Raw genomic sequence first — 117353 nt, 5'->3', positions numbered from 1 at the left:
TCGTCGCAGTTCTTTTGTTTCGGCAGCAGCATGGTCCACTGTGCTACTTTTGTTGGGGGGTGTTGCTGGTTTTTCATCGTCTGGATCTATAGCCCGCGTAGGTGTTTTCGGAAGTTCCTGTTTAGTCGTGTTGTCGGTACTTGGTTGTATCCTGTTGGGGCATTCTTTGAATTTGTGGCCCTGTTCAGTGCAGTAAGAACATGTTGAGATTTGCCCGTTGTAACTTACCGCACATCTCAGTTTTCCCAGGTATAGGTACGATGGGTGTTGGTGCCGCTCCATCGTCTTCTTGTTGACTTTGTATATCCTTCTTCGGTCTTTGATGCCATATTTGTCGACACCCAGTCGGGCTGGGGCTTGGATTTCGAATTCTTTGAGGATTTCGTCGAGGTCTTTCCACGTTTTAGGTCGACGTGCATTGCTCCTTTTTGCAATCATCGTACTCTTCCTTTCCGACAATTAAAGGCGAAATATTTGATAGACTGCCTACTGCCTAGGAAACGTGTCTGAGGCAAAACAAACATATGGCAAGTATATATGTAATGAACGTTTAATAACTGAAATGCGTACAAAAAATGGAAACAAATGCAGTTGAACGTAATTTTGTGGCATAACTGACTCAAGGACACGGGTTAAAACTAATTAGTTTAAGCTTCATCTTCGTTATCTGAACCTTCGCTTTCCGAGCCAAATTCAGTTAAAATGTGTTGAAGCTCAGATAAATTTATTGGTGATTCACTTTCATCATCTTCTTTCTCCATTGGGTCCAATTTTGCCATATTGGAAGTGCCTAGCTTCTCATTGAGCAGAGGTGTATTCGCTTGAAAAGGTACTGTGCCCTTAATGTCATTTATGAAAGAAAGAAGTTCGATCTCTGCTTGCAACTGATGGGTAACCACATATGGTTCCACAACCTCACAGCCTTCTACAAGATTAGACAGTATGTTTATTTGCTTTTGATAGAAGTTCATCACACTTGTCATATCTTCTTTTAAATGACACATTTCTTCTTTGCACCTTTCCCGAATGCAATGTTGTTCCTTGATTTTTTTTTCAATAAAACCAGGTACGTTTTTAACTGGCCCAGACCCGACAACCATTTCAAAAGTTATGCTTTTCATTTCATTTTGTGGAACATTCTGGTATTTATTATACATAGTAATCTGATGACGAATGTTGTTGTTAACCTTCCTGATGCTTCGCACTAGTCGTTGAACAATTGTTTGACCAGCTGAAAAATCATCATGTACAAACTTGAAAATAACAGAACAGTAGCTTTATCGATAATGTAACCCCATGCATAGTGCATGCACAAATTACCTGGGTATTTTTGAATCAAAGTAGATAAAAATTTTCTTTCGATATTTAATTTATAAATGTTCTCCAAAATTTCTGCTCTTTTTTTCTTCACAGCACTTGACAAATATTTAAGCATCATATCATCTTTTACATCCCAACGAATCAATATACCGTTTTCTACTTCAACTTTGGAAAGATGACTGTCAAGTCTACAAAACAATGCATACAATATGTAAAATAGAAGAACATGCAATACATCGATGAAGAAAGCATATATCATGTCCTGGCAAACAATACTCTTGGCAATTGAACTCCCATATACTGTATTTTCACCATCATTGTGTGGGTTTTAACTTTATCACAGTAAATTTGGTGGATACACTGTTGTTACTGTTTTATAAGCTTTTCTAAGGGTTTCTGATGTTGCAGCAGTGGGAAGTAACAATATTCGTTTATGTCTGGGGAATTATTGTAGTAACTCAATTTAACATTGATATGTCCTTCAGCTTACTTAGCAATTTGGTCAACTTTTCCAGAAAGTATTTCAGACGTTATTTCCTTGGTCAAATCTTCAACTTCTTCTCTACAAATTAACAAAATTATATAGTTTCCTATACAATTATACAAAATTCTATTCCTAAAGGATTCAGTACTTAAATTTGTATGTTCAACAGTTTCGCAATTTTCACTTTTGCAATACAACCCACAAACAGTAACTAGCGTGAATTTTATACACCACAAAATTGTATTGAAAAATGTATCATTCAGAAAACATTTAGTCAACTCACTTCAACCAATAGTATTCTTGAAGTTTAAGTGAGCATTCTTCTACCCAAGAAAAAATTGCCATTTCTGCAGAAGAATACGGCTCTGGTTGCAGAGCTATTGCTTTTAATTGATGTTGTGTTAATGTTCCTGTAAGGTTTATTGTATAATGTTATACTCTCATTTCTGAAAATAAATAACATGGAATATAATAATTCAAATATATGATACAAATACAAATATACAAAGACACATAATCATACATACCACCAGGGTAAGAAGCTGCCATAGCTTCTAATTCACTCTTGGCCAATTCCATTTTGCAGCTAGCTCTCTTCAGCTTGTTCATCAATGCACAACCTTTGAAACAGAGCTTAAAGCTTGTCATATTTGTTTTAGTTATTTAGTGCATGTTTGAAAGCTGAAGAAAAAGAAAACCTAAATCATGCAAGTTTACTTAATTGCGTGAAGATATCTTAAGTCAATCTGGACCAAATCACAAACAAGGCTTACCCAAATTTTTTTTGATTTTGCGCCCATAATGAATCAAGCCATCGGTAAGCAAATCAGTACGATGTTCCGGTTTCATCTCTTTTGAGATTTTGTTAAATCCACGAAGGTATGCCCATAATCGCTCCACAGTTTCACCATCCGTAAGTCCAAACCCGTCCAGGAACCTCGGGTTGAATTGTTTCTAAATTTTAAACAGAACAAAAAAACTGAGAGATAACTATCTCATTACACTTGAATACATCATTATATAAAGATTTTGTCATACAGACAACAAGTTTTTCAAAATTAGACCTTGATATTTTCGCTGAATTTCTTGTGCTCAGTGTAATAAAACTAAAAGACTTTGACCTAACAGTTGTACAATATATAGGTATAAAATATCATGTTTACCTGACAAGAGAAAATATGGCCATATGAATGAAAAACAGGTACTGCAAATGTTATTTTATTAAGAATTGCAAAGTTTTTTCGGACCTAAATAATAAAATCATATTGGAATTCAGAAAGAAAATCACAAAATCTTAATTATTATTTAAACATAAATGCAGTATTTTATGTAAGCAAAAATGATTAACTAACTTGCACATACAGCATCGTCTGCAGTATGCACTAACATTAAGAACACTAATGACATGCAATCAATGACCCAGGAGTAGATTGCTTACAAATAAAATATGTTTCAAAAAATGGGTTGTATACCTATAATTTAAACGTATATCAATGTTGCCATACTAACACAATATCATGTGTAAATTCTTAAAGGTATACCTGAAGATGACCTTTCAGTTTGCAAGCTATGTCATAGAAAACTCTTATTTTATTTTCGTTTCTTTCCAGAAGTTTTTCAATAGCTAAAACTGCATATGCTAGCCTGCAACAGAATCAGTTTTAAAAACATTGTTTACAATTACTAATACACAAATTCTACATATACCGTAGTAATACACCTTCCACAAAACAACTAAAGCAAGAATGTACACTTTACCTTTCACCATGTTTTAAGTCAAAAAACATTGTCGGAAACTCATGTTTACAACAAACACCAAATACACCTTTGATAGCCAGTTTACTGCTTTTAGATTTCGATCTAATGATGCTGCCTGCTTGAAAGTCATTGCAATTTTTGGACTAAAAATAATGATTCTAATTAATGCATAAGTATGCAGCATTTATTCTTATAAATACGCATTAAATTCCTTGAAATGTATAATAGGACCATAACAATATGATTGGAAATCAATTGTTGAAGTTATGTACTTGATTTAATATTTTTAATGCATTTTGGTACATACTGTTAAGAAATAACTTACAGCCGAGCCATATTTGTTTTCATCATAGGTGTCTACAAAGCTGTCGACTTCATTTTGGTTTAAAAAAAAAGATTGTTTGTGGTGAGGATCACAGCTTTTACTCCCAGACAAAATTCTTCTCACCAAACCAAAATTTGCATCTAAGCAATATGTCCGCATACCTTCAGGATTCTACCAACAAAACGCAGTTAAAGCCAAGCATTTACACTCGATCAAAGAGGCCTGGGAACTTTCAATCACACTTCTTAGCTTTACCCCTTCACATGCTGGACACAGGGTACCCGTATCTATATCATCAGAAGAGACCAAACCATGCAGATGTTGCAGCTTATAGACATGGTGTCTATATGCCTCAACCACTTCTTGTAGCAAAACTCTTGACAAAGACTTTACCTAAAACAAAAAAAAACAAGAAACATCCACAGGTTGTTTCGGATTTTCTTAGAAATACAAAACACTAAAAAGTGCTAACCCCTGCTGTATATCCAGGTACTCGCAAAAATCTATTTTCAAGAGCATGGCAAAATCCTTCAGTGGAAAGATGTTTTTCGAGACACAAGGCTCGAAAGTATTCCAATAGGTCAATGGATACTGCTAGTTTAGGCTTTTTGGGCGAACAGGTCCACAGATTTAATCTTAACAGAGTTTCAGGCTCACTCTCACAATAGCAAAATTGTACAGAAACCACATTTTCAAAACCTAAAATGCAAACTTTGCCAATGAACAAGAAAACAATGGATGAAAGAATGGCAGAGATGATTTATAATAAATGCAAAGGAATAAAAAAAATTATACCTTTGTAATCAACCACTGTAAGGTGTCGAGTGTAACTTGACTGACATTCATGACCATCAAATCTCTTCAAAAGTCGTACCGGAGTGACCATTTTGCAAAACATGTTACCCTGTAAAGTGTAAATAATACCATTAACAATGTGTTACAAGTAATATGTTGACTAAAATTGCAAGAGGGTGTTTGGATATTTTAACTAAGTGATATTGGTACATACACAAGAAATACAGGAATAGTTCTGTAAAAAAACTAAGTCTGTTTTAATCAACGATTTTAACAGGGGTAGAAGCTTACCGCTTAATTTTGTTTTCCTATGTGGTCAAATACCACAACAACACATTTTTTTGGTTTCGTGTAACATAGCTTCTACACTGAAATATTTAGGCTGTCTCAAAAAGCAATCATTTACAACCTTATCTTACTCCAACTGTCTTCTGTGATACATTGTGAGCAGAAGCAGCTAAACTTTAACGAAGAACTGCAAAACGTTTTCCCTAAATATATGCTTAACTTAAAATCTCCTTCACCACTTTAATTCTATAATTTCATCATGCCTGGATGCTTCACTTTGTTGCACAGAATTTTTTGTTCCAGATTTGTCTGAATAACTGCCTATCATTGATATAATTGATGACATTGAGCGATTTGAAACAACTTACAGCTAAAAAAAGAACAAGCACAAACATCATTCTCCAGCTACCAGTCTTGCTATTACTGATGTGGCAGAGACCTGGAGATGTTTGAGCATTTAAAAAAGTGTTATTAGTAAGTAGTAGTGGTATAATGGAAGGGCTCTGAAAAATGTGTTGGAGGGGAATCTTTTGAAGGCCATGAAATAAAATGTGTCATACATATGGCACCAGTATTGTCTTTTACTTTTTATACTTCAGATACATTTTTGACACATTTTGTATTTCTCAGCTGTGAAAATGTTTTCAACAATATTGTAAACAGAGATCTAAGTTCAACATTATTCGATACATTCCGGTAAAAATGTAGGAATAATTGCAAAGATACTTCGTTTACAGTATTAACCCAAACAGTTTTTACATTCTACTGCACAAAAAGCAACTATGACATTGTTGTCTAGACCAGTTTAAAGAAATGTAAGCTACTGTTTCTTTTCCTCTAATATTCTGCCAGTGACCACTTTTTCTTGTGGTAATTAATTAAAGGTATGATAAATTATTTTATGTAGACGAATGTATTTAACTTATTATATATATACATTTGAAATAATTATTGTTGATTATCAACAGACAAATTAATAAACATTTCTTAAGACTGCCTACAGCACTAAAATGTTTACAAACATTAATGGCCTTTTATATCCAGATAAATGAGTGGTCTTTTTGTGAATAACCTTTACAAAAATAAAGATATTTGTATATAATTATTATTTACCATCCATATGTCTGGCAAATGATACCAAACAAAAGAATGACAGTTATCCCAGCACTGACGACAGTAATATACATTTGGCCCACAATCTCCACAACGAATTATGTTGGCAACTTCTTCAAAGCATACACAGCAAGTACGTCGCTCAGGAGAATAGAGGGTTATGGACAACTTAAACAACCTTTCTTCAACTAATCGCCAATCTGAAGACAGCTTCTCTCTTCTGATTTTGTAATTTAAATTTTCTTCCAACTCTGTGATAACATGAAAATTAAAATGCAGTATTCAATATGACTGTTAAGTGATTATTTTCAGAAAAAATGTAGCATAAAAATGTGAAATATATTGTAAATCTCCTTATATTATTTCTTTCATTCACCTCCACAAGAACTGTTAACATTACTAGTGCTTGGTATTTCAGGATTTGTAGCAGTTAGATCACCTTCCACAGAACCTCTTGTAACTATGTGACTGTTTGCATTGGGTTTCAACGCTGGACCAAATGTTTTGCCAAAGAGGTAAACGGGTCGTTTTCTTTTTTTGGGTTCTTTTACCCAATATCAAAACTTAGCTTTTGTAATTCCCTATGCAATGGAAAAGATATATCAATATATTGATTACTCTAACCACTATTATTGCTGCCCCATGTAGAAAAAATAACAGGACTACCCTGATTTAGATTAACAAATTCTTGGTATTAACGCTTGAGATTGGTATGAAAAGAAACTAATTACTATCTTATTAGCTATCCCATTTAAACAGACGTTAGATAAAAAACGTAAAAAACATAGTAAAATATAGTAAACGTACTTACTCCTTTTATTTTTCCCATTTCTTGACACGTAGGTCAAGTTTCCATTTGCAGTAAACATACAGGCAAATTCTTGTGCTATAGATATTTTTGTCTAACAATAACAACAATAAATTCAATCCTACAAAGAGGGAGGGGTTATGTAAGAGTATGCAATATTCATTTCAAAGTTAGATCACTACTAACTCAGTTAGATTTTGTAGTGTAATTTGAATCAGCTGGGAAGCCTATATCTGAAAATAAAGCTAAAAGGAATACATTCAAATGTATATATAAAATATACTGCATATGATTGCACAAAAGTTGAGAATAACTGGTCTCAATAGCTGTCTCAGTTAAGAAAAAATTATGATCCTATGTCATGATTCATAATTTACAATACAGTGTTGCAGATTATAATTATTATTTAATGTAACTATATTAGCGACTTTTTCAAGTACTGTATGTATAAATTACCAAACTTACCGGTGATACGAATAAACAAGGCATTAACATGGAGGTACATACCATAGTGTAGTCTATTGTTTATGATACCTGCATACCATGGCAGCGACTTGCTTGCCCAGACAATTTGATATGATATATGCCACAAACATAAGGTATACATATCTCAGCAATATATTTAATACTTGAAAGTTCTTATCAGTGAGATGTGAGTCATCCACATCTTTTTGGGTCTGTTTAGCCAGTGGCAGTAGCCTACAATATATACTCATAAACAAGAAAACGTTTTCGTGCAAATAATTTTTGTTCATAAAAGGATTGCATAGGTTAGTAATAGCCCATTGGTTAAGATCTGCTCATGTAGACCAACAATATATAATAAAAATTGAGTAAAATTCTATCTGCTTATGAAGTAAGTAACATGGAATTCTAACATTTTAAATTAAATTTAAGCAATTTAAAGTAAGTTAAGTCTTGCACCACACTTTCTACTACGGTAACCAGCAAATATTTACAAGGTTCATTTCATTACAATTGGGTACACAGGGCCTGGAGAATGAACTATGCAAGACTCACAGGAGCTCAACCTGCTGACCCATGATGCTTAATCTAGCCCTTGAAATCCTGTAACGGTAACAAAAGTCTGTATGATGTGTGGAAGACCTTGATTTTCAAACAGTCAGTACTTATAAATTAGCTCCTGCACAAAATGCCAGCTCAAAGATGTAGCAGTTAAAGCACCTGGCTCAGCTTGCTACCGCTCGTAGTTAGCTATTTCAAATTCACTATACAGTTTCAAATTCGAGAAATACAATATAAAAAATTCAAATAAAAAAGTTGAAACTTAGACAAAAACAAGTTCAGTTACTAAACTCTAGTCACGCTGCGCAAAGATAAAGGTTGTGATTCTGTAACGAAAAAGTTGATTATTCTGTCTAACGCTGTAACCGTTAAGTTGAAAAATTCCAATGCATGCAATCAATGTTATATTCACAACTACCCAACTGTGAACCGTAAATACTGAGAAGCAAACCTTCCACGTGACAGACTAGCCAAACTGCCATTTTTCATATTTGTATTTTCTTACTTCGGCTACTGGCACCTAGTGAAATAAGTGTCTATTTCAAGACCCAAGTAGACTGGCAAAATACAAATAGCGTAAGCTGCAACCGACTAGGCATGTACAGTTGTAGTTTTTTTCTGAATTTAGAATCTGACCACACTGAAATCATTGCACCTTTCAACGAGATCTTAGAAGTGCAAGATGGCTGAAACTAGAATGACTAGGTGGAGGATGAGTAGGGGTGGGGTGGGGTACACTTTGCAATTTGGTTGGCAAAATCTAGAAACTGTAGCCTGTGTTTGCAAGAGGTAGTGTTTACATGTGAAATATTCGGGTGCAGCAAGCATAGTCTTTAAAAACCTTGATTGTGTAGTTGCCACGCATTCCACAATGGGTATAACTGGCAGTCGGTGAGATAGATGTCACCCAAATTGCAAAGTTAGGCACGAAAGCACCCAATATTGTTTTTCATAAACGTTAATGTCGCATATTGGGCTTGACAGCTTTCGGTGAATTTTCATACTTAATGATGTGGAAAAAAACTCCAAACTCAATTACTCAGCAGTTCGGGATGCTTACCACCACTAGCTGACAATCATTTACAAACATATTTAATATTCTACTGAAGTGTGTTTCAAAGTTAGTTATAGGGCATATAGGCCTTCTTGCAAACATTTTAGTGTGTCGGTGCAGTACTGGAATACTGGTAGCCTGCACTATACGGCCTACACTATATACCTATATAATCTGTAGGCATAAGTCATTTCATTACAAAGGACATTATGTAGGCTATAGGCCAATACAGGGTCCTGTATTTCAACTACCGCCAATTGTTTTAGGCCTATGTAGGCCAAGCACCCTAGCTTATATGCGGGATGACACTATTTATTACACTGTAGATGCAATGAAGTCACTGTAAATTCACGTATGCTGTCTGTTTTCTACACAGCTACCAGCAATGTGACGTGCCCAAATGGATTACTCATTCCAACACGATTAGCCTTCCAACAATTATTTTAAGAGATGGAAATATTCTTTTTAGCCCATACGAATGGGTAATCCGTGCGTTCTTTTTTCCCTTTCCTATGAGCTAATCCTTGACGAATGGGGTGAGTAATCCATGAAAGCATTCCCAAATGAAATTATGAAGAAAAAAAATACATTTCCAATCATCAACAACGGATCATCATCATGATGTTGAAAAAATACAATAAGTGTATGGAAGACCCAAAGTGAAAATATTTGATGAAAATAGAATTGTGATAAAAGTTAAATCAGTAGAAGATGATAAGATAAAATTGATTATTCAGAAAAGTTTTTAAGGTAAAAAAATTATTTTAAGATAAAACAAAGTATACTATAAAAAGAAAAATGGCATATCAACCAAAAATTTCTATTAATCCCAATGAATTTATTTTAGATGGAGAAGAGGAAGTTTTAGATAAAATCAAAGAAAAATTTCCAGAAAGTGCAACATTTTGTAACCATACACTTCATTTTAAAGCTAAAACTAGGATTAGATTTCAGAATTTAATTGAAGAACAGGATATTTTTATGTAACCTATGGCTTATGTTCAGAAAATTTCATAATAATGCTTTTGACAAAAGTACTTCAGATGATAAAATATATTTAACTTGCAACCCCAGACTCAATGACCCTTAACGTCACATGACCTCAAAATTTTAGATTATCCTAGTTCTTAAAGTTTAAAAATTGCTTTGAGATAATCCTAATATTTTTTAAATATCATAATGACTCCCAAATTGTAAATTGTCCTGGGTCAAAACCTCAAAATTCAGAACTGTGCTGGTACCTCCGTGACCTAATTTCTGAACTCATTTAACCCTATAAAGTCACGTGACCTTAAAATATTAAATTGTGCATTGAACTCATCTGATCTTATGAAGTCATATGACCTAAACTGTGCTGGCTCCCAAGACCCAACGGCCTATAAAGTCATGTGACCTTAAAATTCTAAATTATCCTGGAAATCCCAAACTGTTCCCATCCCAAATTCCCAAACCCATTTCATATACTGCTTACAACAGTAGCATCATTGAAACCTCGGTGCTCTACCAGTCCACCGCCCAGCCCACGACGATCGAAAATTATTAATTTTTATATTTATAAACAGGGCTGCCATTGCTCGGAGCTAAAAAATAAGGACGACCGGGAAATAAAAGAAGAATAGCCTACTACCTTGTGTTTGTATTGTTGGTCGAATTTTTTGTGAAAGGAGAAAGCCGGCGACGTTTCTTAAAAAATGGGACACTATATGCATGTTCTTAATTTTGGTCTCTCTGTGGTCCAGAATGGTGTGCTTAGGGATAGAAATGCCCAAAATCAGAACCTCTGCCATAAAAATAAGAACGCAAGTGATAATAAGAACGTTTCCTAGAAATATCTACAAAAATATTTTCTAAGACACAGACCTTCAATATAAGCACAAATCTTAGAAATAAGGACGGTGTAACAACTCCGTTTATACACCATTAATATTTCGCTATAATGCACCTCATTTGATGTCGTGCTTTTGATATTAAAGTGATTTCTATGAGTTGCCATGCAACAGTGTACTCGATAAAATGGAGCCAACACCAATCAGAACAAAAGTCGAATTAAAAAATATGCTGCAACTTACTGGTCTCTTGTACTTCCACATTAAGGCCTGAACGGGAAAGAGTTATGAAGTAATGCAAAAGATGTTATAACGTAATATCCCCCACAATTTTCGATCGTCATATGGTAGTGCAAAAGTAAAGGAGGCCTGTAGTGATACTTTTGTTGAAAATGATGGAATAACATTCAATCTGATATTTTGAACACCAATTTTGAGAGGGAGTTGTGACTGAAAAATGGGCTTGAGCCCAGTCCATTTCCGTTTTTTGCCTCATGCGTTATTTGAAGTCGTACTGTGATCTGTATCACAGTATTTAAAATTTTTATTCAACTATTTTCTTTATGCCGAATACAGAGTAAAAGTGTGGGAGCGATGAGACAGAAAATTTATTTTCGTTATTGAACTGAGCTGAAGTTTGTAATGGGCTGGGCTCAAATTTTCGATTGGCCGGGCTATAGATTTTTGTGTACTGAGCTGAGTTTAAGCCCATCTGCAGATCACAACCGCTATTGCCAATTTGGATGCTTTCATCTGTTGAGTGACTCCTTGCAAATGTAACTTATGTTGTTGTTGAGACCTGAGCTATAGAACGTCAAGTTTTATGCTAAATTTAGCCTAGGTGCTTTTCCTCCAACGCCTGGTAATATACTGTACAGTTTGACACAGCAAATAATTAATAGTTGTGCTGGCCATAGTTTGCACAGTCACAAGTCAAGCCTCACTTATTGTTGAGAACAACGTGCATTGCCTAATTATGAATTAACATAGCAACATTGTTAAAAAAGCTGGTGAAAGACAGGCTACAAAACTGTTGGAAATATTGTTAGAAGTAGTATAGTCCATGGACAATGCTGCCCAAGCACTGTTTCTAGTTTGATATCACGACAGTCATAATCAAAGCTATAGTTATAATTTTTCATGTGATGTCGAAACTAATCCAACAATTTTATAAATTGTTTTGGAGTTGGAAATACCACTATATGATTAAATTATTACTCAAACCTTGGAAAGTGTTCCATGCATTTGGTTTTTATTCATGACAGTAGTCCTTAAAAGCCTGTTAGAAATTGAATGAAACTAACTATTTAACGTTTACTAAATAACTTGGTAGATGTAATCGCCCAAACTAAAAAAAACAATTTTTTTTCTAACTGCTTTATGGTCGACTAAAGTTCTGTCCGCGGTCTATTGTTTGGGAACTCTTGATACCAAATGTAGGACAAAATGGCATATCTATGTCAAAAAACTGGCACATAACCCAAATTTTAAATGTGACCACATAATACAGATGTTTCAGTTAGGAAATATGTGGGGCCTTCTGCAATTTAGTATTTGTGTTTCTTGAAATGTGTCTGAGTAAATATCATATTATTACTTATTTACAACTGGTTTAATTAACATGTTTATTTCACATCATGTATATCCTTGGTTAAGTAATTAAACTGCTTTTGTTTTTGACCGCTAAAACGAATCAATAAACTTTTAATTGCAAACGCACTAATTTAACTCAAGATATATATATATATACGAAACTTTGCTGGGTCAGACGTTTTGCCACTTTTTTCCTGTTCATTAATAGTTTGTGAGCGTATTTTTTGTTATATTTTACTATTACAAGGTTAGCAACATGATTTTCGCTCCACACAATCAATGGTGAAAAATACACGATATGATGTACCGGTAAAAGATTGGAATTCTTTTTTATCCGACATCCTGTGATTAACCATTTGTTAATATTTTCATGATTAAGTTATCACAAGGCTGTTGAAGTAAATGTATCTTTTTATCAAGTTCGTCTAGATAGAACTGGCTTAAAATTTTGAACAACTGTTTGTCCAAATATGACTGGAATGGAATATACAGGAAGCAAATATGATGGAGACTGGAAAAATGGACGGTTAGTGTCAAATTTCTTTTTAAGTACCGTCAAAGGATACCATACTTAAGTGGGATTAACTGTGTTACTCATATACTAGTGACACTGGGTCAGGGCCTATGTCATGAACCCAATTTCTTAGGTTATAGGCCTTTTTACGTTTCACATTTCCTTGTTTGTGACTACTTGTCAGCTATAATCTTTTGGAAAAACATATCATAGGCGGGTATATGGAAAAATTGTACATGGCGTTTGAAAGGCAGTATATAAATATAAGAAAACATTTCATTTTAAAGCGCTAAAACCCAAAATTGCACTGCACTGCACCCATACTGAAAACTTGCACGTACAGCTGATTTATCAGTCACTCATTAATCAAAACTAATTTTTCTTCCTTTTGAATGCTTGCGACCCAACCTTTTGCTATCATCATATCACAAATTAGTGAACTGATGACCAAAGAAACGTTTATTTGCAGTTTCAAACACACTTCGGGTTGCTGCGAAACCCTTTTGGAAACTCTTGTATGTAAATCCGAACTTTGTTGTCGTACGTAGTTGATATTTTTGACATATTGAAAAATGACAAACAGCAATGAAAATTTAGCAGGTTTTTAAAAATACATATCCGGAACTTTTTAAAGTCAAGGGCAGAAATGTGGAGTGACTGTTATGAAAGTTTTCTTATGCGCAAAGGTACTATAAAGCGAAGTCATTTCTATGTTAAACTAAAATTAACATATGGTTTGCAAATGGGACTTTGCAACAGGTGTCATAATATACAAAATGTCAAAATATACAATTTCTACTGTAGTTGCAGGTTGCCATGCCACTGGAATTGGCAAACAAAAATAAAACATCAATCATGAACCAATGTCTTATCGTCTTTAAAATTATCGTCATTGAGGGGCCAGGAATAGATACAATTAAAGATACTTAGCGCATTGAAATAGAAAAGCAATGCAAGGATAAGAGAAGATATAGGGCAAATGCAAAACGAAACACAGAGAGAAACTAACAATTCGGCTTACTTTGAGAACACTCAAGAGGAAAAAACGGATAGTGCAAGAAAATAAAGAAGTAACAGCTGCCAGAGCAAAAAGCGCAATACGAGACTGATAAGCAGAAGTAGCATAAGAGAGTAGAAGGTTTGAAACGAGATTATAAAAGACACTAGAAAGCACAACACGTGGAGGATTTCTGTAAACGCCTGAAGTATGACATAACATTTAACAATGCATTTTTCCCGTTCCATGTGGTCACTGATGATGTGTTCAGCTAGTTACCGGTGTTATTGTTAAACTGCTAAACTTTAGTTCAAAGAACGGATTCAACTAAAGCGATACAAGCAACTTCTACTGCTGTAATTAAACTTTTTAATGTCTAGTTTACCAAATTAAAATTTGCGATATGTAAATAAAAATGTGTAAATCTATCAATTCGTTCACCTTTTGAGAAACAAAGCGTCACAATAGATGTTAAAAACATAACCAAATTAGTTTTGGCGATATTTGAAAATTCCTTAACAGCTTTTCAATAGCATCAATAAAAATGTTCTATGGTCGTGGTATCGACCGAAATTTCTAAAATGCTTTCTACTGTTGTTGGTCTTGGTAGTTTTCACATATCAATGGAACAGCTTAGAGCGCGTCGTATTCTACCGACGTTACGTCTCTATCAGCAATCAGTTTAGCAGTAGACGAATGAAAAAGATATATAGGCCTAATGAATCAAATGAAACGATAGAATACTTTGTTTGTAAGGTTTTTGCGTGGTGAGTTACGAATGTTCGTTTTATGTTAAAAGTAGGCATAAAATGTTTTTCTTGTGACAGGTTGGAAAAGCAGGGCAGGTCACTTCATAAAAGGCATTGTGATAATGCAGTACATAACTACGCAACAACGATAACTTTGTCTCGATCATAAGCTCTCCTCCCAAAGGGAAATCTCTAATTTTCAATTTGCTCCTATCTTTTTATTATTATTATATTAAAAAAATCGACTCTTATACTGCTGGGTGTTCCGATTTCGCTCAATTTTCATCTCCAATTGATAAAAACCTGTTTATGCCATTATACGTGCTTACATTGTTATTGTATTGCATTTCTTCTGAATTAAAAAATCACATAATAATTGGAATCGTCAGTAAACAGTTTTCATACTACAGCTACATATTTTTTTTTTCTTGTTCCAAAAATGCCAGAAGGGTTTCATAGCCGAAAACGTTTGGGAACCACTGATATATAAAAAGAATTCGGGTGATGCTAGGTAGCGTTAATCGTTTAATGTATAATAATCGATAATTTTGAATGCAGTGATTAAATTTGCTGTTATTTTATTGTCATGTTTGCAGGCTTGAGGGTAAAGGTACCTACACATTACCCACTAAAACAAAGTATGAAGGAGAACTCAAAGATGGCATGTTTCATGGAAAAGGGACTTTATACTTTCCAAACGGAAGCAAATATGTTGCGAATTGGTGTGAGGGAAGGTATTGGAGTACAAAATACGTATATAGTATTCCTTTCTTTCAGGAAAAATATAAAAATATTCGTTCAAGTTTAACCAAACTAAATATTTGTTGCAACTTGACTGTATTGTAATGATTAAAGTATAAAACAAGCTACGTGACAAGGAAACACTGTGCAAATACCAAGTGCGCTTTCTGGCAGGGTAAAGTGGGCCTTCATACTGTAAGTCATACGTGTCAACTCCTGGCCCGCGGGCCACATCCGGCCCGCTTTACAATGCTATTTTATGCATTGGCCCGCAATGCTATTTTATACATTGAATATATTTTCGGCCCGCGAGATAATTGTACAGTTTAACTTACTTTTTTCAAGCAAAAAAGAAGATTATTACAAATCGCGCAATACAACAGCACAGCAGTTGCCCCATCATACGATAAAATAAATCGACTTATTCTAATGCTTGTAATCTGGGCTGCTTTTTTCTTTATTGTTTCTTAATTCTTTAATGCTTTTGCAAGGAGATGAATGAAACATAATGATGTAAGAGAAGAATAATCAAAAATCGTCAAAAACATCAAAAATTTGGTGTTGTTTCGCTGCCTGTTCCAATTTATGAACTCATGTCACGAAACGTTCAATCAAGTTTTATCCTTACGGCCCGTGGCGTAAAATAAGTTTTGATTTTTGGCCCCTGGTGCGATAGAGTTTGACAAACCTGCTGTCAGTGAACGAAATGTTAGATTGACCAGTAGGCTTTTATCAAGGCCGTTATGAATTTTTGCACTGAAAATATTACCAGCCAAATCAAATAGTTTATTGTTCACAGTACTTTTTGCCAATGACCAATGCATCATAAATGAAACAGAACACTCTCTTCACTATAAAACTACAAGACTAAACCATATGTCATCAATAAAATAACAAAAAATAAGTATCAGAAAGATAGAGACCATAGAGAATAGCGGGCGATCTTGATATCAAACTCACCAAGCTAAACAGGTCCAGGAGTTCAAATAAAAATTCAGTCGGGAAATTGAAACAAGAGTACAAAAGTCTAACAATGACAGCTATCAGCTTGGATCAATGCTGAAATCTTTACCCCTATTTTCATCACAACTGGAGGTGCGCTGTCGATGCTTTCAATGCCAATATACCATCCCGCCCTCTGAGCATACAATGAAAAAATATCTGGTTTCAATCGATTAAAATTTGAATCAATCAAAGAAACTATGGCAGCAACAGCCTTGGTTTGGACATTTCCCTTTAAAGTTTTCGTTTTTCGCCTTACTTTACATTCTTTGGTTGATTACTATTTTACATTCACTTGCATTTTTAACTTTTTGTTTGTCGCTTATGCTTTCGTGAAGAAGCAACTTTGCTAGAAGTCAGATGAAGCATTATCATCTGTGTACTGACATCTTGTTCGGCCACAGCCCACAAAACCTTGGTCCAAGCCTTTCAACAGAGGTCGACGACGTTTCCTTCTCCCTTCTGCACCATATATCAGGGAAGGTGGGTCTCCAATATTTGATTTAACGCCTTGATGATGAAAAGTTGTTTTGACAAAGAAGAGTTGGGTGACAACTTCCTTTCCCTTTCATGAAATTAATACGTTTTGCTGCATGTAATATAATTAGTTGGCTTGTTAAAAGAACATCAACAGTATTCAGCTGGTTATTTCTGTTTGAAGCGTATTCTTTGTCTTTTCGATGACCTACTCTTTTTACATAAACCAATTGTCACACAAAGCACAACGTTCTAGATTAACATGGAGGCTGATGGGCTTGGGTGCTCGCATGAGTTGGATTACCTATGATTAGATTTTAAGAGAAAATGTAATGTAAACAGAGTATGAAATGGGTAATTTTGCCTTTGAAAAGCAGCTAAGGAGTTTCCTCCCACACCACCGATAATTATTAATTCACCTTAAGTTTCAACAGATCTTTATAGTCACTTTGGATGCAAGATTTAAACCTACTGTTGTTAAGGATCGTGTTATTGGAGCCTGTGGAGTACTTATATTGTGATGCCCTATGCAGTGATACTCAAAAGGGGCGACACGTAAATAATCCTGGCAATTTGTTTGGTATTATTCCCAAACCTCCAACAAATTTTCTAATAACGGTTAATCTCTAAATTATAGCACAATTCCTGCTTAGTAAGGTTATTGTTGTGAAATTTTGTATGGGAGAGGTCTCAATTGAAAGGTTTTAAGTTGCAAATTCTTGAAAACAGATTAACTTCTTAAATTTTTTCTGTAGTTGCCACAAAATTAATTTCCACGAATAATCGCGACCTGGTCAAAATTAAAAGTTGTTTTTTCTCTTAGGTGGTTTAATTAGGAAACCTTCAGACGATATAGTTGCATCATCATAACAGAATAACAACTTTTGATCGCAAAGCCCAAAGGCTGCTATATCTTTTCATACGTCTCAGCTTTCTTTGACAAAAGGTTATGTCACAACAAAATTATTATTTTTGTTTGCAGGGCTATTGGAGGAAAATACACCTTTGCTGATGGCCTGGAATATGCTAATGAAGACTGGGAATATTGTGACGGATACGATCGAAGATTTTACACAGAAATCTGCAATGGTTTAAAACCTGCAGGGCGTTCACAACTCACCAACAGGTTTAAGTCGATCGTGATGATTTCAGATGCTTTACAATTCGGGCTGTTACATAGCTGAGCAATGAACACTTGTACTTATGTGCAGAGTCCCACCACGAGAAATTCCAGAAGGTCAATATGACTGCGGCGATGGATTTTACAACCCGACAACACGAATTGTAACTGACTACAGCTTAAGATTTTTGCGAAATGCAGGTACCGTCCACTTTGATTATTTTGGTTTTCTTGTCATTAACATCACTGTACCTGTAATCCTCAGATGATGATGAACATGATTGGATTGTAAAAACTTGCCGAAAAGGTTGGGATGAAATTGTAGGATTTACACCACAAAACTGAAGCATGAAACACAAAGAGGAATTTCATACTACAACCTACCATTTATTTTCGAAGTACGATGGTGATCACCTTCGATTCTTGCTATCCAGACAACCCATACTCCAATAACATTACGTGGCATTGTTGTTTTTGTATTTTTCTAAATAGTCTGCACTTTTTTTGTCGTCATGTTGCACTGTGCTTGCGTTTAATTGTGAAATGGTGCAAAGCGGCACTAATTTTAATGACCTTGACGTTTTCTTGAAGATTACTTATTTAAATTTGCCCCCAAAGACGAATTTCGTTGTTTAATACCATGCGAAACTCAGTGATAACAAGCATCTACAGACTAACTTTTTCAAAACAAGAATCAGAAATAGTGTAATGTGAATGAAGAATCATATAGTTAAAATTTCGACATTGATCGCCAAACGATCAATGACGTACTGAGGCATACAAAACACAGGATTAATTTTTTTCAAGTTGGTTTGACCCATAAGAGACAATCCGGCAACTCCAAACAGAGTATGGAAAGGATCAACCTGAAAGTAATTCAGTATCAGTATAGTAGGCTACTTAATCAAATTATCAATCTCACTGCACGGATTTCGATGTTTCACTTTAAGTTGTTACTTACCATATCTCCTGGTCTATCAGCTATACCACCAGTTTCTGGGTCTTGAGATGCTATGATAAATGATTTTAAACTCTCCTGATCTATCCAGTGCATTTTGCCTATTACTGCCAGTGATGACAAAACCCACCATGAATAGCAAACATCAGGCAGTTTTTCAGGTCTTCCATTCAGTCCTCCTACAACATTCAGATAAGGTAAGAATGTTGAAACTAATTATTGTATCGCAGTGAAAATATTAAGCTGATTTTTCACTGTTTTGTTGACCCAAGTTAAATGTTGTAACACTGCAACTTAAATCAACCTTGTAAGTGCCTCTATCCATCGCCACTACCTACTTCACACTAAGCTTAACCACAACTGAAAGAAAGCATGCATAATACCGTTAAGCTCTTCCTGCATAGACCTAATACTAAATTGTACAATCTGCATAGTTCTACAAAACGTACCTGATGGAAGCTGGCGCTCACAAAGCCACCATCCAAGTAGGTCTGCATCAATATGATGTAACTCATGAAGTATAGATAACGCTCCAACACAACAATAAACCTATGAAGCAAAAAACAAAGTATACAAAAACGAGCAGAGCTAGATTGTAAAACTAAGGTAGTGGTTGTCAAGTATATACTGCCTTTCTTTTGAAGTACAGCCTTTCTTTCAGGTACCAACATATAATGTTACTGTATTTACTTCAGTCCAATATCTGGCTACATGTTTTCCCCAGGAACACCAGTTTGCCATTTGTGAGGTAATTACTTTACCATTTCCTTTGAGGAAAAATGTGTAAACACTATGAAAACTGGTTTCTATTCGGAAAGTACAATGTTACTTGTAGATAAGCATGGGGCAAACAGCCATTTTACGTATATGAACCAACAGCTGAATAGAGAAGTTAAGCAGGTTACAATTGGTGATAAGTAGGGTTGGACTATCCGGATAAAAAATGGATAACGTTGTTAGTGGGTTTTTACGTTTTTATGCCATTTTAACAAATTTTTAACTCCTCTGTTTTCAGAAACAGGCAGTTTAGCAGAACAGAAGTGGTGTTTGACTCCATGCTGAACTTAATTTAAAACCTAGTTCACAGCTCTTTCACCTCTATTCTCTACAAATCGCTTATATTATGTCACAAACAACGGAAAAATCGATCAAAATACACAAGTAGAGTTATAAGTTATCCTCAAGGCATTAACACTTTAGTTAAGTAGATGCATTACCAGGTAAGGATTGGGCGGTTTTCTAAAGAAAGCTGTTTGAGATCGATTGCATACTTCTGAATTTACAAAGTTTACAATAAATTATAATAAACAAAAATACTAACCAAGCGTAAAGAATTTGTGAAATGTTGTACAAATATTTGTTTTTTCATGAAAAACTACGTCACACACATTTTTACAATCGACACATTATGTTTCACTGCATGTCTTAGTGCACCACGGCATTTGTATAGGGTTTTTTGCTTTATATCTTTTTACTACGTACTTCACTTGTCCACATCATGGTGGTTAAAGTTACCCTGCCATGATATTAATAGAATTAACTAACAAAAAAAGCTAGCCACTAACTGTTAATGAAACCTTATACTGTAATACCAAAAACTGCATAGATAACTCAGATTTCAACATCCAAAACTAAGTCAAAATTTCAAATGCTCAAAACTGTTTGGCTAATTATTTATCATCATTCGCCCTTGATTATACTGGACAGACTAATAGAAGTGTTAATTTGCAAAAGTTTTAATCAGGTCAAGTCCTCGTATGTCAGGCAAGGTAAATGATATCGTTTTATATTTATCTTGTTAATAATTTCAGCTTTTAAGTGTGTTATCACACAAAATGCAAGAATGTAACTATACCAACCTGGCCAGAATGTGTTTCAGAACCCGGTCTACATCCAAATCCACCATCAAAGTTCATACAAGACAGAATAAACTCAACACAATGCTTTGTGTTTATTGGGCAATCGGTCCAAAGGCGGCCAACCAATGCAAGACTAGCAACAGCACAAAACGAGAAACGTGTATCAACTTCTCCCCATACATCCCCTATGGTAAAGCATAAAAAATTTAAGCACAAAAGACAATACAAACTATACGCTAAAAACCAACATTCTTATTGTATAAGTCTAACATAACATTGCCTGGCTTAGCGAGACCACTACATTAGATCTTTGTCATAAACAGTACCAAACTTGCCTCTCTTTAATATTGAAATAATTGGTTTTCAACTGTTTTAAATCCAGGTTAAGATGATTTTAAAGAAATATCTATAACATCCCATTACAACAAGCGTGTGACAAAAAAAGAAAATGTGTCTTGCATTAGGTTTTATGCATGAATCATTATTGCATCATAAACAATCAATTAGATTTGAAACAGTTAATTAAAACACGATTGGGAGGTACGGTATGTATAAGAGATGTTACACTTATACACATACAGTTGAAGAAGCTGTTGGACGATAAAAAGTTTAAATGTTTATCCAAAAGCAGTGCCATACAGTATTCATTATAGCCAGATAATGTGTAGCTTTTACAGCCTTTTAGCCATAGTAGAGTCGACATCACCTAAGCTAGCCTAGAAGCAGTGCTGAGCAACTGCTCTTAAAGAGCGACCCACTCTTCAAAAGTTTGAAAATATTTTTAATCTGGCGCATTTTCAGCAACCAATTACATTTGTATGTTGCAAAGTTGCTTGGTAGGATTTACATTTAATGGTAGCTGAATAAATCTTATGATATTTCATGAAAACTGATGTTAAAGGGGTAGAGTATTAAGAACCTTCTACAATTACAGATGCCCACAACCATTCATTTATTCACTTGTGAAGCATATAACGCTTTAAAAATACCAATGAAGTAAAATATCTATTAATTAAAACTTTAACATTTTTTTAACCAACTACTTTTATCCATCTTGTGCGTTCGCAGCATTGTTCATGAAAAAACAAGAGCGACGAGTAGATAGCTCATGAAAGGATGAACCCATGCGCTCATGTCTAATTACTTTTATCTCAATAAGTTTCTTTAATTGTTTCTAATGCACTTTTTTCTTTATATGGTTGCATGTATTTCTGTATCCTTTTAACTACGAAATTATGAGTGTCTCGACGAGATTCTTAAACATTATACAGTGGTGTCCACGTGAAAATTTTAAGGTGAACAGGAATTAAGCTATAGTATACAAATGATGTATGAAAAAAATAAAAAACATAGAATCCTTGAAAACTTTGACATGTCAGGGATGATCTATGTATTGAAAACAAAACATTAAATTTTGATTGTATGGGGTCACCAACCAGCAATTTCACTCAAGTCGCCAGTGTTAAAATATGAAAATTTGCAAGTCTTTCTAATCATCAGTTGTTGAGTATATTATTCATTCCTAAGGGAACAGTGTATAAAGTAACACAAGCATAGTACTATATATCACAGAAGTTTTCCATTTCAACTGGTAGCTAAATGTTTTCCACCAAATTTGAGAAAAGTACTCAAAAATCATAGATAATAATTTGCATGTACGATTTGCAAGCCGAAGAATGAAATTGTGAAATTCACAGAAGATATCATTTTGGGCAACTTGGAAGTCAATAGGTTAAAAGTTTCCATCCAATACACATAAGGCACATATTAGCCGCTTACTCTTTGCAAAAGTTTGCATTAAAACGCGAGGCAATCGAAGAGCATGAAAAAATGTAGTGATGTCTGCGAAATATGTTATGTGTTAGAAACCCTACCATTATCCAAAGTTATACACATGCTCCAACTTTCAAATACCTAGTTTATAATACCATCTTTCCTGAAGAAACAAGTGGAATAAAATACATTACTCTATCTATCAACCACAGCAGGATCGATACAATTATTATTCGCAAAATAATAAAAAACATTAAATTCGCCATTTATTTTACAACGTAAAGTCAATATCAGGAGGTGAATATACCAGACACAATTGTTGCATAATTGACACAAAAAATCAAGAAAAAAATTTCAAAAACATGAAAAAGTGGTTATAGTACACAAAGAACTTTAGATGGCAGAATTTGGGAAGGTAACAAAATGGTCATTATAAGTCTACTAAACCAACATCCCTAGTGATTACCACAAAAAGATCCATCATCATTTTGCAAGCTTGCGATGTATTTGATTGCTTTATTAACATCTATTGCATCCAGTTGATCATAAGTACATAAAACCTAAATATTAAAGCATATATTTCAGAATGATATACTTGCGGAGAGTCTTCCTATGTCAAGAAAGGTAGTTTAATGACAAAATACAAATGACCATAATCTGACCTGTATAGCACTGAGTGTGTACAAGATGCTACAATCATGCCTAGGAGAAGGGCTAAAGCCACCATCATCAGTCTGGCATGATACAACAAAGCTAATAATTTCAGCCTTGTCTAATCTATAGAAGGGCAAATAAAATTGTTTGTAAAGTCTGTTAAAACTGTAACACAAAATTTATCTTACTTGTCTAAACTGTTTAACAAATCCAACGTTGTAAGGCCCCAATAAATTCCACTTAGACGGAGATATTCCGTCATGCAATATTCATAGTCATCTTTATCTTTACCATATGTTGAGATATAACTCACATGTGTATCTGACAAAAATCCTTTTGGTATATCGTTCTTAAATGTGACATCTTTCACAATTGTGCCCTAAACAATCAGACCAAAGTTCATAAAATAAAAGAAATATAAAAAATGCTATATAATTTCAAAACTTTAACAAGTTACCATGCTTTTCTCTTTTGGTTTATGACACTCTGCAAAACTCAAAGAGCACAACAGATCTTTAGTTCATCTCAATACTTAGACAAACATCTAAACATTAAATACATTGAAAGAGCAAAGTGAAAACAATTTTTAATTTCATAGCATCCAAATAGATAATAACGCTCCTTTCCCTGGAACCTATGAGGTGTGTCCAAAAAGTGTCTGATTTTTCGACCTTTTGCCAAAAATAATGCTGCAATAATGAGTAAATTGGCTTTGGTGCATTGCGATGTCACTATTATTGTGCACACATAAAAAGTTTCAACTGGTGTTAATCTCTTTTTCTAAAGCATTCAGTTCCGTTATATGGTGCATGCTTGCCGATTTTTTTAAATTCATTCGTAGGCTGCTGAAAAATCAATAGAAGAACTTCGTGTGGAAATGTTCTGGGACATGTCGGACTGTGCAAACAGTGACTCAAAATTTGTGAAGGGGAACATAAGGAATAAGTCCAGCTTATTGGATTCAAAGCCCAGTAATATAAAAGCTAGGCGAAATTTCTTTCAATATTAAGTTTTCATTGTTTAAAGAAATTCATATGCTACTTTCCACTTTAATAAAATCTTTACAAACTTATGCCCAATGCGCTTGTAATTTAAAAAGAATTGGAATGGGTTAATAATTTCCATCGTTAAGTATAGGTGACCAAAAAATAGCAGTCATAACTAGAAAATGGTCTATTAATTCATTACCTGGCCCTTGTAATTTTTGTAAGCCTTCAATATGAATCTTAGCATAAAAGTGTTGCACACCCCTAGTCCAGAGCAATGCTACTCTTTTTAATACAGTTTACCGACAGCGCACTTTCTGTCATTTGGAATACCAGTAACATATTTTCAAGTCTAAAATAACTGCCTGCGTTTAACTGTTGCTCACTGCTTGAACACAAAGGATAACAGTCGCAAAGTAAAAGTTTTATTGTGTCAAAGGAATGCTTCCAGTTGTGAGAGCAGATTTAACACTATCCTGGCCTGTAGTAAAGATCATCATATCAATGAGTATGAATGGATTGCCATACAGCACAAAAAGAAAGCATTATAAATCATGCTGAGAATGAAAATTAAAACGAGCATTGTGTGAAAACTCAGTCTGATCAGTGTTAAACATAACTCCGTACGCTTATTTTCTAACTGACCGCATACCCACAATCAACTGCTTGCGTCCAGCAGCGGTACGCTTACTATAATTAGAGTAGCATTGGTCTTGAGTCACATGTTACCTGCTGTGAAATTCTCCACTGCAAAGGTGCCCAACCTTTGCCTAACTATGTCCACTTTTTTACAACAAAATGGTTTCCTTCTCTAAAAAAAAAGTAAATACAGTGTGTATCTAAATGTGCAATGGAGTTGAAGTGGCTTTGCAGGGTTGATTGTTATCGAGATACTGGGCACCCCTGTTCTACCGCATCTAAAATACTGGCTCCAGTGGGAAGGGATGCCACCCCCTTTCACCGCACATTCTTGCTAGTGCTGTACCCTTCTTAGTTTCAATTCAGCAACTAACCGCATATAAAAAGTATTCTGTTAAAAAGGGGTTTCTCAATTGGGTCAAAACATATAACCAAGCAACAATTGGTTAAACTTTAATTGTACAAGATAAACATTACAGGAGTAGTAAGAAGTTTCAGTTGAAACAAGACATAATAAGCTATGTGTACTATACATATTAACAATCTAGAGACTTTCTAGCAACAACATGCACAAAATGTGTAGATTCTTCACAAAAATTTGAGTTAATGAAGAAAACAATTTCACTTTTAATATGACGCAGTTAAATCATCAAATGTTCTATACGAAAAATACAATTACCTTCAAGGAGAAAACATAAGAAGTGAATGACTGGAAGTATGCGAAATAAAATACAGGGTCATCCTTCACTTCTATATATTATAAATTCAGTGCTTCCTTGATTATTTGATCTGGTTGGGACAATATTTTTAGAAATTTGAGCAGATAAACAAAAAGACGGATAATTGAATGCTTATGTTTAAGAGATGAACCAACTGTTTTACGTTTCACCTTGTCTTTCGAATATAAAACCATCTCAAAAGTAGAGTAGGCCTATTGGCTTTAGTTTTAATAATGAACTAGAATCACAGTAACATTAATGAGAAGAGGCTATATCAGACACACTGTACAACTATAGCATCAGGCTTCTCAGTTCATTTAATTTAGTGTATTGTTTTGTCATGAAGCCACTTCATTAGGTAACTGGATAATCGAATGCTGGTGTAGTGCCAAAACCTGTGCCCCCATTGCGACGTCATAGATTTCATTCTGATTATGGCTTTGAATCAGCAGAAAACAAGTGCTAGCACAGCCAGAATATTGAATTTTAAATACTGGCACAGTGAATAATGAGCCAAATTGAAAATTAAAGTTGAAAGTCTGGATAATGTCTTCATAATAACAGCGTAAGCAGTCAAGCTTACACTCAACAGTCAGAAAAATAGGTGTAAATAAGTTTAAATTAACAAACAACTAAACATTACTCAGAAGTAAATGGTTTTTATGACCATCACAGCTCTTGTGTTGTCAGAAAGAACTGCTGAGACCTCAGGCCTTAAAAGAAATCGACAACAAAGTGTTCAATATCCCAACTCGGCCAACTGCGCTAGCCAATAGTTAGGTTACAGCTCCTTTCATGCCGAGTTAAAACTATAATTGGATTTGAATTTATGATGTCATAAAGGAGGGACAGGTTTTGGCATTACACTGGTCAACCGACGTATGGATAACCGAGGAAGCACTATATATACATTTTCTTTATACTGAAAAACAGTAATCATGTAAACAAAATGTAACTGTGTGTTAACTAACAGACATCAACTGTAATAAAATATCACAATTATAAATAAAAAATATTTTAAAATGCTAACTATTATTACACTGATCACCAGCTTTGGAATTTCCTTAATAATTTGGAAAATGTATGCAATTTTAAGTTTAACTTATATTCAACAAATAATATCCACCATACAGTTGCAGTTTTTTTACATTTAATTTCCAATCTTTCCACAAAAAAACAATACCAAAACCACAAAACTGCAGAGTTCACCTTCCTGTAAAAAAAGTTATTAAGCTAGTTATAATTACCTCATAAGGTAATGACAAATAATTCTGTATTTATAAATCGCCACTTTTTCAACTAACGTTTTCAACATCCATGTTGAAAAATGAAAATTTAGCAGATTTTTTTAATACAAGCACAGAAATATGTAAATAATCTTGTTACCATCATTCCATAAAATAACATTATTGTAATGTGGAGAATTGTATATTGTACAATTGGTCACATTCAGAAAAAACTGTTTTAACCATTTTAAGATTAATAAAAGTGACGTTTTTACTTTATAGTGTAACACGTTAATGAATATGTTCCAAAATGAGCATCTAAATGGGTGTCAAAGCTTTACATTGTATAAAAAAGTACAGTTAAGAGCATTGCTGAAGAATATTAGAGCTACTGCTAACCACATCATAAATTAAAGTGTTATAGAAAAACTTTCTTTGATAACTTGAAGTTTTTAGGAGTATTTTATGGATTTTACATTGTCTAAAGAATTTTACACTAAAGTAACAAAATCAGATAAAACTGCTTGTCAAAATCAAAGTAACAAATTATTCATCTAATAACTAGGCCAACACAATACTGAAGTAAAATAACCAACTGGCAACTGCAGACAAATTCACGAAGGATTGTCAAACATATAAAATAACATCGGCAGATGACTGCCATGTCTTCATAATATCAATACATATAAAAAAGTAAGCTGACACACTTTTAAGGTACTTGACCATTCATACATTAAGGCAGTGATTCCCAAACTGTGTGCCGCGGCACACTAATGTGCCGCCACAGATTCTCAGGTGTGCCGCGAATCTTTATGGAATTTTGGAAAAGAACTGTATAAATATTTAAAATAAGGCATGCAGACAAGCATATGCGACTCAAAAGCTTTCTAACTGCTTCAATAGCTGATAAATAAGCACATGTGACGATGAAACCAATTATGGCATTGCAGATAGAGTAGGGTAATTTGTTAAAGCAACTTTTCTTCTCTTGTAAGTGTGCCGCGGGCGTTTTATAATTTTTCTAGTGTGCCACAAGCTGAAAAAGTTTGGGAACCACTGCATTAAGGGATAAAAATGCTTTGTTTGAAATACACAATGACAAGTGAATTTGATGTTGTGGATAGTGTAACTCAGCAAGAAGGGCAAAATGTAAGTACTTATAGAACATTCTCCAAACAACTACACCATACAAAGTAGTAATAAGATTTATATAAAACATTTTGGTATGCAACCATTAAAAAAAGAATCAATCAGTGTCTGTCATATGACATTCAACGGAAAGTAAGGCTTCGTAAACTGCAAGAATTATTATCACGTATACCAAAGTGTAAAAATTGTGGTATGAGTGTTTCTGTTCAGCCTTTTTAAGTTGAAGAAAAAATTGTCCTAATAGCATGACAGCATGTTCAATTGTTCATGTATACCTTTGTTTATTGTATATGCACTACACAGTAGTACAGTACACCGAAACTGAACAATACATCAATTGAACCACAACCATTGCACATATATTTTGCCCTCATGACTCTTTTACTCCACTTCAAACTCAAAGAAATGGATTTTTATTAGTCTGTGTGCTGGCACCACCTGTTATAAAGGGTTGAGGCTGCCCCATCGATGCTCCTTGAGATTGCAGTGCTGGCATACCAAATGGTTGGATAGGCTGCACACTTGCTTGGGTAGTCTGCATACCGTACGTATTCATCATTGGCATTGCATTTAATGGCATCATTGGCAAAGTTGGTTGGGCCATAATAGTGGTACCAGATGCAGGGCCAGCTGGTGTACCAATACCTTTCATTTGATTTAAAGTCATTGGGTTTTGAGTTGGTTGGTGATATGGAGAGGATGATGATAAAAATGGATTCGCACCTTGTTGCTGAGTTGATGGTCGTGTGACTAGGTTGTCCAAATTAACCAAATCTGAAGCTCCACCAAGAAAATCTTCTGCAGCTTTTTTTGAGGGATTAGCTTTTGAATTACTTGGGAATGATTGATCAATAGATAAGGCATTGTTCATTGCTATCATATCAAAGGGTTCCTGAGCACTGGATGCTGATAAACTGGAAAAAGGATCTGGAGCAGCCGTGGTGTTGTTTGTGGAAACATTCCCAGTAGATTTAAACAAATCCACATTTGGATGAGCTGAAGAATCCTGCAAACAGAAAAATTACAATTTGTACAGCTACTGCTCGAATTATTATAGTATTAAAACTAAAATCTCTCAGGGCTTATCTTTCTGTCGATAATCCGATTTTAGAGTAGTACACAATAACAGCAGAAAATGTCCTTGAGTTTGCCAATTGTTTTATTTCAGTTTGTTCTTAGATATATAATTTTTGCCTACACAATATTATCAGTATCTATATGAATAAATACAGAATCAAAGAATAACAGAAATGACTAAAGCATAAAAACTATAAAGGTGAAAACTTTAAAACTGGACAAACATTGTTGTTGTATTGGCTTTTCAGATAATTGTTGTTAGTTTACTATATGTTTATGAAACTTGGTATGAAGGCGTCTAAACTTAAAATCTTGATCATGTTCATAGCTGGAGAAAAAAATTGATTTTTCAATATCTTTGAACTTGGTTCATATATGACTATGAAACTTAGCACTAATAAGCACTATAAAGTGATTTAACTTTTCAAATCATCTTCGACAAAAACAATCTTAGCATTTTGCCTTCCGTTTGAAATAACTGAACCTTTGTGTCAGAGCTTTAAAAAACTTTAAAACAAATGTTTTAGCACTTGTGAACTTAACACTTTGCACATAGAAGCGGATAAGCACAATCTATCTTCTGGTGTAACGATTTGCAAATCAGTGGAAGATCAGTTTGTCCTTAGTGGCGAATAACTGAAACTTTTGTGACGGGCCATATCTTTGTGTTGTGTGCAGCTCCAACTCTTGGACACTTAGTATGTTAGCATGTTGTCATGGACTATCACGTTAAGTGGATCCTGGATGAGAAGTTTTATCTTTCCTTAAGTGGTGGAAGATAAAAAACAGTTAATTATTTTTGAAGCATTTGTTTTTGCATGGATACTTCACTAACTTTGGCCATTAACTGATATGACTATGATCCTTCACCATGTGTACAAGTTATTGAAAATTATTTATTTTCTTTCCATTGAAGTTGATGTTTATGCTTGACACTGATCAAATGAATGAGTCCTATTGCTCATTCAATGATAAGAACGATCCATATGTAGATTAACTCAATCTTGTTGTTACTTGTTATTTGTTTTTTTCTGCATTTATTCATAAAGGTGCTGATGATGCCATGCTATTGTATGAATTAGATTTCATCTACTGGCAAAACTTACATTGAAAGTAGTAGGAGGGATGGACCAAGGATCTGCTGAAGAAACACCACTTAAGGGCCATGGATCTGTCGAAACAGGTTGAAGGGCACTTGTTGATGGTGTAGTCCATGGATCATTCACTTGCTCTTGACCGGTCAAAGCAGCAAAGGGGTCAACTTGTGCTGAGTGGCTCGCTGAAGGTGCATGTTCGGACTCTGTAAGAGCGATACAAATGATCGTACACTTATACGTACCAATCTAAAATGCTTTTGATCCTAAGAAATCCAAAATCAGCACAGTAACCCACTCTAAAAATAGTTTGTCAGTGAAAATGTTACATTACCGTTAATTGGTACCAAATGCTTTCCACATCTTTATCAAAGTTTAAAACTATTACAAGAATAACTAAAATAAGAAACAGGATATAGTTTGGCACTCTTATGTTAACTTTATATTTTTCGACACGAGCTTTCGCAAGCACAAGCTTGCTTCTTCAGATGTACTGTGAAGTCTGTGAAATACTATGAAAGAATAATTAAAGTACCCTACTGCCAGAACATACTGGACTATAACATGAAGTCTATGATAACCTACCATAACAAGGAATGAGCTACTAGATATCATGAAAGTGCAAAGTATACTGATAACACATTGCAAAATACAATATATTTCAAAAAGATTTATGAGTGTGGTGCTGAAACTACTTACTTTAGAGCAAAGTACATACCTCCCCAGGGAGATTTTAATGTTTTTGCAGCAGCAGAGAGGTCAACTAATTTTTGTTTACTTTCAGTTTCCTGTTGAGGTGGAGCCTTTTTTGCACTTTCTGAGATTGCCATTTCGAGGCGAATTTTATCACTGTCAACTTGCTGTAAAGGCAATATTTTCATAATTTTATGCATTTCAATAACCATCAGAAAAATCTATACTCAATACTTATCAATAATATAATTTAATTAATACTATAATAAAGGTTTACCATATAATTTCGAATTATTCAAATTAATTAACAACAAATTCTTTGGCTAAATCCATTCTTGCCACTTTTTCCTCTTAAATAAAGTATAAACCTAACGTGTACAAGCCAGCAAAAGCAGTTGTTGCAATTGGTTGAAAAGGTATGTTTAATCATTGCAATTGACCAAACCTACCTTGACAAACATAAAAAGTTTAACAAACTTTAGATTACATTTTGTGCAGCTGTAGTGTGCCTGCACAATGCACATGCTTTTCACTTGAAACGTATAAAGGACCTGCGACATTTTTTGTCTTTAGTGCAGCCTCTTGAAAGTTAAACAAAGTTTAAAATACTGAACTGTCTAGAGCAACGAGTATTACCTTGAGTGAAAGTATGTTGCTGAAAAGATTTTCTACGCTTTTCTGGTTTAGATGAACAGAATAACAGATGTACTGTAAATGCGCATTGGCAGAGAAGTATAAGCAACAAGAAGTACCAATTTTAATATTACTTTTTTATCATTTTCAGCTTCTTCCTTGCTCATTGACAAAGCAAGCTGCAATTGTAATTCTTCTTCACCAGCAGTTTGTGGACGTGCCTTCATTTAAAATAATTCAAATTATTGCAAAAATCACAAATGAAGTAAAAATAAACTGTAAACAGCCAAAAGTTATGATGCTAACAGTCTGATTTCTAAGAATATGATAAAATTTATAGTAGGGTTGTGCCAAAGCCGAGCATCTGGCACAAACGTCAGCATTTTAAGTGTTGTCACGAACCCAAGCTTTACTTTTGGTTTTATCCCACTGTCTCTTTGCTGTGGCCATCATTAAGTTAAAAAATTAGGGCATAACATGTCACACGTATAGGTGGTGTCACTGGTACTTTTCATTAAAAAGGTAATCGCACTAAAATGATTGAAAATACAAAATAGAAGCCGCCCTTGATTAGAAGCTGCAACAAATGATGTTAAAGTATTAATCTATTGAAAGTCGGTAACACACACAATCTTCTGCGATAGATACTCTCTTTATAGTAATATCTCGCAATTCAAAATAGAAGCCACCCTTGAAACCCCTCAATTAAAAGCTGAGCAAAATAAACAAAAATAAAAAATAGTAGCGTAAGTAAGTATTATATATATGGTTGCATTGAAACTAAACTGCCTTATGTCCATATTTTCATTTTTGACTTTGGATTTTCCAAAAATAATGCATTTCTAAAAAATTGATATTTTATGTCCATCTTTTTGAAAAACTTTTTATTGAACAGCCTTAAGTCCTGGACCCAGCCACGCACATTTCTTTTGATTACTACTTTAAGTCAAACAACCTTATGTCCAAACAACTTTGAAGGTTTAAAGAGAAAAAAGATGTATAAATGTGCAAGTTTTACAGAAAATTAGTGTATAAGTTATGTGACTGTTATAAGTTATGTCAAAGTTATTTAAAAATTATCAAAAACTACAAAAAAATATAACCTACCATTTGTCTTCATAAAACCAATTAACCAATCTTCATAAAACAGTATTGAGCCTCAATAAAACTCAATAAAAATTTGTAATTACTGTTTCAAAAAAAAATATTAACTTGTTAAAATAATTAAAGTTACTTTCAAAGTAACTATCAAATTCCTAAATAAAGTCTTCTTTGCTTATGTCCAAAAACCAAAAAATATATTTCAAACCAAACAACTACCGTATTTACTTGATTGTAAGCCGCGGCTTAAAAAGTTTTTTTTTTCATCATGTTTGCGGCTTAAATTCAAGGGCGGCTTACAATCAAAGGTGGCTTACATTTTTTCTTTTTTCTTTTTGCCTTTTTCCTTGTCGACTTTGCCATAGATGTTTTGCCGTACTGCGTTGTCTGATACCGACAATTGTGAAGTTGTGACGAGCATTTTAAATTGTCACATGCATTTATGACGTGCATTCGAAAGAAAAAAAGGAGTTGCATTTTAAATTGTCACATGAACATGGTGATGCTGATACTGAAGAAAGTATCGGTAATCTCGGTGACATTATCGATGATGATGACAATGACAATAATGAGCGTGAAAGTTAAAATAAACCTCTAAACAGTTTCAGCTTTGCGTGTAAACAGTATATGCGGCTTACAATCAAGGGCGGCTTACAAACAAGTAAATACGGAATACGTCCAAAACAGGGTTGAAAAACGATCAACCCTACAATTGGGCGAAAATGATAAATTGAATGCAAAATTTAATGCAATTAAATTGTTTAGTTACATTGCATTTGCCCAAATACTCTTTCAGGAAAAATTAATAGCTTATAAAGCTCTAATGTTTTGCAAATATCTGCATTAAAAGACTAAAGCTTCTTTTCTCAAAATATGGTTTTTGGACTTAAGGCACTTTAGTGTGAACGCAACAATATATGACTGAAATTTGGAAAGCTTTTAATTCAAAATTTAGTTTTTTTTAATATATATGTAAGTTAATACACATAGTCCTATTTTGTAATGTCGTGTCATATTTTGTAATCACATACATGGATTAATCTGCCTAGCTCCCAAATATGCTAACAACTAGCAACTATCATACATACTATCAACCACCTCTAAACACTGCTACACAAACAGCTATTCCGTTTGGTTACCTTACGTAAAACAATTTCACCTAGTAAAGCGCCTACATGCAGTATGTCATGCCGCTTGGCAATGAACCGCCACGAAAATTGAAACTACGTAAAGTTACGTACCGTACATTGGCAAGAAAACGCTAAAGTCTAAGTTGCCATAGTTGAGCTGGTACGTAAAGTCACGTAGCATTGCAGTGAAAGTGTTAAACTAAAACTTGCACTCTTGCACCTAAGGTAGAGACTATCTGTAGTTAAAATCTACCTTTAATAGTTATTGGTATAAGTCTCTATTTTACTTGTGTTTTACCTATATGCCGCCCACAGTCTTATTGGTGAATTTGCTATATCCAAAGCAAAATAAGTCTGTTAATTTTTTTTCAAAATGCTGCATCATTTAGCGCAAGTAAAACACAGAAAATTTCAAAATATTAACCTGCTCAATTTCATGTGACACTGATGAAGTAGTTGCAGTGGTTCGTGATGATGGTATTTCAGGCGTTCGTTGTTGTGGAGTAGTACTTCCATGACCATAAACAACCTAAGAAAAAAAATCGTTAGACAATATCCACTTTTAACTTCTGCTGTAGTTGCCATAAAACCTTGAAACAAGTTTTGAATAAAATCTTGGACTCATTCCTTTCTTCATGAAAAATACTGATCCATACAAACTATATTTTTTCTAATACAAAAAAGCCAATCAAACCTCAGTAGAGGAGAGTGCTGAAGTATGGCCCAGTGTTATTGAATAGTTAAAGAGTCATTCCATGTATAATCAACCAGGCCCTGTAACCACTACTCTTGGATTTTGATATATCTCCAGGCGTTTTCGAGTTATTAAAATTTGAATTTTTGTGCCACACGATGGCGTTTGGTTAGTGAGCACTGGTCACGCTTCATGATTTTCTTTAATATCTTTATTTCTGAAGGTAGAATAATGAAACAAATGTTGAATTCACCATTTTTGGGGTCAAGGAATTCATTTAAGCACATAAAAAACCTATATCACACCTCCTTCATGGAGTAAATTAAGTTTTTTCATTAATGTCAAAGTTCAAGTTTACGATGCAATTACAAAAATAGCAATCGCACTGGAAACATAATTTTTGCACTTTTGTGTAGCATGGTTCATGTATTTTCATATATCCAAAAATTGGAAACTTGTTTTTTGTGCTTTAGGAGTAAAGTTGGTTTTAACAGCAAGCACTATTTTTATGATTCTTATAAGATATAAAATGCAGATTTGAGCAATATCGTATAACTGGTCATGCATATATGCAAGGTTGCAATTCCAAGGCACCAACTGCTAGTGTTTAAAGATTATTCACCAAAAACATTAATTACTGCCTGCTAAAGGTGCACTCTGAGAGAGGTTACAGTAAATTCGAGTTCCTTTTTGAACTTCAATTTGGCCTACTCCTATTTTGATTCTTGATCTTAGTACCATACCCAACAAAAGATCTGGCACACGACAGTAAAAGCTATTGCTCAAGCTAGTAACAAAGCAAATTGTAACGATCATTTGCATGCAAGATTGGCCCTTATTTAAATACTTTATACCAAGATATCAACAGTCATTGAAGTGTTCACATTGTGTGATCACAATGGTCTTACTAACAAACAGACATTTTTTTTCCAGGTTTTCCAAAGTACTGATGTTTTTCTGCATAAGGCTTGCAAGTACTTAACACATGTAGTTAGTTCTTAAGGGAATTTGCCATTCCGATCGTAATTTATGCATTTAGCTAACATAAAACATAATGCAATTTGCTGTTTTGATTTTGCACAAGATTTTTGGTGCAGCCTTTGTTGTTTTAGCTATACATGCATTGCTTTAAGTCAGGGATGACCAAACAACAGCCCAGAATGCAAGCCACCAACAGGTGTCATCCAGCCAGCGAAAATATAAGCCACAGTCACAATTGTGGTAAAGACTTGCACCCAGTACGTCTTTTATTCTTCCAACAAAGATGTACAATATTAGCTGTAAACAGAGAGTTTTGCACCCACTATGCTGCTGTGATCTGCATGTGTAGGTAGGAAGAAAGTTTTAAACTACAGTATGATCATACAAGGCCTGTTTTACAAGGATATTCAAAGCAGTTAAATTCTGTAGCATTATGATGTCAGGGTAACGATCTCAGGTAAGGTAATTTTTCAGTCTTAGTTAAAATATAACTGAAAATAAACTTCTTTTGATGTATTAGTCAATTAGTGTATCTACTATTTCTGTAACAATATGTTGTATCTGGCGCTCCGAGTATTATAACATCCTTTATTCGGTCGTTGAAAGAAAAAGGTTGGACACCTCTGCTTTAAGTCTTGTGCTTTGGTTAAGTAACAGTTACTGACAGCTCTGCAATATACTGTACATTAGTGCTTCTCAACTGGTAGGCTATGTCACAAGGTAGGCCAAAACCAGTTATTTTTAATGTTTTTTCAAGGTTTTGTTTGGGAATAAGGCTTATTGCAAAATTGCTTAGCCAAGTTTTTTTACAATTAGTCTGTTATATCACAAACGTTGCTATATGAATAAAAGCTTGTGAAAATATAGCTACCGTATATACTGGGGTATAAGCCTCCTTTGTTGACGAAAATATTGGACAAAAAATGAGGGGGCTTTTATGTCCGACCAAAAATCTGGAAAAAATTTGTCTAATCGAATTCCATTCGTGCGATAAACAGACCAGCGTGATCATTTTTAAACAACAAAATTAAAAAATTTAACACATGAGGTAATTGTTCAAGCCTGTTGACTCGTTGTTGAAAATCATGAGCGAGGACGTACCAGTAACTGAGAAGCTTTTTGTCTGACTTTCAACTTCTGTTATTAATGTCGTTGCATTCGTTGCCTACTTTTATGTTAGAAGTCATTGCAACTACATCATTTGACAACAATATCTTTATATGAAAAGAATAAGATGAATATTATGGTTACCATTGACACTATGAAGTGTTTCATATAGTTTATTTATCGACCATGTTTCAAAAGGATTGCTTTAGTCTAAAATGTAAACAAAGCCTCGGTGGGGAATGTGGTTAAACTTTTCACCAGACAAAGTGTCTCAGCTGCTCATGTTGGCAACACGGAGCTGCATTGTTATTTCCCTAAAGACTTCTAAGGAAAAAAGGTGAATACAATGCAATATATAGGGGCAATGGAAGACTGTGACATGTACAGAACTATCAGACTAAAGCGATAACACTGTTAAGCATAAAGATTTAAAACTGTGTTAAAAAGACAAATGAAATGAGACCAGTTGCAATAATTTGTTGTTTGACTCTAGTTTGAGTCAAACTAGACTGAGTTATCTAGTTTGCGTTTATCATCTTAATTAAAATACTGCGTGTGTCAGCACAATTTAATTAACTTACGTATTTAAAGCTGCCATTTCATGTTTTCATTACTTATTAGCAAAGAAAAAAGATGAGCAAAATGAATAAATGTCTTGAACTTTTTCTTTTGCGATTATTGCCGAACGCCAGCATCTACTGTTGCATTTAATTATTTTGCAGCAGTAACAAATGAGAACGTCAATGCACACAATTTTGATGATGTTCAAGTAGTGGTAAACAGTCACCTTCTCTATGACACATAACGTTTGTCACAGGAGAAAGATGCGAGGGGGGCTTATACGTAAGATAAACGGTATTGTGGGCTGATGAAAGAGGTCAAAACTTTTATTATTTCCATTCAAACCACGTGACTAAAAATGGAGGTCTGTAAAATTTTATCATCTAAATTAGTGAGCCTCAAAATAACAGTTAATAAAAGTGGGTCGCAAGTTATACAAAAATGAGAAGCACTGCTGATACAGTTACATACTAAGTAGCTTTTATGTAGTTAAATTTCAATGCAAATTGTTGGAAAACATCATTTAGCTATTGATACTACTGCACTATTGCCTCCTTACTGAGTCTATATTTACGGTACCTCATTAGATCAATTTCGCTTAACACAAATTTTATAGCTATTAAAACAGATACTCTTTCCATGAGAAAGTGCTTGGAAGATACCACATTTATTCTACATAATGAATTTTTAGGTTTATGCTTCACAATTGACAATTGTTATCTCACAAAATGTTTTGAGTGTTGTTGAAGCTTGTTATAATTATAATAATTTAGAGAAAAGTAAACATCAAACAAGCACTTCAATTGTTTGTGATGGTATTTGCGTCCATTTTCTGCATTTGCTACGAATCATGCAGATGATCTCAGACTAAATCAAATATCCTGACAGGCCAATAGTTGCTACCGAGCCTGCAGTTGAACAGCATTGATCCCAACCTAACTCCAAAAGTCAAAAATGTATTGAACATTGCATTTGACTTAATCCGCCATGAGAAACTATATAAGGCAAATCAAGTTACACTCCTTTTTCTTTCACATGTCTGCATGTGATTTTCTTTCTTTTCTCTCATATGTTTGGATTTTCCCCTTATTTCTCTCCAGAGCATGGTAAGCAAATATTACCTGGCACTGGTTAATCACTCATAGATAGCATAGTTTTTTTTTATGTTGAACAAGCTACATTGAAATTTTTTTCCAAAATTACATAGCGGATATTTGGATGTTGCTAACAGACAAAAACACAAAAACTTTATGGTGGAGGTTATTAGCATATAAATATAATATCATACCTTATGATCACTTCCTATGCCAGTTGTTGTTTGTGCAAATCTTTCCTTTGCTTTGAGTGCCCTAGCTCTTTCTGTTTTCAAACGTTCATCATCTTTCAACAAATTTACAAGCTGTTTTGACTTTTCTCGAACATTAGAGCCCTGTTTCAAAAAATCATTTGTAAACAACACATAAGCCTAAGATATCATATGGATTTCATTTCCGTAACATCATCAAACCACGTTTAATCTGTTACGAAGCTAACTGCAAATACTCTATTAACAGCAGCATATGTAGGCTGCCCACCGACCTAAATATCTCGAGTATAAACTGCAGCCAATTTTTACGTGGAAAATTGCTACAAAAGTTTTTTTTCAGGTAGGACTGTGTTCAGCCAATCCATCTATAGTATTTATACATTAAATGCAATATATACTGTGCATCTGGTAGGCAGGCCCTTAGGCCAATGCGACTGCGTTTTTAAACAAAGAATCCATCCTGTAGAAGCTTTTGACACATTGATCATGTAGAATACATTTAAAAGCACTATGTAGTGGTGAAACACACCTCACACCACCTTTCCAACTCAAATTTCTTGATCTTAGGCATTTTTATCTGAAGGCGGAAGGACATGGGTAACCTCTGCATGGGTCATCGCCAATGTTCTCTTGACCAGTTTTGAAAAGAGCTGTCCATTTCTTCAATCAGAAATAAAAAAGAAAAGTGTGACATAATGTTGCCACCAGCTTCCCTAGAAATTTCTTTGCTTTTTTTCTTCTGCAGTACCATGAAACCAAAAAGAACAGCATTCACTAAAGAAGACATTTTTTTCATAGTAACAAGTAGAAAATTTTAATTTTTTCTATAGAGCCCAGAAGAGAAGGTTATGAACTCAAATATCATCCCATGTAATGTGACAGATGAAATATGTACTTACTCCTTCATGATTGGGCTATGAACATATTGGACTCACCCCAAGGATGTTTTCTTCAGTATACCACACAGCATCTCTTTCTAGTTCAAGGTTGCAACAATTTAAGTTGCCATTAGAACTTAAAATAATGAATTAAACCTTGGTTTCTTAGCGGTTTTCACTGATTTCATGTTCCTAATATCGTATTCCTCAAGGTATTTCGGTTCTTGGTGAACTTTTTTTCCGCATGTGGAGGGTATTTGTCGTGTGGTTTTGAAACAGGCTTGACTTCTTTATCGATGTGTAGTTTCGCTTAGTATCCTTTCAGCTTACCCATGCCTTTGACTATGTAAGGAAGTATTTGACACCAGATGTTAACAGTGTCCTTACATCTACACAACTGACCAAGCAGTCGACGCTAATGGATTTATGCATCTATTTATGCATTTATCAGTGGAAGATTTCAATGATACAGCACTAACGTCATCTATGCCATCTGCTGTCAACGCTGCTCCAAGGCAGATTAACTCTAAGAAACAGGATTAACTTTAAGCAAACAATTCCCGGGTCACACAAGTGATATCCGTCATAAACATAACCATAAACCAGTAGCGGAACATTTCAATTCACCGGGCCACAACATCAACGACTTAGCATCATCGCATTACGAAAAAAATTAATTTCTAATAACCGTCTTGATCACAGAATTGAGGAACGGCACACTATTCACTTCTTTAATTGCATTAATGACGGCCTTAACAGAGATGCCGGTTTATAGGACTTTATAAATAAATATTCATTATTTGACTTAAATACGGCTTTATTCCCATTTTCCTTTCATTTACCAATCTATTTATTTTATTACATCATAAAGTGTTTTGTGATTGCTTGGATGCATGTAGATATTTCATGACAATTGCGATTGTTGCTTCCAAGCAGACCTTTACCTAGCAATTTTGAAATATTTTTTGCCATTACGCAGCACACCTGAAGAAGAAAGCTTTTGCTTGCAAAAGCTTGTGTAGAAAAATAAGAAATTAACCTTTAGAGTGCCAAACTATACCCTGTTTTTTTATTTTACAAGAAACATAGCAAGAGTTCCTTTCATAAGCTGTCTTGAGACAAAGCTGAACTATGCCCGAAAAAGTCACATTGCTGGTTTAGTTAACACAACAAAAAAACAATATCTCAAGCGAAATAGGGTAGCACTTGAGGCAATATTTGAAGGCATAAGATTTCTCACTCAGCAAGGTCTAGTTCTAAGCGGACTTAACGACAGCAAGTCGAACTTAGACAAATGCTTAAACTACTGAGGAAATATACTGAAGATGTGTCACTCTGGACTAAAAAATCAGCAAAACCGAAATGGATGAGCCATGATGACAAAATAAAATTTTGCAAATTACAGCAGAGGCAGTAATCCGAGGTATCGTATCGGTATCGCTGACATCAATAAAGCACAAAGTTTTTCAGTATAATTGCAGATGAAACTACCGATGTTTCAAATCAGGAACAGGCTTCCATCTGTGTTCGTTATGTTGACCAGAATCTATGTACCCAAGATGTTATTCTTCGAGTTTTAGAATTTTTTCTGATGCATGTGGCACCTATTCATGCTGAAGTTCAACGTCGTGGCATGACTATAGGTCATTTTCGCAATCTTAGCAAAAATCTGCTTATTACCTTGTTTGGTTTTGGTGACGAACAGCGTGCGTTGAAAATGAGCTAGGGCAATGTATTGGAAAACTTTGCAATTTCGGGTTAAGCCCATCCATCGCGCAGTTACCGTCTATGGTGCAAGATTATGTACATGATCGCACTATAGTCACCCAATTCAAGGATGATTTTCCAGGTAGACACTCTGACACTGTGTAACTTAGTTTATGCAGCAAAACAAAGTATCGCTGAAGGCAAACCTCATTAACGCAATGCGATATTGATTTCTTTCCTGTCTACAACATATCAGTGGTTCCTGGAGGGTAAAACTGCAAAAAGGAAGCAAGTGGCGCATTCCAAAGTTTGCCGCAGTGAAGCGTGTATTCAATGATGTCGAGTCTATAAATAGACGAGAATTAGCAACGAAGATTTTGATGTGAATTGCTCATGTGTTGCTGTTTGTTTTCTTTGCAACTTTTTTCCGCAATCTTAATACTTTTTAATACTGATGCTTTTTTGCTTTTTTATCAGGTGTTACGCCTCATGTGTTGTAATCTTTCTTAGGTGTTATGCCTCATGTGTTTTGTTTTTGCTTCACATGTTTTAATTTTGCATTAATGATTGCAGTTAATGTGTCTAGCAGTCTGTTTTTAAGCTAATGTGTAAGATTAAGTTCTGACAACACCTAGGCTACTGTTAACAACAGACCCGGATAATCGCATAAAATAGCTTGGCAAATTGACTAAGCGATTAAACAATTTTGTCTGTATTCAAAACTGTTTATTAATAAGTGTAGGTAGGTAACATCTTCCAACCAAACATGACTTATTGCAAGTTGATGCAAAAGCAAACTTGCAATAGAAATGTTTCCAAAAAAGTGCGCCTAATTAGGACATTTGAAAATATATTTTATTTTATTATGTCTGTTTTTTACAACAATCTTTGACACAGAGAATTCCCAAACATCTGAATCCATGAACTTTTCCACCCTACATTTTGTAACCTTCGGCACCTATGCTGAGACTATTCTTGTTTATTACCTCGTAGGCCTAATACTAAAAAATTGCAATGCCACTTATGGCTTGAATTAAGAACCACTACTTTTTGTTAATAATATGTATTATGTTTGATGAAGGTAAAATATAAATATCACAAATAATAATATTGTCTGTCAACAATAAAATATCGTGCCGTTGATATCAAAGTCAGTTATCTGCCTCTTTGAATTTCTTGGCGTATGGTCTTTTTCAATGTATTTTCTATAGAATGACCTCAACAATCTAATCGAATTGCGTCGCTCAACCTAATAAAATGGATGCGTACAGCAATAAACTAAGAACATGTGAGCTACAACATGTTCCAAACTAAAATAGTCAGTATTAAATAGCATTAACAATAGTTGATTGCTACAAAACCTTGCAAAAAAATCAAATAAACAACACACCAGCAATAGGATTAATTTACATTAAAACCTTCGTTGTCAAATCCAGTCTAATTATAGACTTGATGTCACTGAACACATGTTTCATTGAAGCGAACTTTGGAACGTGCCAATCGCTCCCTTTCAGCAGTTCTACTCTCAATGGACCACTGGATGAGTACAACAATAGGCTAAGACGATGCTTTTGATAGCAAAACGTGAACCACAACAGGTTCCGAGAAAAAACTAAAATCGTCAATAATAAGTAGCATGAAGAATAGTTGACTGCTGTAAAACGTTGAAAAAAGAATAAATAAACAATAATAATACATACGCAATAGAAGAAATTCACACTAAAAACCTTCGTTGTCAACTCTCGTCTACTTATACACTTGACGTCAGTGGACACACGGTCTACTGAAACACACTTTGGAATGCATCACATGCTTCCATTCAGCGATACAACCACTGATAATGTTGTAGTTAGGAAAAAAATCAATATTTTTTGGCATATGGTTAGGGACAGATGCTAAAACGTTTCCTTGTCCAACGTGTGCCATCCTATTTCCATGTTTAGTGAGTCCACTTTATTAGGTTTTTGCACTGGCCATGGGTGGAAATAAACTGCTTTATGAAACATATTTAACAAAAGTTTACATCCTAAAAGACACCACAGAAAAGAAGGAAAAAACTTTAGTCACAAGAAGAACTAGAATTTAAATGCGAAGAGTCGCCTTAAGACCACTCATGTGACCGGGTGTTTTTTATGTACATACCACAAAACGCGTAACAAATCCAAGCGCATGTTATTGCTTCTAATAATGAAGAAGATTTAAACATTTTTTCATATGACTGAAGATCAAGTCCCTCTATAAGTAAATGAAATAAAAACTTGTTCGAATTTATCATCATGGAACGTGCTCCAACAAAGTTCAGACAACCAATGCGAAACATGGCCTAAAATTAATAGTCTGAAAAAATTAATTCAGATAAGACGGTCAGACTGCATGCAGTGAGCTATTTTTAGTGTGTGGTTAGATGAAAGATAAGTCAACAAAAGGACATGAAAAGTGATATTTTTTGTTTGTTTTTTATAACAATCAGTGTGCATTTTTTGAGGGAAAATCTGAGTGATTTAGAACCATATATATATATATATATATACGTCACTTGAATGGTGAAAATGATAAGAAATGATAAAACAAGTCACTCTGAATGTTTATGTAATAAGCAACATCAATATTTAGTAATTTTTGTGTGGTTGGTTTTTTGTAACGTAGTTACAGATTGGTTGGAGAAATAAATAATGTCTAGGGAAAAGGTTTTAATTGTATTTCAAAAGTTTGCACCACCTTTCAAATATGATCTATGTACAAGTCAAACCTAAGTTTGATGACGAAGATTGTGTTTTAAAAATACAACTTATTAAACCTAAAATTTTATAAGCAAATTACCTGATCCTTTACATCACGATCAATAAATTGGAAATCTTTTAATGTTTGAATTGCAAAGATATTTTCCTTGCATTGTTGCGCCACTCGTTCTGAGCCGGTTTTTATCAAATAATCTAGAAGAACTAATGCTTTATAAACATGTCTCCAATTTTTCCCATGATCATTAATGCGTTTCCATATCATGGTCATAATTTCCGAAAAGTAAACAACGTTGTATGTCATGTCAGCAATTTCTGACATAAGAGAACTTGAGGGACCCCAAGGATCATTTGAAGTTGCTTCTCTAACTTTAATTTCAGCATCAGAGTAGTTGCGAACAACGTTGAGAACATTTCTTCTTACAGAAAGAGCCATAAGTACGCACCACAATGTTAAAAATTTAGGCAGGAGCTTTCTAAAAATATTCTAACAAAGATAATTAATGAAATGATTTAAATACGCATCTCAAAAAAATAGTCTATCTACTTGGTTACATCATCTATTACTAGTGCGGAAAACTATCTTACAATAAAAACACACGTTATTATGCTTACAAATAAAGTTATGAAATAAAGCCTACTGAGCATTTGAAGTCTGGGATATAGGCCAGTCTTATAAGTTTATGAGGTGGCCATGCCACTACATAGCAGCTGCTACTGGGTAGTTGCCATCTCATTACGCATACTCGGGGAGGATCTAGAAAAAGTTTTAGTGGTGTATCTCGTTGATTTCAGGTTTTGAAAATGGAGATTCTGTCAAGTTCATTGTACATTGGTTTATTTGGTTTAATATCCCCATTAATAGTGCATTGGTTAGTGAGATAAAAATATTTGAACTTTTTTGAAAAAACCATATCATTCTTAGTCTATCTCGCTCAACTGCTTACTTTCATGTTAAAACATCAGACGTATAAGACTACATGCAACTTCACAAGGGTAGTTCATCACCAGGGGTAATGCGTTTTGTTGGCCACAATGATACAATTGAGGAAAAAAGGAATATGTTTGTTAATGATGTTATCTGAATACGTTATCTGAAAAACGATTGTTACATAGCAACTCAAACACTGCTGCAGTGCACACAGAGGCATCCCACATGAATAAAAATACTCAATTTGTGTTAGTTATTAATCAAAGAAATGTAATTTTAACGTCTTGTTGGGCAGTGATTTTGGCTAAAAGACAACGTAAGCCGTCAACAATAGGTCAACGCAGTGCACCAGTTTCGCTAGGAAATGATTGTTGTGTCACAAACATGACTCCGCGTAACACCAAGCAAACTGCTTTCGATTAAAGATTATGCAACATAGTGACTACAAATGGGATATTTTTTTCAAACTTGGACATGTAATTTTAAACTTATACTTGGAACCACTTCGCACGTACCATTGCTTTTGATTATGTTTTTCATATTCGTGCTAAAAATTTTATACAAAGCTCTTAATATTCGATCTTATTCATTACACCACACTTTAAAGCAGCGGTCGGCAAATTGTGGGCCGCGGTCCAAATGTGGGCCTGCAGGCAAAATATAATGGGCCGCATATTGTATTCTGTAATCAAGTAAATGTGGGCTGAGTGAGTTTTATTTTATTAGCCAGGTTAACTTGGAGCGCTTGCAATCCACTTCTTGATGTTTTTCCCATGTTAAGTAAAGGTTAACTATACTAATAACGTCAAACATCTGGAAAACACAACCAGTAACCTCCCACTCACATAGCGTTAATTCTTACGCCATATTGAGAATGCAAACCTATTTACCAAAAATCTTCATTGTTATATAAGTCTTAATCCTAATATACTGAGAACCAGGTTGACTGACAAGCGTGACGGCTTTTCGTGCCAAACTATATCCTGTTTCTTATTTTACTTTAAAAATTGGTTAGCTTGGTTCAGATAACATTAACAAAACCAAAGGTGGGGTGGACAATCCAATCCACTGGACATGATGGACAAAATGCTGGCGGTAAGATTGTCAGTAAATTATATGCAACAAAACGCTTACAACATGATCATAAAAATAATTGAAAGTTGTTACATCACTACGTCTCGTAGCTTGATATCTTTTATAGCTCGGTATTTTGGGTAGAATTTCTGCTCATGTAAGTGTTTTGTGCCCCTTAAAAGTAAAGATTGGTCTATGTATTTCGTTATAGATGTATGTGTTGGGATGAAATAATGGCTTACAAAGAAAACACAGTATGGCACAAGAGATCATAGGAGTCGATTCTGGGGGAAGGGTTGGGGGAAACGCACCTATGGTATATACCATAGACGTTTTTCGTTTAAAGTTTAAAAAATTTCATTTCGATTTGAGTAAACGTATAAACAAAAAAAAAAAAATAAACAAACAATTAAGGTTTCAGTGCATGCCATGATGTCAAAATTTGCGTCTTTGCATTTCTCGTCAAAACTGTTGTACTTTCAAGTCGGGTGCAGCACTAACAATTGTGAACTTCAACACATACAATTTGGATGAAGTTTAGGCCTAGTAGAAAACAGTAACAGTATTTGTATTGTATATATTGTTTAGGAAGTGTCTATTTCACTGGCTACTGATTACCCAATTTGGAAAAAGCTGTAGGTATTTCAGTAAACGGATAGCCGGCCAGTGAACGGGTGAAGTAGACACTTATTTAACGATCGCTATTTACCAAAGTAAGAATATATGAATATAATAAACGGTAATTAGGCTAGGCTAGGCTAATCTGTAAATGATTTGAATTGAAATGTATGCTAATTTTCAAATTAAAACGAAGAACAATGGAACCCAGTCAACAACTTTCCCGTTATCATGACCACTTCAACAAGGCACAGAATATTCTCTATTGCAATCTATATAAAGTGACTATTTCATGATATATAGGTCCCGCAAACCTGTTGCAAAAGATAAGCGGTTATAGGTCAGGAGAATTGACATGCAAAAACTTGATTTTTTCGATCGCATATATTTAACCATGTAAATTGCTGATTCACTTCGATTCTTTTTTAAATTACAAATTTTCTGGGCATTGGATTGTAAAGAATTCGCTCAGGTGAGTTGCATATGAATTATACCCAATGAAAAAAAATTCAAAATCTTTAGCCTAGTCATTTTACAGTGCTTTGAATCTTACGCACTGGGCTTGTCCGTTATGACGTCAAGATACGTGGCCAGCGAAGATGTGATATGAAATAAGTAAGAGTTTGCGTGTAGTCTGCGGCGCGTTACACAGGCTAATTTTATTTGGCATGTCAGGCAAGGTGTAAAATAATCAACTAGAAGTATATACAAAAAAAATTACTATAATTAAACGCGCCAAAGATATTATGCAAACTCTTACGCATGTAACGCGAGATCGTATTGAAATAGTCCAGCGCGAATGATTCAAACCACAGTAAAATAAGAACTATAGGCGACATATTTTTAATGTTTTTTTTATATTGAAGCATATTAGGAAGTGATTAATCCCCACTGCATTGATTAGATGTGTGGAGCAACAATGCCTACTATGAGGTATTAAATGTATATTCTGCATGCCTTACACAGAACAGGATCACAAAAACAAGCTTTATACTCTATAGGCCTAGCCTAGGTCTATGGCCGAGGCTATGTAAGCAATACGGTCCTATGTAGAATTGTTGCGCCATAGTTCAGTGCGAAATCCATTAACTACCCTGCTAATACAACCACATTACGGGGTTCTACTGTACTACAGTTTCCGTGTAAATTAATCTTGGCTAATCCAATCCCCTCATACCCTCCGACACAAAATCTCACTTTCTCGTGATTAGGCTAGGCCTACTGATGGGAGATGGTAACAGCCGGAAATCGGACGGATTTATACGGATTTCCAAAAATAGGTAAAAGACGGACTTTTACAAATTTACTAATTTGGTCGGCTAAATAAGTGTTATATTTTCATTTCATATTTTATCAATCAACGAAATTGTTTACGGATTTTTCTAGTCAATGACATGTAAGTGTGATTTAGTTTAGCTACAGATTTTTTTATACTGAGACATTCACTATAAAGTCAAACGCTAAAACGCTAAAACGCTAAAACGCTAAAAACTATAAACGTTTTTATAACATCTGACCTCAATAACGCAGTGTGAACAAAAATTTGTTGTAACCAGACTATCACAACTCAAATGTTAAAGCTTCTGTTCTTTATACACTGCAAAATGAGAGTTTATATGTAAGCCAGAACACAATATGAGGGACTAAATCTCACCCATATGAGCACAAACAGATGCTTAGCTTCGGCGCTGTTGAAGTATAATCGTATTTCAATTTGTAAAAATTTGTATTCCTGGTACGATTCATTTTTAAATGTTGTTATGACCTCGAAACTCAAAACACTAAATTCAAGTAACTTAGGTTTTATTAAAAACAGAACAGAACAGTCCTAAAACAAATAGAATCAGTCACCGGCGGAATGTCACCACATTCTCCCCCGGTTAAATAATTATAAAGTAATTACAATGTTTGAAAAAAAAACTACAAAGTCCATTCGCCATATCTTTGTGGAGGTCTTCTCTCTCTCGTGGAGCGTCTGATACTCGGGGTTTGTGAATCAGCCTCCACGGAAGACGTTTCCTGGTGTCCATCGTTTCGAACGTCAGTTACTGTTCGCACATTGTCACCATTGTCACTGGTGCCTGTAGGTAAACGTAATTCCGGTGGACGTAATGGTGAAGTCACATCCGACGTCGCGGCTTCCTCAACGTCATCGTCAGCCGGGTTTACTTGTGGGTAAGGCGCAAGGTCGGAAGTTGATACCGTACTCTCCCTTCCATTTGGATATCTAACTCGAGCAAAGGTGGGGTTCACCATCATTAATTCAACAGGATTGCAGACTGGATCGCCTTTGTTTCGCACGAATCGACGTAGCAGTACGGTTCCTTGATTTAGCAACCACGTAGGCATCGAGCTTCCCAGAGTTGCCCGTCTTGGAAAAGAAAACATTCTTTCATGTGGAGTTTCATTAGTGGCCGTACACAACAACGACCTAATTCCGTGTAGAGCTTGAGGGAGAACACGTTCCCAAATGTTCTTCAGAGGTTTTGTAGGAGGATAAAAGCAGTTTTACGGTTCTCCAAATCGTTTGATTGGCTCTTTCGCATTGCGAGTTCCCTTGAGGATGATACGGAGTGGAATAACTCGTCGCAATTCCTCGAGCCATTAAGAAATCTTTAAGTTCCCCACTCATGAAGCTGGATCCTCGATCACTATGTATGTATGCCGGAAAACCAAACAAGCAGAAAAGGTCGCTGAAACAATCGATAACTGTGTCTGAACTCTGAAGACATCTTCTTGCAGGGATAAACAAAAGGATAACGACTAAATTCATCAAGAATGACTAATAGATATGGTTTTGTCCCTTTAACGGGTCCTTTGAAGTCCATAGTCAAACGTTCCAACGGGTGAGTAGCTTTGATGAGTGTCTCAGGCGGTCTTTTAAAAAAGCGGGGTTTAATCTCGGCGCAAACACGACAGGACTTACAAGCGGTTCTTGTTTCCTCGCTCGTGTATGGAAGGTTTCGAACACGGATGAAATGATAGAGTCGAGCGTAGTCTGGATGTCCGAGAGAATCATGAAGCGATGACAAGTCTTTTAGGCAATCCACCGTGGTACAAACTCTTGAAAGGGCGTCGGGAACAACATTTTCCTTCCCTGGCTTGTGGCGAATTTCGTAGTGGAAAGGACTTAGTTCTAGACGCCACATCAGTATTTTGTTGTTTTTGATTTTTCCTCTGTTGGTTTTACTGAGCATAAAGGAAACCGATCGTTGGTCCGTTACTAATGTGAAAGTTCTCCCTTTTAGGTAATGGGCCCATTTACGGACCGCTTCTATGATAGCAGTAGCTCCTTTCTCAATAGAAGGATAGCGTCGTTCACATTTACTGAGTGTCCGAGACATGAACGCCACTGGGCGCCCTCCTTGTGACAAAGTGGCCGCAACGGCGTAGTCGGACGCATCGCACTCAACCTCGAATGACAGATCTTCACAGATACTACTGAGACTAGCTTTACCAATTTCTTCTTTTAACTCGGCAAAAGCATTTGACGCCTTAGCGTTCAACGGGAAATCGGTAGCCTTAAAAAGGGGGCCAGCTTTTCCGGAAAAGTTCTCGATCCATTTGGAATAGTATGCAAACATGCCACAAATTCTTGTAAGTTCCCGACGAGATTTCGGTGGAGGCATGTCAAGTAGCGGGCGGAGTCTTTCGGGGTCCGGCTTCACTTGATTGTGGGATATCTGGTACCCAAGCAGGTTTATGGTTTGCTGACGCAGTTTCGACTTCTCTTCGTTAAAAGTTAAACCGGTAAGCTTCGCGGCATTTAGTAAAGCTTCTAAATTTTGGTCATGTTCTTCAATCGTCGCGCCAGTAACTGTTACGTCGTCCAAGTATGCAAATACCTTTTTTCAGATTATGGCGTCGGATGAAGTCATCAATCACTCTTTGAAAAGGGGCCACACCGTTTGTAACACCAAAGGGAAGTCTTTTGTATTGATACAGGCGACCCAAAGCTTCAAACGCAGTGAATGGGCGTTCCTCCGCTCGAATCGGTACTTGGTGGTAGGCCGACCGTAGATCGAGTGAGCTATAGTATTTGTCCTTACCAACCTTGTTGACAATGTCCTCGATGCGTGGAAGCGGGTAAGCATCGAGCAGAGTGAAGCGATTGACAGTTTGCGAGTAGTCGACGGCTCAATGATGTCTTCGGAAAGTAATCTTTTAATTTCGGTTGTTATGAAGGCGGAGTCTTCCCTCGAGTAGGAACGAGTGCGAGAAGCGACCGGGTAGTAGTCCTTTTGCATAAATTCGAACAAGTTGGGTGGGTCAACATCGGCTGCCGCTACCGCGAAAACCTTTTCCGAAGCAGCAGACACAACAAGGGGATTTTCAGCTCCACCAAATTCGAAAGTAACCGCCTCATGTCTTTGTAGGAACTTCTGCCCCAAGATAATATCGGCACAAGAATTATGCATTACGTCCAGTACGACATTAGAGTAGCTGCGGCCAAGCAGTTGAATGGTTGTTTTAACATGACCTTGTGTTTCTAACTGCAGTTCAGTGGAAGCCATGGTTATATCACTCGCTTTTCTTTCCGGTTTTAAATCGATGTTTTCGGCTAAAGAGCTATCGATAAAATTTTCTGACGCGCCGGAATCTAACAAGGCTTTAACGAGTCGGCCTTTAATGACAGCGTTGACGACTGTACGCTGGAGGCAGCCGGGAGCACCTGCCAGAAATACGGTCCCAGATGTTTTAGCGGCAATGGCAGAATACCGTTCTGATAATTCACTCGATCCTTCAACATAGGCCGTTAAAGAAGTTTTTAGAAAAGAGCGATTACTGCGGCAGACATTTGAAAAATCGCCTCTTTTTCCACAATTGTGACATTCTCGATCACGGGCGGGACAATAATTACGACTATGTAGCGCACCGCCACAGTAGAAGCAAGTCTTCTGAGTCTTCAAATTACGCACCTTCGGAGCGACAGCTAATGACCCTCCAGTTTGTAGTGTATTTTCTTTAGGTGTCACAGCGGGCAACGTTGATTGGGCCGATGCCACCATGCGAGGACCCGTACTACCAGGTCCCATTGAGTTCGATTGCAATTGAGCTCGCTCTAAGTTATCGGCTAAATCGGCCGCTCGTTGTAGGTCGACATCATCTATCTCCAACAGGCGTTGACGTACGAGCGAAGAACTCACCCCATTAATGAAAGAGTCCCGTATAAGTTCGTCGCGGTACTTACTCGCTGTGACCGCTTCAAAAGTGCAATCCTTAGCGAGCATCTTAAGGGCACGAAGGTACTCCAGGACATTTTCCCCGTGATTTTGCTGCCTACTGACCAGTAGGTGTCGTGCGTAGACATTATTTCTCGGTCGGACGTACAACTCTTTCAGGAGAGTTACAATACTCTCGTAGCTATCACCTTCTTCTACGTAGGAGAAAACTTCTGGGGAAAGACAGCTTCGAACAACTCTTGTTTTATTTATTGCGGGCGATTGCGTAGGGCGTAGCTCTTCCAGTGTAGCAATGTAGTCTTCGACCGTCTGTAACCAATACTTGAAAACTTTATGGGCGTCGACGGTATCCGGGATAACCGTGAGATCTTTCGGTCGAAGTAAGAGCTTGTCCATGACCAGTTCGTCTTATCTTGTTTTTAATAAATTGTTATGACCTCGAAACTCAAACACTAAATTCAAGTAACTTAGGTTTTATTAAAAACAGAACAGAACAGTCCTAAAACAAATAGAATCAGTTAGGCAAACGTGAAAGCTATATAACACTTATATATATGAACTCATACTATTGAACAGCCGACCCACCGACACTGCGCTTACTACTGAAATGATGTTCTATCGATGAGACCGACACATTTAAGGTGGAGAAGCAATTAAGGCGATCAATCAAGGAGGCGTGATCAAGCGCAAAGCAAACTAGTGTAAACGAAGGAATTTCACCGGCGGAATGTCACCACAAATGTGTTATTACTACATGCTTCCTTCATGGAAGCGTGACAATGAACGTGATTTGCAAATCATATGCCCCATTAAAAGTTTATGACAAATGGTGGTGTGTTGTAGACTTGTATATAGTTGAACAAGCTGAACACACCATTAAGTCATAACTAGGGCAACCAGTTTTTTGACCTAAAAAGTTTAAATTTTGACCTTATTTTGACATAAAAAGTTAAAATTTTGACCTTATTTTGAAAAACGCTATACTGATAGTCTCTACACTGTCTACAGCAACTTTCTAATCTAAAGCAGCATTTAAAATTGACAAAACGCTTTTCTAGTGTTGACTTTTTTTCGTTTCTGCGTATTAAGATTGACAACTTGCAGTTTCAAATGCAATGCCTTCACATCGTGACGTCACCAGACGCGCTGAAAGGCCTTTCCTCTCTTTGTGGCTTTGGTTCTAAGTATAATTTGGGGCACTGGAATTGTTTGCGGTACAAGAAAAGAGAAAAACGGAAGAATAATATTACAAAATGGTTACAAAATTACAAGTTTAATAGATTTTGACCTAAAAAGAAGACCTAAAGAAACAATTTGACCGTATTTTGACCTAACGTAACATTTTGACTTTATTTGACCTAATAACTTCTATAGCACACGTCGTACAAAGCTGAAATTTGTTTTGTGCTTGTCTGATAGCATTCTGAGCAGGTTAAAAAAAATTGACCATATTGACTTTTGGTTGCCCTAGTCATAACTCATAACAGTGCAACACATCGTAGTTGATTTTGAATTTTTCCTTTCTGGTTTCCAGTCTCCAAGGTCGTGCACACTTTTTACAGCCAGAAAGCTCGATTGTTTGTGCTAAATTATTCTTGTCTGGTTACAGACATTTTCTTAGCAGTCACTTCAGTTTGTATTGTTTGTAATTTGACTGCCTTTGTAAGCTCGACCGCTTACCTTACACGATCAATTAGACGGTAAATCCTATACAACTCTCGCTAGTTGCTGTCAAGTTGTCGGGACAATCGATCATCACAATTGTTCACTTCGATTTATCATGATTATATTGATTGTTCATTGGTTAAACAAGGTGAAAACATAACATCGTGTCGAGATGACCAGAATATTAACGTCTTCTTGACAGGGTCATTTCAGACCAATAAAGAAAAATTCCGAGCGCCAACTGACCGAGATATACAGCAGCTTTTTTAGCAAATAAACACATAACAACGAAACACACATACGAGCAGAACCGCAGCTGTGAAAAACGTTTGGAAGACACTGTTAGCGTTGTCTTCCAAGTTGTGACGTTATTATTGGGATTACGATATATAAAATCATAAAATTATTTGAAAATAAAAGAGAAATATCTGTAAAAAAGATGATGAAGTATAATCAAAAATATAATAAATATAGAAATATAAACTGCAATAAACATAACCGAAGCTTGACAAGCATAAAAACATTATAGCCTACTATGACGAAAAGACATGGTTGTTACATTGCTCTATGGCTATGCGATGAAGTGAATCTGATTCCTGACTCCAAAAGGCAGCTGTTACAATAGTGGTTACCTTAGCTCATGTAGGCTATTTATCAGTCATAACTAGGGCAATTATTTTTTGACTTGTCAAAAAAAGTCAAAAATTTGTCAAATTTACAGCGTTGGGTCAAAAATTGTCAAAATTGTTTAAAAAGTCAAAATTTTTTACCAAGTCAAAATTGCTTACAAACTGCATTGTCGTAGTGTCATAGAAGTTGCACTGTAGGTGAACTTGTCATTTTACATTGCACACCTTGCAGCTTACTTTATACTGTTGTAAATGGCCCATTGTCTACTTATTGTGAATCAGCTCTTGCTTCGGTTTTGCTTTAGATACTTCATGTATCTTTAGTTTAGACCAGTGGTTCCCAACCTTTTTTGGTGTCGGGGCCGAATTTCAAACTTCAGAGTACGTATGGAGCCGCATGAAAACACTCAAGTAGGCTAATTAGAACGAAAATTTTAAAGCATAAAAGCATGTACCAATGAATAGCAACACTAACAAGAAAAATAACACAAATCAATTTAATGTCCAACTTGACTCGAACTCCAACTGACAAGTCAAAAAATAATCGCCCTAATTATTATACATAGATTTTTTATAATTTTTGAGGGATTTTCAGGGGTCAATGAGAGCCGCAAGAAGGCTAGCTTGGTACCGCATGCGGCTCTAAGAGCCGCGGTTGGGAATCACTGGTTTAGACAAATGTATTGAACAGTTTTAGTTGCAGTTTTTTTGGCAGTGATTTGTAATTAGCTCATTTCCCTTTTCAGAATAAGCTAGGTCTGTGTTCAGATTTTTGCCCTTCTTTACTACAATAGATTTTAACTTTTTGTACAATAATGGGTAATTTAACTACTATAAATAAGCTTATTTATACCTCAAAATTTGTCAAAAAAAGTTTTTTAATGTTAAAATTTTCAATTTTTAGGTCAAAAAATAATCGCCCTAGTCGAAAACAACAGAAGAAGATGAAAAGAGAAAGTACCACAACTTTACAAAATGTAGAAAGTAGCTTAAAGGCGCCATGTAGCGACAAACAAAGCTGTGCTTAATGGCCGCTACAATACTTACAAATAAAGAAATTGATCAAGGCCTTTAATGACATGGACTACTCAAACAAGTGTGGACATAGAAGTTTTACGTCGAGAAGGCATCCTATGCGGGTTACCTCCGTCCTATTAACGCCTCATCGGCTGCATAATCGGTGGTGGTGGTACCATGGTGTCTTCCAACTTGAGTTTGTGTAGATTTCGTGTGTACTGCATGACTGGGCAACGTCTGCATGGACGTTGTTGTCGTTTGTGGTGTTGGTTTGCGTAGGTGTTGACGTTGCTTACTATTAATGAGGTTGAAGGTTTTGCGTCTATCTGACCTTGACGAAATTGTGGTGCTTGACAATAGCGGATTGTTTTGTATCATTTGCAAGACTCCCTGCACTTCATAGCCTTATATTTCCCAAACGTTTGACGGTGATAGCATACCCACGACTTACGTTGACGCTTGTAGTTTGTAGCAGTATTGTTAGGCCTACCATAATTTCATCGCCAAAAAAGAGGACAATTTCTCCAGCAAGTACAATGCAAATAAAGTTTTACGTTTAAAGGATTTATCAGATGTTTTTGGATAATTATACGCAAAATGCACAAGTAATGCATTCAGCTTCAAAATTATTACGTCTTTTTCTGAAACAAAGATACTTCTGCTGCAGTTCGTCAGAAAACACAATGTTACTCTTTGGCATTATTGCTTAGCGTTATTTAGATTTTATGTTTGTCTAAAATAAAACAATGATAAGAAAAATGATTAGACCTCATGCCCTCACTGAAAAGTCATTTGACTTGACTTAGGCCTCATGCCGAAAAGTCACATAAACATAAAATTCTGTCGCAAATATAAGCAAGAAAGCGCAAAATGGTAAAAAGGAGGACATTTGGGCATTTTTCAGTGTCTTTGGAGGACAATTTGTTTTTCTTTAGAAAAGAGGACAAATCCTCCTAAAGGAGGACATATGGTAGCCCTAAGTATTGTCATGGGAAATGGTTTCACAAACTCCTTCATGCTTCTAGCCCCTTGGCTGCACAGAGAAATAAAGCGAGTCGACCATAGAGTAGCCTAACTGCAACGTGCGGCACCCTTGATGTTTGTTACGCGACACTTCGTGATCTAGGCCAATACAGCTGTGGGTTAAAGCTTCGATATGCACTTTCAGCTTTGAGATTTGTTCCTGGAGAACTTGAACGACTGAAGAAGTGTAGGAAGAATATTTGAATCGTAGAGATCATTGTTACGCTTGTCATGCCCACACAATCAGAAAATGGCAGGTAATTCGTGTTTACTTGGATTGCGGGTATGTACCACTGTAACGTAGCAAAAAGGTTTGATACGTTGTGATACGATACGTTTGATTTTAGCTGCCGTTGTATCTTAAGTAGCTCCGATAAATCTGACCCTTGAAAGGGCGTGCTCATCCCAGCTTCACAGACATCTACAATACTAAACTGGTGTGATTCAGAAATGTGACTCAGATCACACCGTCGTTTATTCGGCGATGCAAGAGTGTGTGTTCTGCAGAAACTCGGGTTGTTTTATAGAATCCAAGAGTACGAAAAACGCGCATGCCGCACACGCGACACTGATAACCACACGTCTATCGCTAAATTACATCATCAATTCTCAATTTTAATTTTTTTTACCATTGCATGATGTGAGGACACTCATTAAGTGTCCAGTACAACTTGAGGTAGTTTTCCATTTTAAAAATTGTTTAACACACAGCAAACACGTCGTTGAACACGTCAGGTATAAAATTGGATAAAGCGATTTTTCCTTAATTTGGTTAAATTTCATTGCTCAATTTCGTCATAGTTTCCTACTTAGAATATTTTTGACCATTGCATGACTTCAGAACAGTTGTTAAGTATCATATACGGCTAGTTTTCCGTTGTGTAAAAATGGTTTAACACCCAGCGGACTGCGGACATCGTCAAACCAACGATATAAAGAACTTTATATCGTTGGTTAAACACATCTGAAACAAACACATGTTAATTAAATACATCGTTAAACCAATGCCTTTATAATACATAGTATTGTATACATTATATACAATTGTATTATAAAGGCATTGGTTAAACAAGCATTGTTAAAGGATTTTTTTTCTAATTTTGATAAAGTTCATCTGAAAAATACGTCATCATTCCACAATTTTAATTTTTTCACCCTTGCATGACGTCAGGACACTAAGTGTCAAAACTCCCCTAGTGTCAAACTCCCCTCCCCAAGACAGCAGCTAGTAGTCTAGTACAGGGGTGGGCAAACTTGTTCAATGAAAGAGTCAATTGCGGAAAAATATTAACACCAGCGAGCCGCAAAATCAGTAATCAATTTGGTTATTATATTATTAGTAGTCATTTTGGGATATTACTTTTTAGCTAGAAGACCCATAAAAAACATGTCGGTGAGGTGCACTTTGACAACCTTTGCCATTGAGTATAGAATCTATACCTGAAAACAATGTGGGATTCAATGTATGGTGTTACGTCATAAACGAAATGCTGGCCTAAATAAAGAAAAAATAGACAGAAACGTTCATAAACGGTACTCTTGGTAGCCTTTATATTTTTTTTGGAATTTTACGATTCGACTAGAAGAGCCACAAAAAACATGCCGGAGAGCCGCAGTTTGCCCACCCCTGGTCTAATACATAACTTTCAATGTATGGGATGTAAGTGGTCGGGAACAAATCTTTATAATCTTTAACATAATTTAGTATTTGAAATTTTTGTTATATTTGTGTAAGACATATGAAAGTTACTGTTATCTTAAAAAAACATGTCGTTTAACTTTATTCTGCCAGAAAGTTTCTGCTAGCTTGATGCAGGTCATAGGCTGCCTAATGCAGTACTACTGTTAAATAAGCTTTTGCTGCGACCGCAAACCATGAAAATAATGTTGTGCAATGGAAAACATCATGTAAAACGCACCACTCAGCGCGTTAAAATAACAAATGCTAGTAAAGGTCTGGGTATCAAATTGTGTGGTGGAAGCTGTAAACAAGGAAACTTTGGAATTTTTATCAAAAGAATTATTTCTGGAGGTGCCGTATCTGATGTTGGGTCCATTGGAATTGGTGATCAAATTTTAGGAGTTAATAGCATTAATTTGCTGGGAGCAACCAATGCTAGGTATGTATGCTGCTAAAGAATAGGCTAGAACAGCGTGGTCCAACTACAGGCCCGCGGGCCGCATGCGGCCGCATAAAATTTTTGTGGCCCGCGAGCTTTCACAGTATTGATTTAATTTATTTCAATTAGAACAAGTATAGCATTTGGATAAAAAGTGTCAAAAATTTAATTCAAAGTTGTAGACAGCAGGGCCTATACTGTTTCAACCTATCAGGTCTCGTCATTACAACTGGGCTTCTTAAAGGCTGATATGTACCTAGTGTTCCGGACGTTTTTGTTTCCTTTAAATATTCCACAGTTTTCATGTTATGTATCTTTTAAATTGGAACCCTAATACTGGCTAATTGCGCGACAGTCACAAATTTGGCATAATCCAATAATTGCGACAGCATTATTGCATCGCATCATCCATTTGTCTGTTACGTCATAATAGTGGGCATTATAGATGTGAATGAACAAAGTGGCCCGCAAGTTGTCACGTTTTTGTAAAGTGTCCCGTAAGTCAAAAGTAGTTGGACCACGCTGGGCTAGAATACTAGCCTAAATCCTATCCGAATAGCCTAACGATCACCCATTTTTTGGATGGTAAGTTTTTTTCAATCACCAAATTCAAAGCGCTTTAAAATAAAGCCAAGGAAACACTTAATAAGCATTTCTTCGTTATTGTGCAAGAACTTCAATGCTACTCACATGAGTAAAATGTTTACAGTCTGACGCCTAAAACGTCCAAACTGCAGATTTTGGCACAGGCGCACTGTACTGCTTTCCACGAGCTACAGTGCCCCAGTGAAGGTTCGTTATTTTGCACTTAATGACTTTAGCAGAACTTTTTGGCAATCAATTTTCAATTGACTTAATGGTTAAATAAGTCAAACTTTGTACATTATGGTGTGATTGCACACCGCACATTTTTGCTCAGCGCACTTATCACTGTATTGTGGGTCTATTCTGGGAGCCAACCAGGCCCCTGAAGAATTGCACATAGTAAACTTGAAAGAGGAGGAGTAGGGTATTACTTTGCTTACACAGAAAAACAAATATAATTTATAAAGCATGAGAAAAAATTTTGCTGAGTTGTTCAGAAAATTTTATTATGCTAGAGAAATCCCCAGTATCATAGTTTTTAGACTAATTGGAATGCAGTTAGTTAGCAATTTGTTTCCAGAAATATCATACTGAGGTGATTGCAAAATTAAAATTTGTTACGTTAATTAGAGCCAGTTAGTCTAATAGTTTGATAAGTGGAGCCAAACATACACAAAATATCAGTGGAGAAAATGAGTCACCTTGAAAGAAAACACATTTAATTTGTACATTTTTGTTTTGATCATTCCTTTTTTGTGATTGATTTCTTGAATAGTTCCATTGCTTCAAGAATCAATGAGTGTTGTATCAGATAGACGACTTTTCTTTATAGTCTATCCAAGCCATGCTTAAATTTTTTTCTCTCGGCAATTTTATGAAATAATTCTGTTGAGAAGTAGATTACTTTTAGGTCACTAACATCATTTTTTCTTCTTCTTGTATTAAATATCTTTTTTTGGTATTAGAGGTTGCAATTACTGATAAATATGGTTTGTAAGGATCTTTGTCAATATTTTGTACACAGTCGTGGGCAAGTGGTTGCTCTACACTTCTTCACAAAATATTAGGTTGTACTGTTTCTGTATATGTCTCAGCTTCTTTTATTTAATATTATCATATTTTTTTGGAAGAAAATTTGGCTTTCATGTTAAAAATGACCATGATTACTTTCCACACAATGCATCAGCTTTGTTAGTTCTAAGGAATTCTACTTTTTAAGAGCCAAGTGAAGTGTGACAAAAGTGACAAAAAATCTTAGTCTACAACAATTTAATTCCACAAATCTGCATGTTGAAGTCAAGTTATACTTAAAAAAGGTCATATATGTGATAAAGTTCCTTCAGGTATTTCATAACATGCATACTTTTCATCATCATCTTAGGGTAATGTTTTTTTTCCAGAGCTGTCAATGTTCTTCGTCAGGCTTCTGCTAGTGACAATTTGGAGTTAACCCTGTCATCGGATAATGATGCAAAGTAAGTTATTTTCTAGCACCAGTTACCACATACATTACATATACATTTTCTTCACTCATAATATGGTCTCATGACAACTGGGACATTCTTGCAACACAATGGACTTACTGCATATTCAGATTCAACTGCAAAACATGAAAATAAATAGAAAATGTATACAGTATAGGTAACATGACAATGTGCCGGATGTGGGAATCTCAAACTTTTTTTAATGCAAACTTTTCATCATTTTAGATGTTTGCTACCCAGCTTTTATCGATACACACAAAATCTGGTAATCACATACCGTTTAAAGCATAGCATCGTTGCCAAAAAAATCCAGGGAAATTTTCCAAAATCAGGACTAAACATTTTTGAAGCTGATGTCATCGGCATTTTGGGCAGTTTGACATAAACAAACAACAACAGCAAACATTGGCGTATTTTTGTAAAGTTACAAAATAAATGTTTTATTACTGTATATACAGTAGCACCGTTTTAGCCTATAACAAATGCAAACAAAACTCAGTCGCTTTAGGTATTGTAGCATGTGTTTAGCTTTAGCACTGAGACCATTGCGCTAAGTTAACATTTGAAAAACACACACAAACTTTTGCTTGTGCATTCTCCTGTCAATCTATTACTCACAGTAGGCTAGTTTCCTTGGTCAAGTAGATTGCGCTGGCATATGCTGCATCATAATTCAGACGATAACCGCTAATCAGATATAATTAATCGTATGGAAAATGATGACATACTGCATTTGGTTATATTTTATTGGCTTTTCTTTGCCTTGATTAGATAATTTGGCACAATTATAAATCCTAATGCTGTACAGTGATGGCTTAAACGCATATATCAGATAACCGCACAAAAATGTTGGACATCTTAGATACATGCAATTAACTGATTTTGTCTGTACCATATATTAATGTGCGTTATCACTTTCCATCAAATATACCAAAAATATAATAATTCTGCAACTGTAAAACATCTGAAATAATTTTACACAATTATATTAATAAAATATGATATGATACATTAATGTATTTCAAAAGAAACATAGAACACCATCTATCTAACCAACCATTCCCTACCAACCTGATATAGATAATCCTGTTTAACTGCACCATTTGTGGTGAAGGGCATAATGTTTCTTTGCTTTTCTGTCATGAAATGTAATAAAAAACAACAAACAAGTCACAGGTGGTTTAATAATGGTTTTTAAATCAGTTTGTTTTCTTTGAAATTAATAACTTAAAACATTTATTTTGTACTTCTATCTATGCCATATTGAAAACAAAATGCAGTTTTCATTTGAAACATTACCAAACATGTGTGGTAATGAAAAGTTTCAACAACCTAATGCAAAATAAACGGCGACTCAACTTTTGGTTCAAACTCATAGTTTAAGAACCCATGAATTAAGTGATCCATGCAGACAAGATTTAAGAGTTAAAACCTGCATTGTTACCCAGTTTCCCCGTGACAAAAAGATATTGTGTGTGGGTGTGTGTTTTCTGAGATGTTTAATGGTTTGGTTTGAACATTGAAGCAGTTTTAGATTTTAGCAGCTCTTATGGTTTTGGCTGCATTTATGTAAGCGTATAGGTTTCCAATTTCTTTATTTAGTAAAATTATTAACAATGTAAATACTCAAAAATCATGAAGATTCTTGAAATTTTGCACGTAAAACTAGACTTGCCTGAGACAACGTCATACTGGAATATGGCAAAATCATGTATCTCTAGTTTCCACTTTAAAACGTGCTAACTGCTTGAGTAATTCCTAGGCTAAAAAACAGCACCAACCATTCTGCCCTCCGATTGGTTTAAACAGACTTTTCATACCCCTTTATAAGAGTCTAATAAAATCAGAGAAATCTCATTTCTTCCGTTTTGTTTATGTTTCTAAGGTATGATTGTTTGTCGATGGGACATATACGATTGTGTTTATTATGTTCACTAATTATAGTAAACTGTAAAATTGCCTATATCACTTAACCATTTTGAACTCAATTTTAGCATAATTGTGATAAATAAATTTAGAAAGGAATATGCTGAGCTTATTGTTTTGAGTGAAACAAAAGCACAAATGAAAGTTAAAGTTATTGCAGAAAAAGGTAAGCCATAGATGTTTCTAGTTTATTTAAATAAAAACTTTTTATTTACCTTTTTCATTTGCTTATTTCCATCCATTTATTTTTTCTGCTATTTCTTTTTGGAGTAAAATCTGCTCCAATTTGTTTCAAATATTTGTATTTGTAGAAATTAGAAATTTTTGGATAATAGGTTTGGTTGTCTGTGCAACAATTGCCTATTTCCGTACCGGTGTGTGAACGTCATATCTTATTTCTAAAATTTTTCCTCTTTGCGTCTGGGCAAAACGTTAGCTTTCCGTAACTTGGCGCAGTGAGAGGTCGTTCAGGCCTCGGCCATGCTTCTGTGCTGTTATGAGTCGCTTAAACTCCCACCCAAAAAAATGTCAAAACATCACTTTGATTTTTATTATTTGTCCTGTACGTTTTTTATTGGCCCCTGTTCTTGAAGGTTGTGTAACTGCAAAGCCACACACTAACCATAATGTTTTTCTGGCCTTCTGAAGCATGACACTCGTGACCTCATCACTGATGATGGTGTTTGCTCTACCAATACAAGTTTTAAGTTGTGACTTGTGAGTATATTAAATACCTTCTGCAAATAGCAGTCAGAGCCAGTTATTAGATATAAAGTAATTCATTGACATTCTAATATAAGCCATAAGCAACCAATAGACGTTCATACCCAATGCATGATAATTAAAACTAGAAAGATTGAAATTTTGATTTACCTAAAAGTACAACGGTGTCATTTTGACACCCATGTACTTTGGAGTCCAACAGTCTGTTTTGTTTACATTTTTATTTAACATAACAACACAAACAAGTCAAACATCACTTTGAACAAGTGACATGTAATACCAAAATGTGGGAATATACTTCATTGACAGCCTTTGCACACACGCTGTATACTGACAGTGCATTTTCCACGTAGTGATTTTTCACATTTGTGGCCTCTTCCAACAGAGAGGTTCTTTATGCAGTGGTCTGGCTTGGCAGTTTCGCGTTAGTGGTTGTTGATCTCCACTAGCAGACTCCTCATCGTCTGACTTTATGTCTAGGAGTTCTTCATCCCCATGTTCAGATGTATCTTCTGGTATGTCACGTGGAACAGATAAAACCTTTTGAACTGATATTATTTTTCAAGCCATTTGCTAGCCTGCACAGTAAAGAAAAGCTACACAAGTTGGCCAAACTCCAGTTGGCCAAACTCTGCAGATGCAGTGAACAAAAACTGCACTATTCACTACAAATTCCATCTATATCTCGTTTGTAGCCGAATGCAAACTACGTGAGAAATTCACTGCAATTGCGGATTTCGCGCCAGGATGATATACAGTAAGCCTATGCTTCATGTAAGCTACAAAAGATACTGTGGGGAGCGAGAATATGAAGACGATTGATCTTTGATGATAAAAAATGCATGTATCACAGTCAAGGAATTCTAGATTGCTATATCACAAATGGATTTGAGATTCATAGCTTTGGTGGGACCTGTTTGTGCACCAGACAATAGGGTGTTATAATGACACCTTCCCGTCATTCTAGGTAAACAACACAGATGAGGGCACTTTTTGTTCTCCAAACAAAAAAATGTTTCAGCCCTGCATTAAGCTCATTAAAGGATTAAAAGTTATAAAAGAAAGTGGTTCTACAGTAAACGACTTTGTGTTAGTACAACTTTATTTTTCAAAAAGTGTCAAAATGACACCCCCCGTCGTTCTGATGTTAATCAATGTAAATGTGCTATTTCCAGCTCATCGCAAGGTAACTTTTCGATTCGTATCTATCCACTCGCAATAATAATCACAGCTCAATAGTGTTTAAGTGAATTATGGTCAAACGATAAACAAGAAAAAGGTTATGCTCTGGCTCATACACTGCATGTGTATGTCATTTTTTGTTGCAGGAAGGAGATAAGCGTTAGTGGTACCCTTCTAAAAGATTTTAAAGTATGGATTGGAGAACACTATAGCAGAATTCTTTGATATTTTACTTCGTTCATATCAAAAATGGCAGTAGGCCTATGACACCCAATATCAATGGTTTAATCCTGTTACAATGACTTGGTCAAGTCATTTCTTCATAATCCAGAACCCATATATATGGTAAAGCGTCCTAATTCGGCGCACTTTTTTGGAAACTTTCCAATTAAACATTCGCTTGTGCATCAGCTTGCCATAAATCATATTTGAGTGAAAGGTGGTACCTACCTACACTTGTTAATAATAACAGTGTTAAATAACAGCAACTACTTTTTATGTAATTAGCAATTTGCGCTTTGTTTTTATTGCGTGCCAATAACATTAAAGAAGTTGCGCACTGGTCTGCAAATAACCGCGGTGAGTATAGATGTTAACAAAAACGATTCACTCGATTTCTTTCTCTAAGCATATGTGTTAAATAAATAGGACAGACGATGCACAGCTAAATACGATAACGTACAACTGTACTTTATCACTATTCTCGACACCTAACTAGCTCAGAAATTAATTAGTCCTTCTGGTAAATATGAAAGTATCCTTCTTTATTACCTCGTAGGCGTAATGCTAATAAAGTGCAATGCCACTAATAGTTCGACGTAAGAATTACTATTTTTTGTAATAATATGTATTATGTTTGGTGACAATAAAATGTAAATATTGCAATATCGCAAATAGTGTTGTCCACAAGCAGTAGAATGGCGTGCCATTAGTATTAAAGTCAATTAATGTCAACTCTCGTCTATTTGTAGACTTGGCTTTATTGAACACACGTTTCACTGAAGTGTATGTTGGAACGCACCACTTGCGGGGGTGGAAATAAATTGCTTTATAAAATATATTTAACATGTAAGATAAAGGTTTACATCTTAAAAGTCACTAAAGAAAAACATGAAAAAACTTTTGTCATACAAAGAACCAGAATTTAAGTGTGAAGAATCATCTCGAGACCACTCACGTGACCTGCGTTTGTTCTGTAAACACCGCAAAGCGCATACCAAGTTCAAGCGCACATTATTGCTTCTAACTCTGCAGAAGATTTAAAAATGTTTTACATGTGACCGAAGATTAAGTCCGGCCATTAGTAAATAACATTAGAATTTACCGGCGTGGAACGTGTCACAACTAAGTTTAGATAACCAATGTGAAATATGTTACTGACCTAAAATCAATAGTCTGACAAAATTCGTTAAGATAAGAAGGTCAGACTGCATGCAGTGAGCATATTAATAGCATGTGACTAGTTGAAAGATAGCTAAACAAAACAACTTGAAAAGCGATAATTTTTTTTGTTTGTATTTTGTAATGATATATATTTTAGGGAAAAGCCGGTTTGCACCCGATTTGGGATGTTTGACCACATTTGTTTGAATGTGGAGCTAATACCTTAAAAGTGTTGCTTTAAGTGCCGAAACGCTTAGCATGTGTTTTAATTTTTACCCATCAATTAACTGATATGAAGTTTTAAAGCTGGTATGGCAATAGATTTAACAGATTTACTAGATTTACTTTGAAGACAACAATGTAGGTTATAACTATAGTACAGTATATGGTATTTCAATTTGTAGACTTTTCAGTGTTGTAAACTTGTAACACAAGTCGTTTCCATATTTTATAGAGACTTCAGATAAAATCAACACTAGCACCAATCGACTGAGTGATGCTAAAAGCAAAATTCTTTTAAATTTGGAAGAAACAATCACCATAAAGAAGACTTGGGCTGGACTAGGACTTCAGCTTGAAACCTTTGCTCATCAATCTTCCGTTCATGATAACCAACAGACAGGTGTTATGTGAAATTTTTTGCATATTTTTGATAGCACTTGGAGCTCATAATCATACTTTTGTTAATTAGCATGTTGATGATGAATTATAAATATAGTTTGTTTGTTTGCAGTCACTTTCCTAAGAGTTTCTTCCCTATCTCCTGGTGGAGATATAGTTCAAGATGGTCGAATCAGCATAGGAGATTTTTTAACAAGGTTTAATGGTCACATTCTCACACAATGCAACCCACAGCAGGTTCATTGTTTATTTCTAAAAGAGAAATTGCAAACTGATTCGAGGTGATTAATCTTTTTACAACCACTATCATATTATTGATTAATATCTAATGTCTTAACACTTCTTCAGTAGTGGCAATCTTTGGTTTTTAGTTTTCAGTTGACCTTTATGAAGGCAAATGTTCCAATCCAACAAGTGTCGGATGTTTATACTAATTATAACAACACCAATTGGCAAGGTCATTTATGTGGTAAGTTTGACTACTCATGATGCCTGTTTTAATGTTAAATACAATTTGCAAGGACATGGTATTGGCAATGCCATGTGACAATGACATTTTTTTTATTAAATGCGGCTTGAAGGTTGTCCAGATGCCATGGCACTCTGTTTTTGTGTTAGGCACCCGATTGCACACTTGCTGGGTATCTGCGTTTTGCTGCTTGATACTCCATTTTTTGCTTAATAAGTTTAAATTACAAATTCCACTCAATAAACTAGAATTGTGAAAATTTTACATTTATTTTATAAAAACACTATCAAGCCACAGTGACGAAATTCTGCCCCATTCCTTTTGAAAATCCTTTATTTTTGCCAGCTATAATGCAAACAAAATGAGCAGAAAAAAGAAAGTATGTAAACATTTACACTCAAGTCGATTGTGTCAAGGATTCTGCTGCAAGAAAATAATCTTTCAGCACGAAAATATGGAAAGCACATGTATTGGAATAATTTTGAATTGTTATTTATGATTTTAATGTCTGTTGCTTTTGCTTTGACGATTAGGATTCTGGTTATTATAAATCAAAATAGAAGATTTGGTTGCGTAGTGTTTTCACTTTTTTTCCTTATGGATCGAAATAGAAAGTTTTAATACATATTTTTTGTCATTCTTCTTCTTTGTCATCATCATCTATTTGTTTTCATGCTTTTTTCATACATGTTAACTCGCTGAAATAAAGTGGACCAACTTTAAAATTTGCTATGTGGATGCAATTTAAAAAATCTCAGTTATAAAAAAAAAAAACATATTTTTTTGTTTGATAAGCAACTTGCTTAAGTTATGCCGTATGTCCTCTGCAATACACGATGTTGTTAAAACTGCCAACTCGGTTGCTGAGGCTGTTTAGTGTTTCCCAGGGCCTGCTGAGAAACTCTTAAGCAGTGGGGTGCAGCAATGGCTGGTTCCACATAAAACTGGGCAGGGCAAAAAATATATTTGCATTTGTCACACCATGCTGAGTTGATGTTGAAGTCGGCCTTCTACAAGGCACGTGCCAGACGAGAGAACGAATTGTGAGAGACGACGCGTTCAGGACTTGTGTTATGACTTATGACTTCGAGGAGGAGTTGTTTACCATCATTGAAAGCTTAGCAAGTAGTCAATAGGTGGTGTGTGTTCTTCTTAAGCTAGAGAGAGCAAATCGTGCTAGTACTGTCATAAAGCTACTTGGGGTAGGCCGCAGACACTCAGTAATGATTCATAGAGTGTCATTCAGGGCAAAGCCCGGCTTCTTCGTGTGTGTAAGTTTGTCCCATGCTTGGAGAGGTTTACTCAGCTATGCTGTAAACAAGCTCCAGGTAGCTTTGGCCCATGTACGAGGTTCTGGCTAGGCGCCTGAAAAAAATGGTCCACTCCAAAAGATGCTGTTTCAGTGTCAGTTGGCAGTTCAGCTTCACATCAACATATTTTGGGCATGGGTCCAATGGAAGACTTTTCTGATGTTTCACTCATGCTTAGACTTCCTATTGTTTGGGGTTGAAAGCATTAGAGGTTGTTTTTGCTGCACTTAACTTCTACCTCCACTTGTGTAGGTAGTCACTGATTGTCAGCATGTCCTTTGATAGCCCTTCTACGGTTGTCCATATGACAGCAAAGCAAAATCATCTGCTTACCCCTATTTATTGCCATTTCTCAAACCATGCAAGGGGTTACAATGCCTATTACAGATGTTTGCAGTGAAATAAATGCATATCGTGGTGATCCGGTATCTTGTGCAGGAGCTTTATTATCAGTTCATGAATCCATCTGGTGTTATACGCGGCTATGAGGTTGATGAGAACCACTCCTTCATTTTGATGTTGTTCAAAGCTGACTTCGATATCATTACTCTTCCATGTCGAAAGCCAGCCTGTTTTTGAGGGATCTACAGGTCAACGACGGGGAATAAGCATGTAATGAGTAAGCGTTCCAGTTTGTTACACACAGTAAGGAATTAGGTCTGTAGATTTTTGGTTCACTTTCTCGGCTCAGGCAAAGCAATAATGGCGGCCTTACACCAGATCTTGCAAATTGTAAAACAGCACAAGCAGGATGAGTAAAATTCACCTAGGTATGAGACGATCATTGGTCTGCAATGCTTTTTTAAACTATGGGAGGATATTAAGGGGTGGATAGTTGTCTGTCAGAGCTCTCTTGCTGCTCTTCAGAAAGAAGTACATTCTTTCTTTACATGGCATACTGTACATGGTCTTTGTCTGAACTTTCATATCTCCCGTTCAAAAGTAGCTATTATCTTGAAAACTTTAGTCCCCAGTTAAATCATTCCCCAAACCCCAGTATAGAACTGTAGTGATGAGTATATCTAGTCACGTGGTAAGGAGATATACGACAACTTGGTGGGCTTACAAAGTTGGTTACTTGCGGCATGCTTGGGGGAAATTTTTTCCATTCATAATTTTTAATCAGATGTTGGATTTCTTCATTAAATATCGAACCGAGTATTCTAAAAAATTTGAAATTTTCATGCAAAAGTTTTACTAGCGTAAATAATAATTCACTCATTTTCAGATTACTTAGTGACTACTTTGGCCTGAAATGCTGAAAACCTTTTAAGAGTAAACACTTTTTGGCGTTTACTAGTAACAAGCTTTAAGGCTTTTCTTGAAATTCAGCTGATTGTAGTCACCATATTGGCTTGCCTGGTGACTACATTATCGCATCGAGTTGATCCTGGATGAGGTTTTTTATTCATTAACTCTCTAGCGGCCGAAGATAAAAAACAATATTTTGATCATGTTCATTTTTGCATGGAGGAGTTACTAGCTTTTGCACATTAAAGCATATGGGCAAGATCCTTCATCATGTAGTGATTTACCCGAGAAGTATAGTTCACCTTCGAGCTAGAGTCTGCTAGACGAACATAATCAGGAATAACTTTAACTTTAACAGAGTTTTTTCCACATGGATTGGTGTTGGTGCTTGACAGTGATCGGATTAATGAAGCTTATTGCACTTTCTATGACAAGAATGCCCGGAGGCGAGAAAGTGTTTTTAGAATGTAATTATTTCCTTTAGAATGTTAGGTAAATAGGTGTATATGAGCTTTGCTTATTTTGCAGATTATTTCATTCATTTCATTTTTTTGGATCAGGTGTTTTCTTGTTTTGCTTATTTTTTTCCAATTTCGATCAACACCCGTCACTTATTTTGTTTGTAACTTTTTGATATTATATTAGTTATATATTTTACTTATGAAATTAGTTTTAGTATGCCCTTCATTTAAGGAGCTTTTGTATTGTACCTTAGTTGAAAAAGATAGGTTATGTGCAGTTGAGGTATTTAACTGCTAAACATTTAAGATTTAAGAAATTGATTTCCAGTCTTATCTTACCACCTAAGCAAAGTTATAGTAGTTTAGATATAACTTGTGTCAGAAGTCACTGCATGTTACTTTTCAAAGAGCACCAAGTGCCTTTTTTAAAACACTAACTCTGTAACTGTTTATCCGATGTTGTTGAAACAAAATGACCTAATATTAAAGGAAAAATGGATTCTTACTATTATAGAACAAGGTTATGATGTCATTTTTTTGGAAACCTTTTAATTGTGAAATGTGGTCTCAAATGACAAATGCAGAAGTTAGAAACACTATTTTTCTTCTGCAAAAAAGTTTTAATTATTTCATTGGAATAATTTAAATTCAAAACTAATGGTATTATATTGGACGGTAGCATTTTTTTATTTTGCTTGCTGTGAAGTATAATTAGTTGTGAGCATGGATGCCTAGCAGCATTTTTGAAAATAGCTAATCAATATTATGCATTTGTTTTTCTTTCGTGCTTGTGTTTTTTTATAATATATTCTTGTTAGTTTAAGTATTTTGTGTTTTTCGTATATCACATTTCCTGTTTACTGGACTCATAATGTTCTTGCAATTGCAGGTGGTATCTTATCCTCAAAGCAGAACAGTACCCCAGATGGTGTCAAACCGATTACACTACAATCTACCTCTAACTCTCAAGTTCGTAATAAAGTTAGTTAGTCTGTTTGTATGATTGTGTTTTGATAAGGTGTAGAGGTTAAGTCTGCTGTTAAGTGATGTTCAACCTTGCAGTTAATATGAACATCAGCAACTACAATGTAGTATGAATCAGGCGCGAAAGAAATGTGCCATTTTATCAATTAAATTATCGCATATGCATTGTCAAGTCAGGTGTATTAGGCGCAATTTTTGGAAACTTTCCAATAATACGCTTGCCTTTGTACCTACTGGCCATTAGATATACTTGTATGATATCTTATGCCTAACTTTATTTGTCTATAGTAAGGTTTTTAAAAAGCAACCACTAACTACTAACTGTAATTAAAAAAATGCCATGCACCGATTTCTTTTATGAAAACTATCAACTAAGACGCAACCAACGGAAGAGTTGGTGCAGTGTGAATTGCTCTTGATTATGAAAACTTAGCCGACACGCTTAGCTAAGCACATAGTATTTGAGTTCTTTTAAATTCCAGTCTATAAATTGAAGCAATGTCATTAAAAAGTTTCCTTATGTAATCATATTTTGAAACATGCCATTTTTTTTCCTTTCAATGGTTCCACCACCAAGAGACCACTTATAATATAGTGATTCGGAAAGTCTTGGCAAATGGTCAGACGGACTCCAAAATATTTTCTTGTCCAATGTCTGGCTTTAGGCAGCCGATGTCAAGGCTTTGAACAGGACCGTTTTCGTCCTCTAAAAATGACAAAAATTACTTTTTCGTTGCGGAGTTTTTGACCCCCATATGTTGATCCTTCATTCAACATTTTTTCCACTTCAATTTTTTCCATCTACAAATACAACAATGCTTCATATTTTTCCTGACACTATGAACTGCATGCAACTGTCCATACTAAACTTTATTGTATATAGGGACATATTGAACATTTTGGCACTTCTGGTTGTTATTTAGCAAACCTAAGCTTTGTTAAATAAATACATTGGTTGATCTTCATATATATTTTTCCTATTTTTCGTTCACCAGGACCTATCAACAAACATGTATTCGTTATCGTCCTCAAGCAGTTGCCTTCAATCTCATAAACGTTTACAGAGGAGAGCCTCCCTTGATGCTGATGAGAAAATTAAAGTAAGTGTTCATTCTTGCATGAAATCATTACAACCTTTGATTAAATGAAGTTGTTTGAAAACCTTGAAACAAATGAAGTTGTCGTAGGGAATAATAGATGTTCTCTGGTTTTTGCAACAATTTGTTGAATCTGATAACTACTGTTGCATCATTAATTAATGAAAGTCGTGGTGACCACCACGTAACCTTAATATATTACACATTACCAGTATTTAGTGGCAGTAGAAAGTTGTAATTTCTTTGCTTATAAATCTATTTAACATTATAAATTTGTTTTTTCTGGTTTAGGTTAAAAAACTTCATTCTGCTTTGGAATACTTAGGAGTAACTCCAAATGATCAACAACAAGCAGTTTTAAATAAGAAAGTTATAGAAGATAAAAGTGGCAATGTTCGATACGGAGGTGCATAGGGAATTGGTTAATTTGTTTAAATATTAAAAATGAAGTGAAGGATTTGGTTATGTAAGCTTTAAATTCCTTTAGCATCCCTGTCATAAGCTGTTTTTGCTGCAGGTCAGTGTTTATGAGATTTGCATTGAAATTGTTTTAAAGATTTTCTGAATGCTGTTTTGGGTGAATATGGAAGTACACTGTTTTCTCATCTGCCCTTACAAAGTAACTCCATTTTGCCCGAAAATACAGAGCCAGCATCCAACATTCCCATATATGAAAATGTACATTGCAGCTCTAATGAAAGCAAAAATTTACTTGAGGTAAAATTTTGTAATGTCATTTTATTGCAATTATTGGTTTATAGTGCTTTTTACAATATGATGTATTTAACAATCTTCCCAGATAAATTAATTGATTGGAAGTCAGTGAAGTATTTAGCTTGTTTCCAAAAGAACATGTTAAAGATACCTGAATTGCAGGAAGTAGAAAAACTCCAAGAAAAGGTTCATACTCTGGAGCTTGAAAACAATGCCCTTAGAGCACAACAAGACTGTTTAAAATTATTGCAAAAGAAAACTGAGGAAGAATTTGAAGAATCTCGGACTGCCACACAACAAGAAATTGATCACATGAAGTTTGACTATGAGGAATTAATTAGGTAAAGGCATTAATTTCTTTAAGTCATTTCCTTAAATTTCCAAGGATGATAACATTATTTGCACTTGACATGAATCGCTGAATTTAACTCTGTGTTTTGCATGAGACAGAGTTTTAGAAGCAGAAATTTCTACCCTACAGTCAAGTGAATTATCCCTTGTCAAAGTGGAATCACAAAATGATTTTGAAAAACATCTCTCTCTGATGGAATGTGAATGCAGAAAGCTTCATGACATGCGACAACAAAGTAAAGAAACCATAGAAACACTCCTGGGATTTGTTAACAAAGTTGTGCAATCAGGTGATGAAGAATATCAAATAACTTAAATTTCTTTGTATATGAGATCTGCCGAATCGAAGTATTACACACAAATATTGATTTCTTATTTTCATGAATTAGAATCTTCCAAGCTTATTTAGCATGGATTCTTTCTGCAAAATGAAATCCATAGCACAATGCTCATAATTTATATTTTTGGTTTTGAGATCGATTGTAAACTCAGTAGAATGGTTGCAAGAATTTTAGTGGATGATAAGTGCAAAAAACATTTCACTAGCAAGCTAACATCAGGTTAGCTTGCTGAGTTGATTATCATCACAATGATTAAGCAAACTGAGCAATGTTAGCAGGTTCGAATTTGCTTTAATATCAAAAACTTCTATCGATATTTTCACAAGTCTGTCAGTTTTACAACTTGGCGCATAATTTTATTTTTGACTTACTGTAATTTTTTCTTTTGTTATTTCCTTGATGCAGATGTTAAAACTTTTGTTAAATACAACAAAAGCCATGAAGCAATTAAAACGCTTGAGAACCTATCACAAGAAGGTGAACAGCTTTATCTTACCACGAGGTAAGTTGAATAATATTTTGTCCTAAACATTTTATATCCTGAATGTTCTTAATTTTTCTTTTAATGTATGTTGTAACGGTGGTCGGACGATTCAACCCACGGACGATTCAACCCCGGACGATTCAACCCACGGACGATTCAACCCAGGACGATTCAACCCGCGGACGATTCAACCCACGGACGATTCAACCCCGGACGATTCAACCCCGAACGGTTCAACCCGCGGACGATTCAACCCGCGGACGATTCAACCCGCGGACGATTCAACCCGCGGACGATTCAACCCCGGACGATTCAACCCCGGACGATTCAACCCGCGGACGATTTAACCCATTTACAAAAACGTCTACGCAGTTCGTTATCAGGCACGGATGCCGCTTTTACCACTATACCAATACACATCTTGTGTTGAAATAAAAACAAGTTTATGTACCGTGTTGTAACTAGTAGGCCTGCTTAGCGAAAAATAAATAAAGCCTACACGTTGATTAAAATTCAAACCTTAGAAACAACTGTTTGTTGATTGGAATGAAGATTGCACGCAAAAAAGTCAATATGGTCTTGGTGGCCTCTCTTGGTGGCTTTGGTTCTAAGTAGGCCTCTAATTTGGGGCATTGGAATTGTTTGCGGTACAAGAAAAGAGAAAAACGGAAGACTAATATTACAAAATTACAAGTTTAATAGATTTGGACCTAAAAGAAACAATTGACCGTATCTTGACCTAAGGTAACATTTTGACTTTATATTGGCCTAATAGCTTCTATACTACACGTCGCACAAGACTGAAATTTGTTTTGTGATTGCATTCTGAGCAGGTTAAAAAAAATTGACCATATTGACTTTTTTTGCGTGCAATCTTCATTCCAATCAACAAACAGCTGTTTCTAAGGTTTGAATTTTAATCAACGTGTAGGCTTTATTTATTTTTCGCTAAGCAGGCCTACTAGTTACAACACGGTACATAAACTTGTTTTTATTTCAACACAAGATGTGTATTGGTATAGTGGTAAAAGCGGCATCCGTGCCTGATAACGAACTGCGTAGACGTTTTTGTAAATGGGTTAAATCGCCCGTGGGTTGAATCGTCCGGAGTTGAATCGTCCGGAGTTGAATCGTCCGTGGGTTGAATCGTCCGCGGGTTGAATCGTCCGCGGGTTGAATCGTCCGGGGTTGAATCGTCCGCGGGTTGAATGGTCCGCGGGTTGAATGGTCCGCGGGTTGAATCGTCCGCGGGTTGAATCGTCCGCGGGTTGAATGGTCCGCGGGTTGAATCGTCCGCGGGTTGAACCGTCCGTGGGTTGAATCGTCCGGGGTTGAATCGTCCTGGGTTGAATCGTCCGTGGGTTGAATCGTCCGGGGTTGAATCGTCCGTGGGTTGAATCGACCTGGAACCATGTTGTAACATTTATTTTTCCAGACATTTTATTACATCACCACGTTATTTTTATTGACCCTTACATTCTGCAGCTTAAAACCTTATTTTTCGGTATGACATCAGAATTTTTATCCTCGTATTAAGGAAAGACTTTGCACAACTTAAACTCAGCAATAATTCCTCACCACTTGAGCTCAGGTTACAGAGCTTGTCTTTATGCGGTTTCTGTTGGACACACACATATTTTTTAATTGTTTAATTTTTACATCAGAGCACCTAAATTTAAATCCATTCAATTAGACCACTGGACATGGGCAAGCATCATTTATGCTTAGCCCAAAGGCATCGAACCACAGTTATTGCATCACATTATTGCATGATCGACACTTCAACCTGTTCATTCAACGTTACTTAAAATAAATAAACTATTGTCCATGTTATCCAAGCCTTCAACTGATATAAAATATATTTAATATCTTTACTGGTAATTTCGGTTATATTGATTTTCATCTGCACACCCACTATTATTTTCATTGCATTATACCCGGGAGCATCACAAAATATTGAAAATGCATTTATAACTATGAAATACTGACACATTTTGCTAAAGGAGAAATAACTACACAACAAAAAGTTTCCTCATTACTTGCAGCTTGACCTTTTCTTGAATCTTCGTAAACGGCTTTCCTAACTTAAACATTTTTGGCAGTTGTCCATGTTACAAGCTTGTTTACTGTTGTTATTTAAAGCAAGCGGAATCAAGCTATGTTATATAACATAGGTTTAAGCAATTTTATCAAAGGACATAAGCGCCTACTTGCGGAGAGGGTTGCATGTAAAGCAGATTGAAGCAAACAATTCCAATTATTAAATTATGATGGATCGTTTAAGGTGTAATGAATAATGAGGTAGTTGTAAGTACTAGTATTTTCCTGGCATGTATGACCAAAAGGAAACAGTTTAGGTCTAGTACCCTAGGACAAACTACTGGTAAATTAAACATAATGGTATATTAAGTGACGACTTTCAATCATTGATTTATTTCCAGCAACTGACTTTCTAGTGTTAACTTTGTTTTATTAAATTTATGCCCCTCCTACATACTTTTAAAGTAGGTGTTGATGTCATAATTATTATTGATGAACAATATGATGAGAAAAACTAGTTACACATATGCAGATATCATTCCTCAATGAACTTACCAAGTGCGCAGTTAACGTAACTGAATTGATGAAAATGCAAATACATTTATACGAGCTAATGGACGTAAATTCATTTAATGAGTGCCACAATGAAAAATGAAGTTTGGGTAATCACTAGGGCAACCAGTTTTTTGACCTAAAAATTTTAAATTTTGACCTTAAAATTTGCAAATTTTGACCTCATTTTGACCTAAAAAGTTTAAATATTGACCTTATTTTGACCTAAAAAGTTTAAATTTTGCCCTTATTTTGACCTAAAACGTTTAAATTTTGACCTCATTTTGAAAAACGCTATACTGATAGTCTCTACACTGTCTACAGCAACTTTCTAATCTAAAGCTGCATTTAAAAATGACAAAATGCTTTTCTAGTGTTGACTTTTTTTTCGTTTCTGCGTATTAAGATTGACAACTTGCAGTTTCAAATGCAATGCCGTCACATCGTGACGTCACCAGACGAGCTGAAAAGCCTTCTCTCTCTTTGTGTCTTTGGTTCTAAGTAAAATTTGCGGGACTGGAATTGTTTGCGGTACAAGAAAAGAGAAAAACGGAAGAATAATATTACAAAATGGTTACAAAATTACAAGTTTAATAGATTTTGACCTAAAAAAAAGACCTAACGAAACAATTTGACCGTATTTTGACCTAACGTAACATTTTGACTTTATCTGACCTAATAACTTCTATACCACACGTCGTACAAAGCTGAAATTTGTTTTGTGCTTGTTTCGTAGCATTCTGAGCAGGTAAAAAAAAATTGACCATATTGACTTTTGGTTGCCCTAGTAATCACTAATCAATTATACCATGTCTACTCTTTTTTTAAAGTTTGTATAAATATAAAACGTTTGACATAGATATAAAGTTTAACTATTCTTTGGGTATATAAAATTCATCCAAGGATACCAAAAAGTTGAATTTAAATTTTTTGCTGTTTGACATTTATAAGGTTTATGATGTGTTAATGAATTTCCGAATTTTGTGCAGAAATTTCATATTTCATTTTAGTTTCGCTCACCACTTTCATTTTGCAAATATATGATACAGTGACTCGACTTGCAATCGGAACAATATTTCGACAAAATTTTGCTCCTGGGTTTGAAATGTAATTTCTCTCTCTTTGGGAAACTTGTAGGACTACTGTCTTTCTTGTAGGATGTGGTGGGGATAGCAGCTCTACGAGCTGCCGGAATAGTTTGCGATCTTTCGCCAAGTCTGCCAGTTCGGCTAACGCGATACCTAGTCATGACTAGGCCAGGTCCATGATGTAATGGTACCACATGGTTGATCGACCTGTTGGTGGTAATGTGGCAAGTATGACTTGGATTGCAGTTTTTTCCTTATGCATTCTGGTGACGTGACCTGTGACTAAACTATCGTAGTTGGGACTTCTCTCAATTCGAAGAAGTAAGTGCTCAACATTTAGATTGGTGGATTTCTGTGCTACACATTTGATTTAGCAGCGTTACACCATAAACCCTTCTCAAAATCCCATTTCTAAGCCTGCACATGTTCGCACTCTTTCAGTCATTATCCAAGATTCATGACCATAGGTGAGAATTGGAAGGAAATCTACTTAAAAACTGAGAGCTCCGCAATCTGCAAAAGCTCTCGCTTCATAACAATGAACGTTAAAGCTCACGCATGACTGCACTTGCTTTACCAATTCCGGTGTCTTATTCAATGTTCTGCCTTCCATCACTTATGAATTGCACTCCCAGATACTTGAACATCTTTCCTGTTCCAGTGTTTCTCCGCACTGATTAGGGTTTCTTGAGAGGCAGAGTATCTCAGTGTTGTTTATGCTTATTTTCATATCGGAGTCATAGCAAACAGATGCAAAACGATCGAGTGCATGTTGAAGAACAGGTTTGGAAGCAGCCAGAAGAACTAGGTCGTCTGCAAACAGCAACTGACTAATCTCACTGCTTCCAACCATAACACACTCTTCAGCAAGGCAGTGCTTGTCTATCCAGTTCATGTACGGAGAGGTGACAGCAGACACTCCTGGTGGCATCCAACATTCACAGTGAATGGTTTTGACTTAATACCATTCAATTGGACACAAAGTTTGGGCAATTGTACATTCATACAATGGCCACTAGCAAGCTACCATCAACATCGTACTTTTGCGTATTCTCAAGACTTTTCAAAAATTTGCTTAACGGTGAAAATTTGATCCGTTGTGCTCTGACTGGGAGGAAAGCTAAACTGTGTGCCCTCAAGTTGTAACTATACACCTTACCAGGTAGACTAGAGGACTTCCTTGACAATTTAAACACTCCTTGTCACCCTTGTTGTGTTTGGGATGATAACACCCATTTGCCAAACTCTTAGTGTTTTACCTGAGCTTCATGCCACTTGACACACACGGGTTAGCCTGAGGATTCTTCCTCGGTCCATAGCCTTCAATATTTCCGATTGGATTTCGTCACACCCAGTCACCCTACCAGCTTTCAGATTTATTACAGCTTGGGTAACTTCGGCCTCAGTGAGATTACTTTCTTCTCCGAAACATATCGTTCGTGTGTTAGTTGGTGTTTCTACACCAGGATTTGTTAAATCCTTAAATGTATTGTCTCCATCTGCCAGGGATATCATCTTCTTTGGTTAGGTGGTCACCCTGCTGGTTTTTAACAGACTTTGCAGCAGATGTTCTTTTGCCCCGCAGTCTGTGATTGGTTTTGCCAGAATACTTCATTAGCCGTTCTGTAATCTGTCAACTCTTGTCCAAATTCTTTACAAGTCTGTGCATGGGCTGTGGTTTTTCATGTCTCGGTGTTCTGAGCTCGCAAAGCAAACGAAGCCTGTCATGAAACCAACCTTTGAAAGGCGAATATTGCTTGAATAACTTCTTTAGCTACTTGGTTGTTTCACTATAGGGCCTTTTCTCACTATTCTTCACCACATTGACTCGTTTCTGCCCACAAGCACTGGTAACAGATGCTTGGACAGCAGATTTAAACAGCGTCTATTCCACCTCAGCTGCTGGCAACCTCAACTTAGTTGACATGTGATGACATGTTGACCACTTGATCCCCTAAGACCAATTGGTTCTATAAAACCTTGCAGGTGCCAGAGGTTTAAGACATGCAGTTTGCAGACAACCATGTGGTGATCGGTAGGTAGCTCAGCTCTTTGTTTAACTTGCATGCATACCACAGAAGAACAAAGGTTGGCTGAAACGATACATAAATCTATCAACGACTGCTTTTGTGTGCTATCCCTATACCAGTATACTTGTGTTCATCTCTCTGCTGGAAAAATGTGTTCATAATACTAAGACTGTTGTTACGACATAACTGTAAGTGTAAGAGACATCTTCCATTTTTGTTGAAGCCTGCATCACCATGCTTTCGTATCATACCCTTCCATGTAAAGTCGTCAGTTCCAACATGTAAATTGAAGTCTCCCAAAATAAGTTTGGCTTCATTGAGTGCCACCCTTTGCAGGACAGTCTCCAATTCATCAACAAAATCGAGATATTGCAAGGTTGAATTTGGGGCATGTACCTGTATTTAAAACAGGCTTTGTCCCTCTAACTTTACCTTAAACGTGCACACTTGATCTCCTAAAGGAATCTATTTATCTACACAATCTGCCAGAGATTTTTGAGTATCCTACACCCACCCAGGCAGAAACTGTTGGATTAATGCCAGAGTAGAACAGTTTACACCCATCAGCCAGCTGAACAGTTTTGGGGCCATGGCGCTTTGTTGAAGAAATCCCTACAATATATAAACGATATCATTTGGCTTCAACTAGCTCCTGCTCCTTTTTTGTCAGAGAAAGGACGTTCCTGTTTCCAACCGTTAAGGATACGGTATGTCTGATGTTCTTGTATGTATTCGGGTTTTTTGTTTTGGGCCACTTTTAGTCTGATTTCTTACTTTCGACCTGGCCTTGTGTAGGTATTGGGTATTATCCTTTGCAAACAAAATTTCCTCCAGTATAGCTCGAAAGTTCGTCGAGGCACTCAATCTCCTCTGCCACAACAACTAGATATGCTTGGGCAACGTTTTTAATGAGTGTTTTCATTAAAAGTTTATTTGCTAGGGCAACTTGTCTTTCTGTGCATTTGCATCTCTGACATAACACGTATTGCAATGTTATTGTTGTTTAATTTTTATGTTAGACATAAATTAAGGTGTTTACCTCAGTTCTTAGGACCATTTATACTTTCAGTATTCCAAGAATGAATGAATTTATTTTGTATTGATTCTTATGAGAAGCATCAATTGCTTTAAAAGACGGACTTAGTAGATCTTAAATGATCTCCATGAAAAAGTTGCGTTTGAGTTCATAGGTTATGACTGTGGTTGTTTTGTAGGTTAAATCTGCAATGTAAAGATTTGCCATATGGTTGGGAAGAGGCAAATTTGAGTGATGGTCGTACGTATTTTATTGATCACATAAATAATGCTACCACTTGGATTGATCCTCGTTCTCAGCCTGCTGAAAATCAGCCCATTCAACATGTACGTGATGGTGAGAGCCAGCTCAAGGATATTACTTCTTTCACAGGTAATTTTGTTCTATTTTTTAATTAACTGCTCATTAATAATACACTGAGATGCTTAATGTCCTTATAATATTTGTAGTTTTATTCTTATATGCCAAAGCTTGCATGGCAGTAACATGTTGATATGATAGCTTGCATTAATTCACCACAAAACCAAAAAAATTATGAAGTTATCAAATTATAAAATGAACAACTGACCATAGTTTATTAATCAAGCTACTGTAGTATCCATCAGAATTAAGCGTCTTTTAGCCTTGCGAGGACAAGATGAATCATTTTTTCCCTGCTGAATCTAGCAATAGTCACCTATCATGCTAACAATTAGGGATGGGCCGATACGAACCCAAACCCGAATAGATTCGCCGAATATCGCCTTTATGGAAGATTCGGGCGAACACCAATACCTACAATGGCGAACCCGAATACAAAACTACTTATAAATTTACTGACTTTCGTAAAAAATGATGATCTAGTTTCCCGACAAAGCTAAACTAGAGTCAGCAGTACTTACAATGAAGGTCGTTTTCCTAACGAATTTGCATTTTTGATCGTTTTTTAAACACGAATTTTCGAAAGAAAGCGATGTGTTTATCGATTACGTCATTTTGGAAGCAAGACTTGACAACTTTTGGAGGAAACTTTATTGTTTGGTTCTAATACGAATAGATTCGGGATTCGTTCGTGTCGACCTTCATGATATTCGGGTTCGCACGAACCCGAATAATCTTCCTCGCGGCACTTCCCTACTAACAATAGACTTTTTTCATATACCAACAATCAATCAAACAATCTCTCGATGGAACCTTATTTATGTTTATCATCGACTGTCTCTAGATTTAAAAAAGACAAGAAGAGCATTAAGGGAAAGTAGCGTATATTTACATTTTACAATCCAACCTTTAATGCATTTGTACACTGTCTTTACCTTTAATGACAAATTTTTACAATGCGATGGAGTGCATTTCCCACAAATAACAAAAACTTAGGTTTATGCTTACACTTTGTCTTGGTGTATGGTATTGATAAAAGATTCCACAATAGAAAAAAACTTTCTAAAGAAGCGAATCAGTACTCTATGTTTGGTAAAAAGAAAGCTTGAGCTATTATTCTTTACCTCACCACCACGTCAGTGATTTTGCACTGTCACATCTTTCATTGTGTTTGACCAGTTAATTTAATAAACATTTATTCTCAAACTTTCTGTTATTTTCACCCATTTGGACTATATCAACCTTACTAATCATGCAAGTACGAAGGCAGAGATATCAATGACAGTATAAAGCTTGCTAGCGAACAGAAACTTACTTGTTGTTGATGTGTATTTTGATTGCCTTGTAAGACCCCCTTTACCTACAAATCTGGTATAACCTACATTCAGCTATTTAATAGGGAAGTGCCGCGAGGAAGATTATTGCGAACTCGAATATCATGAAGGTCGACACGAACGAATCCCGAATCTATTCGTATTAGAACCAAACAATAAAATTTCATCGAAAATTTGTTGAGTCTTGCTTCTAACATGATGTAATCGATAAACAAATCGCTTTCTTTCGAAAAATAGTCTTTAAAAAATGATTGAAAAAGCAAAATCGTCTGGAAAACGACCTTCATTATAAGTACTGCTGACTCTAGTTTAGCTTTGTCGGGAAACTAGATCATCATTTTTAACAAAAGTCAGTAAATTTATAAGTAATATTGTATTCGGGTTCGCCATTGTTGGTATTCGTGTTCGCCCGAATCTTCCATAAACGCGATATTCGGCGAATCTATTCAGGTTTGGGTTCGTATCGGCCCATCCCTACTATTTAACTGCCATGTGAGTAGTATTTAGTCCTCAGTCGGTTTTAAAGTAATAACAGTTTAATTACACTTCAATCAACACTTTCAGAAATATTATTTTGATTAACTTCAAACAATTTCGCTCTTTATAGTTAGCAATTCTTTATCAAACTACTGCGGCTGTTTCATGACATTTTTAACCACTTTTTTACTGTAAGAATTCATTGAATCAGTTTTCATCATACTTTCCATAACGCAAAGCTAAACGTGATACAAGAAATCTAATTACAAATTTTTATGTAGCACCAGAAAGTTATCAAAGTATGCTTGTAGGTTGTTGCAGAAGTCAGGCATTAAACGAAAAGAAACCTTTTATTAAACGACCTGAAATCACATAAGTCTGGACGGAAGTGCAGGGAATAAAAATACAAAGGTAAAAAGTTCTATGTCTAGAATGAGAAAGTGAGGCAGATTACATTAGTCCATTAGCTGGTGGTTATCTGCCATAGCCTTTTTGTTAGTTGTAAGCAAAACTTACATTCATTTTTAACAGCCAAAAAGAAAATTGTTATGTTAGCAAAGTATTGTATGTCATTGTAATTTCCAACATTTATCGTGGAAATGAAATACCCAAGCATTAACAAAGTACCACATTATTCAATAGAAGGGGCAAAGCAGAGACAAAACGTTTCTCTGCTTGAGCTTATGTTAACCTTCCATACTGCGTAGCTTCAACACTGTCAATTTTGTTGTTGCAAAACTAAAGCTAAAAGTACAGGCTGAAGCGAAATGAGCTGTCAGTCAGACTAAGCATACTTGGTCATTACCAAACTAAATTCTTAGAAGACACAGTAGTGATTGACTGTTAAGTTTTCTTGGCACTATATAACAGCTGTTGTTTTGAGCAGCTAACATTTGTCATACAAGATTAGCAATAAAGCCAGTGTTTGATAGAACAACTTAAACCACATTTCTAAAAATACCGCGAGCTTAATTTTTATGACAACATTGGAACACAACGTTTAGTTTCGTTTAAGATTTTAAGGAAAAAACTATTTCAAGAAAAAAAACTACAGAGATTTAATTAAAGCTTGAAAATCCCAATGTTATTTTTAAGGGTTTAATTTGTGCGCTAGTTGAATTATTGTTTTTGGAACAATTAGAAGTTTTTCAATTTATGATGACTTACCTGGTCAAGTAGTCAATCTCCGTTGTCACACTAACCTTTACACTAAATGAATCTTCATCAGTTTTATCCATTTCTTGTTTGTTAGAGAATCAGAGTAATCGTGGTTCATTAGGGGGAAAGTCTTCCTCATCAGAGTTTTCTGTTTCATCTTCAAAACAGCACGAATCATCTTCCCAATCATCATCATCTACATTTCGAATGAAAATGAATCTAATATGATGTAGCAAACAAATCAAATTTTTAACTTACTGTAGTTGATAGTCACACGTCTTTGCTTGAACTGTGATATAAGTAGTGATATGTTTTTACCGACTATTTTCAAATTTATGTGTAAACAACATTTTTGTTCACTTTTTCTTATCGGCATTAGGTATTTTAGATGGTCAGCAAGTGCTTTAATCTATATCGAATTTTCTTGTGACTTTAAGTATTGTATTTGTTTTTAACAACGTTTTTTTACCTTCAATTGAATATTTTTACCCCATTCAAGAACATGTCTGTCTACTGTGAAATGTTTCCTGTTTTGATTTCCTTACTTGTGATGTACTAATGGGTTTTATTTGTTTGACATTGGCGTTGTACTCATATTACAAATAAACTGTGGAATTCATGGAAAGTCGTGTAACTATACCATTTACTTTGTTGCATAATATGCCAATCGTTTTATCACAGGCATAACTGTCGAAAAACTATGCCCAAAATGTTTTTACATGCAGTAATGTCTTTAGATGATGTTCGCATTCGCGGAGATTTACGCATCGTGTGTTGTTATCATGCTTAAGTCACGTATGTGTTTCAGTACTTTTGGTGTTGTGTCAATAACAACCAAACAGGACTGAAAATGACCATTAGTAAGCGAAATTAAACTCTCCATATTTTAGTGTGATATTGCACGCTTATAAAAATTAGATAGTTTTTAAAGATAGTATTGTTCTTTCCTGACCGCTAAGCGAGGTAGGCTTCATACAAAAACGTACATGTTGTACCTGCGGTTGACCATGCTTTTTGGTTTGATTTCAACATGCCGGTTACATAACCCTTAACTTTAACAAAATAGTACGTTAAAGGCAAGAACAATGATGTGACGTCAAACATGCAAAAAGACCTGTACTATAGCATCTTGTTGCCACTTGACCATAATTTTAAGAGTGCTTTTCTCCTGAATCACACTGGTAGAGGATTCTGGAAGGCGACCACCAGGCGACTGGCTTTTCTGTTAATCGCGTCACAAGGTGCCGACTGAAAAGAGAGGCTGCTTCGTTCAACAAAGGTACTTACGTGTCAACTACAGAAAGATCAATAGGTTTTTGGTAGCACTTGCTAATTTTCCGGATTGTATTCAGGTTCTCAGAAACGCTATAATAGTTGCCAATCAGACAATCACTTTGTATTGTTTTCTCGTGGCACTACTTGTAAGAAAAAAGTTGGATATCAGGTAAAAAAATAAGAATACTTAATATAGAATACTTGCTATTTTTTGTTTACAGTTTTTCGATTGTACTTATGCGAAAGGAAAAACACTACATATAGCCAGGCCAGATTTAGCAAAATATTTCCTCGGTGATTTGTGTTGAACTACATTGGCGATGAAAGTTTCATTAGTCGGAACGGACAGAATGTCTTGATCTCCTATCTTTACAAATCAAAATTTCACGCAGTCAGAGTAGATTGGTATTACTGTAATTTAATGGCAATCTATCTATAGATAGTTAGATATTTAGCCGTAGTTATTAATATTTTCTGAAGGCTGGTTTCGTGAATGAGATTTCCCAACAGCCATGCCAAAAAATAATGCGTTGATAGTAGATTAAACTTTTTCATAAAATTTTACTTGAAGGTTTCATGTCAACATAATAACGACCTGTAAAATTGTTTTTAACGTATGGTTGCTTTGTCATTGTATCTTATATTGATAGCGACTGTTGTAGTTTTTAAGGTTGAGTTGTTTGGAAGTAAACTATTTGTAAAAGCTTTCCAAGCCCTGTTTTAGTAATAGACCTACTGTGCAACTTTTTTTAAAGTTCTTCATGGTTTGAAATAACGTAGCCTATAAGCTATTGTTCAACGTGTTTAGTAATTTAGTTTCTAAACTAAAGTTCGAGACCAGATTTATCAAAAAATAGTAACCTAACTATACTGTGAATTATTTTCAGATTATAAGTTATTTATCAATGTCAGCCGGAAACGCGTTTTCCACCGTTTGACATATGTTAGACTACATGTTAATAAAGCAAAAACTATAATGAGTGGAAAAGGTGTGCGTGAAAGATTCTTTGAAACTTTTTATCTCGAATTTATGTAATTCTATCACTCTTTCAGCTTTCAAGAGCAAAAGCTTTCTTTTTTATACGCAACGTGTTTTGCGGGATCCTAGTGTCAATGCTTTCATTATTGAGAGCACGCGATCAAGGACTGTTTAAAGTGACATCCCCCGTTGAAGTGTTGTCTCAGCCTACATGAACGATATTTTTCTGGACACTTCCTTGGAGTACCCCCAGTGCTTTTCCAAATTTTGATCCTGACGGTTGTGGACAACTCATTGCGTTGTTTCTTTAACTGCTGTCCGCTATAGCTAAAAACAAAAGGAATCCTCTTCAAAAAAGCTTCTGGTATTTTGTTTGCGTATCTGAGTACAGGCCAAAGCTTTTCTCGTCTGTGGGATGGGTGTAACGCAGGTGTGAATTTCCTGTTAAACTTTGCGATTTTGTTGTTTTGGATCAGGTTTTGAGTATGCCAGCTGAATTTTTTCGCAATGAGTAACTACCTGCTATATTCCAGCTTGATCTTACAGCGATTTTGGTAGGCTATAATACGTTTCTTGTAAGTAAAAAGGCCATTTATTGCAAGATCTTCATTGAGAAAAAAATACAGATATTATATGTTTTTACAGCGATTTATCTTAGTTAATTCAATCAAATTTTGTTTACCCTAATAACTTTCACTACCATATACCACACCGCGAAGCACTCTTGACAACTAAGAGCTGGTTACAAGTGTTACATATGAAACATTTTGGTATTTGAAACAGGACGTTCTATTGGACATTAACCGTTTCGTTTTGAATACTTTCGAGCACTTCAAATTGGTTGGATTGGGTATACCAAACACATCCAGTCGCTTTCAAACCAATTTTATCGGGTTGCTTTGGTAACCATTTAAGTTTTTAGTAGCCCAAGCCTAAACAAAGGCTTCTTGTGCGTGGCGTGGAGTTGTATTTGTTTCATAATTCGATATATGGAAAGAATGTTGCTCCCACACAATAAGTTCTAAACGCCCCTTAAAACTGGTTTTTGTTAATGATAAATTATGTTCTGAAATTACAAAAGCAAAGTTTTCTTAGTAACTTGTGATAAGTGTAGGCCTGTAGTTGTTGGTGCTTTTTCAGGTTGATTTAACAGCCTAATATTAACTTAACTTTCAGAAAAATGATGCAGAATAATGATTTTGCTGAGTTGAACACAGAATGATAAAAGATCGTCCCTTAAATGACGATAATCGTGCTACTTTTATCAGATTTGAAAAGAATAAAGACGCTTTGGAAACCGAAAAAGAAACACAACTTCCTGGACAGGTGTACGCGATAACGAATACAGTTCTTGAAAATGAAAAGAATATGAATGTAAGTGGAATAAAAACAGTTAGTTTTGGGAAGTCGTTTGCAATGTAGGTTGACAATATACCTTTTTAGACACCGGGGGACGTTAGAGGCCATGATTCAGCGGTGCGTAGCAATTCAACGATAAAATGATTGATTAGGCTTCGTATTTTAAATATTTAACATGCACAAAATATTGTGATTTTTACATACAAGAGCCTGTGACATTTATTTATCAGTTTAATTTTGTAGTTTACTGGTATGTATGAAACTGATTCCAATTACCGATGGAGAAAAGTCAGAGGAAACCTTGACCTTTTCGTTATGGAACGTAATGAAAGAGTACGTTATTTGAAAGATAAAACTCAAAAATAAATTTCAATTCTTTTATGTTATTCCTTTTACCCTGCCATTATTTCTTTCAAGCACTTAACATCGCTGCAATGGAAATGGCAAAAAATGTCCAAAACGCGCCGAAGAACTCCTGTATACGAGGTACCGTTTCATTATAAACCAGAGACTTTTTGTTTTCTAATAGAAGCTATTTCACTATTAAAGTAAGTTTTAATTCATTATTGTTAGGGCTATTACAACTCGCCCTCTCCGAATGATGATGCTTACAAGAACATGCCCGAATCTGCTCGAACCCGCTCAAGAGCGGAGTCTAGACAGCGCATGCGCGAGGTCTGCATGTATGATATTCACTTGTCTAAAAATTCAGAATCATACTTGCGAAAATTGGGTTTTAATATCAAAACTGTGCCTTGGGTTACAAAGTAACAATCATGTTAAAACCAGTTATTTTCATGTGACATTTGGAATGCCGATTAAAGTCATGGCGAATTTTAATCTCTTCGGGCTAATCGGTTATTACACTATACTGTACATGTTACTGTAAAACATATTTTACTTTAACTTCATGCAAAACTTGGGTCTATATGGTGCTATTCGGCACACTTGAACCTTAACTTAACACCGTGAAACTTAAAACAAAATTCTATTTAATTTCCAGATTTATAGTTTTTTGTAGCCTAATGATAGATCCCACACCCAGAAATTTTCTTGCCCGTGGAAGTAATTGTAGTAGTGTAATGTGAAATTAAACGATTAATTATTTTTTAACAATAGATCACTTAGGCTACAACACAAACAAAGAAACAAAATTCCAATCCCGCAAATAACTACAAACAGTAGTTCTCTATCTTTTTTTTAAAAAATAGCAACTTTTTAATTTACTTGGAAAAGGAGTTGGATTCGTACTTTTACGATCGCTGGAAAACAGTTGATGACCGTCAGCAAAGTGCGAACAAATCAAGCGCTGAAGGCAATGTTCCAGTTGTTTCAAGAGAAGCATTAAAACACGCAAGCGTGCCACATGGCGATATTAAACATCATTTTGATCATTTCGAAAACGATACTCAGGTAGAAAAGCATTTTAGAGCGGGTGGAGGGGTTGCTTTTTTTTACTTTTATTTGTGTAAAATTCGGGGGATTTTTGTTCTTGGTGCTTTGGTTTATACATTATAAGATAATTGCTGTTATTCTACAATTGTTTACCAGTATCCGGGTTCAAACCACTACCCAGGTGTCGATACATCTAAGTGGTCCAGACATGGATATATACCAAATCAACACTACCTACCATCGATGAATAGTCCGTATCCCAATGTATACTCAAATGAAATAATTCCTGGGCAACAACCGCCGTACAGTATCCCACGACGAAAACCCGGCCCAAATCACCATGATAATTACCCGCAAAGTTTCGGTTTTACACCAAGACGGGAATTTCCCGATCAAGGAATGGGGCTTTCACCACTTGAGCAGAAAAGCAGGGGTGACACATACAATCCATTTGGAACTAATAATGGGAAGGTTTGGCATTAATAACGCTTCTTTAAGGCGGTCATTTTTGCATGGAGAATTAAGATTATATATGATCTTATTCTGGATATTTCATTTAAGTTAGATGATTTTCAGCGCAGAATTTACTTGTGCTATTCACAGTTTACCTCTTACGTTTACCAGTTCTGACAAACAAGCCACGCTACAAAATTTATTTTTATGTATACGACATAAAGTAAAGAAAGTTTTGTGAAAATTTCATTTATAATTACCCAAATCATCTTTCGGCTTAATTTTAGAAAATGGGAGTTCTCAATTCATCCACCTTTCGCAAATTTTTAGTATCAAATCAAATAAGCCGTACAAAATCATACGAATTGTCGGAACCTGCACGTAACTAATTCAGTATACATTGCACAATGCAAAAATATATTCAAAAAAATGAGTTTAAAATTAAATTTTTTTTTAAACTCAGGAGATTGCTGTGAAACGTATACTATATCTCTGCGCCGATTTTATTTACTGGGATCTTCCCGGTATACCCCTTTACAAATTAATGGAAATCTGATCTGTACTTACGTCAAAAATCTTGCCGTAGTGGATATGTCACCGAACACAATCAGTATTGTCTGGTGTATGGGACACCAGAGACAATTCTAACAAAATTCAGATTTAACAGTTCCACTCAAAATGTTGTACATCTGATTAAAAAACAGTTAGTTCTGATATATGAATGACGACCTTGTACACATGTTCTAAAAGCTTCAAACTCATTCAGTCTACAATTTTGCTTTAATCGCACTCTTTCTTGACCCCGTATAGCGGATCAATTGTAATGTATCGCTGGGTCTGCTGTAACACCAATTATTAAAACCGCTATTGTATTGCAAATCAATTATATGTAATCTAAATCAGTGTCGGAGTAACAGGTGTGACAAACAAAGCGTTTAGAACTCCACCAAATTCGTCGTCAGATTCATCAAAATCGAAATGAATTAAGAGTGATCAGGTCGGCTGTTACTAATGGAGTAAGATATTTATAATTTAAGAATATAAAATAGCTCTTATCTCCTATTTCCCCCTCGCTATCACAAAGAATCCGATTTAATTCTTTGGCAGATGCAGACCAAATTATTCCATTCAAGAAAAAAATCACTGAATTGTGTAACAAACAAACTTTTGTTGATATTTTCTTTTTAGCAATCGTTACAATCGAGATGATTAGCTTAGTTTACACTGGTTGAAAGGCCGATATATTGGCTATATTTTCGACATTCAATGACTTACAAGGAATGTTTGAGCTGTTACAATTGACCTGTGTTACTTCATATCATACCATACAGTTTTATGGTATATTAAAATGCATGTAAAATACACGAATATATATATATATGTAATAGGTATCGATCTATTGGACCATTCTAAATATCAAAATGAATCGCCAATGTAAAAAAATCTACTTTGTGGGTACTGAAATATAGTTAATGTATAGCTACTAAATACCGAAATGTAGCTAATATACCTACTAAATGTAGATCTAACAGATATAATATTTATATTTATAGCTTTAATGTAGATGTTCAAGCAAACAGAGCTTTTACGTGAAGTAAATTTTATTTCAATGTAACAAAAGCCTTTATCTTGTAGGCCTGCTGTATTAACTACTACTGTTCAGTAGGCGTCGATCAAATCCTAAAAGTTAATTGGAAGAACGATATCGTCTTTTTTGATCGTCGCTGTCTTAGTATGATTATGGACTTATAGTTCAGTTCCGTGGGCATTGTACTCGTACAACGCTACAGTTACGCCCAAGAAGTGTCAGATTTTTATCTTGATTTTCGTTCATAGAGTACAAACGGTGTTACGGTATTAAGCAATTGAAATTGTTAAATGAAACTGTGGGTGATAGTTATGACAAGCCCTACTTTCATTACATTACCTTTACCAAATACTTCAAATTTTGTGGTTTTTCCTTTTTTGTTTACAACGTTAATGATAAAGAATATTTGCAAATTCAATCCAGGGAAAAACAAATGTAATTTCATTGCAAGTTCAGCTTTCATTGTGACGTGATGGATTGCACTGGGCATCGCCACCTTTCTCTCATTCATAAATGGTTTGAAGCATTTTCTTTTTCGTGCTGCATTTTGCGCCTTTGTCTACAATCTACATATTAAATATCACAAATATAAATTATTAAGCATCAAATTTATAACGCATCAGAACAAAACAATTGTAAGGAAACGATGCAGGAAACTGGAAATAATGTGAGGCCTTCCGAACGTTTTTCAGACAAGGTTGATAGATTACCGTGATTACAGATTAGATGCCGGGGCAACTACATATCAAGGTTTATATGTAGTCTACATACTGTACAATGTGCATGTAAACGCAATGTAAGCGCAATCACAAAGAAATGGGTAACGCATCAGGGCAAACCGAAATAGTTATAGTGCACAGAATATATCGAGAAACAATCCGGGATGAACATAAATTTTACTAATAATGGTTTTAATTTATAACTATAGTTACAATTAGTTACAATGGTTACTTTTTTACTACATTAGGTACAATAGCTCCATTAACTAGATTAGCCACATTAGCTGCATTTTATTTACATTAGTTACGATACCTACATTTGCTGCATTAGCTGCATTAGCTGCGTTAGCTACGTTAGCTGCCTAATTTGCATTAGCTGCATTAGCTGCATGAGCTGCATGAGCTGCATGAGCTGCATGAGCTGCATGAGCTGCATGAGCTGCATGAGCTGCATGAGCTGCATGAGCTGCATGAGCTGCATCAGCTACGTTATCTGCGTTAGCTGCGTTAGCTACGTTAGCTACGTTAGCTACGTTAGCTACGTTAGCTACGTTAGCTACGTTAGCTACGTTAGCTACGTTAGCTACGTTAGCTACGTTAGCTACGTTAGCTACGTTAGCTACGTTAGCTACGTTAGCTACGTTAGCTACGTTAGCTACGTTAGCTACGTTAGCTGCGTTAGCTGCGTTGGCTGCATTAGCTACGTTAGCTGCATTAGCTGCATTAGCTGCATGAGCTGCAGTTTAGTTTTCAGTAGTCTTATTAGTTACATTTTGGTACTAAAAATGGTCTGCGCAATTTGAAATCGAAATAAACCTGAGTTTACATTGCAACTTTGTTACTGTAGAAATCGGATGAGCATGGACACTACTGGACTCCTCGGTCGCGGAATCAGCTTTTTTCACCGGAAGATGTTGGATATCCTAACTACGGATATTCTCCTGACTATCATAACTCAGGTCGAAATTATCAATCACCCTTTTCAGATCATCCTGATTTTCAGGGACAACAGTATAATTATCCGTCCATGAATAGTTCGGTAAGCGAACATTTCGCAGTCATTTGTGTCAATTACCACAACCATATAGACATTTGTATTATAATTAGCACCATGTCACACCTTACAAAATTAACTTAAAAATAAAAACAATTACGCAAAGTCAATTTTCAGTCGATGCGTACACCATATGAATACGGCAGAAACAACAATGATCCTTGGATGAAGAAAAACATGGCGGCATACGATCCCACTCTCAAGGTATAAAAATCCCTTTTGATTTTGAAGACTTAAAATTACTGAGTTGAAATGTTTAATTACTCTAATTTAACAAAAGCAGCAGGAAATGGCAGTTAACATTTACAAAGCGGATCATAGTCAGAACCTAACCCAACACCAAGTTAAAATGGTATCCAGCCCAATTAATGCCCAATCAAAAGAGAATAACCAACATGATATACAGAACCGGTGTAGGTCACGTCGCAGGCCCCGCATTTCTGAACAGGTATAGTCCTATAATGTAATTGTTTCAACGGTGACTGTTACTGCGGCCTGATGTTTGTTTTTATACGGTATCAAACAGTTCGCAGATTCATTTTATCTATTGTCAGGGTAATTTTTTCCATAAAATATAAATTACAAAGATTATTATAGTGAAAAGTAAAATAAATAGGAAAATTAAGTAAGTTAATGTAACTTTTTCCCATGCGTTTTGGTTCACATCTGAAGTGCAATACCAGTTCGTATGGATTTATCAATGATTTATCTCAATCGCGACGACGAACGAGAATGTTTGCTGACGTAAGCACCGTTGACGAAGAAGACGATGACGTATTTGTGACTTCCTCACCGAAAGCAAACGAAGAATGTATAGCTAACAGATGGGCAGAGCAACCAAAGAATGCTTTATGGAACGGTGAACGCTCACTGGAGGAGAAAAACGAAATTCGAAAAGAAAAGTTTGCTAAACTTGATCATTCGGAAGAGCCCAGGGTCCTTTCTGAAGACAAAATAAACAGCAGCAAAGTAGATGCAACAAATGTTCACTGCAACGACGGCGATTCTAGCACTCACTTTAACCAAGCAGTTGTGTCCCCACCCAGCTGCATAAGGCTTCCACCACTACAAGCTGAACACCTTGCTTCTGTGAGAAAATCGGTTTCATCCACGATACCAATTCTTTCTCCAGGATCATCAAGTTTGTCCGCTGGCAAATTTAAACAAAGTGATCGAAGTAGAGAAAGTGGAAAAAGAGTTGCATTTACTTATTGCACCTCAAAAGATGATGACGACGAAAATCCTTTTACCCCTAAGAGTGAAAGAGAAGATGGGTCAAAAGTTAACCGCACTGAAACCCCTGCGAATCTGGATCACAAGTCTGAAAATACTTTTTACCTACCTGATCAAGAAAAGGTGCTTGGGCTTAACACAACAAGTGAGGCAAACTGCAACTCAAATGGAGAGATTTCTGACGTTTTATTCTTTGATGTGAATCCACAAACTCATTCAGAATCTATAATACAAGGAGATGACAGTAAGCAAAGCGAAGAAAAACCTGTTGAATCCATAAAAAATCTTTTGAATGAAAATGATAATAATAGTGTTTGCCTTCAAAAAGAGTCCACAATTCACGTTGGCAACATTGATGGAAAAAGTGATGTTTTCTCTCTGACTACTCCCTCAATTAGCCCTCCTATAAAACAAAGGAATAATAGTGTTGTTAGTTTGGCAACGAATGAGTCTTCACAAGCGTTAGCCTGTCACACAACCAAAGAAAATTTTTCAAAATTAGCTATGGACTCCGACAATCAGATCTCTGAGAGAGCCAAAGAGGAATTAAACAAAACAAGCAATTCGTTGCCAACTGCACGAAACGATATAACTAACCATCGCCCTAAAGAGACGTTGTGGCAGATTGCTAAAAATATTCATCGAAAAATGGGAACCAAGTTGAATCTACGTCGTGAGAAAAGTAACCTTACAACAACCAGCTGTGTTGCTCAATTAACTGCAGGAAATTTACATGTTTTGCCTTCCGGTAATGCATCTCATAACAACGATGCAACAGACGAAAAAAATGAACTAAATATAACAAAAACTGAAGAAAAAGTAACCACTTTGCACGTTCATGATCAAATCAACCGTTTAAACACGTCAGATTTAAAGAAAGGGCTATCTGATGAGGTCATAAAAAACACAGAAGACAAATTTCAGTCAAAATCCGTTTCAGTAGAACCTGATGAAAAAGAGGTAAACAAAGAAGAAGAATCTTCTTTTACAGAAGATTTGTTCACACCTACTTCCGTTGATCCGATCCCTGAAAGTTGCTCTGAAGAGAAACTTGGATGTGAAATCAATGCAATTTTCGAAATTGAAACGGAAGTAAACAAAGAAGAAGAATCTCCTTTTACAGAAGATTTGTTCACACCTACTTCCGTTGAGCCGATCCCTAAAAGTTGCTCTGAAGAGAAACTTGGATGTGAAAACAATGCAATTTGCGAAATTGAAACGGAAGTATACAAAGAAGAAGAGTCTCCTTTTACAAAAGATTTGCTCCCATCTAATTCGGTTGATCCGATCGCAGATTGTTGCTCTGAAACGAAATTTGAAGGTGAAGACAACGCAACTTTCGACTCCACTAATGTGACTACTAGTAGTACGCCAAAGCCTATACATGATGAACTAAAGAAAACTGAAAACTCCAAGGTTATTGAATATACTGCAGATGGTAGTTCGCACTATTAGTTGCAAAGGGTTTATTACCTTTAGTGATATGAAATAATCGTGTTAGTTGTTTCTTTATTAAGCGCTTGATAAAGGAAACCTTTCATATTACACAGCATGAGATACATCATGTATACATCATCTTTGTGATGATGTCAAGATAATACCTTGCAAATGGTGCTAATATTTTTGTCCTAAACGTTGATAAACAGTAGACTGATATAGTGCTTGCTTCTTCCCTTTACAATTTAAATGATAATAGATTTCATTGTTATTATCGAAAGAAGGGCACATATTGCCCATGGTATAGGAGGAAATTTAAATTGTCCCTTATCTGTCTTGAATTTATTATACTGTAGGTTTCTGCATCATAAGTAAATATAAATTATTTGGATGCAATGAAAGAAATTTCATTCATTAAAGCTTTTCAAAGTTTTTGTTTTATAATATGTTCGTTCCACTAACAGAACTGATAACACAACGAAAGCATGCCCCTGTTTCAGTAGTAGGCCTACGCCATGTGCTCATTTAAGTAACAAAGCTCAGTTTTACAGTTTATAGGAAAAAATTCATAATAAACTTATAAAACAAAAATATTTTGCAGGGTTTCTATGAAGAAATGAGACTAGAAGGAAATAAAAAGTTAAATGAAGAAACGACTGTTCGTTTGCTAAACGAGCAAAAAGAGGTCAGGAATAGAGACACTGTCAGAAATTAATTGAAGTTTATTTTGAAGTTGTTATTATTTTTATTGCACGTCCTCAGGGTCTCGCAGGGAAAAGTATCATTTATTTTGAATTCAGTTAAAGACAAATAATTCAATTACGGTATTGATTATCCTGTTCTTATAGATGGAAGCCGATTTGCATAAACTTCAACAGATTTTGCAAGAGGAAATGCAAAAACATAAAGAAAGTGAAGGTGTGAACGAAAAACTAAACGCAAAAATTGAAAATCTTGAGAGCCAAATAGCCGAGCTAAATTCCAGGCTGTCTGACAATCACGCAGTTCTCGAAGAAAACGAAACTGAAAGACGGAACGTGAAAAACGGTGTAAGTTGGACTTTATATACGATGCAATTTTAAACATATTAAATTAGGTACTTTGAGTAAATAATATGGTATGAAATGAATATAGATTTTATGTGATACATTGCTGGTATTGCCTACTTCATTTCAGGCATTATTCGAATTAATTTTAAATATTTTTTATCAAGCGTATATCAAATATCATCATGCAATAAACGGAAACTTTGTGTTAATGACATGAATTAAATTTCCATATAAATTATTTTGATTAGGTTTTGTGTTTATTTTCAGATCGAAGGTCCAGTTAATTCTGGCCTCCATCACAACCGTCCACTTTTTATACTTAGTGATCCAGATCATGGAGCAACCGCTGCACTTGCTCAGGGACGTTGCCCTTATCACGACGAGGATAACCAAGTAAAGAACGTTTTTGTATTTACATTTTTCTCATAAGGTTCTGTAGTTTTGCGTGCCAGTAACAAAAGCAAATTTTACAGGATTATAATCCCCTTCACTCTTGCGAAATTATGCACTACCAGTCGCCGTTCGACACCTCTCAACGTTTTAGCCACTCTACATATAGCGAAACACCACCATCTTGCGTTGTTCACATTGATCCATTGGACATTACACAAAAACAGCAAAAAGAATTGAAGGTTTTCCTCCATATAACATAGTAAACAATATTGATTTCAGTACTATTCTGATCTTCCATTGGCTGTTCGATGCTGTTTACCACTATTTTAGAAATATACATTTTTCACATTAATGACTAATTGTAAATTCCAAAATAAAAAATGATTATATGATTGTCAAAACGCAACCAAAGTTTGTCCAAAATCATTTAATTTTAAACTCCTGTTTTTGCAGAATACATGTTATTTACTAATTAAGCAAAAGTACTCTGCAAAGTAATGGACAGAAACGTCCCGCAGTAATTTTTTTCTATGCACGGATGCGATAAACTGATGGAGACGATTTGATGACAAGCTTAAGATTACCCCTATATAGGTTGCATAACAACTGTCGGTCTCTTCTATAAGTATAAAATATGAAATTAGTGAACGCATGGGCTTAATTTGAACTATTGCAGGCCGATTTAGAAAAGCAAATGGCGCAACTAAAGGAAGAATTGAAACGACAACTCGAAGAACAGATACCAAAAACTGCCGAAAATTCCGAGAGTGTAAGTTTACTATATTTCTTTAATCCATTCACGTGGTCAACAAATCATTTTTTAGTTTTACTACCGACCAACAAACAAACTATAGTACGTCTACTACTACTATTTTAGTAATGAAAATTGGTAATCCTTCTAACTCATACTGTTCTAGGTCATTGATGTGCGTGTTACTCTACTTGAAAAACAAATCGAGGAAATGAACAAGAAAATTCAAAGGGCAGAGTCCATTATTCAAAAGACTGAAAAAGAGAAACGTACAAAGCATGAAAAAGTGAGCCATAATAACTTAAACAAATACACTTTTAATCAACATATAGCCTATGATTTTATGACGAAAATTCAGAAAATGACATAATTTGAATGGAACACCATGATAGATCATACTGAAATATAAGCTATGTCATGTAAAGCATATTTTTATTTCTTTACCTTTAAAGCCCTTGATGCTGACATTATATACACTCTTACTTTCGTTTGCATTTAAAAAAGCTAAGCTTATCGTGCTTTTAATTATGCTTAGGCATATTGACCAAAAATCGTGTTTAAATAAAGTTAAATACTTTACCAAAAAAGAATGTTTTGTTAAACATTGCAACAAAAATGATGAAGAAGCTTGCATAATACTTATTAATATAAATAACAGCCTAAAAATCTCAATTTACAAAATTTTTAGGAGAGTACGAATTCACCTGCGGAAGCGAAAAAAGATCCCGATGACAAAAGCGATACAAATCAAAACAAAATTGATGAAACAGACTTGACAAAAAATTTGAAACTGCATAAACTGAGGTTTTAAATCAAAATTTCTGCAATGATTAGTATCTATGTTAAGTTATTAAGTATTCATGTAACTATAGGCATCCGGTTTTACAATGCTAATCACTAACAAACAGTACATGACTTTATAGTCCCAAATTGCCACCAAGCTTGAGCCCAAAAATTAGCCCTACTGCCCACTTGAAAATTAGTCCAGGGCCAAATACCCCTGCCTTGCAACATAACGATGATTGTGGGTCACGGTTGAAGGTTTCTTGTTATCAGTCAAGCAGTTCTTCTCTGGTAAGTTCTTATAATGTCTATTGTTAATACTTTCTATGGAAAAATAGATTTGTTTTTATCATTTTCTTGTATTGAATATTGCTATACTGGTTAACACTGCTCAAACCTATTTTTTGCGCTTTGTGACGTTTCATACTCCTTAGTCAAAAGCACTCCAGTTAGAAGCAGAGCATCTTGATACAAGAATAGATTTTGGTGACCAATCCGACGATGACATGATCATTCTTGTTGATGATATTGCTGATGATCCACAAGATTTTGCTTGTCAAAAAGATGTCCCTGTGTTGACTACTACTAATAGTGATACGACTTCTGCTGTCGTCGATAAGTTTTTGAATACTGAAACTTTGGCAAAAGATGAAACTTTCTCGAAAACTCCGCAACAAAGTGTTGATGCCGTAGATGTTCCTGGGGAGAACAAAGACAAATCTTTATGTGAACCAGATACGGACAAGCAAAAGCTAAACAATACAGCTTCCAGTGTTTTAAAAGAAAATCCAATTAAGAAGGATACTCTTCCAGACAGTGTTCTTCACGTGGATATGCTGTGTCACAAATCCACCGCAATTCGAGATAAAAAAACTTCAATGGAGGAACTTTCTAGTAAACGAACAGCAAGTTCCACAACTTTAAAAAGTTCATCTTGCTTGGAAGAAAATGACGACCTAGAGATTACGTCTAAAGATGAAGTTTTGAAGAATAACCAGAACTTAAACCCAAATATTGTTTCTGACTCAAACAAGTATTTCATCACTTTTGCTGAGCATTCTCCGATAGCTGTTACCGATCAAAAGATCATTCATGATAATGCCAGTTCTTCCGTTGATGGGGAATATACATGCATTGGTAATATAGACACCAAACTTGACCATGAAGATAAAACAGAAGATTTCCCAGATGGTCTTAATTTAGCAGCAACAAAAATAAAGTCAGATAACGAAAAACCAAAGGAAAACACAGGTGTAGAGACTTCTACACTCACAAAAAAGAAATGTGATATTTCAAAGCCAACTGATGAAACAGACAGCTCGCGAGAAAAAAAAATAAGCCAAGTAACAGAAAATGACAAAGCAAAATCGGAGGATGGTACTAATTCATTGCAAAGCGAGTGTGTAGTCACTTCTGGTTTTTCTTTACGTGAAGGCGTTGAAAAGATAACCACACCGTCCAGCATTACTCCTATTAAAGGTACAGATGACAACGGATCTCCTCGTTGCTGCAATACAAAAATCTCCGATCTTACAGAAAAAAAGGTTGAGGGTGCTCTGGAGAAAAGCAGTGACCAAAAAGTTCTGGCAGGGTGTGAGTTAAAAGATGTAGCTGAGCATAGAATATCCTCAACTTTTACTCCACAGAAATCGCTTAAATCAAAATTATTTGAAAAGAAAACTCCCGATCAAATTAAAAAATCGGATGACGCTAACAAAACTTTAGCACGAAAGTCCCTAAAAACAGAAATTCCTTTCAAGACAGCTTGCGTTGAAAGCGGATCGCTAACTCAGCGAAAATCTTGCATGAACCCATTTCAATCAAATATTCAGGTTTTCTCTAGCAAGAGCACCTCTGGAGTAATGTTTTCTACAAGGACCGCTTCTAAAAACAAAATTACTCTTGTTGCGACACAAAAATTGGAGTCAAAACCTGTTACAAGAGCTAAGATTTCCTCAAACACAGCCGCCTTGCCAGTTGACACAAATTCTTCTACAGCAAAAAAAGGCAAAGAAATCTCTGAAAACGCTTGCAAAAACAATTGGTTTTCCAAGAGATTCTTCAAAGCTAAGGTGATTAATGGTGAAACGGTGGTGGTTTGTGTCCAGTGCTTTTATTTCTTTTGTTGCTTTGTTTTAACAAGTTGCCTCCTATCTTGAAATTTATACTAGGCCTATATTATCTTAGCCTGTTAGTTCTGGAAAAGAAAACAAACAAGTGAAAAAGCCAACAACAAACGCCAAGGTAAATTTTAGCATCTTGTATCCATTTGGCATCATTGGTCTTTAGATTTTAGAAGATGATTTACTTGGTGTGGTTATAGACAGTCGTGGCTCTAATGGAGCATTTCTTGAAATGAAATTAGATTGTGATATCGAAGTAAAGTTTAGGATTGATAGCACATATAGTCATACACTAGGGTGACTAGGCTATATAGGCCAACTGTTGTTCTGCAAAGAATACTTATTTAGTAAGATTGGACTTCGTTACTTCCTTTAAAATCAATACATGAATTGTGATATACGAGAGGCTAAAAACAGAAACCGACAAAGTAAAACACGTAAATAAATAGGACAAAAAGGAAAACGATGACTGCAAAATATCACAAGGTGTAACGCAGAGAATGGACGAATATCCTGGTCGGGGAAAGAAACCCAAAGATCATTCCATAGTAAATGCCAATACATCAAAACAAAGACCTAGTGGCAAAGCAGACTTAAAGCAGTTGGGAATGGATAACCACAAAAAGAATCGTGAACAACATTTTGCAGAGGATGCCCAAAAGCATAAAAGTACTCGAACTTTGGGGTTTTTGTACCAGTTTAGAAAGGTATTGACAAAACAAAAGAAGCCTCATTAGAAGGTGACACAAGCTTTAGCACTCTTTCGTCAACTATTTATGCCTTGAGGTTTACTGCTTTTTGGCGGTATGGTTACGGGTTAGAACTCTTTCCTATTATCTGTTTGTGGCATTGATCCGGCAGATAATTGCTTCCGTCATCGTTGCTAATCGAATTGTAAACTCACTTTTATGTTGTCAAAATGACTCGTTTCATTTGTTGCAATTTATGTTGATTATTCTAATGTTGTTATTGCAGGGGAAACAAAAAGAAGATTTTAAAATGGAGACATTTTCCTCTTCAAAGACGCAAAAAGTAAAGCACTATCTTTTACCAATGTCTTAGCCAAACAGAAAATTTTATTGGCTTCACATAACACATAGACATCTACTTTGTAGTATATTTTCAATTTATAGCGTTTATTATACTGAGAGTTAAATATTTTTTGTTGGAAATAGAGTTCGAAGATGACAATTGATTCTATTAAGAAGGATGTGGATAAAAACAAAGTAAGTGGAGAAATTGTATCTTTTTACTAAGTCTATTTTTTTTACTCAGCAATTATTCTATATTTTCTTATGTCTGATTTATTTTGACTTGGGGCTGACATTGAGTATTTTGTTTGCTAATCTTTAGAAGAATCCGTTGAAATGGTCAAGCACAGGTGATTCAAAAACGAAACTGACATCTGTCTCGGCCGTCAGTGAGACAAGCTCATTAAGTGGAAGCAAAACTACTCGCTTTTCTGAAGAGCCAAAACAAGTCAAAGAAGTGGAAAGGGAAATGACAGTCACCACGGTACAATAACTAAGAATTGTGACAAAATAGCCTTACAGAATAGCCTAATAATAAAATCTTACTAATCTTTTTTCAAAAACTAAATACTTTTCAGTTATCTGTACTTGTGCATTTGTATTTTTATGCTTTCTAGATGGATAGCGAAATGACGCAGACTAATGAAGAGTTCTCGAGGATACAGGTAAAACAACACATAGCCGAAAAAGATGATTTGCTAGAAAAGTGGTTAAAGCACTGGGCACGCAATATTACGATTAATATTCGATACTCAGTGGTGCTATCTTTGTAAAGCTCTTTGCATAAAGGACAGTTGCTTGTGTTCAGTGGTCCTGGCAAACAATTCCAATTTTTTTTTAAATGTATCTTTTTCCAAAAACTTATAGGCCTACCCATTGCATAAAAACAAGCTCAGTAACCGAGCTTACGTCGTGAAAAGGCTTTATTCAGTTCGAGGATAATAATTTTGATACCTTATCAAGATGTACGGAATGCACACGCAGTAGCGGTTTTTTATAACAAAAAAAGAAATCTTACAAAATAAGTGAAGCGCATAAGAATTCCTATAACAGGCATAGTTTTTTCGGTATTGTTTTTGTGGAAGATTTGTGTGGAAAAAAGCGCAATGATACAAAAAAAGAACATTTTTGCTGAGCAGCTTGAATTTCAACTAGTTAGTCCTCAAGTCCTATTGTTTTGGTATTTATGAGGGCAACTTAAGAGCTAACTCCATCAAAACTTCTGCACAACACATGGTCTTCACTGTCTTTAACGAAATGGTGTTGTTAATGTTTGGTGTCCTTATTCAAACAATTAGTTAACGTAAAATTATGCGTAGGCTCTTAACTTTTGCAAGTGGCAACAAGTATTCTGTGTAGCACTCAAGGCAGGCTTTTTTAAACTAAATTCAAAACTTTCATTTTGGACAGCTTTTTTCGAATCGTGCTACCAGTGACGTATATAGAGACCGTGCATTTCTTAACTTGATCACATATAAAATAATAAAAGTCTTTAGCGAAAAGGTGGGTCTTTAGGGATCATTACTTTGGCGCAACCTTATTGTAATGTTTAAATACAACATAGTTTTGAGGACATTTTTTGGATTAATTTAATACATTTGGCAAAAACAGCTTGGAAAAGATCACTATATCTTGGGTATATTGGAATGTATTTATAGTTCCAGTATGGAAGCCGACGATGTCGAGGTTATGTTTAGGAATGTGTCGCTTATGAAAGATCAAATAAATCACCTTGAAAGCTCTATAAAAAAATTGAAGACAGAGCAGTATCAGAGTAATTTAAGTCAAACTAAACTCAAAAAGAAAACGAAGGCGCGCTTGCGTAAGCAAAAGCATAATTCACGAAAAGTAGTTCGAAAAATAAACTTGCTCCAAGCACAGGTAATGTAATAAAGTTTTTACAAAGGGAACGCTTTGAGATTTTTATGTCTCATCGGAATACAAAACAATAAAGTTACAAGTTATCGGAAATAATTTATTTACATATAAGAAATATATAAGGCTTAACAATTACAATATTAACATTTTTGTTGCTTTCCTTATAGTCACGAACCTCCAACTGGGCATCCACTTCTGGTGGTTGGGCCAAGTAAGTTACTTTGAAACACATTTTCATCTTGAATTATAAATTGTTTTCATTTTAGGATTTTTGAGTACACTTTTTATGGAATAGACATTTACATATTGCAACGACTAACCACAATGTAATGAATGTTTCCATCATCTTTTGTTAGTAGCGTACTTTATCTCATCATATCTCATCTGCTGTTTAAAATTTGGTGTTGATCCCTATTAAGCGCATGTGCTTCCCGGTTAAATAAGAGTGCATTTTAATGTTTTTTCGTGGCAACAGGCTCAAAAGTTATTGTATTACAGTGGAAGAAGAAGTTTACTGTACGGTCTGGGCACAAATTGGTGTGTGTGTCCCAAGCAAATATGGAAACACCTCGGGGATGATACTGATGATGAGCCAATCACTCGAAGAAAATGCATTTCTGTTATAATGGGAACTATACTGGCCATTCTACTCTTCGCTATCATAGTCGGACTTATAATTGGTCTTGGTAATAATATATGGCTATTTCAACGTTGTTTAATAATGACGGTTAATGTGTTGAACATGGTAAATTTTATTTGTTGAAAGAATTCTTTAAAAAGCATTAATAAAGTCGTATACTCCAGGTAACAACGAACGTTCTGACATGTAAAATTAACTTATAATTTTTTTGTCTGCAGCAAATATGGAAGGTCCAACAGAATCACCGATTAGATTTGTTGTTATCCCAAGTGAATTAGATTTAGAAGATGAGAGTAATGCTGCAGAGGGAAACTAAACTCCATCTGCCAAGAATGAATGTCAGATATTTTTTTCCGTAAACGCTTAATAATTCCAAAGCCCATCTGAATTCAAAAAAATACAAGATGATGCGATGTTTATGACACATTTATGACAAAAGGATCTGTCTCAAACATTTGCTGAACATGTTATGGCAATTAAGTTACGTCCAAACATCCTGGATATCACATTACGGTCCATGAATACAATCTCTTTTTCTTGAATAAATTCAAACCTTTCTCTAATTATAATTTTGACAAATCTTTTATTGGTTCGGCATTTATTGAAGTGTAATTTATTTCGCTGCTTGTAAATAGAGTTCCCTATGTGTATCAAGTTGCATAACTTACTTTATATTTATGTATATGTTGCCCAGGTATAGCATTTGACTTAACCAGGTATAACATAGGCACGTTGGTGGATAGCGTATACATCATTTAAAGGGTACATATGGAAAATGAAGCTTTGAAAATTAATTGTCGAAAATTATCAACTTTTGATTAACATTGGTTAGCAATAGTATACTTATAGCCTGTGCTTTTGAATTGTGAGGTATTCATTGTTTTGTTTTATCTTCACTATAGTATTCATGAAACCTTTAATGTTACGTTGTTTCTCGTTTCACGAAGTATTTTTGAACTGGTTTTTATCAGTTTTTACTGCTATACGTACACATATTTACCGCCTACCTCCAATAGCAGATACCTCAGACTCAATACTTGCAATGAGAAAAAACTATCGCCTAAAAACCTGTAACTGCTGTTTTTTCCGAATACTCACTTATTAACAGCGAAAAAAAGCGGACACCTTAGTTTAAAAATGGTGTTTAAGTAATTGAATTTAAATTTTTGGCGGGAAATTTTTCTATCAAATATTTTAAGTTTTTGTTTCTGCAAGTATTGATTGTCAATTAAAATTCATAAATCTTGGTGCTATGACAAAAGTGGTTTGTAACAAGACGGAAGTTATAGATAATGATTTGCAGTATTTTCATCCAATATGAGCCAAAATTAGCTTCAAAAAGATCATTTCATTGTTTCCTATGCCTCGTATAAGTTTCAAATTATACTCCTCGTAGATAAAGTCTATAGCTTATTATAATCGTTGCAGCATCATAAATACTGCATTCACTTTATTAATGAAAATGCCTTAGTTTACAACACAGGTATTTCATGGTATGATTTTATTAAAATTTATTTTATTTTCACATCGGAAGGTTAGTAAAATTTAGTAAATGCCTTTACCATCTACAAATATGGTAAAGCTTCAAGTAAGACAGATAAGATCAGAAGGAAGTGCAATATACATATATTCTTTGATGATCGAAAGAAAACAAGAAAATATATATAGGAAAACTTGTACAACTAAAAGTCACAATACATTGCGTAACAAACAATGCAATGAAGTCGTATATACAGTTGAAACAAGATATATTAAATGCTTTTCGAACAGAAACGATCTAAATAGGACAAACTCGATTATAAAATTTAGTAAAACAGGATTACAAGTTCGTGGGAACGCGTTACAACCTAAAGTTCAAAAACTGCGTTTTATACTGTGGTCGACAATGCTCTGGCTGTATTTAAGTGGTAAAAAGCATATTACAAGCTGCAAGTAACTATAAACAATTATAGCTGTTAGGGTAGAATTCAAAACACTTTCACAACATACTGATTTCTCTTCTTTTCTAGACGATGCTTACTGTACAGCTTGTGCGATTGGCGATGGTGCCGAAGCAAGATTGGACGTCAAAGCTTCAGAAGGCAGGTCAGAGAACTTCAGTGAATGTAACTGAGAAGCATAATCGATGACTTTGTTTTCTTGATCGGCATTATTGATGTTTGGAATCGTTTGTGAATCGATTAAGTTGAAGGACGGGCCTGCTACTATTGTCTCTGAGAAGCCTTGATTTGTATGCATATTAGTACTTTGACTTCCCTTGCTGGAAAGTGTCCTTATTGAAACGGGAGACAGAGTGGAGCGGGCTGCACCACTTTCTTCGCTGCAAGTTTTAAAAATATTGTTACAGTCTTCTTGACACCAGCTATATGCATCTCCAAACAAGCTGTCCTGTCTCTGCTTATTCTCCAACAGGTCAGGGGTATGCCAGGATTGAAAATCTTGTGGAACCGATTGACCTTGTGCCAAGTAACCCTGTTGATTCGCCTGATGGTCAAGGCGAATTCGTTTGCTAAGGGGAGAACTTTTAGTGCGACCGAAGTTTTCATTGTAGGCCGGAGGGGGATAAAGTGGTTGATCAGCATTGTAAGAATGTTTCCATGAGCCACTCTGATTATCCATGCTGTGGCTATAGACGTCGGGAATAGCTGCACTTTTTTCATATTGCATTGTTTTAGGTTCTCCTGCGCAGTGAAATTTTAATGAGCCATCTACATTTTGACTGACATGGGCGATTTCTTGGGTTGTAACTGGTGGTTTGCCCGACTGGGCAGAATTATACTGATATGATCTGCTGCAATTCATATCATTACATATTGAAGGTTGGCGATACATTTGCGCAGAATTTGGTTCCAAAAATGCGTCGGTTGGGACTTCCTGTTTATTGAATGTATGACGTGGTTTATCTTGACCAATGTAACCTCCGGTTTTCCTGCGAGAATTGCTAAATTGTTCTAGAGCAGTAGTACGAACGCAATGATTGGTATATCGCTTCGAAAGACCTGCTGCAGCTGCCAGAAGACAAAGACACAGTACCAGGCACCAAGTCAATTAATAAATAATATATTCCAATACACGGGTATACTCTATTTAAATAAAACTGCCCAACTGTGGGTAAATACATTTTAAGATAAATATATTTTATAACAAACTTGGCCCAAATATATTTGTTTTTTTAACACTCTATTTGCAAGTTGACTCCAATTTAAATTTAACCTATTTATCTCGTATATTACTCGTTAACAATTTCTATTACATTTCACGTAAGGAAAAAAACTTGACATATTTTGCCTACTTGATATATTGGCCATCATTTGTTGCAAAGCCTTTTCGCCTATTGGTGCTTTTCCATACCACATGGGTGAATCAACCGTAGATTTACGTCTGGGTTGCTGGAACAGACGAGGCTGAAGGGCGTGAAGCTTGCGGTTATACAACTCAAAGCTTTTTACAGGGCAAAGAATTCCTCCAGTCTCATACATTCGTACCTATGTTAATGAATTATTAAACAGATTTAGTTAACAGCATAGTTTGGCATGCTTAAACACTTGTACTGGTTGTTGATGTTTATCTGATACCTACCAGGAAATTAAAATTACTTTAAGGATAAAGCAACTTCTCCAAGGTTAATTCAGAGAGACAATTATATTAGTATTAGTAAAGGCAGTGGTGTGGTTTGGGATGGAGCACATACTGCCATAGATTGGTAAAAGATGTGTCCTATATAGTATATACTACTAACCTGGCAACTGTACCTAAAATTTTTATAGACAGTGGTTACATTTGCAATACAAGTGAAAAGGATTCATGAACAGGATATGCACATTAACCGCGCGCTCATATCGTGTTCAGGACAAAGTTGCATACGGACACTTATTTAGTAATTTTACAATGTTTTCTGCCTGAAAAACAATTTAAAAGATAATTCGCTTATTTAGGAACTTTGTAAGTTAATGACATTACCTGATTCCCTTCACTGTTATTATGAAAAGATCTACCAACAAATCTTTTTCCGCTGTTATCTCCATATATCTTAAAAGAGGTTTTCTTCAATTTTTCCTGTGATTCAGACCCTTTGTGGCAGAAATGCAGCGTTATTTCAAACCACACCTGTAAAAACGCGTGGAATCACCACATGAAAATTGAAATGCGCTAACATTATGCATTTAAAAATTACGTTTTCATGGTTGTTCTAGGAAATATACTTTACTTTTCTCAGGAGCGCCAATGGGTTCGAAGTTCCAAGAACGTTCGAGTCGTACATCTTCCTCAGATCATTTATAGAGATAGGTTGTTTGTGTGTAATTGTACGTCCTATACCTTTTAGGATTTTAAGCTGCTTTTCCAACCGCTCATTAGATGTTCTGCAACGGAAATGTAAAAAATGTTCTTGTTGTTGAGTGTGTGTGTGTATGTGTATCTTTCTGTTTACAATCGCCAGTAAAACAACACAATAATTTACAATAGACTACGTACAGTAGAACAAAAAATATGTGGCAAAATTATATTGTCATTCCATTAACTGAATTTTACATGTTAGCTATATAGATCCATTCTCATTAATATTACCTGAAACGCTCATCTGTAACAATGTCGAAAGTTGCACAATACGGCTTTCCCTTTAAGTGCTTGTTAATCATTGCTCTCAAGTTGAAGAGGCTGTTACGACCATAGTAATCGCCGTTAGTTTTCCGCACATCCGTCCAAAACTGGCCAAGCAAAGTGTTTAGCTGCTCCGCGTTAAGATTTTCCACGTCTGTTGCAACTTTGTTGTCCACGCACCAAGCTAAAAAGAATCATTGATTCTCTGCATTTTATTTTTAGCCTAAACTTCAACTTGAAAATTTTGAAGTTTTCTTCAAGTTGTTTTTGCATGCGAAACAGTTTTTTAAAGAAAGCATATCTAAATTGTATTACAAGCTTTCGCGGAAGGAGAACGGTGTAAATTTCAACATTCTAAACCACCATATAAACAAGTCTTCAACACGATAGAACATACAAGTTCGGCGTTCTCTCACGGCCACGGACAAAAATAAACAAAACTAAACAACATGTTCTGTAACTTGGTATAATTACATGAGAGCGGGGCAAAAAGAATCGACAGATGCAGAGTCGAACGGTTTCTATTACCATGACAGTAAGTTGCCAAACCTATCTAGTACCGTGTCATTTTGGACTGCACGAAAAGCAATCACTCTTAGTAGATAAGCGTGGTGAGATAAGTCTTTCCAAAAGCAGCCAAAATGCATAGTCAGCAGAATAATTTTTGAAAATAATTGCATGTCATCGATTGCCACTTTGCTGTGCACAACATGCAGCGTCTGTGTTATAAATATACAGTACAGTAGGCTATTCCATCAGTGCACCGAGACCAAAGTGGGACCGAATAAATAATAAATAACTTTTACAAATATACCGGATTATTATGTTTTAGTTTAGTGATTAGTTATAGACTAGTATCATGTCAATGCATGACATAAATTTAGATTTTATTACGCCAGCACCAGCGATCGACGCCGTGTCAAGAAAAGTAGTTTGCGTTTGATCTGTTCCGAGCGATTGCGTTTGATATATCCCGAGGCTACTTGGCTTGTTTTCGTTTGCACCCTTTACGTTCTCCGCTTTCTAGTCTGTCTTTCTAATTACTTCACGTTGCAGAAACTAGGAATTAAGTTACATTGTTCTTTTTCGACGATATTCCTCCCAATGGAGCCCTCACAAGCAGATATTGTTTATCACCAAATAAAAAACAATCTAAGGCAAATGAAAACAATCGTTTAAATAGCTTTTTATTGATCATTGAGTGCAGATAGCCGGATTTGTTGTGATGATGACAAAATCTAGCTTCAAATATTATACTGTTTTACAGTAAATTGTAAAACATTCTTTAGATTTAAAAAGAAGTTATTGGTCTTAATGCACACAATTGTAAAAAAAGCAATGTCTTTCACCGTCAAAAGAAAAAGCTGATACTTGACCGGACCATAATTATATTGTGTTTCAACCCAGCTAGTTTCACTTTTCGTACGCCACCACGCGGTTAAGTCTTGGATATTATACATACAATTGAACCCTGTAGCGGTGTAGCCCAATTCGCTTTGCCTTTGATCAAAAAACTTCTTTTCAGGTGCCAACGATATTGATAACATACAGTCACCAACAAATCACTTATTCATTTGGAGAAACGAAAATCACATTAATCATAAGAATGCTTTTTAAGGCTTTATACGAAACTTGTGAGTTACAGACTTGTGGATTAAATACATTAAAACATACATTATTACTATAGTTATTTTACGCTTGACGATATTTTGTTTAATTCTTATATTGACTTTATTTCAAACTTGTTTTTCTGGTGTTTGTCTCCAATTGGCTTAACGCAGTTGTTTTAAAGGGAGAAGTTTTTATCTTATATGGCTTTATGCACTTTTATAGGACAGAAAATAAAATAAATTTTTAGAATAAATAAATAAGTTTTCTTAATTATTGACAGAGTACGTGCACGTTAAGTAATTTACTCTAAACTTTGGTAGCCTAATTTACATTAAACCATCTTAAAAAAGAGGAATACCTTTAAGTACTTTGACGCCCCACTTTTCGTTGTAAGCTGTCTTTTTACTCGAATTCTTGCCGTCCAAAGTAACCTGACTTGAAGCAAAATGCATGGAAGGATTCAGTTCACCCCCTTTGTTAAGATCAACTTCTTCACATGAATCAGTTTCACGATTTTCACTTCTAACATCTCCATCTTTTTTAAGTGTAAAATCAATGTCTGGTTTAGGTGATAACGAAGACGTTAATGGTGGATTGACGTGCTCGTCATGCGTTGAATTTAAATTGTTGTCACTCTTATTATTATTGTAACTACCATGCCTGGCCGTTGCATTGCTTCTGGTGGCTTGGCTGGACAAAGCAGAAACATTGGAAAACTCAAGGCACTGATTGGAGTAAATTAAAGCACCGCTTGAAAAGTTAGTCACAATGCCAGGAGCACTGCAATCATACAATAAAGACTTGCCCGCGTATCGAGGAGATATTGAACGGGTTGACTCTAAGGTAACACAACCTCCAACGCCGCTGTCGTTGCTTAAACTGTAGTCACGTTTTCTGGACACTGTGAGTCTCGGGTCATCCAATTTCTCACTGGAGTTAGATCTTTTGCTATCTACTGATCGAAAGGTCCTGTGTTTTTCACGAATCTCAAGTTGTACGTTAGAAGCAAAATCATTAGAATAGAGTCGTTGGTATTTTTCCCTCTCTGGAGAAGGAGAAGCAGTCCTTAAAGGCGGACCTGTTTCAAAAAAATAATCTGCTTTGTCTTTTACTAAGGATATATCATTAAAATTGTTGCTCAAAATTCCGGCAGTATCATCACTTTGCGTTTCATTGGTCATGTATTGGAAACTCAGTGCATCATTTTGTCCAGGTTGAGGTAATTGAAAGCTGTTGTTTGCAGCGGCAGTAAACGAATTTTGGTCGTATATGAATTCTTCGATGTTTTCGAAAACACTTTCTCCGAAAAGATCATCGGCATTAATTGGAAAGGTTTTTCCGCTTTCATAGAGATTTAATTCTAAACGTTAAAATCGACATTAAATAATTCAATAGTTGTCAAAAAATAGAAAAAGTGTCAGAAGAGCCAGTTGAATTGAATCAACAGTATATTAAGGAATTAAGCCAGATATTTTCTCATTCTGTCAGTCATTTAAGATAATAAGACTACAAAAATGGTAAAAACTTGCGGGAACCTTGAGGTTGGTTGTTTTCAAAAGACCCAAAGTACGATTCAACCGGACCTTGACAGTTTATCTTAGCCATTTCGAATGGGTTTTCTATAACAAGCAACAAAAGATGATTTGAAAATATAAAGTGTAAGTAATGATTTCTTTAGTTTGGGGTAAACAATTTTTCATGTGCTGGATCATTTACACTACGATGTGATCACCATGACTATATCTTTAAACATCGATGCAACAGCATAAACATAAACAATAGCATAAATACAAGATAATCTCTTTCAACAATTAACACCCTTCTACCTATTGATGACAACTCGAGGTTTTGGTCTAATGTCGTCTTGACAAACTTCTTGTCGTCATGATAAATTCCATCTTTTTCCCTAGTTTCTTCGTTTTTTCCCTCACCGCACACAGCAAACTCGAACGGTTTGGTGAAGTTACACACGTCAGATTGCTTTTCAAAAGTTACAAAATTTTCAACCAATTCCCCTTTATTTTCGTGGTTTTGTTTTGCTAATAGCACAGTACCCTGTTCAGTCAATGACTGTGATTCGTTTGCTACTCTACCCAAAATACCATCTGCTCTGAGCAGTGATCTACAAGCACCGTGTCCATGCATTTTACCGGCGCTTTTGCTTGCCTTTTGTTCTTTATCATTCAGGTAAACCGACAGAAATACCAGGCGTAACTCCTCTTGGTCTTAGGCAACAGGTAAAATCTTTCGCTAAGCTTAAAACAGTATAATTAATCTGGTGCGTAAACATCATAAGTGGTGTAGTGAATCGTTAAAACTGTCTCCTTGAAATCATTTACATTCATTCACACTCTGTAGTACGTATCTTATTAAACATTATGCAACGTTTTTTTAAATACACGTGTACCTCTCAACAGTAGGTTGTCATAATGGGGTTGAGTCTGCAACGTGAATAACTAACTTCTAAAAAGTTACCAAAAGATCCTTCCAAAAAAGAAAAGCAGCAGCATTAAAGAAAGGAGTAATTTACCTGCCTGCATAGACGGCTCTCATGCATTGTTTTTTCTTTGCCTTTGTTTTCTTGGAAAAGGCAATAATAACAGACAGGTTGGGCACCTCCAGGCGATTGCGCAATACATTGCATATCTCCGCGTAATAGCTTTTTATTAGTCTCGGTCTATTAGGGTCTAGAAAGATAACAGATTAATTAATATCCACGTTCAATAAGACTATAGATTATTTACTTCAAATGAAGATATGAATATTTGAATAAATTTTTCCATCTTGCTTAGCGATATTTAATATCGTTCATTTTTTATACAAAATTTATTTAATGAGGGAAAATTGTTTTAGAAACAAACATAAAATATGCAATAAAAATAAACGTAATTCATATTGTATAGAATTGTTTGCCTGCTATTTGAGGTTATTCGGGTTCATGGTGAACTCTCTGACATAAGCATCAACATCATTTCTGAAAGAAGTATTTTACTTGCTGAATACAGTGAGTTAGAAAGTGCTTCAATGATAAGCATGTCAAAGAACTGTGAATAAATATCTTGCGTTATTGCTTCGAACTGGGCTTACCTGGTAATTACAAAGTCGTAATAAACTTCACGCGGCGGATGTTATTGTTCCGAGACCAGTGATTGAAAAGCCCAGCAAGAGGCATAAAAGACGTTCATAAAATTTTAGAAACTTATTTAGCGTCGAAGGATATGGAAACATATTTAGGGTCGAAAAATCATGCTCTACTAAATATGCCTTTGCAGCTGCAGGTGTGAGATTTTATCAAACCTTTATCTGCTTTTACTTTTTATTTAAAAACAAATTCATTTGTCTTCGTGAATACGATAAATGAGCGTGAAAACCAGGAAGGGTGATACTGTTGGTAAGGTGGACAAAGTCCATGTTTTAATTAATTGTCTTCTCGGCGTAAAGACTGCAATCTAAACAGGGCGTTTTGTCATCTGGATGTGATGATGGAGTGAAGGTGGCAAAAAATTAAAAATAAATTTTAGGCTAAGTTAAGGTTCTTACTAATAGAAAATGTTGTATTACGTTCAAGGAACCTGTACCTTCGAGACACTGCATGGACCTTTACACCTTTAGGCACACATGACTTTAATATTAAGTTATAAGATTCAAATTTCACCAAAGACATGGATAATTCGAAATATGCACAGGAAACGTCCAGCGGAGCGTGGAATGAAAAGCAGCTCTAAATAAAATGGAAATGGACCCTTTATCCATCACTCTACTGTAACTTCTTGACAAAATAAAAGTGACATAGCAAAAACCTTTTTATAAAAGTAGACCAAAAAGTTTTAAAAACGAAATGCAGAAAATAGTGAAACAGTCAGGAAACAGTTATACGGAGTCAACGGCTCTACTGAGTCGAATTGATGATCCTGTACCATTCCGGTGCGGTCGCAGCATAAGCTCTGGTTTACGAAAAGAAAAAAGTGAATGGTTCAATGTTTTAGGCGACAATCACTGTCTAATCTTTTAGTATCAATCGCATGGCTGACGTTGTATACAACTTCACTATCCATGAAAGTTGCAAATGAGTACACACGTATACAAATGCGCACTGTATCGTTTGATTGACTTGTACTATCAGAACGAACAAAGAGAGAGAGCATAGACTATAGTATAGACTATAGAGTAGACTTATAGAGAGGACTATCTCCAGCCCGAGAAACCTGCTTACTAAAGAAGCGTTCATGCATGACAAAAAAGAAGTCATTTGAGGACGCAGAAAATGACCCAGTACAAAAATGACTTTATACCCAAAATGACGGATTGGCGATACTGGAAAACAGCGATACCGAAAATAGTGTAACTGGAATATGACGGTTATCCTTCCTTTCCAAATTTTGAAGTATAAGAAATCTGACATTGCAAAATTTGCTGGTGCTTATTCATTAGTATCCCCATCTAATTTCTTGTGCTTTGATCCAGCTACACCGTCTGGGGCGTTTTTGCTTCCAGGTCGCGCATTCACGAGCGAACAGATTATTCCTACACGCGTGGCAGCAGCACTCGTTATACCTATACGAATTTCTTGTTTAATCTATTATTCCAGCGAGCATCTCCGTTTTAAACCGCCTGTAAAGCTATACTCGACACGCACTTAAGGAGTCAGATTGTTAGAGCTTAGTCCTTTGCTGTTATACATCAGTCAGTCAGGCGGCATATATAACTACTGTAGTAGTAAAATCTCGGATACGCTATGAACAAATCCTATTGTTTGAAATGCATGAAAGAACTTTGGAAGTCAAGATGCCTGCACTTGTTTATGTAAATTTGCTCATAATAACTGGTAATTCGTGTGAAGAATGTTGAAAAGGCGCTTCCTGCTATAGAAATGTATACACGTAGGCTACTCTTTATGCTGAGGAGGCAACATTCGGTTCATTGTTTGCTAAACTAGATCACGAGAAAGTACTTAAAAAAATCAAGGTAATTTATTTTACTATTTTGTAATACAAGAAAAACTCCTTGAATTTAGCTAAAACTACTTGAATTTAGCTTTCCAGTTTGGGTTTATGCAGTGCTATGCTAATAACGACGGTAATTATACTGGTGAAACCTGGAACATTAATTAAGTTGATAAGATTTGCTGTAAAACGGCCAACAATGTATTTATAAGCCAGCTGAGAAGAAAACCAAACGCATTTTTGTATTCTTGTTGCAGATCGTTTTCATTTTATAAATTGTATATGATATCGGTCATTATTTTCCTAGTCCTGTTACCGTTTCCATGGTATCTACCATTTTCGTGTCCCGCTCCCGCAGTTATCTATACGTAAAGGTAGGTGTGCACTGTGCAGTTTCTAATTGGTGCCCATCAGTTGGTATGATAGTATCACAATTAAGCTTTATCGTCGAACTGAGGAAGGTCTTTACACAACTTTAGTAGGTGCGGCATCTCCTGCACACAGTCACAGCAAAATGTGGTGTACAATTGCATTGTTTGCTGTAGAACTTTCAAATTTGGTGACTTTTCCTAAAAAATGTTCAGCTATCTGTCCATGTTTGTTTTATAAAGTTTGATTTAATAATTTTTGAAATATTGGCATATTTTCATAATTTTGCTCTCTCCGCATTGAAGCGTATCGTTTTCGTTTACTCGCACTACTAACTCGACTAATTGTTCTCTTGCGTTCTCTTTTCGCGGTCAGCTGGTTTTCTGCACAGGGGGGCGCGGCGTAACAAGAAAAACTTCTAGAAATGAACACTTGTAGAAATACTTTAATTTACACTAAATGCACTTTCTTTAGTTTTACAATTATAATGTATACAGGAAGCCAGATGTTTTTGCTACTAACCTGTAAAAATCTGATCACAGTGATCAGTTTACGACGTATAGTTTTCGAGTAATTAACGATTGAAAATGTGTGTGCAGTGTCAGTCACCACTAGCTAAAATAGTAATGTCGTGCACCCGGTTTGGATAGGGTTAAACACGGCCATGATTCCGCACAACTCGAGCCCCGTTACCCAGCTACTGATTTTGCACAAGTTTTGATACAAGGTTTTATACTATATTGCCCGAATTTGGAACTTTTCACCAGAACCACTGAGCAGGAGCAAGAGTCGTTCATACCTTGGTTGGTCTTACAACGGTAGCGCCCCTGGTTTTCGAACAGGAGCCGAGTAAGCCGTTTTCAGGTGTGAAAGTGACAAAAACTGCAATATTGTTAAAAAACTTTGCAATTTTATGCATGCTTCACCGAAATCCCAGATTTTGAAATTAACCAAGAAATCATAAAAATCAAATCATAATAATTACAGTCCAGGGTGTAAATCATCAAACATAGCTTATACCTCCAGACGAAGCAGCGATCCACTGCAATGAACAATTATTATTATTATTATACAGAAGGAAAGCCTACACAGATTTCAGGCAACTACAGTAACTCATACTTTGGATAGATACGTTATTGGCTCTGGGAATTTCATACTAGTACCTACTTTCAAATAATTGATAGCATTTGGTCAACCAGTTTAAATGTATGTTTTGTTTTAGATGTATTTGTTCTATGTTAGGTCGAACTAGAAAAGTATTCAGAAAAAGTAAACCTCCACTAGCGCCAAGGCGTTCAGTTCATTGCCACCACCAGCGATGTTCTATTGTTGTAAACGTCGTACTGTTTTGTCACAAACCGGTTAAAAGTGAATATTCAGACGCTATGACGATGTGTATTTGATCCAGTAATTTCCGTGGATAAAATTGCGAAAATTGTATAAGCTCGTATTGGTTCATAAACGACCAGTTGCCACCACTATAAATTTACACACTATTGAGATATTAATCCCAACGAGTTTATTCCAGCGCAAGTTAAAATCAAACGCAAAATCGCAATGTCATCCTATATTTCAGTGGTCAGCAAACTGTGGGCCGCGGTCCAAATGCGGGCCTTTTAACAATTTTTAGTGGGCCGCGAGCTATTTATTATTATTTCAGTTTTATCATGTAGTTGTGGGCCGGGTGATAGCCGTACATTCATTTAAAATTGGTGTAGCTAAGAATTTTTATTTTGGCTGATTGTTGCATCACACTTTCATGGTTAAGTCTAGTATTGCTATTATTTGGGCTACTTTTAAGGCCGTCATCTTTATTTTATCTTTATTTAAATATTTAAATTTCAACTGGAACTACTGCAACTTCGGTGTGACGAAAATCTGCAAAGCAAAGCCCCCAGCTCGAAGAAACCGCTTGCTGGATACAAGCTTGAAAAACTTACTCGTTGCGACAACAACAAACTTTCTTCCAGATCTTGCTACTAGCGAATGCAAACAATTTCACTCATCACATTGATTGGTGGATGAAGTAAAGAAAATACTGCTACTTTCTTAGATAATAATTAATCGGTCTACCAAAAGCGACACGCCGAAAACTATGTTTTTGTGAGCTGCGAAGCAGCGAGCTCTGGTTAGCCTGGCGATTATTAACAATGGTATTTGCGAGTAATATCAGTATTTTGTCAATATAATGTCAAATTCCGTGAATCGATTTGCTTTGCCTTCAACTGAGGAAGCTGCAATTACGATTTTTGAATTTTTACTTTTTGTTATCGTTGTTTTGTTTCTTTTTGACCCGAAATTCCTGTTAAAAAACGCAATTTTTGCCTGTCGCTTTTG

General features: G+C 35.6%; 8 protein-coding genes and 1 long non-coding RNA gene across 13 annotated transcripts; 4 read left to right on the top strand and 5 right to left on the bottom strand.

The window, feature by feature from the left end:
• Nucleotides 1-534: 534 nt before the first annotated feature.
• LOC143468912 (uncharacterized) lies at nucleotides 535-8967 on the bottom strand. The gene is made up of 16 exons (XM_076966393.1): nucleotides 6895-8967; nucleotides 6460-6664; nucleotides 6084-6334; nucleotides 4683-4791; nucleotides 4360-4586; nucleotides 4143-4280; nucleotides 3888-4058; nucleotides 3563-3705; nucleotides 3346-3448; nucleotides 2968-3051; nucleotides 2578-2758; nucleotides 2332-2424; nucleotides 2088-2214; nucleotides 1811-1882; nucleotides 1321-1508; nucleotides 535-1231 (listed from the first exon to the last, which is right to left on the bottom strand). Exons 3-16 carry the CDS (start codon nucleotides 6084-6086, stop codon nucleotides 648-650), a joined length of 2223 nt encoding a protein of 740 aa, XP_076822508.1. The 5' UTR covers nucleotides 6087-6334; nucleotides 6460-6664; nucleotides 6895-8967; the 3' UTR covers nucleotides 535-647.
• Nucleotides 8968-12751: 3784 nt separating this feature from the next.
• LOC143469658 (MORN repeat-containing protein 5-like) lies at nucleotides 12752-18613 on the top strand. The gene is made up of 5 exons (XM_076967422.1): nucleotides 12752-12916; nucleotides 15247-15384; nucleotides 17853-17996; nucleotides 18082-18191; nucleotides 18256-18613. Exons 1-5 carry the CDS (start codon nucleotides 12861-12863, stop codon nucleotides 18333-18335), a joined length of 528 nt encoding a protein of 175 aa, XP_076823537.1. The 5' UTR covers nucleotides 12752-12860; the 3' UTR covers nucleotides 18336-18613.
• Nucleotides 18608-24731, bottom strand: LOC143469657 (geranylgeranyl transferase type-2 subunit beta-like). Of its 2 annotated transcripts, none has more exons than XM_076967421.1 (8): nucleotides 23692-24731; nucleotides 23548-23613; nucleotides 23243-23357; nucleotides 23047-23140; nucleotides 20808-20992; nucleotides 19398-19497; nucleotides 18952-19127; nucleotides 18608-18856 (listed from the first exon to the last, which is right to left on the bottom strand). In XM_076967421.1, the coding sequence occupies exons 2-8, from the start codon at nucleotides 23595-23597 to the stop codon at nucleotides 18713-18715; spliced, it is 864 nt and encodes a 287-aa protein (XP_076823536.1). In that variant the 5' UTR covers nucleotides 23598-23613; nucleotides 23692-24731; the 3' UTR covers nucleotides 18608-18712. The 2 variants fall into 2 exon arrangements, with proteins under 2 accessions (XP_076823536.1, XP_076823535.1); XM_076967420.1 differs by having other exon boundaries at nucleotides 23423-23613; nucleotides 23692-24730.
• Nucleotides 24732-27401: 2670 nt separating this feature from the next.
• LOC143469659 (uncharacterized) lies at nucleotides 27402-28050 on the top strand. Its single transcript, XR_013119177.1, has 2 exons — nucleotides 27402-27542; nucleotides 27871-28050. It is a non-coding gene; the product is annotated as an uncharacterized LOC143469659 (long non-coding RNA).
• A 145-nt stretch (nucleotides 28051-28195) lies between these two features.
• Nucleotides 28196-44160, bottom strand: LOC143469656 (epsin-2-like). Of its 3 annotated transcripts, none has more exons than XM_076967416.1 (7): nucleotides 43736-44160; nucleotides 38313-38453; nucleotides 34106-34210; nucleotides 31585-31671; nucleotides 30843-30984; nucleotides 30137-30330; nucleotides 28196-28959 (listed from the first exon to the last, which is right to left on the bottom strand). In XM_076967416.1, the coding sequence occupies exons 1-7, from the start codon at nucleotides 44087-44089 to the stop codon at nucleotides 28351-28353; spliced, it is 1632 nt and encodes a 543-aa protein (XP_076823531.1). In that variant the 5' UTR covers nucleotides 44090-44160; the 3' UTR covers nucleotides 28196-28350. The 3 variants fall into 3 exon arrangements, with proteins under 3 accessions (XP_076823531.1, XP_076823534.1, XP_076823533.1); XM_076967419.1 differs by lacking the exon at nucleotides 43736-44160 and adding an exon at nucleotides 38860-39070; XM_076967418.1 differs by lacking the exon at nucleotides 31585-31671.
• Nucleotides 44161-48707: 4547 nt separating this feature from the next.
• On the bottom strand, nucleotides 48708-51855 carry LOC143468702 (uncharacterized). Its single transcript, XM_076966056.1, has 3 exons — nucleotides 50182-51855; nucleotides 49113-50121; nucleotides 48708-49039 (listed from the first exon to the last, which is right to left on the bottom strand). Exons 1-3 carry the CDS (start codon nucleotides 51853-51855, stop codon nucleotides 48708-48710), a joined length of 3015 nt encoding a protein of 1004 aa, XP_076822171.1.
• Nucleotides 51856-57511: 5656 nt separating this feature from the next.
• LOC143468369 (syntaxin-binding protein 4-like) lies at nucleotides 57512-83979 on the top strand. 2 transcript variants are annotated; one of them, XM_076965542.1, is made up of 15 exons: nucleotides 57512-57913; nucleotides 59899-59973; nucleotides 62001-62074; nucleotides 65651-65818; nucleotides 65930-66098; nucleotides 66189-66286; nucleotides 70198-70277; nucleotides 71288-71392; nucleotides 71681-71795; nucleotides 71946-72106; nucleotides 72266-72444; nucleotides 72554-72744; nucleotides 73201-73297; nucleotides 80204-80397; nucleotides 83449-83979. In XM_076965542.1, the coding sequence occupies exons 1-15, from the start codon at nucleotides 57669-57671 to the stop codon at nucleotides 83580-83582; spliced, it is 2085 nt and encodes a 694-aa protein (XP_076821657.1). In that variant the 5' UTR covers nucleotides 57512-57668; the 3' UTR covers nucleotides 83583-83979. The 2 variants fall into 2 exon arrangements, with proteins under 2 accessions (XP_076821657.1, XP_076821656.1); XM_076965541.1 differs by having other exon boundaries at nucleotides 70198-70289.
• Nucleotides 83980-84590: 611 nt separating this feature from the next.
• Nucleotides 84591-104838, top strand: LOC143469469 (uncharacterized). The gene is made up of 30 exons (XM_076967172.1): nucleotides 84591-84798; nucleotides 86877-86982; nucleotides 87052-87084; nucleotides 87211-87300; nucleotides 87385-87453; nucleotides 87541-87642; nucleotides 88204-88380; nucleotides 88519-88833; nucleotides 91970-92161; nucleotides 92294-92380; nucleotides 92457-92624; nucleotides 92849-94825; nucleotides 95448-95531; nucleotides 95695-95895; nucleotides 96163-96288; nucleotides 96369-96527; nucleotides 96965-97057; nucleotides 97206-97325; nucleotides 97728-97843; nucleotides 97963-98113; nucleotides 98257-99894; nucleotides 100010-100066; nucleotides 100395-100652; nucleotides 100921-100977; nucleotides 101121-101171; nucleotides 101299-101460; nucleotides 101594-101641; nucleotides 103022-103065; nucleotides 103353-103540; nucleotides 103713-104838. The coding sequence occupies exons 2-30, from the start codon at nucleotides 86977-86979 to the stop codon at nucleotides 103808-103810; spliced, it is 6867 nt and encodes a 2288-aa protein (XP_076823287.1). The 5' UTR covers nucleotides 84591-84798; nucleotides 86877-86976; the 3' UTR covers nucleotides 103811-104838.
• Nucleotides 104839-104980: 142 nt separating this feature from the next.
• On the bottom strand, nucleotides 104981-112209 carry LOC143469715 (uncharacterized). The gene is made up of 8 exons (XM_076967506.1): nucleotides 111531-112209; nucleotides 111240-111323; nucleotides 110063-111064; nucleotides 108061-108277; nucleotides 107702-107855; nucleotides 107455-107601; nucleotides 106787-106979; nucleotides 104981-106502 (listed from the first exon to the last, which is right to left on the bottom strand). The coding sequence occupies exons 1-8, from the start codon at nucleotides 111847-111849 to the stop codon at nucleotides 105511-105513; spliced, it is 3108 nt and encodes a 1035-aa protein (XP_076823621.1). The 5' UTR covers nucleotides 111850-112209; the 3' UTR covers nucleotides 104981-105510.
• Nucleotides 112210-117353: the final 5144 nt, after the last annotated feature.

This window comes from Clavelina lepadiformis, chromosome 8 (genome assembly GCF_947623445.1).
Source record: "Clavelina lepadiformis chromosome 8, kaClaLepa1.1, whole genome shotgun sequence".
NCBI lineage: Eukaryota > Metazoa > Chordata > Ascidiacea > Aplousobranchia > Clavelinidae > Clavelina > Clavelina lepadiformis.
Note: the sequence above shows the minus strand (reverse complement) of the source record. Positions and strands in the feature narration are given on the sequence as shown.

Coding starts and splice junctions, on each gene's coding strand:
- LOC143468912 (XM_076966393.1), bottom strand. Junction 4,059..4,142: donor TGTGTCCAGCATGTGAAGGG/GTAAAGCTAAGA, acceptor TTTTGTTGGTAG/AATCCTGAAGGTATGCGGAC. Junction 1,509..1,810: donor AAAGTTGACCAAATTGCTAA/GTAAGCTGAAGG, acceptor ATTGTTTTGTAG/ACTTGACAGTCATCTTTCCA.
- LOC143469658 (XM_076967422.1), top strand. CDS start 12,861: ATGACTGGAATGGAATATACAGGAAGCAAATATGATGGAGACTGGAAA. Junction 15,385..17,852: donor GCGAATTGGTGTGAGGGAAG/GTATTGGAGTAC, acceptor TTTTGTTTGCAG/GGCTATTGGAGGAAAATACA. Junction 18,192..18,255: donor AAGATTTTTGCGAAATGCAG/GTACCGTCCACT, acceptor TGTAATCCTCAG/ATGATGATGAACATGATTGG.
- LOC143469657 (XM_076967420.1), bottom strand. Junction 23,141..23,242: donor ACACACTCAGTGCTATACAG/GTCAGATTATGG, acceptor TTTAATATTTAG/GTTTTATGTACTTATGATCA. Junction 19,498..20,807: donor CTGAAACACATTCTGGCCAG/GTTGGTATAGTT, acceptor TTTGCTTCATAG/GTTTATTGTTGTGTTGGAGC.
- LOC143469656 (XM_076967416.1), bottom strand. CDS start 44,089: ATGGCTCTTTCTGTAAGAAGAAATGTTCTCAACGTTGTTCGCAACTAC. Junction 31,672..34,105: donor TGTCACATGAAATTGAGCAG/GTTAATATTTTG, acceptor TTTTAAATGAAG/GCACGTCCACAAACTGCTGG. Junction 30,985..31,584: donor AAGCTGAAAATGATAAAAAA/GTAATATTAAAA, acceptor TTGCCTTTACAG/CAAGTTGACAGTGATAAAAT.
- LOC143468702 (XM_076966056.1), bottom strand. CDS start 51,855: ATGGACAAGCTCTTACTTCGACCGAAAGATCTCACGGTTATCCCGGAT. Junction 50,122..50,181: donor TCCCTTTGGTGTTACAAACG/GTGTGGCCCCTT, acceptor ATCTGAAAAAAG/GTATTTGCATACTTGGACGA. Junction 49,040..49,112: donor AGCTACTCACCCGTTGGAAC/GTTTGACTATGG, acceptor TGATGAATTTAG/TCGTTATCCTTTTGTTTATC.
- LOC143468369 (XM_076965541.1), top strand. CDS start 57,669: ATGAAAATAATGTTGTGCAATGGAAAACATCATGTAAAACGCACCACT. Junction 57,914..59,898: donor CTGGGAGCAACCAATGCTAG/GTATGTATGCTG, acceptor TTTTTTTTCCAG/AGCTGTCAATGTTCTTCGTC. Junction 72,107..72,265: donor AAAGCAAAAATTTACTTGAG/GTAAAATTTTGT, acceptor CCTGAATTGCAG/GAAGTAGAAAAACTCCAAGA.
- LOC143469469 (XM_076967172.1), top strand. Junction 92,162..92,293: donor ATCCGTCCATGAATAGTTCG/GTAAGCGAACAT, acceptor GTCAATTTTCAG/TCGATGCGTACACCATATGA. Junction 101,461..101,593: donor GGGAAATGACAGTCACCACG/GTACAATAACTA, acceptor TATGCTTTCTAG/ATGGATAGCGAAATGACGCA.
- LOC143469715 (XM_076967506.1), bottom strand. CDS start 111,849: ATGCATGGACACGGTGCTTGTAGATCACTGCTCAGAGCAGATGGTATT. Junction 108,278..110,062: donor GGGCGTCAAAGTACTTAAAG/GTATTCCTCTTT, acceptor GATTCTTTTTAG/CTTGGTGCGTGGACAACAAA. Junction 106,980..107,454: donor ATAACAGTGAAGGGAATCAG/GTAATGTCATTA, acceptor TCATTAACATAG/GTACGAATGTATGAGACTGG.